We start from the raw sequence: 115,692 nt of genomic DNA, 5'->3' as shown, positions 1-115,692 counted from the left end.
ACATTGTTTGATTTTGCATCTTTTGTTGTGCGGTGTTCGTTTGCTTCGTATTGAAAGATCGGCTTCAATCAATCACAAATTCAATCAATGATTTGGGCGTCAACGTTGCGGATCCGAAGCATGGGTATTCTGGTGATTTAGGGTGTGTTTGGGAAGAGGGTTTAGGAGGGGAAGGGAGGGAGGGCTTACATTCCTTTTTTAATTTAAAGACATTATAAGATGATTTTTAAACAATTGAATTAACAACATGATAAATAATCATATAATACTTCAAAAACATTTAATTTATCTTAAAAAGACATTTTACATTGTTCTTAATTTAAAAAATAAAAATGAGCCCTCCCCTCCCTTCCCCTCCTAAACCCTCTTCCCAAACACACCCTTAGATTTTATCATATTATTTGTAGGCATTTTGCCGTTGAATGCTATTAACTTGGGTGTTGTGAGTTTGTTCGCAGATTCACCCTTTACGTTTTTAGCGATATTGATCATGTTATTGACTCGATGTATTCTATCAATATGAATGAATGAATATCTTTTGTTTTTATCAAAAAAAAAAAAAACTAAAAAATCATATATAGAATTGAGTTTGATTAAATGATGTAAACAATCCCTAACAACTTACCCCAATCATACTTCAGATTACAATAAAGATTGTTCACACAGAAGAAAACAAAAATATACAAAATTGCAAGATTCTAACAAATTAATTAAATTGAAAATGTTTGTTCATAATCATGATATAACTGAAAAGAGAAAATGGTGTAGCGTGTGCGTGGAAATTGGAATGATTGAAAGAGTAAAACGAGTAATGTAAGCATGTGATTGTGATTGAGAAGCTAGTAAATCTAAATCCAAAGCATAGCGTTGATTTTCATTCATTCATTTATTATCAATTAATCAATCAATATCAATAGTATAATAATTATAATTCTCTACCTTCACTCCACTCTCAAACTTCAAAGACAACATAACATAGTCAACAGGTTTGGTTCCTTATTATCATCAAATCAAAACAATATCATGGGACAAATCTTCGATAAATTACAAGGTTATTTTCTTTCTTTCCTGTTTTGGAATTACCTTTTTTGCTGATTTTTCTTTATCTTTTATTTTTTGGTTCCCACCTACAAATGATGTACATGGATGCAAATTTATTGAATCTTGAGATTTTCACAATTTCATAATTTGTTATACACTCTGTGTCTGTGTGTGTGTGTGTTTGTTTTACAACAGCTTGATTTTAGAGGAGTTTAATTTAATCCTTGATTGTGTAAGTAACACAATTTATCATGGAATTAAGGAAATTTAATTGGAGTCTTATATTGATTGAATCTGAATGGGTTTTTTTTTATTGATATATAACTCGTCCTATGATGACTGATCAACTCAAGTATGATTTCTGCCGGAAATTAAACTTGTAGTTTGCTTTTGTCAGATATGGCTCAGTTTTCTGAATAGCAGGCCAGGTGGCACGAGCGCGGAGAGTATTTAAACATAAGTTGTACTTTGTAAACCTTAAGCTTGATTAATAGAAAGATCTATAGCACCGACACTTCGATCGAAGGTGTGTCCGGTGTGCCACACGTACAAACCACTTGCACATGTGGTTACATTTAATTCTCATTTTCTAAAATTACTATCACGGTCATTGTCAGTGCTTCATAGATATAAAAGGTACTGCAGCCTCTATATCGGAGACGTAGGCACAATTGGACGATCTTTGTGATCAAATATCGTGCGTCTTCTATTTGTGTTTTTCATATCTTTTTACTTTTGAACCAAGTTGCTGTTCTAACAACTTTTAAACTGGAAAGTTGCATAAATCCATTGGCAGGGTTGATTGATTTATTTAATATATTCTGGATTTTTCGCTTATTGGGCTTTAGAAATCTAAAATTGTGTCATTTCTGAGATAAATAATGATATGTATTTGTTGATCTATACAACAAAAGTCTTGTGATATGCAGAACCTGTAAATCTTATTTTCATACTAAATAGCTTTTATATACAAAATGGGAGGACAAGAGAACTGGTAGAAGGAAAACCGACCAAAGAGAGAATAAGGATAAAGAATGACACAAGTCACATAAAGAGAATCATGGAAAATTATAGGAAAGTGAATGTATTTGTGCAAAATCAGTTGCAATAATTTTGGTATTTACCAGCGAAGATTTGAAAAAGATTGACAGAGAAAACCAAAGATAGTTCAAGTTCCAATTGAGTTTTAAATGCTAACTTATTGATCATGCCTTAATTCAGATAGGAGAAATTAATTTAAAATACTTATAAAATCTGTCAAAAACCATTCAAACTTACCCCTAATTTATTAAAGAACCTGTTCAGCATAACTGGCAACTCACTTCATTGACGGCTAAAATAATTCTTATATCATTCTACATGAACTCGAGGAATCTGGATTGAATGATAATGCAGTTTTTATGCTATGACATATAATGCAGGTGAGGATTGGAGAAAAAGCAAATTAGGAAGATAACAGATCGAGTTTTTCAGAATGTAAGGAATCAAGTCCAAACCGAGTACTTGAGTTTCGAAGATTTGTATATTGCTGTTTTACTTGTCTACAAGTAAGAAGTCTGCTTCGTAGCTGTATTCAACATTCTATCTTAGTCGATAAGATTTTCTTTTGAATAATGAATGAATTTGAATGGATCTTATAACTGTAACCTGTTTCTATGTCATAGTGATATCAACAAGATTATCCCTGGTCCTCATTTCGATCCTCCGTCAAAAGAAACTGTCAGACAAATCATGCAGGTACTTCATTTTGTCATACCAAGACCAAACTGTAAACTTGTTTATTTATGAATCTGATTTTTTCATGCCGTGAAAATGATTATATGCCGGGTTGCTTTGTAGCATAATATCATAACCATATTATGCACTACATGCATTTCTCCATCTTTTCAATGATAGGCCACTTGTTCATTAATTCCATTATTATCACAATGAAGAGTTTCTCTCTGAGAAGAAGCAACTATGCATTATCTGTTTAATTGTTTATACAAGAGTTTTGGTTCATTGGAGCGATGGCTGCGTCAAGATGTATGTATTTAAGATTAAGTGTATACTCAGTAATAGTGACAATGGGAGAAGTTCAAAATGAGGAATGAAAATTGTGAGAAGGACTTTAACTTTTTGGTTTTCATGGCTGTTACAGTTTTATAATTCTTTACTAGGGGTGGGAATAGGATGAGCCGAACGGCATTCTGCTTAAGTAGGGTTTTTAAGTCAATGATGGTATAGCATAGAGTGATTCAACGCTGTTATCGGATAATTTCAATAACATAAATGGTTGGAATAAAAAATTTACTTTTACAAATTTGGATGCTAAAAATTCTGTTATTTTGAAAAAATTGCATAGTAAATGCTGGCTTGGGACCATGCCCCGGTACAAATAACCAGAGGTTGTTTTCACACTTCATCACACTTTCAATATATTTTCAAGAAGCTAATTTTGTGATATGTGTAAAAAGTCGTATTCTGATTTTCAATCAGAATAAATGCAATGTTGTCAAATAACAGGTATAGTGGCGCTATAACATAGAAAAGTTTGAACAAATTGCTATTGTTCCATGATATTCTATTTAGTACAAAGTGCTGTCAAATAGAGACTATAACGGTGCTATAGCATTGTCGCATAGCGGAATTTAAATAAATTGCTATTTTTATGTGATCCAAAGAAGTTTTGTCAAATAGCAGCTATAACAACACTATGGCACTGTCGCATAGCGGAATTTGAACAAATTGCTATTTTTTCGTGATCCAAAAATGATAACACGGAATCCACATGTAAAACTTTTATCATAGACCATGAGTTGTTAGGCACATTTTGCTCAGAATCATCTTTCTCTCCATGTTTGACTATGTTAAAACATCAACACTTCTAGAGAAATTTAAATATATAATATAGGTTTGTTCAGATTAACAATTTCTCCAACTGCTATGAACAAATTTTCATGCATGTTATAGTTCTTGGTATCTTTGAATTTAGTATGCCTCGTTTAACAATGCGCAGGAATGTGATATGAACTTGGATGGGGCAATTGATCATGACGAATTTTGCGATTTCATCCAGAAAATGACAGCTGATACATTCACAGTTGTTAGTCAGAAACTTATCATCACTTTGGTTGTAGCACCAAGTGTTGCAATGGCAACAAAAAGAGCCACCGAAGGTGTCCCTGGCATTGGAAAAGTGGTGCAGAAGTTACCCAATGCAATTTATGCACCCCTTGTTACCCTTGCAGTTGTGTGGTTCCAAAAGATGGGAGACCAGTCTGGAATCTGAGTAGTACTATCATTGTTCACCATTTCTTATAAAACAGAATGATAGGATTATCCTGATTGTACATAGTATTGCCACTGTTTTCATGTCAGTTATAAAATTGATGTCCTAAATAAGAATGGCTGTGTTTAGCCTTTTGAACAAAAAATATACTCTTGACCTTTTTTCTGATAAATAAAAATTTAGGCGAGTTGAGTTCTGGGGACTCACCAGAGCCAATGAAAGAATCGAGGCGCAGAAAGTGCTGACAGAGTTACTCTTGACTTTACTGTCAAAGGCTATGCTATGCATGCGATAGTAATAGTTACATAATGACATGCGATGAGCCGATGACTCATTGCACTAAGTTTGTGCTATTGAAATTTAGAATTCAGCAGAGTAAATCATGAAGTTTGTGACAGAAAGTGTCAAGACACAAGGACTCGAAACTGTTGCTTAGTAAAAAGTTCCTCGATTAGACATGCTTTGTTCTCGCCTCTCTTCCAATTTCATTCCTTTCATCCATCACAATTTTCACAGCTTTGTATACATTCTCTTTGTGAACAAGCCATATTCTTCTTCACCTTTCTCTACTTTTCCACATTAACCTTCAATTTTGTATTCATGAAACCTTTGAATCTAGTTGCATTGAAACCTTTTCCACATTTTAGTACTCAAATCCAGTACTAAAATGATGAACTCTTTGTCTTGGCCCTTTCCAGAAGTAGGCTACAGAAAAAGGACTAATTATTTAGTTGTTTAAGCAGTTACTTGATGCCAAGTCTATGAGTCAAGTTTGGCAGTCAATGTTGGAAATCAAAGGAAAAAAATTTGTGATTCCTAAGGAAAAGTTCTATGTTGTTCTCGCATTGAAAAGATACTTAGTAAAACTCAAAGTCATCCAAATGAAACCATCACGACTCTCTCACAAAGGTGGTTATATAAAAGTGTTACGTAACACAGGAACACTAATATACTCTCTCCGTTAAAATTCAATTCATGTACCGTTTAAGAGAGAGATAAAGACAAAATCATCAAATTTAAAGTCGTCCAAGTATTTTCTGAACATCTAAAAATGTCTAAATCAATGTGACACATTTAAATCAATTTTATCTCCTCCAAACACAATTGAAAACAGCTGAAATTTTTTTATTTTTTATTTTTTTGTTAAAAGGATAGTTTTTCTCTTGAATAATCTGTAACAAACTAATTGTTTGTTAATCTCAGATATATCTAATAATATTGGTGTAACTCATCTAATTTTTTATTTTGTTTTATAACTCATCTAAATTTTACACACAAAAACGAGTGTTTATTTGGTAGTATTTCTTTCTTTTTATATATTTTTATAAATTTTTTGAAGGAATAATATTTTTATGAATATTTGTTGGGTCCAATTTTATGAATTTTCTTTTACATATATATATATATATATATCGGACAGGGAAAGCAGACAAGAAAAGAAAAGAACAGAACAGAACACAATGATGATAGTTACAACAGTTTCACCTCGAAACCCAAATTCATTGTTCATATCTCTTCTCCTAATTTCCTTTTTCTGTTTCACACCACTCCTTGCTAAATCTCCTCATCCAATCTCTGTCTGTTTAGTTTCCCTCACAACAATTTCATTTTTTGATTTCACTTTCTTTTACCCTTTTGGATTTTCATTTCTGGGTTTTTCATTTTTTATGCAGGATGTTCAAGTTAGAAACAACAAGATTCAATGTTATGCTGATATTGACAGGTTTTCTTCATTCTCCACTCTTTCCTCTTATTATAAGTTTTTGTGTTATTTTTCACAAAAATAAGTAGTTTATTTTGTATATGAAGATTTGATGAGTGATATTTGAAAGAATGTGACAATTTTTTGTGACAAACATAAAATGTTAGTTAGAGAAAAAATTATTATTAAATTAACAACCATTTAAAAATACCATGTTAGACAACTTTTTGGTTGTCAAAATAACTTTTCTGAAGTATTTAGTTCATATTCGCCCAGCGAAAAGTGTGATTCAAACATAATCGTTAGATCATTAAAAATATTTGACTTTTATACATACTACTTTTAAAGTCACACATATTGATGCTTGTGACGTGTTAGAATACCCTTTTGTGTACGGATGCGTTAAACTTTGACTTTTTATATCATAACATAAATTAGTAGTATTAATGAGAGGTATATTTGGAAAATTAAATAATTGTATTTGGTGATTCGAAATGATGGTTATATTTGGAGACAAATTTTTATTTTCCTTGTACTTAGAGAAAGAGTAGTATGTTACTGTCTGAGTTTCCACCAAACGCATAGAGTATTATATGTCTTTCCTTCAAAGTTAAGCATAGACAAAATTCACTAATGTACTCAAAATCTATGATGGCACATTACATTACATTACACTCTTCCTCAGAAGACATCATTACAAAACACAAATCGTTTACATAAAGATAAAGCTTTACAAACCAAATAAACCATCCACTAGTGCAATTCTCCATCTACCACAGCATCGTCATGTTTCTTGTTTATGTCTTTCTTCTCCAACTGTGCTTCCTTCCTCACATTGGTTTTTCATCTCACTGCACCACAGAAACCTCTACTAAAACCTTCCAAAAATGTATGAGCCTTCCCACCAGCGGCGAAGCTCGAAGAAAATTTATGCAGGGGCCAATTATAAAGAAGATTTTTTTAAACAAATATATTAAATTTAAGGATGAAATATACTTTTAGTTCCATAAATTATAATTTTTTTGGTTTATTCTTTAAAAAAATTATTCAATTTTTGTCTCAATTTTTTTAAAATTTTACAAAAAAAAAAAAAGTGTTTTTAGTCTTGAATTTAATCTCTAACAAAAAATTAAGGACGAAAATTAATAAATCTTAGGAACTTAACATAAAATTGCTAGAAACGTTGGATAAAATGCGTTTCAAGAACTCAATTTCATCAATAAATGCCTCGTTTAATATTAGATTAATAATGTCTTTTCAAATTTAAATAAATACTCCCTCCGTTCATATTTATAAGCAAAACACTATTTTTTAAGTTCATTGAATAACTAATGTATTTGATCTATATTATATACCAAATACATAGAGTATTCAATGAAACTAAAAAGTAGTTTTTTACTTATAAATGTGACCAGAGGAAGTAAGTTATTTGCAAGAAACTAATTGTCCATTTAATTTGTCTATGACTATTGTCTTGATAATTTTTATTGTTGAAAAAATATTTCTCTATTGTTGTTATTGAAACCGGAAGTATCAAACCAATACAAATAAATCTATCAATCTTGTAGTAATATTTTTACTTTATTATTTATGCTAATTTTTGCAGCTAAACTTGTTTGGGGTAGCTCAATGTTTATAATTTGGGGTAGCCGAATATAAATACATACCGACCAATTAAAGAATAATATTTTTTTTGGGGTAGCGAAGGCTACCCCTCCCATATGAAGGGCTACGCCCCTGCTTCCCACCCAACAAGCCTCTATAGCATGGACTTTCCACCCTCATAACTCCACCTTAGAGCTAGTTTTCTTTGGTACCTTCATTTCACCTTCTGGATGGGTTGGATGGGGAATCAACCCAACTTCATCAGAGATGACAGGAACTCGTGCTTTAATAGCCTTTTCTGATCCAACCTCAGGCCAAATAGTCCTACTTCCTTACATCCTAGACCCGAATGTAAAGCTCCAAAAATCTCCACTACTCTCTCGACCACTTGACATTCACCTTATCTCTTCCACGGCAGCCATATATGGTGGCAAAAGGGCCACCATACACAATGGTGCCCCCATCCAAATCTATGCCAAATTCAAACTAGAATCAAACAAAACCAAAATCCACCTTGTTTGGAATCGAGGACTTTATGTTCAAGGCTACTCGCCTACTATTCATCCAACCACCTCCACTGATCTCTCTTCCATTGCCACCTTGGACGTGTTGTCAGGTTCATCCGCTCGTCAACACACAGACCTTACAATGCTGAGAGTGATTCATGGTACCTTGAATGCCATCTCATGGGGCATTCTCTTACCAATGGGAGCGATAACTGCACGTTACTTTAGGCATATTCAATCACTAGGTCCTGTGTGGTTCTATGCTCATGCAGGAATACAATTGTTTGCTTTCATTCTTGGAACTGTGGGGTTCGCCATTGGCATTCGCCTTGGGCAATTGTCTCCGGGAGTGGAGTATAGCCTCCACAGGAAGCTTGGAATCGCCGTGTTTTGCCTTGGAGCCTTGCAGACTTTAGCATTGTTGTTTAGGCCAAACGCTAGAAATAAGTTCAGGAAGTATTGAAATCCTACCACCACGTTGTTGGGTACTCTTGTGTGGTGCTCGGGTTTGTGAATGTGTTTCAAGGGTTTGAAGTGATGGGGGCCAGCAGATCCTATGCCAAGTTGAGTTACTGTTTGGGACTTTCTACTCTGATTGGTGTTTCCATAGCTTTGGAGGTGATCTCTTGGGTGATTTTCTGTAGGAAATCTAAGGAAGAGAAAATGAAGAGAGAAGGGCTTGTCGGAACTTCTGACAAAGGGAGTAGTGGCATCCACACTTGAAAGAGAATACATACATCCATACTTTATAGCTGAAAAATTGTGGAAAAGAATATATAGTTTTGCTACACTTTTTGTTAAGAGTAAATAATTTAATTTGGTGCTGAAAAATGTTGCTTATGTTATTTTAATCCCCAAATTTTCTTTATAATGTGAATTTGTTAGTAATTGAGAGTTTTGGAAACAAAGTTATATTTATGTCTTTGGAGACCAAAGCAAGTAATATCCGAGGGGCCAGCTTGTATATTTACTCCATTTACTTTTATAGATATATGATGTTTTACTCATATTTCTGAGTCTTTTTTCTCCTCTTGAAAATTTGATTGGGTTGTGCATTATTTGGAAACTTTAGATGCACGTTTGTAATCTTCTTTTCTTTTTTGTGTGTGGATAGTGAATTGTGGGGTTGGCAATGCAAATCATCAATGATAGCAAGGGAGAATTGTGCTTTACGATGCCTTTCTCCATCTTGTTACGAGCTCATCTACGAGAGTGACCCGGTTAGACAAACTTTGCATGTCATATCCTTTTTTATGGGATTGAAATTAATAGTATTATTTCCATAGTCCTTACATTTTTGGAGATACTCAACCAGATTGCATTTTTTTCCTTGTAGCTTGAAGAGGGAGAAAAAGACATGATTCGGAGCCAAGAGTACAAATACTGTATGCATAAGTATGTTGCTGAAACTTGATGCTCAGAATTTTCATTGAAGTTTTAGTGCATTTGTTCATTACATAGCTATGAGTGGCTTCCCAAGCAACTGAGCCACCAATATCAATTCTTTACTCCACTCGATTGTAACTCGACACCTACCTAGTGGTTAGGTTGTTCCAAGTTACTACAGATTTATGATTGCTGTCTTTTGTTAAAAATTAGAACAGTGACTTGAGTCCTCAATTTCTGCATAACCACAGCAAAACTTCCATAATGTTTTTTCTTTAGAACACATGTCTATTGCAATGAGTTGGATTGACATGGCTAGATTTGTATAAGTCATTCTTTTTCGCGGTTGAATTAGATTTATAAATGAGAAAGCAACATGGCATGACTAGATGAGCTTTTATTTCAAGCATATTTGTGTTTAACTTGCAGGTTGTCCTTGGGAGAGGGCCTTAAGGGTGTTAAGGGTGCCTTTGACCGCTAATCAATGCAAAACTTCTGAATCGAAGACGAGGTTCTGGCGAATATATATGCCCTTACCAATTTTATTTAAGATTAAACTAAAAATATATTCAAATGTGTTCTTGGAAATCCAGTATAAGCTAGAAGAGTGCCTTAGTTTTGTACCTTAAGACTGATATGGTAGTAAACAAATCAATTTGTACCTTGTACATTTTTTGCTTTAAATTAGTTTAATGCACCAAGAACATATACCTTGGTCTCTTAGAGATGAGACTTACTTTTTGATCTGAATTGGATATCTCTCAAACTCAACTGTGGAGACTAATTTATCGAAAGACCGCAAACATGAGGGGCAAAACTAAACTCTCTCTCAAGAGGAATATTTTCCAAGCTTATAAGTTCTCTATGTGTTGTTTTGGTTGCCCAATGTTTTTGTCTATAGAAATTGTTTTGGCGGAGAATAAACTTTGTTACAGACATTTTTGTTTGGAAGATGCAAGTTTTTTGCAAATTGATTACTTTGGGATCAGTTTATATAAGTAGAAACTTTAGACCATTAACAACAAAAAGTGTATGATAAATAATACATCATACTAAAAAAAATGAAACGCTATGTGAAATGAAATTAAGGGACGACGAGAGTTATTTTGTCTAACCTATATTAAAAGCATAATTAAAAATAAATATTTTACTAAGGTCAAATATCCTAAGCAAGAGCTTTGTCATCCATTGCACTTCTATTTAGCTCGAGAGATCAAGTTTTATTGTTACACAAGGGATACCTATTTTTAAAAAGGTTTGTCTAACATGTGCAATATTGCACGTGTTAAGGTAATTAAAAGTAGTAACTTTTCATTGAAAACCCATAATTATTGATTAAAAGATACATATTTGATATAAAAAACACAAGTTCCAAGTCAAAATTACTACTTTGATAGAAAAACCCTTTTAAAAATAGGGAAATGTTTAACTAGTGCCCAAGACCTTGGTTAAGGAATCAAATGTAGGAAGTCTTGCATTGAAACTTGTGTTGTCAACTCATCAAAAGCTTAATAAGTGTTATTTTTACTTTGAAATTTTCTTTTAATTTTCTTAACTAGTGCTCTGCAAGACCGATTAACATGATCCTTAAAAATATAATAACAGTATATATTTTCAATTTTTATTTTTTTCATAAATGAAATTTATACTGACATATTCCATATCATTTATTTCTTTTTATGTGAAATTTCATATCATCATCAATTCTTTGATTATTTCATTATTTTACCCATCAATTTTAACCTAGTGTAAAGAAAAAACGCATAAGACAAAATCAATTATCTCTTCTTCTTCTTCTTCTTCTTCTCTGTTCCTAAGCGAAATGATGATGGCTGCGTTGAGTAACGGAAGTCCATGGATAAAGCTTGCTCCTCCATCTCTTCCATTTCCATTTCTTCATCAATCTTACTCTTCTTACACTTCTCGAATCTTCTCCTTTCGACGCAAATTCTCTGTCAATGCTCTTTCACAACAACAATCTCTTCCCGTTCGTGTTCGTTTCGCTCCTTCTCCTACTGGTAACCTTCATGTTGGTGGTGCTAGAACTGCCCTCTAAAAATGTTTCTGCTGCAGCCAAGAAAAGTGTCCAAATTCTTAGCAAACTTTGGGGGGATGTGGTGGACTCTGACCACACAACAGATGGCACTATGGACCTTGACACAGACACTGAAATAGTACCAAAGTTCAGCAGAAAGTTAGGAAAGAGTAGCAGCTCTATAAGAGGCAAAGGCTTGGATGGCATCACAAGTAGTGAGCACATCCAAACTCGTTCCAAAAAGGGTGTTATAAAACACAATCCCAAATATGCTTCTTAATATGTGTTAGTAGCTAGTTGTTTGCTTCTTTACATATATGTTGTTTTAGTTGAGATTTGTTTTAGCTGAGTTTGGTCATAGTTGGCCAGTTTTTGTTGTAAAAAGGTTCAGGCATCTCCTGGTTTGCAATTTAATTTTCCTAGCTTTGATCAAAAAAAAAAAAATGTGATATATTATTTTAAAAGATTTTGGTCGTGATATATACATTTTATTTAAGTTCTCAATGAATGTGGAGAATTTGTTGTCATTCCAATCATGAACGAAAATGGTTTAGTTAGTAGCAGGGCCGTTGCGGTGAAACTTGAGGCCCGACTCTCTTAGTAAAATTAGGCTCCTCAAAAAATACAATTTTTTAAGGAAAAAAACTATAATGCTTTTTTATTTTATTTTTTTAGAGAATAATTATAATATTTGTTGTTAGAACTTTGCGATTTTATACGACAAATATATGCTAAAAATTACGAGTGCTCTAAAAGATAAAGAAAAAAATTAAGCCTAAAGGAGATCCTATCATGCTAAAAAAAAACATTAAAAAAAATTTGAATAACTGCCACTCCTGGGAATCCACTCCCGGCCACTCCTGGGAATTTCGGAATTGAAAAAAATTTGAATAACTGCCACTCCTCGGAATTGAGGAATTTTTGAATAACTGCCACTCCTCGGAATTGAGGAATTGAACTGGAAACACTATGCATATAACACTACAAATTTGCCACTGGGGCACGCTTTTGGAATTGCTATTATTACAATGCTATTGATATATATTATATTTTCAAGGCACTATATATATATATATATATATATATATATATATATATATATATATATATATATATATATATTTTGGGCCCCGAAATTGGGGAGGCCCAACTCTATAGAGCCGTTTGCACCTCCTCGGGGACGGTCCTAACTTAGTACTAGTAGTAGTATGTGTGGATTATCATGACTAATTGTGTTGCGTTATTAGTTTTCTTTTCATTTGCATGTGTATGGATAATCAAGAATAATTGCGTTGTTTGGGGTTGTGTAACTAGGTTGGGATTCTCAGCATTTGGGATGTTAGGTGGAGGAGAGTCATATTCGCTTATGAGTAGGATCAACTTGTGGGGCTTCTAACGTTATGAATGCCATAATTTTAGATTTGGGATGTTAGGTGGAGGAGAGTCATATTCACTTATGAGTAGGATCAACTTGTGGGGCTTCTAACGTCATGAATGCCATAATTTTGATTGTTACAAGGATTTTTGGACCTCTAAGCACGACTTTTTCGAGAGCTATATAGTTAGGTCGGCTTATCCGGTCCTCTTCAACGGGGCTTTGGTTGAAGGAGAGATCGGAGATGGAGATCAACATCTTGGCTCGGGTGTGAATATTGTGGGGCTCTTCTAAGGTTATCGTCTTCCCCGACAACTCCTCCAGATAAGGTCTAAATGAATCAAAACCTCTTCAAGTGTGGGTTGATTACGGACTCTAATGGTGCCACTTGTGTGTTTTGTGGTGCTACATTGGAGTCGTCTACTCAATTGTTCGTTACCTAAGGCTTAGCTCTCCACGTGTTGTATAATATAGTCAAGTGGTTGGGATGGGAGTTAGTGTTAGCTCCTAATATTTTTAGGGTCTTTTTAATCCTTTTCATGTGTTTGGGGTTAGTCAGAAAGTAAGGTTGTGTTTGGCTTTAATTTGAAATGTTGTTGTGTGGGCCATATAAATAATTTTTCCACTCATAAAAAAAAGAAAAAAGAAAAGGTAATTTTAATTTCCCACTCATCTTTCCTTCCCCATCAACATTATTGTGCACCTCTTTCAATTTCGTGTGTATCCTCCCCATTTCCATTCACATTCTTTATACTGTACTTCCTCCACAATTATCCTTAATTAACATTGTAAATACCTTCTTTAATCCATATGACAATTTGCCAAGTGATAAAGGAAAAATCCAAAAGAGGAATCTATATGACATATATGTTCCACCCAACCAACACATCATAAAATAATCATTACATGTTGAGCTCACCAAATCTTATCACACATTAATCACACCAAATCTCACCTTCATCTGCCTCTTTTTTGTTTTTAAGTTTAATAGAACTCTCCCTTTCATTGCAAACAAACAAATACCCATATCATACATAGCTTTATACATTGAATTATTGAAAGAAACCAAACAAAATTTCTACAAACTTCAAAACCGACATAAACAAGAATTGGAGATTTATTTGGCCCTCTAAGAAATATTATCATTATTGTCACGTGATTCCATGAGATTTTGCCGCAGGCTATTAACTAGATCATTGACGCTCATGCAGCATTCATCATCCATCTGCATGATAGAGTTAAAGCATATTTAGAATTTCAAATTACTATACACTTATTTTTGGTACAAACTATCGTATACTTATTTCTAGGTGAGTTTTCGGTGAATCATATCTTTATATAAGTGGTCAACCATATTGATTAATAGTTAAAATCATAAGATATTTCAACGACAGTCGACACTATTATTTAGAAATAAAAGATTTACGATCCTTATCATATTTATGACTAAGATGATGACTCAATTAACGTTGGTTCAATATAAACTACACATTTATTTTTTGCTTCTTTTAACAAACCGATATTTTAAAATTATTATTTCAAGGAAAATGCTTAATAGTACGGAACCATTTAAACGAAAAACAACGAATGCACTTGTTGTTGATTTGTTATTACAGTTGTATCCTCAATCAATTTCTATATGACTACTATACCCTTGATTGGTTAGTGTTTTTCCTTTTCGTCAAATCCCGTGAATAAATTATCCCGTACTCAGTAGCATTGCCCTTATTTCAATTGTCAAAAGAAGAATGATCATGAACATCTACTATAAACGTGGTCCATTCCTTGAAAAAAAAAATGAACGTGGTCCATATTAAATTTCTCTTAATTCTATACTATATGTGTGTGTATGTACGAGTTTCATAAAAAAAGAACAATTGTCACGTGAACACGGTACTTGCAATAAAAAATTTAAAGACCATTATGAGGAAAGGAAGAGAAAAAGAAAAAAAGGAAATGTCATTTTTTAACAGAAAAGTTATTTTTTTACAATTTAAAAGTTGTCTGAAACCATATTTGTATACTGTTGCCAATTTAACAAAATATTTTTTTTGTTTTTTACTAAAAAAAACAATAACTTTTTTTCTTCCTCTCATAGTCAAACTAAAATTTACTCTATATGTATCTTCATTCGAATGTCCTAAAGGTTGTTATATTTTGATTATTCAAATACCACTCTTTTATTTCTAAGAGAAATTATATGGACCTATTATTCGTTCAATAATCCTATCATTCATAAAAATAAAAAAAAAGAATCCTTAAAAAAAAATCATCAAAAAAGAAGAAAGGACGATTCAAATTATTTCAAGATGACCATGTAAGCTCTCTTATTCTAATAACTTTCTTTCACTTTTCCCCTTTTCAGCTTTTCTCCTATCTTGTTTTCCCTCTCTCTTGTCACACTCATTCGCATTATTTGTCATTTTTGTCTTGCATAATACAACATTTCTCTTAAAGATATGTTTAAAAAACATGTAAACTTGTATTAAAATAATTTGAATACTAGAACCAAAAAATTATTTTAATATTACTTCAAATTTTAGTTAAAAAGTGTTAATACAATGCAAGAAATTGTTTCAATAAAATGTGGACCTCCAATTATTTTGGAAAATAAAATGTTTATATATTGTTTAATTATTACCTGAGCAATGATTGTAACTTTTAGAGTGGATGTTCCAAAAGGCAAGACACTGCTACTAGCAAGAGATAGATGAAGATTTTGAAGCAAAGCCATTAATCTGACCACAATATCCTTTTGTTTCTCACAATGGATTCCAATGAGAATTTCCTTGTCTATGACTCTTGCTTCAACCCTAGGTAGTTCCTTCTTGGAATAATATCTATGGTCATCACTATCAGAGTTCTCTTCACATGAAGTACTTTTTTCCTCTAGTGTGCAAGCTTGGGATTTCTTGATGAATATTACTGAATCTCTTTTCCTTTTGTTATGGTTCTCTAGCTCATTTATCCTTTCTTGAAGTTGTTTCACATAATTGATAGCTTCTTGAAGTATGTAGGCCTTATCAGTCTATACGTAAATGAGAAAATATATACTTGAATTATATATACTTGAATTTCAAAGTTATTATAAAGTTATATAAAGAAACAAGGAAAAGGCATACTATGATTAATAGAAAAGAAAAGCAAAAAGAGATAAAAGTTACGTAAATATATTCAACTGTACACAATATTTATCTTTTATTAAAGTTGGTATTATAATTATTATTATACATAATTTTTTTTTATATAAATGTGTCAATTTTTTTATTTTTCTTTTATCTTTAAAAACAAGTAAGTAATATAGTTTATAAAAAAATAATAAAATTGGCTAGTAATATTGAGGGATGGACCATGTCTAACTAAGATATAGGTTATGCGAATTTTGTTCAAGTTGTTGGATTAAGTATATGCATGCATATAAGCAAAATGATATGATTTTGTGAAACTTTAAAATGTAGTTTTTGTCAAAATTATGACGGTTTACCCCGATTCGACAATGATATGATAAAAAACAAAGAAAGAATAATTGATGTCATGGTAGTATGTGGAAGGTTTTACATGTTTGATAAAGTGCTGAAATGAAAAGGAGAGGTGAAGAGGGAAGAAAGTACATTCTTCAACCTTTTCAGAATATGTGTTTTTTGGTAACCTTTCAGAAACATGTGATGTGGTGGATGTGTATATGTAGGGGTGTTCAAAATATTCGCTTAATCGAACCAAACTACTAACCGAACCGTATTGAACCATATTTTAACCGAACCACTTAATAAAGTTTTGAACTGAACCATTTTTTAAATACCAATTTAAGTTCGCTTAAAACCGCTTCGAACCGGTTTAAGTTTATGAACCGTTTTTTCTAAATATCACAAAAACAACCTCTCAAGCCCAAATTCACAAAATGCCAAAATGGAACCCATGGCAAAAGCGATTACAAAATCGATGATGAAGATCGAACCCTAGCCCCAAATCGATCCCAAATCACAAATTCACAAAATCAATTCACTTATTTCACATTTTGGCATTTTGATGAGATTCGAATTTGGAAGCGAGGTCTCTGTAAACATGTTCTATGTATTTTGATATTGCTCTTTTGCTTGAACCGTCTTTCTCCTTCAATGCTTCAATTGCCGTGTATATCATCCGCAACAAACAAAACAAAGATAGTGAATCTTGTTAGTTAGTTCATAATTATAATTATTTATCAAGATTTAAGAGAGAGAAACGAGAGGGTTTAAAGAGAGAGAAGATTACCTCAAAGCATAAGGTGGGTGGTTGAAAGAAGAAGGAGGAGGAAGTTGTTGTGGTGGTGGAAGAGGGTGGTTGTTGGGTTCGACGGCGAAGGGGACGGTGTTGGGAGGCGGAGCTGGTGAAGAGATCGAAGATGGGTCCATGAGGAGAGAGAGAAAGATATTCGAAAAATGGGAAATGAAATGAATAATTGTGAATAAAGATGATATTAGGCTATTTAGAGAGAGAGAGTGTGAAAATGTTTTTTTTTTTTTTATTATATGAAGGAAGAAGAGATAGATGATAGAAGGGTTAGGTGGAAATGTGAAATAAGTGTGAGGTGAAAACCGGTTCAAGAATAATCTGGTTCAAAAACTGGTTAAAAATGAGCAAACCGGTTTAAAATTGTAAACCGGTTCGAAACCGGTTTGAAATAAATAAACCGGTTCAAAACCGTAAACCGGTTCTCGAACCGGTTCTAAACCGAACCGGAACCGGTTTGAAAAATTAACCAGCTTTTTTTAAAGTGGTTTTAAAAACTGAATTGTATCCATTAATGTGGTTCGGTTCCAATGCGGTTTAGAGCCATGAACACCCCTATGTGTATGTTCATGAAAGTGACGCTTTGTTAAAATTGAGGTTCTTTTGTATAACATTTTTCTAACACCGGACCTCGGTTCCCTTGTAATGGGATAGGTTTTGTGCTTTCTTTTTGAAAGAAAAAAAAAGTGGTTCTTAACACATTATGTGTGCATCAATGACATTGTGAATGATTGATTGGTTTCACTTTCGAAATAAGTAAGATTTAAATGTATGAAATTGATTTTGACATATTCAACTATTTTTAAATAACTTGATTTTGCTTTTAAAAGGTATGTTTGGAAACTTTTGTTTAAGTAAAAAGTTATCGAAACTTAAAAGTTACTTGACATAACTTCAACTAAAAATGCATCGTGGTTTCAAATACAAGTATAATTGATTCTAGGGTTAAATATGTTTTTGGTCCCTACATTTTGCCTCGTTTTAATTAATAGTCCTTACATTTCAATAAATGTTTTTAAAATCCCTACATTTTTCATCCGTTAGCACAAATAGTCCCCGCCGTCAAATTATGCCCAATCACCAAACGGAATGCTTACGTGGCAATTTTTTTTTTGTTGATATGGGTTTTTAATGGATTGGGCCGAATTGAATGGTTAATTTGACCCGACCCATGGATATAACCCATTTCACCGTTCAAATCCCTAAATTCCCAAAAATTCTCTTCTTCCTCCTTGCGCAGATCTATCACCTCTCCCTCATCTTCCCCAAATTTTTTGTGGTTCATCTTTTTCGATTTCTCCCTTCATTTGTGGCTTTAACTTTGAAAATTTCTCTTCATCCTCGATCTGTCACTAAATGGTCCGTAGCTTACTAAGAAATAGTGGTACAAGTGGTTCTAGTTCTTCTCTCGCAACCAAGAACCAGAGGTTGAAATTGTAATTGTGGTGTTCCAAACATTTTGTATCGTTCTAATAAGCTTCCTAATGTAGGGAGGCCTTTACGGAGATGTAGATATTGGATGGTATGTGAAATGTGTTTTGGTTTGAATGTTCTTTTGTGTTTTATTGTGTTATTGGATGGTATATGAAACACGTATTTGTGTTGTTTTTCAGATGAAGAATGAAACTTGCAATATGTTCAAATGGGTTGATGATGAAATAGAGGAAATTGATGAAGTTGCATCAAATGAAGCAGTTCAAAATGATTCAAACATTGCTGCATTTGTTGTAGAGTTAATGGAAGAAACGAAAAAAAATGTCAAGCTTTCCAAGAAGTTAAGTGTTGAGAAGATGAAAGGGAAATTTGTGACTTCTATGCTTGTTGTATTAGTGTTTTTGAACCTCTCGTATTGTTGCCAATTTATTTTTTTAGGTTCAAGAAAATGACATTAGATGGCACTAGCAAATGTGTGTATTGGTCCATGTAGTTGGTTTGTGTCCTGTTAGTTAGTGAATGTAATGCAATTTTATGAATTTTAAAGAAGGAATTATGTACGTTTGGTTTGCCATATCATTAAAAAATGGGGTCCACAAACCGCCACGTCGGCTTCTCGTTAATTATTTGACGGCAGGGACTATTTGTGCTAACGGATGAAAAATATAGGGATTTTAAAAACATTTATTGAAATGTAAGGACTATTAATTAAAACTAGGCAAAATGTAGGGACCAAAAACATATTTAACCCTTGATTCTAAAGTGAATGTAAAATTTTCTCAAAAAAAAAAAATGAATGTAGAATTTAGAGCCCTTTTGCATCTATAAAGTCTAAAATGTTTTTGCTTAACTCACTTTCATATGAATATAGTCTAATATAAATCACTTAACAATTTGAATAAAAGAATAAAATAAATCACATTACTCTAACTCACCTTTGTTTACACCTATTCTTTCACATGATACGATTTCTTTATCGGTTGTTAATACTCCATCCATTCCTTTTCTTTTGATGTTTTAGAGTTTCAATTATATTCCAAAACTTTTGATGTTTTACTGAATTTATTATTGTTTTCTCAAGTTTACCTTTGTTGGAAAACACCATAAACTATTAAAGTAGTTGTGACCTTTGGTTTATCACATGTGAATTTAATGATAAATAAGGACATTTTAGTCAAAAACACATAAATATTTATATACTTTAATTACTCTTTAAAACTTGTGTCAAGAGCTAAAACATCAAAAGAAAAGGAATGGAGGGAGTAGTATATTATTACATTTGAACTTGTTTAAAAAAAAACTACTTTATCAATTTACATGATCAATTAATTTTTATCACCACATTCCTTGATCAAGGTTTCAATGATATGATTCGGTTAAACGTCTCTGTCGTGAGTCATGACTAGCTTGCTGCATTGAATGCTATAACATTCAACTTTAAATCATAGAATTAATAATCTCGTAAATTTAATCATACTTATTTCTAATATGAATAACATTGCTAACAATTTGTGCCAACCCTAATCTTGATGGTTTTGGCTCCAAATTGTTCTAGCCATTAGATGCATCTATGCTAATCTCCACACAAGCATTAAATGTGTTTGTATTCCCCACAAGGTGTGGCTGTATGTCTTACGCCGGGCTCTAGAAAATCAAAATCATTCCAAAGCAAAATCGCATCTCCCTATGTCTCGCTTATTCTTTATCTTTCCCCAATTTATTTCCTTATGCACATAGAAAAATCATGTTCAAGCTAACAACCCAAACAATTATCAATTTCTTCTCCCATTGGTATAGCCATGTTACTCTGGATCTCTTCGTTTACATTCATTCCCTCGGTGTCGACCAAATTCTCCATGAAATAAGTTACCCACACTCCCTCTATTTATTATTCTACGCTAACGTCCCCTATAGTTAAACACCGTTAACGCAGAACACACACGTTGCTTGTGCCGAGTTTGAACCTTTTCCTTTATTCGAGCAACTAGCACTCCGGCCGGCCAAAAAGACCTGAAATACAAGCATCTCCTTCAGAATAGGGAGTGTGAGTGATGTTGGTGGTTGTAATTAAACGTTTTCGCACTTCCCGCGGTATGTATCAATCAAGCACTATCCTTTTCTCATTGAAGCTTCTTTATACGCTTCTCTCTCTCTCTCTCTCTCTCTCTCTCTCTCTCTCTCGACATAATTTATTTCCATTCATTCTAATTCCAATCATGTTTATTTGTTTTCTTATCGCGTATGTAAGGTGTTTGATTCAAAGCCAAATAGCAAGTAATAATTTTCTCGTACATGGTGCAAGTGAAGGTTTATTGATATTCGGCGAGGGTGGCGGATACGAGTCCGTTAAGCAAAATGTTTCCGACGACGGCGAGTTTTCCGAACTCTACCTCTTCCATGCGGACATTGAGGTTGCGCTTCACAATTCTCTATTTTATTTCTCATTTATTAGGGGATTCTCTTTTACAAGGGCAGCAAAGAAAATGTATTTTGCTTTCAATTATTATTATTCGAAGTTAAACAAAACAAAATCAAGCCTTAATTTTATATGGACATAAAATTGAATGTGGTGTTGATTAATGAATGACATGTGCATTTACAACCGAGACAGATGCGGAAACAGGGGGAAGCTTGATTTGTCATGGAGTGATAAGCATATTCACTCTTCATATCTACAGAGTAAGGTGTTGTGGTAGTTGTTGTTGTCATGGTTGTGTTTTAGTATGATTTTTCTCTTTGAAAGCCTAGGAGATAACCATCACATGTTTAATATTGTTCAGATTTATGGACCAACCTTTTGGTGTGGAAATCATCATGCAACTCCAAATTTTGGTGTTGAGTTGATCGCTCCATCAAACAACACGGTTTTATTTTTCTTTTTGTATATCTAAGATCAAAAGCATGATGTCTTCATATCATTTAGTTCATTTGATTTTTGTTTTATTTGTGTTTGGTCTCCTTTTATACGTGGTTGTGTATGTAGATTAACATAAATAATTTTGTTTAACCTTCACTCCTCTTCCAATGCTCTCACACAATCCATCCATGACGGGCATGTTCCTTTCAATAACCCTTAATTTGTCTCTGTTTTCCCTTTGGTTCAGTATAAAACCTTATTCCCGATTTAGTTTACTCAAATGATTCTTAGTCACCACTATGAAACTTCATGTAGGTGTTCCTTTTATTTCTTTGGTCCGTCAATTACCATTGGTTCTTTTTGTTTGGTTGATTTAATTCATTGAATTATGCGGCACAAATTATACTATAAAAGCATGTGAACGTTGTGGAAATTGCAGCCATAAAAAAAATCACTTGAATGTGCTTTGAAACTCTTAAGACATATTTAATATGATTTGCATTTATACACACTGGACTATATTATTATTGGGACTTCGTTGAACCGAAACACAATACCGTACGCAAATATACTAAATTATGATGCTTTTATCAATTGTTATGAGATGCCGCAACTAATTTGCTTAACTTAAAGGGTTTTTCTCTTTTGTTGAATAGCATTGTGTCTTAGTCCATGCATTAGATTATATCTCTTATCTTTAAATCTGATATTTTCAACAAAGTTCCCACATTTTAATTAAAAGTTTACACAATCACAAATTTTTGTTTGAACTGCGATTTTGAGATTTGTGTTAAATTTGAATGTACAGAGATTGAATATTTGACATTGCAATACTAGGAAAGATTTGCTTGAGTCTTCACTGTGCTTTTCTTCCTTGCTTTGACTATAAGGCGTTTCTCACCGGGGTGTTAGTTTAAGCTTGAAAACTCGTTTTTCAATTGGTACCTCTTAGCTTTTCCCTAGGAAGAGATCCACATAAATGTTCGTGTTCTCAATCTCATAAGATGTTATTTTTGTCAATCGGAAAAGCATGTTTGTTTGTTGCTCTGATTGGTTTGTATACTTACTATTCCCTTACAACTTCTCAAAATGTTAATTTTGTAGCTACTACCGAGTTTTATTAAATTGTGGTCGTAGTTAGTTTGACATTTTCTCGAAATTGGTTTGTCAAAGGATGTTTCTATTGTAAGAAATAGGATAGTGCAATTATATCATCAAGGGCTGGTTTGATCATACTAAATTATGAGGGGGGATGCACCGAGATTATGGACATATATAAGGAGTTTACTTTAAATTTTATTTTCTTCTCTCTTTACGCCAAATAAAGGGATGAATTTTCTCTATACTTTTTTTTTAAATGCATACATTATAGATTTCCTTTGGTTTAAGTTATATGACATTTGAAGGTTGAATGATTGATATGTTGAAAATATGGCTTTGGTTCTCTGTAACTCCGTAATTTAAATGGATTTTATGGAGCATAAATAAGGGAAATCGCCTATATAAGGTAAAATTTGCAGTTATTATTCAATTAATTGTGTAATTGTTATACTCAATAGTAAGTCCATACAAGGTAAAACTAAAATGGATTGATTTACTTTCATTCTTTGTTTTGGTTTGCGAAGATAAACGGTCAAATGACCGAAGTTGCGGTAATATACACTGCTTGTTATGAGCATTAATTCATCGCGTCTCCGGCGTCATTGTGAGGTATTAACTCTAACTACCAACATGAGACTTTTACATGGTTGTTCAAGTAAATGATGTCGATGAATTTAGAAAATTTGGCGAATGGGTTTTGGGTATTGGTGATGGTGTTGTCGGGGATATATGTGATGATGGAATTAATGTATGTGTTCCCAAAGACTTGCTTATTCGTAGTTCGGGTGATCATGTTGAATCAATTGTAGAGTGAATTTACCCTTCTATTTTGCATAATATGAATGATCCGAGTTTTTTAGAGATAGAGCAATTTTGACGCCTAAGAATGTGATTGTGGATGAAATTAAACAACTATGTTATGTCTTTGATACCTGGTGAAGAAAGGATATATTTGAGTTGTGATTCACCTTGCCCCGTAGTACCGTTGCTAATATGCCCGATGATGTTCACACACCAGAATTCTTGAACACGATTAGTGCATATGGTCTTCCAAACCACAAGATCACATTGAAGGTAGGAGTTCCCGTTATGTTACCGAAGAACTTGGACATAACTGCTAACTTATACAACGGAACACGCTTAATAATAACAAGAATGTGGAGATATGTTTTAGAAGGAAGAGTGGCCTCGGGAAGCAACATTGGGGACAAGGTGTATGTGCCTAGATTATCATTGCAACCTTCGGACACCGTAATTCCCTTCAAGTTCCAACGTAGGCGGTTTCCTATTACCGTTTGTTTTGCAATGACCATTAACAAAAGGCAAGGGCAATCATTAAAACAAGTTGGCATCTACCTACCACAATCTGTATTCTCTCACGGCCAATTATATGTCGCAGTTTCCGGTGGTAACATCAAGGAAATGTTTGAAAATACTCATAACCGATGAAAATGGTGATTGCATTGATAACACAACCAATGTCATATACAAGGAAGTATTTTAGAATGTATGAACTTCTACATACAATATAAGAATCATTGAGCTTATTTTGTAATTGACTTTATCTAACATTTTGATTTATTGTATTTTCATATTATGCTTAATTTTATTTGTTACTATATAAGACCGGCTTGGAACTATTTACCAACATGTACACATTTTATGTGTTATATTCTACTATATTTTAATCCACACTATAAATGCCCGTGCGTCGGCACGGGGAGGGGATCTAGTGTTTATGAGAACCATTTTATGTTGTAAATTACTACGTAATTTCATATAATTAAGCACAAATTTATTTCTTATATAATTTCCCAAGCTCTTTCCAATATCTATTATACTCCCTCCGTCCCTTAATGTAACCCCCTTTGCTTTTTTCACATTTCTTAAGAAAAGTTGTCGGTGTAATTAATGTGTCTGTTTTGTGTATTAATATTACCAAATTGTCCTTTGTTTGTATGTGTAATAAATTTGACTATTCATATTTCAAGACAAATTAGTTGTATTAATTAGGGGTATGTTTAGGAAAAAAGTAATAAATGCATCTAGTAATTTGAAAAGGGGGTTACATTTAGAGACAAAAATAAAATCAAATGGGTGGTTACATTAAGGGACACAGGGAGTAGTATTTTCTTCTTAATTAGTTTTTTATTTTTTTTACAGCATAATGGGTAGTAAGCAAGACTTCATACAAACCATTCGATCATAAAGTCATAGTTGGCACCTCCTTGCTACGTACCATTGTACACAAAAAAAAAAAAAAAGGTTCATCAAACTAATTGAAAGGGAGAATAGATATTGAAATAACTTTTTTGAAGAAAGATATTGAAATAACTTAAAAAGTTATATAAGAAATAAATTATTGAACACATGTGGCTTGATTATGATGAATCTACGATTTCTCTTAAAAAAAATGATGAATCTATGATTTATATATCAATGATATTGAGGGTTTAACATAAGAAATTAACTAACCTTCTTCAATCCGGGTATGGTGGCAGACAATGCTATGAACCTCTCACTAAGAACTTGTCTCCTTTTTCTCTCAGCCATAATGTGATCTTGTATCTCTGAAGAGTTTCTTCTTAGATTCTTGGTTCTTTTCTTAATTGTCTTTGGTAATTCACTCACAATATTGTTGTTCAAGGTTGTTTTTTGGACCATAATAGAAGAACATATGACACACTATTAGGGGAAGGTTTCACACTTGAGTTTTCAAAAGACAAAATGTATTGAGAAGGTGCTAATTTTTGTGAATTTGTAGGATAGTTATATTCTTGAGAGATGAGAGAGTTGGAACTATTGCTATTCTTGAGAATGTTCTCTTGAATTGTAGGGGTGACACAAACATTATCTAAAATATTGTTAAAATATTGTATGGTTGAAGATTGAGAATTATCACCCTCAAAAGAGAAACATGAATGTTGCATATTCTCTTGTTGAAACTTGTCTTCATCCAAAGAGGGAGATTTGTCACCAACCATTTCCTATAACATGGAAAAGTAAGCATATTATATGTACAAATTAATCATTATATCATATCATATTAATCATACAATAAAATAAGATTGTACAAAATAATCAAACTAATGTGTGTCTCATTACCAAAGAAGAAATCCAATTTTCCCACAAATTTTCCATCCAAAGAATTATTGAGAGAACTCTAGCTAGGTGGTTATGTATGTGTTTGGCATCGCGTTTTTTGCTGCCAAACCTGAGTTTACTTTTTCAAACGTGGTTTTCCAGATTTTTTTCTTGTTTGGGTGAATGAAAATGGCTTCCAACAAACTCGGTTTTGAGGCCAAAACGCCGGTACGGCTAAAGCCGGGATTCCTAGCTTATGCTTGTGTGAAACTCAGTTTTGATTAGAATGAAATGTGTAGTTACCAATATACCCATGTTTTCTTCCCCAATATCTTATGAATAACATTTTTCTTCTTCTTCTTCTTCCTCAAAAAGAACATCTTTCTTCTTTATTTTTGCAGATTTATCCTAATTTTGTTGGATTTGCGGATGAAACAGATGGAAAAGGAAAATAGTGATGAGTGCGGGAGAGATCTGTTCTTAATTGGTGAGTTGAGTAATGGACAAATGGTATGAGAGAAAAATGGTGAAATTGGGAAGAAGAAAGGTTAGAAGAAGATGGAAATGGAAAAAGAAAATGTAGAGTATTGAGAGGTGGAGAAAAAGATAGAAATGGGTAGTGGGTAGAAATGGAAGCTTCTGGAGAAATGAAGAAGGGGAGTGGGAGACGTGAGGGAGTTATTAAAAATAACTCAATGATCAAATTTTTTTTTTATGAAAAAACTCATAATTTTTTTAAAAAAAAACTCTTATAATATGAAATTATTTTTAAATAAATTTGTGAACCAATCAAAATCCGTTTATGATTTTAGATAATTTTAAATAATTATTTTAAGTAAGAATGAGATATTTAGTTTTAATTAAAAGGATGATTTAGTCATTAGACATTCAAAATTAATTTTGATTCAAACTATCCAAACAACTTCAACTCATAAAAATCACTTCTAGTAAAGTGTATCCAAACATAATCAATTCACATCCAACTCACTTTTAACCAAAATCAATTCACTCAAACTCAATTCTATCAAAATCAATTTCGGCCACCGCTATACCAAACACACACTCGTGTCCGCCCAATTCAAAGATGGCTTCTAGCTTTAACCAGACCAATCATCTAAGAATTCCGAACTAGACCAATCATCTAAGAATTCCGGACAAGAAACATACACTCAAATGTGGAACTTTTAATTTCTACCGTTAGATGGATAATATTCCAAACATGTACATTGGGATTCAAACCCAAACAAATCAATAATTTTAATATATGGGGCTCACTTGAGTATGCTGTAAGCATAGGTGGGTGACCATGACTTTGAGGAAATAAATTATGTGCAATTGTGTATTTATATTGGTGTTGATATGAACCATTCAATTTTAATATGATATGATATGATTGTCTATATTTTGACTTGTATGTTTAGATTTATGATATGTGAACTCATAATATGAATTGTATGATTAAGATCGGACAATTGAAATTGTGTGAGTACAACGTCATAATATTATTATTATTATTATTATTATTATTATTATTATTATTATTATAGACCTGAAACTTCAGCATGTTAATCGAAGTAATACTTCCAAGAACAATTTTGCAAAATAGAAACTTTCACAGACTATATGGACAACGCTCTATTTCTCTCCTCACACAACAATGATTTTTTTGATTGTTTGAGATAGTTTTTTAAAATATATAAATAAAAGAGTGATGATAGTTTTTTGAATAAAGAGATGATTATATTTTTATTAAATTATCTTTATCGAGTATTGATGTATTTAAGGGGCGGAGCCACCTCTTAGTGAGGGGGTGCACCCGCATACCCCGGAGTTTTAAATTTTCAGCCAATAATCTTATTTTTTTTTGTATTTGCACACCCTCAAATATTTATTTTGCACCTCTACACACCGTTTCACCAACATTCCGCACTAGCCCAAGTCCAATAGTTTTTCTCTCACCTTCCGACGCGTAAGAGATGGCACCGCCGCACACCAACATACAACTTTTACTTTCTTAGTAGTGTTTTTTAATTACTTCTCTCCATTTTATTTTATTATATTATAACTTAAAATAAAATTTCTCTTCAACGTTAAAATAAAATAATGTGAATCATGTGTACCGCAAGTCTGTTATAAGAAGTTTACCACTAATTAAGGTATACGGCTTAATCTAACTTCCGCAAATGACATAGTATATTTTTTTAAGGGATACAAATGACATAGTATATATATATTTTCGACGAAATGACATAATATATAATACTCAATAAATAAATTAATATTATTTTTACTAACAATGCATAATATATGTAATATTCGGGGTTCAAACACCGAATACCACGAAAAAAAGATAGACGAAAAAACAAAGTCATTATAAACTTTCATATAAATTGAGGTGTTGAAGTTTAAGTCCGCATCCGAAAAATTATTGAATTTATGTTTAACTTTTTTAAATTTGTGTCGAAAAACCTAGATCGACATTGTATCTAAGAATGGATGAAGTATTTTCTTGTATTCATATTTATTTTTCTTCTAATTCTAGAGACTATCACTACAAGAAAACAACGTTTAAGAGTCGGCTAAAAACCCACTCTAACGGGACAAAAACCGACGCTAACACCGATTTAGCGTTGGATTTGCGTCGGAGTCGGGGCGAGGCTAAAAAACTCAAAGCTACCGGGTAGAATCGGACTTCGCACTCCGAGGCTAAGATAGCGTCGGTTATGCCGACTTTAAACGGACTCTACAATGAGCCGAGGCTATTAATTCCAACATCCGAAAAGTCAACCAAATCATGTAGAGTTAGCTAAACCGACGCTAAATAAATCACTTAGAGTCGGACCGGCAAACTCTAAAGTCAACATTAAAGTAGTCAACATAATTTTATAGAGTCGGCCACCCAATGCTAAAGTCAATATTCAAAAGTTAACTATAACTCATAGAGTCGACGGCCGACGCTAAACGAATTTTTTTTTTTTTTAAAAAATCCTTTACTATATACCCTATTTTCAGCCATTGTGCTAATAAACCAAGCAAACACATCGAATCGGTAAAGAAAAGAGACAACTTATATGATTGATTCTATTAAATTTCTACAATGACAACTAGTAATTAAATTTGATACTAGCACAATCAAACAATTGATGAAAAAAAAAGCTGGGAGCTCTTGTTAGATCAATCATGAAGGAATCATTTCGTAAAAAAGTATGGAATCATGTTAGATAACAAGATTGCAGCAGTAATATCAAAGCATTAATAGATGAAGTATGTAGACTAAAACATATATTTTATGATGAAACTTGGATTGAGTCTTTATCTAGTTCAACAGCACTTTGAGGAATTGATAAATTTTAGGCCATAGAAGCTATCGGAGCTACCACCAAATGTATAATCATTAAATCAAATGTCTACCGGAGCACTCGGGAAGAGAATTTTTAACACAAAAATAACACAATCCATTTATGTCTTCGATTTGCATTTCGGTGGAAACTCTATATTCATGTTTTTCTCGTTTGTGGGTAAAAGGTGTAGTCCTAGGGGTTTGAACAAATGTTTACCGCATACACAATCATAATCCTAAATCAAAAATATCACGTGATGCTTTGAGCAGATGTAATTTCAAGCAACACTAAGATTTAGACATACCCACACGCGGAATGCGAATCACCGGCCAAAATTCGATTGAAAGGTAGCAGACAGCCATAGAAAGTTGCTTTGCCAACAAGAAATAGAGAAAGAATAGATAAAGAAAAGAATGAATTTGAAAAAGGTCATACCGAATGGCTGCACCAGTTATAGATAAAGAAAAATGAATTTCAAATACCTTTTATTATAGAAATTCCACAAAACTAAAAACATTGGCAATGTTTGCAACTTCAAATGCTTCAATTATATGAAAAATCAAACACAAAAATCCATAAAATTATAAGGACAAAGGATCAAAGTGGACAAAATCTAAAACCCCAACAAACTTGAACCTTACAAAAAAACTTGAAAAACAAAACAACAACATTCAAAACAAATCCAAATACCCTATTTGAGTCAAACCCATAAACGGACATGTTAGCAAAATGATATAGATAAATGAATCATTAACATCAAAGCATCATAGTCACATGATGCATTCATATTCATATCGTGATGAACAATTGCAATAGGCATTTAGAAATTAGATCCCAAAGTGTAAATATAAGTTTCATAAGTTTAATTTAAAGAGATCGGTATCGGTAATAGCATAATAACTATAATTAAATGCCCACTAACCGGATCAGCAACCGTACAAACAGGCCCTACAATATCATTGTGCACGATGGATATTGTCGCTAGAATCAACGACTTTATTTGCGTCATTCCCAGAGCTAATAAGCTCTGCTCCAAATCCCGCATCTTCTACCGATTCAATTATCTTCTCGGGATCGGCAAGGCTAGGATCATAATGAACTTTAGCCTCCTTTAAAGCTAAACCAACTATTGCCCTTTTCACTCCATCAATCATTTGAAGTGATTTCTCAACGTACTCGGAGCAACTTGTGCATGCCATTCCTTTAATCCTAGCTCGGCACACCGATATATCTTGGTCATGATCATGAACCTCATTAACCCTAAACTCACTCTCTTCTATACTTTCTTTTATTCTTTTCACCTACATTAAAAAATAACCCATAATTAATCAAAAACACAATTCGAACCTAATAGTTACAACTTTTTGCTTGAAAAAAAAAATCATTTTTAAACAATAAAATAATCGCTTTTACAAGTTTTCATTCATTTGTTATAGATTTTCAAAAAATGACCGAGGAAAAAAAAATCCTCCAAATGAGAAGTTGTTATCAGCAGTTTATTTTTAATTTTTTTTTTTTTAAAAAGGAGATTTTCAATTTGGTAAACAAACTCAAAACAACGATTAAACCACCAAATTCGTCCCGAATTTATAGAGCGCTCTCAAATAGGTCCCCGAGCTTATAAATATGTCAAAAACACCTTTGACACTATTAAACTGTCAAGTTGGTCCCAATATTTAACCACTTACTATATCAATTAGTCCCTAACATACTCTTTGAAGAACTGATATGAGTGAAATTTGGCAGTAGTAATGAACTTTTCTTAAATATTCATAATCACCTATTTGAGAGCGCTCTACAAAGTTAGGACAAATTTGACCACTCTCAAATAACCTAGGTATTAATCCATATCAGAAGTGAATAATTGAGTATAAAGGTAAAACTTACTCTGGGAACTTTTCTTCAACTATTGAAGAGTGGAGATCCCTAATAACCTGCAAATTTTGAAAGGGCAGTAATTTCAATCATAAACATTAACATGATAACCATATACTTAAAATAATAAATAATTTTATCACATCATATTATTTGTAGAAAGCTGCATACAAACCTTCAAAAAAACAAAAAATAGATGGTTATTGGCTAGTTGAGAAGCAAGAAAATAGTTGAAAGGATAAGTATTAATCCATATCAGAAGTGAGATAAAAATGCAGAAGATAATAATTGATTATAAAGGTAAAACTTACGATGGGAAACTATTGAATTGTGGAGATCCCTAAGTTTTAAATGCAGAGTAATTTCAATCATAAACATTAACATGATAACGGGAGCTACCAATTAAAAAAATGCTGCTTCTTACTAGTGAGTTATTTGGATTTTCATAATACCATCCATTTATAAATCCTGCAAAAATTCCCTCAGAGGCCATCACAAACACTAACATAGAATTCATTCCTATCCTTTCCAAGAACAAGAATGGAGTACGAAGCCCCCAAACATCAATATGTGTTATTATCAAGAGTATTTATTAAAGAACCACAAAGTGAAAAAAAAAATAAAGGAAAAAAAGGAACAATTGAATGAAGTTTTATACTTGAATATATATGGTGCTTTAATTACCAATATGTAGAGGGCAGAGAAGACAATTCCAACTGTGAAATGAAACAAACATAGCTGATACTATAGAGCTGATTATTAATTAGGACAGCTGCAATATTCCATAAGTATTTTTGTTAAGATTTATCTTGAACTCAAATTTTATCTTTTTTAGATGGTTTTGAGTAGAGGTTGTCACACCAGCTTACCGTGGGTAAAATGAAGGATAATGGCTATTGTGAGTAACACAAATCCCATTGAGACCCATTGTTCGAGCCTATCCCAATGACCCTGCCAAAAATTTCTTCTGTTTTAGGCCATATTCACTAATAAAATTCAATTTATAGAATAAATGTTTGTTGTGTGTATGTGTATAATAAACATAAGGTAAGATTTTGTAACATTGAAATGAATCAAGACAAGCCAATAATGGATGCCGATGGTGCCCAAGAGGATTGTTGATATGGAACTAGTTAAAAAAGAGTTATGTTGTGTAGATACACAAAAATCATCAGTATATATTAGATTGGAGCTTAGCTTATTTGTTCATGTTATAAACACATAATTCCCTAATCCATTAAACTTTTACTGAACCATTCATGATCTATGTTATAAACACAGAATTCCCTAATCCATTAAAATCCACTTTTGATTGTCGAGACACAAACTGAGTAAGATGATATTTTTAAATAACACAATAGTTAAACCCCTCACAAAAGATTCAAATTTGGATTTGATAATGAGAAAAAAATTGGGGTTTCAATTAAAATTTGGGGTTTATGATTTCTCACTCAAAATCAAGACAAGGGTCAAATTAAATAGTCTCACTAACAAAAATAAATAACATAAAAATGGCTAAAATTAGATTTGAAAGAAAGAAACAATCAGGGGTGTAGCTTGCTAAAACACTCCCACATAAAAACTAGTGGGAGTGTTCTAGCAAATCCCATATATATATATATATATATATATATATATATATATATATATATATATATATATATATATATATATATATATATATATATGGGTTATGATAGAAAACACCTTTTATGAAGGTGTCTTTTATCAAAGTTATAACTAAAAAGTGAAAATCACACCTTGAGGTGTGACTTGATAAAAGACACCACCAAAGGGTGGCTTGTAACATAACCCTATATATATATATATATATATATATATATATATATATATATATATATATATATATATATATATATATATATATATATATATATATATATATATAGGCCATATCAAGTGAGAGAAGTAATTATAATGAGAGGATGAGAGGAATTAATTTGGACCATTAGATCAAAATCAACGCTTCAAATTTAATTGCTCTTTAAAAAGGGTCATGCACTACAACATCCACCTTTCATCTTCTCCACTCTTTCGTTCTCTTTCTCTCGCAAGTAATTTCTACACTTTCTTTGTTTCTTCTTCTTCTTCTTCTCATGGATTTAATTTCACCAGTTGGTCAAAGCTTCACTATCACCATCATTGTAATCAAAAGACCCTTTTTCTGGTTTTTTAAGTCAAAGGAAAATTAAAACTTGCATTCACGGAATTTATAAAATTCAATTAAACAAACATGCAATCGATAGAAAATAAAGAGAATCAAAGTTGTGTTATTTGATTTCAATTTAAGAAATTACATGTGATGAATCTCTTGCATCTTGAAATAAACACACAAACCTCTCTACAGTCCAACAATGGCGGAGATTTTTTATTTATTCTTACCAACATAAAATTGAACTAAGTTTTGAGATAAATTTCAAACAAATTAACAAACTTTGAGAAATTGAATAAACGATGGGTGTCTCTGCCAAATTGGATGCCTCTATGGGTGTCTCAATCTATTGTGTTTTTATTCCATGCGGTGCTTGATTTTAAAGAACTTTTTTTTATGAATCAACATGTGGTTCTTCAAATTAAAGGAAGATCTTTGTAAAAAAATCCACAAAGCTTATCAATATCATGAACCAGAACAGGATAAAATGAATTGAAGATCTCAGCCTCAACAAGAAAAATGTCACATGGAAGAAGAAAGGTTTCAACGAGAGAGAGAGAGAGGGAGAGAGAGAGAGAGAAAGGCGCTAGTGCCAAGGAAGGGAAAAGAAAGAGAACAAATGTGACCCACTAAAAGGAAATTTAATCTCAGCCATTTAATTTAATCCAAAGGCCATTATTTCATCCTCTCATTATAAATAGTGCTCTTATTTGATACTCCCTCCGTCCCGAATAACCGACCCATTTTCTAAAAAAAGTGTCACAAAATAACCGACTCATTTCAATTTTCAATACAACTTTCATCATTTCCAATACAATATAACACTAAATAATACTACTTTTATCATTCCCAATACAATATATTTCACTTTCCCTTTATTTATACATTTTTCTTAATATGTGTGAAAAACAAAATTGGGTCAATTAAATTGGGACGGAGGTAGGACACCCATATATATATATATATATATATATATATATATATATATATATATATATATATATATATATATATATATATATATGTGAAGCTAAAAAGTACGCACCCCCGATCTAGGGTCTTGGATACGCCACCGTATTTAACACTACTATAAATACAGAATAAAATATGTTGAATTGAGAGCAATATATAGTATTAATTAGGTGATACAATTAAAAAAATGTAATTAATATTACCTTAAATATTGAAAGTATAATTTTCTTTACAAATAGATCAAATTATCTTGAGACGGATAAAACATTTTTTTTTACACCTACACCCTCCGGTCATTAATATAAGCAAAAGTTTGATTTTTAGATTCATTCATTAAATGACGTATGTAGTCTTTATTATAGGCTACATACGTCATTTAATGAATGAATCATGATTCTTTTATAAGCATCAAAGTTTTCAATGTTTTTGCGACTGTAGTTAAGGCTGTGCATGATTCTTTTATAAGCAAAAGATGACGGTGTAAAACTTTTTTTTTTTAGGGAATGCCAGTGTAAAACTTGTTTACATAGTTCATGTATAGTTATTATTCTGTCTATAAAATAGGACATATAGAGGAAGAGTGTGATTTTGAAGTCAGTTCACACATGCAGTTATTTGGACTCAAATGTGACATGTAAACTAAAATGGTATTGAAAAGAGAAACAGGAAATTAGCCATACTTAGAAAACAATTTTGATAATTGTCAAAGACAATTTTCTCTTATGTCAAAGTTCAATCTGAAACAGAACATAAATTTTGCATTGATTCTTAGAACATAAAATTTGACATTTGTATTTTGTCTATTAACTAATTAACAATTTTCATTGAAACAGCTTATTACAAATGACAAATTCAAGAGTGTTGAGCACAGAGTGGTGGCAAACCATGTCGGTCCAAGAGTATCGGTTGCAAGCTTTTATAGCACAAGTTTTCAGCCATCAACAAAGCTTTATGGTCCTATAAAGGAATTAGTATCAGAAGATAATCCTCCAAAGTATAAGGAAACAACAGTGCATGATTATGTTTCTTTCTCCATGGCAAGAGGCCTTGATGGAACTTCTCCTTTGCCATATTTCAAGATTGGAAATTTCTGATACACACAATAAATTAGGTGGTTTAACATGTATACAATACAATTAAAATAACTTTGTAGTATTTACTTTGCTACCTACATTTGTAAGTCAATATGATTGCAAAAATATTTAGTATTATGAGAAAATTATATTTAAAATAGAGTATTAGACTTTTCCTTTTTGAAATGGTTACATTCCTATACAAAATGTGGGACAAATAAAATAAAAGTGAAAATATGGTTACATTGTTTAGTTAACAAAAAATGTGTAAACATATTCCATCAAGTCAGAGGACAGCAGCAATTAAGATTATAGGGATACAAACCTATTTTCTTGAGGACTACAAGAACCTTGTGAACAACATGTTTTACCCGATTATAGGGCAGGCCGATTCTCAATTTGACCGATCTAATATAGTTTTGACTACTTGTTTACATAGGACACTTTATTCTTCCCTTCAAAGTCAAAATGGTAGATCATTTCTATGTCAAAAATCAAAATCTGAAGGATAGCAATAGAGATGATGAACCGTAAAGAAGATGAAGTGATGGTTATACCTAGAGATAGAGAAAACGTCAACCAAAGTTAGCTTTGAAGAAACTATATACACTTTGAGAGTCCATTGTAAACACTTTTTTATCGAAAGCCATTTGTAAATGCATATAATTTCTTCGCAGCTAGCTTTGACTAGCGTTTACTCTCTCTAGATATCACCATCACTTTCTTTTCTTAACATTTCCTCATCACTCTCACTAACCCTGAGGTATAGAGTTTGATTTCAAACGCAGAAATGTTCAACCATTTTCATGGCACAAGAAATCGACAAAGATAGCGAATGACATTAATCCATTAAGAAAGAAAGAAAAAAATGGAAGTGGGCGTGTGAAGGAAGCACAAACTATGACAAAATAAATAAACAAAAAGAAAATATGAGAAATAAATATGTGTGTGTGTGAGAGAGTATTAATGTGAAAATGAATTTAAAAATATGACTACTCATATTTATTATACGAGTATTAATTTATGGTTATGTCACTTTCTATTGCCTTTTATTTGGACACATTATCTTTCTGCTATTGTTGATAGCTATTTCTTGTTGCAGCTTTTTTACATTTAAGGTATACTTAGGGAAGGGTTATAAGTTTATAATCAGACTCTGTTTTTTCATTCTTTTGTGTTAACTTTCCTTGGCAAGCAAAATATGTAGTGTAGACTCAGGCTCAAAAATAGAAAACAAGTCAAAGCACTAAGCTGTCCTTGTCCTTTTTCGTATTATTTTTATCATTATTATGAATGTAGATAGAAATAATAATATTATTAATAATATTAATGGGTCAAATTGATCAATTGGATCAAAGCTACTAATTCAACATGGATTGCACTTCTATGATATGATGTCATATGATATTCATCAATTCAAATGTGACACGTGATAATATATTTATTTTTTGATTGATAGACGAAATAACAAAGCAATCATAAACTCACACACACACAAAGTGAAGGTGTCGGGGTTTGAACTTCCGATCATGATGTCCAGCCTAACAACTTCAGTATTTTTGTTAGTTGAGCACTTAAGCTAGGACTTATGTGACATAAAAATATGTGAAAAAAGAGATAAAATAGTTGTATTGGTTTGTGTCATAATTGGATTGATCAATGTCGGTAACATTGACCAATCCAATTTTAACACATAAACCAATGTTGAAAGAATCATTCAACTATTCAAATGCTTTGTGACAGGTTTGAGATGTTTCTTTCACTAGGAATAGAACGGCTCGTATAGAATTTAAGTACTCCCTCCGTCCTACAATAGATGATCTATTTGAAAATGTATGTTATTGACCTAACATACTTTTACTATATTTTTCTACTAATATATAAAGATAAATAATATCATATAAGATGTAGTTGGATTCGTCTCGATGAATATTTTCAAAATATCAAATTTTTATAATTTTTTCTAATACTCCCTCCGTTTCAAAATGAGTGTCGCTTTAGGCAATTACACACATATTAAGGAATGGAATAAAGTAGTCAAATGTCATAGCAATTTTACCAAATTATCCTAATCAACTATTGGTTTGCTTTTCATTAAAGAAAAAAATAATACTTTGGAAGTAGCGTAACATAATATTAATTGAAGGGTATAATTGAAAAGAAAAAGTTCTTATTGCATTGGAAACCGAAAGTGACATTAAACAATTTTTTTGGCTAAAACGACACTCATTTTAAAACGGAGGGAGTAGATCAAAATATGTGACAAAATTAACTACGTCGGGAGTGGAGTATTACAAAACATTATGTTCGTGATCCGTGCATAAGATTAGCTCGTTTGGTAACACTTTAGCTCTGTTTGGTACAACGAGCTTATAGCTTATTTCAGAGCTTATAAGCTATTTTTCGAAGCTACTTCAAGTAGCTTTTGAGCTTATAGCTTTTAGCTTCTCATTTTTTCTTCCATATTTACCCTTATTATTCAAAGCAAAAGCTATCGGCTAATTTTACCAAACACTTCAACTGTCTCCGGCGATATATAACACCACTCTTATTTTAGTGGCATTTATTTTCAAAAATTTTGTAAATTTTTATGGGCTATTATTACCTTATCTTTTCCCTATCAATGAAAGCCTCAATTAATTTTTTTCGAGGTAGGATATATAATCCTCAATTATTTCCATAAAAAAAGGCGGTTTATTTTCATTTTCGCGCACAAAGGGCTTAACCCGGCCCCACGTAACGTAGTGCTTTTCTCTAGGGGTGTTCAAAACCGAACCAACCCAATAGAAAAACCGCAAACCAAACCAATCCAAACCGAAACCGCAAAAAACCGCACTTGGTTCGGATGAATTCGGATGACTTTTGCACCGAACCGCATGGTTCGGTTTGGTTTGCGGTTTGCATCTCAAAGAACCGAACCAAACCAAACCAAACCGCAAGAATAATGAATATTACATAAATATGTACTAGCCCAAATACATAGGTCAAGAATAATCTCTTTTGATTCGATTTTTCCATTGTTGCACCACATGTTCGATTCTAATTCCTTTCCATCTCTTTCAATTCATTTCCGGTGATGAATTTGTTTCCTTTACTTCCCAATAATTTGTTTCATGCTTATGTTTCTTCTTAATTGTACCTATTTTGATATAAGTTTTACCTAATATTTTATCATATAAACATCAAAATAAAATGTCCTATGTTTATTTTGTAACAAATTAGCAATATTAGAGTTAATTTAATATTTTTTTATCTCGCGATAAACCGCACAAACCGAATCAATCCAAACCGCATTGGTTTGGTTTGGTTTGGATGACTTTTTAAAAATCAACCGAACCAAACCAAACCGCATGGTTTTTTATCTCGCGGTTTGGATGACTTTTTTGCTCAAAACCGAACCAAACCGCACCGCGAACACCCCTACTTTTCTCCATCTTCTTCTCCTTGATCAACCTCTCAATCGCGTCTTCTGTTTCAACGTACTGTTCACTCGCTTTGATTTTTAGTTTTGTTTTGTGTTGAGATGTATAAGGATTTTGTTCACTGGTTGAAGCTTTGAACTGAATTATGACCTAAAGATTTGATTTTTTGAGTGAAATACAAACATGGGTCAAAATGTTTTTTTTTTTTTTGAAATGAAGCTTGTTTTGTGATGGGTTTTGGAAGTTTACAAAAGGGGCTATTTTATAGTAGTGAAAGTTCTACAAACAGTGACATCAAAGATTGACTATGGAGACGACTGTTATTTGATCTTAGATTTTTCTCTTTCCATGGAATTATTATTAGTCCCAATTTTTTTTAGTGGATGAACCGTTCCAATCCATAAAATATCACTTTCACTAATCAACTTTACTTTTTAGCAAAATTTCTACATTCAACTTTTTATCTAATGCCCGGGGCATTAGTTAGCATTTCCCATGCTTAAAATTAGTGTATGCTATGTGTCAATGTCCAACCCCGACACATTTACATTTAAATATTTTGCCTTTTCAAATTAGTTGTGGTGTCAACATAAAGATTGTATCAAGGATCCGTGCTTCATAGCTCTTCATCAATTTGATGTAAAGTGTAGTTCAATAGTCATTTGAATCCAATTACTTATTCTAGTGTCACATAGAATATAAATTCAAGCTGCTTCTGCTCACTTTTCTAGTTACAATATCTAGCTTCAGAACCACTACAAACAAAAGTGAAATGGGAACCACTAATACAACCAAGCCTAACCTTGATTCCACATTCAATGAACGCAAAGCATTTGATGAAACAAAAGCTGGTGTAAAAGGACTTGTTGATGCAGGAATTGAGAAGATACCAAGCATATTCCATCATCAACCAGACAAATATGAGATAGCCAACAACACAAGCCATGTTATTCCTGTCATAGACCTCGCATATATTAATGATAAAGATCCAAGTATTCATCAAGGGATTGTTAGCAAAATCAAGGAAGCATGTGAAACTTGGGGTTTTTTCCAGGTTGTTAATCATGGAATCCCTTTAAGTGTTCTTGAGGAGATGAAGGATGGTGTGAAGAGGTTTCATGAGATGGAGACAGATGCTAAAAAGGAGTTTTATACAAGAGATATGCATGGATCATTTATTTATAAAAGTAATTTTGATTTGTATAGCTCACCAGCACTCAATTGGAGGGATACTTGTACTTGTTCCTTGGCTCCCGACACTCCCAAACCAGAAGATTTTCCTGTTGTATGCAGGTATGTTTGTATGCATATGTATACAATTTATGTGCTCAGTGCTCCTTGAACTTTAGTTATTTTCATTGGTACAACCGACACTTTAGATAAAGATGTGTTCAATATTTTTTATACTACTTTTTTAAATTATTGCTTGTGTCGACGTGTTAGTAGTGCCTCTGATATCCGTATATATAAACCAACTTATACAAAATATATAGGCTGTGTTTGGTGTGCAAGATAATTAAGAGATAAGATAGGATAATCGTATCATATCGCATCTCAATTTAGTGTTTGATGAGAGGATATGGTATAAGTTAATTTTCAAACTTTTTTTCTCCCATCTCTGTAGTTAAAACTTAAAAACCACTATGCCTCAAGAATCATTGTTAAACTTGTAAAAAATATAGCATGGTCACAAAGTTGTCTGGTTTGGGTGGATTTCCATCGTTTCGAGCATAATTTCCCCTTTTTGTCGTTCAATGACTTTTTATCGAATCCTTAACAAAACTAAACTAAAATACATTCAAACTAGATATTTTAACTCTAAAATGACTCAAAATAATCTAATCATATATAATTTCTTGTCATCCATAAAATAATGTATCATATTTGTTATCTTGTCCGCATCAAATATACCGTATGATAACTACTTATGTCTGTATCATATTATTAGTCATAAATAAAATAAAATCATATCATATCCTAATGGTGCTTTATATTATATAATTTCTCTGTCATATCATATCATGTGTAGCAAATGGGTCCAAATGTCTGAAATTGAATTTAACTCTCATTTACTAATTCTTGCAGAGATATACTACTAGAATATGGGAAACAGGTGATGAATCTAGGGACTATGTTGTTTGAATTTTTGTCAGAAGCATTAGGTTTGAATCCAAACCATCTAAAAGATATGGGTTGTGCTGAAGGGCTAATTGCTCTTTGCCATTATTATCCTCCTTGTCCTGAACCAGAATTGACTTTGGGAACAACCAAGCACTGTGACAATGATTTCCTCACGGTGCTTCTACAAGACCATATTGGTGGTCTCCAAGTTCTTTATGAAGATAAATGGATTGATATAACACCTGTACCTGGAGCTCTCATAGTTAATGTTGGTGATCTTTTGCAGGCAAGTTTTATGTATTCTTATGTTTATATTGATAGAAGATGTAAGCACATAACTAATTATTTGTTTGTTTACCTTGTAGCTTATAACAAATGATAGATTCAAGAGTGTTGAACATAGAGTAGTTGCAAATCAAGTTGGTCCAAGAATATCCGTTGCATGCTTTTTCTCCACAGGTCTTAGGCCATCGTCAAAACTCTATGGACCTATAAAGGAACTATTTTCAGAAAACAATCCTCCCAAATACAGAGAAACCACAGTTGCTGATTTTGCAGCCTACTTTAATGCAAAAGGACTAGATGGTACTTCTGCTCTTACACATTACAAGATTTGAACTAGACATTGTGGAAGAACAAAATAGTAAATCATTTTCCTAATACAAATAATTGAATAAACTTGGTGAGTTGATGGTGATGTAGTTATTCAACAACTCCACATGATGATGATGATATAAACTTGAAATATGGTGTGCACATATTTTCTTCAATTCCACATGATTAAAAATGTATTTTGGTTTTTTTTTTTTGTCTCTCTCTCTCTCTCTCTCTCTCTCTCTCTCTCTCTCTCTCTCTCTCTCTCTCTCTCTCTCTCTCTCTCTCTCTCTCTCTCTCTCTCTCTCTCTCTCTCTCTCTCTCTCTCTCTCTCTCTCTCTCTTTCTCTTTCTAATATTGAACTATTGTTGATGTCACATTTATACCTTAATCACAAACACTTGGGGCATGCTTGATTCTGAAGCCACGAGAGTTCATTTTGAATGAATAGATTTTGTAAAATTAATTTTACTTAAAAGTGAGTTGAACGTAAAGTTTTTATTTTTTAAGTGAAGTTGAATGTAAAGTTGTTTATCCTTAAATATATTTACATAAACTTGAGTGAAGCAAAATCTACAAACCTAGATTCAAGTTAATTAGAATCAATTTTAAAGGCTAATTTAATTTTATTCGAGAGGAATCAAACATGTCTAAATTAATTTTACATCTCTAAAATCAATTATGTATACTCCAAACATGGAACCAAAGATAGGCTTAACCATGTTACCATTCAAAAAAACCTTAACCATGTACTAGTAAAATGTTATATTGGTTTTACAAGTCAGACTAAGGCATCATAAGATTCATACTATAGTCTATATCTAGAATATGAGAAAAGAAAATACTACTATTATAGTAACCTTTTGAGCCATTTTAGAAAATAGAAATGAAAAAAAAAACATGAAAAATTGATGGAATTAATTAGAGTGATTATTTTTTGAACCAATAACACTAAATAAAAGACAGACACGATATTACCTTCTTAGTCACTTTTTTTAATCATATTGTGTCACATAAGTGACATTTTAACAAAAAATGTATGACAAGTATTATAATTCTTTCTCTCAAAAAAAAAAAGTATTATAATTCTTTGTTTGACTTAACACTCTTGGTTGTCAAAGGAAAGGAAAAAATGGTTGTAATAATTTAGAGTTCAACACGAATCTGCTACGGATTTTTTCACATTTAGATTCTTCCGAACATTTCGATATTAATTAGAGTTCATTAATCTCAACCGTCGATCCTCTATTTATAAGATTATGCTGAAGAAAATGCTTGGATGGGGGATGAGAATGTTATGATATATAAATTTGCCCCCTTTTGTTCAAATTTAGGATTTAGTTGGAACAAATATTTTCATTAGTATGTAAAATATATATTATATTTTATTAAGTGTGGGAGAAATATATAATATTTATAAGTGTGGAAATTTTTCTTCGTCTTATTCGAATTTGATTGACATTTAATTTTTGTGCGTCATATTCTAATTTGAATGACAAATGTTGCTATGCTTGTTTTGTCTCCTAGCTAGAATTTGAACCTTAAGCCTCTAACTCTTTAACCATTAACTATAACTAGTTGAGCTATCTAACCCCTTACTTGTATATGGATACATAAATTTTACAATTTATGCACCCTAAATGTTATTATTATATAACAGTGATGAAGTTTGGTTGGATTCAAGACGTAGTTGGTCCGCGACAAGTACGTGTCTCACTTATATTGGCGAACATTTTCCTAAATTTTTGGGAAAGTTGGTCCGCAACGCGGGTTCATGACTCGCGATGCAAGTTGAGACGAGAGTGACGCGAAGCTTGTAGTCTGCGATGTGATTCAATGCAAGACCGAATTTGATAATTTCTCTTTGAACTCGCGACACATAGCTCATAGCACGTGTCACAAGTGAGGCCTAGGCTGAACTCGCTTTTCTTTATGGCTAATGTTAACATGTGCCCTTGGGGCACATGTTAAGGAATTTAAATAGAAATAATGATCTTAAAAGTTGTGCATTCAACCTTATTCAATTTTTTAAAGTCAAAATTTTGATCTTTTCAATAAAAAACTTCTAATTTTGGATTCCTTAACTTGTGCCCTAAGGGCACGATATAACAAGACACTTTCTTTATTTCTTGCTCCATTTCATCGCACCTGTACTCTGTTGAACACAGAGTAGTTGCAAATCAAATTGGTCTAAGAATATCCATTGCTTTTCTCCCCAGGTCTTAGGTCATCGTCATGATGATGATATAAACTTGAAATATTGTGTGCAAATATTTAATTCTTCAATTCCTCATGATTAGTTATCCATAAATTCCACGTGGTTTCTACATGGAATTGGTCTTCGTCAATTCCACGTGGTTACTATGTCATACAATGGATTATAAGTGTACTTTGGTGCTTCGTTTTTTTCCCTAATATAGAACTATTCCTCCCAAAAAATATATTGTGAATATCACATTTATACCTTAACCCAAACAATAAGGGCATGTTTGGTTTTATGGTGAGAAAAATTGACGTTGAAGAATTGATTTTGTAAAATTAATTTTACTTAAAAGAAAATTAAATGCAAAGTTGTTTATGTCTGGATATATTTATGTAAAATTGAGTTGAACAAAAGCTAATAATCAATTCTACTTTAGAGGAACAAAACAAGTCTATAGATTAATTTTACATCTCTAAAATCAAATCATCTATACTCTAAACGTAGAACTAAACATAGGCTTAACCACGTTGACAGTAAAATGTATATATACAATAGTAAAAAATGGCTTAACCATGTTACCATTATTCTTCAATGTCTAACGGGTGTGGTTAACTAATCAATTTTCTATACAAAAATTGTCAAGTTTTTATTTTTACATATTTTTTCTTAACCATTTTATTCTCAAAATTTAGAAAGAAATTATTTTATTAAATAATCATATTTAGGTACTCTGTAGCTAAATATAACATTGACACATTGTCAAGTTTTTATTTTTACATATTTTTTCTTAACCATTTTATTCTCAAAATTTAGAAAGAAATTATTTTATTAAATAATCATATTTAGGTACTCTGTAGCTAAATATAACATTGACACATCAAACTAATGTGCCACATGTGTTGATGGTGTCTTATATCAACACATGTACATTCAAACAATGCACTTTTTTCAAATTATCATTATTGCAATATTCGTGTTTGTGTTGTTGTTTCATACTCCCTCCGTTTCAAAATGAGTGTCGCTTTAGCCAAAAAAATTTGTTTCAAAATGAGTGTCGCTTTCGGTTTCCAATGCAATAATAACTTTTTCTTTTCAATTGTACCCTACAATTAATACTCGCACACTACTTCCAAAGTATTACTTTTAAAATTAACCAATAGTTAATAAGGATAATTTGGTAAAATAACCATTCTCTTTCTTTTAATCATTGCATTTTTTAATATGTGTGTAAACACCTAAAACGACACTCATTTTGAAACGGAATGAGTAGCTAACAATTCAATGTTAAGGGTAAATTATTTCACTTTGAATACCTAACTCTTAGGGTCCGTTTGGTTCGAGAGTTTTGGAGGGGAGGGGAGGGGAGCAAATCTCTTTAAAATTTTTAGAAGGGGAGGGGAGGGGAGCAAATCTCTTTAAAATTTTATTGCATTGCCATAATTATCCTTAAATTAATTTCAAATCTCAATATTAACCTTGAAACAGCTTTTATTATTATTAGATTAGATTATATTATTTTTGTAACAATCTTATTGTTATTAGGTTATCTTATTTTTGTAACAATTTTGATTATTTTGTTATATTTTCCTTGTAACAACTTTTATTATTATATTATCTATCACTCTTATTTGTTACATGTACAAACCACTCTTACTACTACTTTGTTGTTGTCAACGGCCTTATTATTATTATTATTATTATTTTTTTTTTTTTTTGGTACAATTATTATTATTATTATTATTATTATTATTATTATTATTATTATTATTATTATCGTATTTTAATTTACCTTATTATTACTTGTTGTTCCTTTTTTTTTCACTTTTAACTCACCTATTCATGTCTTGTTGTGCAAAATATATGAGTCAATTTGAGATAAAATAAGCGGCTTAGATGTGTGTCTGTCTTTCGTCGATCTTCGAAATCGTAAAAACAAGTAGTTTCTTTTATTTAATTAAGTTTAAGGATAAAACAGTAAAGTAATTTTAAAATCCCTCTCCCTCCCATCCCCTCCCCTTGCGAACCAAACACGTTTTTAATTAAAATATCTCCCTCCCCTCCCCTTCGTTAAAATCCCTCCCCTCCCCTCCCCTCCCCTCCCCTCCTAATTCTCGAACCAAACTGAACCTTAGGTGTTACAAAGAATATAAATTCTAGCTTTTTCTACTCACTCTTCTAGTCACCATATCTAGAAACATAAAGAAAAATGGGAACCGCGGGTACAACCAAGCCTAACCTTGATTCTATATTGAAAGAACGCAAAGAATTTGATGAAACAAAAGCTGGTGTAAAAGGACTTGTTGATGGAGGACTTAAGAAAATACCAAGTTTATTCCATCATCAACCTGACAAACATGAGAAAGCCAACAACACAAGCCATGTTATTCCTGTCATAGACCTTGATAAGATTGACAATAAAGATCCAAGTATTCATCAAGGGATTGTTAGCAAAATCAAGGAAGCATGTGAAACTTGAGGTTTTTTTCAGGTTGTTAATCATGGAATCCCTTTGAGTGTTCTTGAGGAGATGAAGGATGGTGTGAAGAGGTTTCATGAGATGGATACAGATGCTAAAAAAGAATTGTATACTAGAGATAGCAAGAGATCCTTTGTTTATAATAGTAATTTTGATCTTTATAGCTCACCAGCACTCAATTGGAGGGATAGTTTTATGTGTTACTTGACTCCACCTGATACTCTCAAACCAGAAGAGTTTCCTGTGCTGTGCAGGTATGTATATGTTTATGTGTAAAATTTATTTGCTCCTTGAAATTTGGTTATGATCATTTGTAGCACTAAAATTTCAGATTGGATGCGTGTCGAGTGTCTGTTAAATAATATGTAATGGATCTTTTCTTATAATTGGGCTAGGTTTTTACCGTAATATTTATATTCTCAAGATTTTGTTCTCTATATTAGTTCTCTATATTGTTAACAGTGTTGTCGGACTCGACACAACACCGATACACGTGGTTACATTCTTTTATACAATATTTTCAAATTTTAGCATTAATTTGTCGAAATCGTCTCCAATGTTAGTGATTCATAGGACTTAAGTTAAGGTACTCAAACTTAGCCACTTTTTTGGACTAGTCGAAGTAACAAGGACTAAATTTCAGTGAGTTGTGGCAGCAAGGTCATTCTACAACTTACGATACTCCTCTGCGTATTTAAGTCGTACACGTAAAGCTTAGCCTTTTTTCTAACATCTCTAATATTGTCTTATATGCAAGAAAGTGTGTTTTCATTGATGAAATTGCTTTGATATCCTTATTTTAAAATGTATTAATCAATGAAATAGTTTTTATATATCCTTTTCTTCTTTGCTAGAAATGCATCTTTTTTCACAGGAAAGGTCTATTTATAAGAAACAAATCACATATAGTAGTATAAGAAGCAACTGATACAAATTATGAAAAGTATGAATTTAATCTACAATATTTTTTTCTCTCTGATGGACTACTTATTCTTGCAGAGATATACTGCTACAATATGGGAAATACATGATGAATCTTGGGACTTTATTATTTGAATTGTTGTCAGAAGCTTTAGGTTTGCTCTTTGTCATTACTATCCTCCTTGTCCTGAACCAGAATTGAGTGTGGGAACAACAAAGCATTCTGACAATGATTTCCTCACAGTGCTTCAACAAGAAATAATTGAATGATCTTGGTGAATGATTACAGTGCTTCAAAGTATAAATAATTGAATGATCTTGGTGAATGAACTAGAAATATGATGTGGTTTCTATTTCATGCTATGGATGAATTACAAAGTATAAATATTCACTTGATGGAAACAAATGTCATTTTTTCTGTCATAGCCCTCCAGTTTTGAGGGAAAGAATTTGCTGATAATTCAGAGTTCAGTTCGAAGCTAAGTAAAGTGTGGAAAAAGATTGTTCGAGCTAGAACTTGAGCAAGAATTCTACCAAACGATTCGTCTTTAACTGAAAGAAAAATTTCGTTTGCTTATGTTTGATCATTGTTTTCCTAGTTAGACTTGATTTAACTCAATTTCTGTCGGGAACTTACATCATTGGCCTGTATTCTACAATCTTTCGAATATCGAGCAGAAAGAAAAAAGCAGACTGCGTTGAAACTGAAACGAGCTCCGTCATTAATCAGTATGATCCAAAATGTATAAAACTTTAGTGAAAACTGTTATTGCTATTATTAATTGAAAAGGTCATTCACATATAAATATGTAATTATTGGATTTGAATCCTATTATTATGATTGCAGCTAATGAAAACACTAACATAACTCTATTTAAAAAAGTTAAATAAGTTTGATTCATGAAATTAGAATTGCAGAATCTGTCTATACAAAAGAGTTGCAGTCTGTGATGTAACTTTCCTAGCACTCGGGAAAATTGTTCTTTCTTCACATGTTAGTAATAAAGCAACCTATGAAGCACCGACACAAACACGTACACCGACACCGATAATAATTTAAGAAAATAACATTATTCAGCGTAACTATAGGTGTTGTATCGTGTCGGTGTCAAATCGATGCGTGTGCGACACCGGGAGACACCTAATCCGAGGAGTGTTCGTGCTTCATAAGCAACGGATAAATAAGCGTCAGCCACTCACTATTAATGAGTTTTTTGTCCCACATATATTCATATTTAGGCTAAAATATTTCAAAGGACCTATGCCTCGTTTGGCTTTTGGTCCTTGTAAAAAAAAATGTCGTTTTTCGTCCTCACAAATTTTTGTTTTTTTAAAAAGACCCTGGGCCCATTGCATTGTTTTTAAATTGTTTTTACATTTTTAAATTAATTGAAATGTCACATCATATGCCACGTGGCCACTTATGCACAGTGAATATGCGTCACATCAGCATCGAGTGCCACCTAGCCTCTACAATGGGCCTAGGGGCAATTTTAAAAAACAAAAAATTTTGCGAGGACGAAAAACGGCATTTTGTTTACACGGACCAAACGCCAAACGAAGCCTATTTGCAGAGACCTTTGGAATATTTTAGCCTATATTTACTATGCTTTGTATTCATAAAGAGATTTTAAGTCAAAAATCTACGGCAACAATATTGAAGATAAGGAAAATGTGAAGTTCTATGAAATCTTTTGGAGGCGGCTGTTGATCTTATCTTCTTCCCTATCATGGAAGTCTCAATCATAAAATAAATCTTTTGACTAAACAATTTATTTTCCATATTTTATAGAGTATGGAAATTAATTTTCATTGTTTACATACGTAACTCTTTGTATTTGGTATGATATATACAATATAACTGTTGCTACTTCTACTCCCTCCAGAACCACTACATACAAGCATAAGAAAAATGGGAACCACTGATACAACCATGCCTAACGTTGATTCTATAATGAATGAACGCAAAGCATTTGATGAAACAAAATCTGGTGTGAAAGGACTTGTTGATGGAGGACTTAAGAGGATACCTGAGATATTCCATTGTCAACCTGACAAATATGAGAAAGCCAACAACACTAGCCATGTTATTCCTGTCATAGATCTTGCAGATATTGATGATAAAGATTCAAGTATTCACCAAGGTATAGTTGAGAAAGTCAAGGAAGCATGTGAAACATTAGGTTTTTTTCAGGTTGTTAATCATGGAATCCCTTTGAGTGTTCTTGAGGAGTTGAAAGATGGGGTAAAGAGGTTTTATGAACAAGACACAGAAATCAAAAAAGATTTTTATACAAGAGATATGCAGAGATCCTTTATTTACAATAGCAATTATGATATTTATAGCCCACCGGCACTCAATTGGAGGGATACTTTTGCGTGTTACTTGGCTCCACCTGATACTCTCAATCCAGAAGAGATTCCTGTGGTATGCAGGTACTAGTACATTTGTATGCATATGTATAAAATTTATGTGCTCCTTGAACCTTGGTTATTCTGTAATCTGTTTGTAGCACCGACACATTTCAGATTAAATGTGTCAATATCAGTGTCGTGTCCGTGTATGTTTAAGTGCTGCATAAGTTAACTCAAACTTATCCTTCTGCATATTACATTCTCTATCTGATCTTGTCTTACTTAAGATTTATTGTCTCAATTATAACAAGAAAAAAACACAAATTTTAAGCAGCATTGATTAATTGGTGAAACTGCTTTGGTACCGTTATTTTGATGTTTACTAGAAATGCATATTTTCGTGGAGAGGTCTAGTTATAAGAATATTAATATATAAATCAATTTAATCAAAGTTTGAATCTTGGCTTAAACAATCTTTAGTCGGAATTTACTTATCTCTTGGACAGACTCAGGATAACCACTATCATTTTCGCTAAAAATCGGAGGTCAAAGACCAAAACAATTATAAAAGACCAACTGATAGAAATTATTGAAGGTCTGAAATTGAATTTAATCCTCAAGTTTTTTTTCCTTCTAATTGGCTATTTTTTTGTTGCAGAGATATACTGCTAGAATATGGAAAACACATGATGAATCTAGGGACTTTACTGTTTGAATTGTTATCAGAAGCTTTAGGTCTGAGTCCAAATCATCTAAAAGATATGGATTGTGCTCAAGGGCTATTTGCTCTTTGCCATTATTATCCTTCTTGTCCTGAACCAGATTTGACTGTGGGAACAGCCAAGCATTCAGACCATAGTTTTATCACAGTGCTTCTACAAGACCATATTGGTGGCCTCCAAGTTCTTTATAAAGATAAATGGATTGACATAACTCCTGTATCTGGAGCTCTCATAGTTAATATTGGTGATCTTCTGCAGGCAAGTTTTCTGTGTCTGTCTGTGTATAGTTTCCATTATGAAAGAAAAAAAATTAAAATGCCACATATTGAGGAATCAGAATGTGTCCTATACTAACTAATCTATAAAACAGACACCAAAGCTACTTAGGACAATCCATGCAAACTAAAATGGATAATCTAATTTATGATGGTTCTGTTTTGGCTTTTGTAATTAATCGAATCTCTTGCATTTTCAAATTGGTTTCAATGTACTATTTTGTTAACAGTCCTATATTGGATAAAATATGATATGAAAATTTGTTTATAAGTAGAAGGCATGTTTCACCATGCAAGCAGGTTTTATTAGGATTGAATTAGGTCAATCCAAATTCCTAGATGGTATCAAAGTCTATCCGAGATCCATTGGGATACACGCTCTCCGGTTAGTCTCTAGATGTTTAGTCATGGGCGTAGGAAGCGTGTTTTAAGAGTCCAACATACAATAGATGTAGCCATACTTTTATTTTTTTGCAGCATAGCTAATTATTTGTTTTTTACCTTGTTTGTAGCTTATAACAAATGACAGATTCAAGAGTGTTGAACACAGAGTACTTGCGAATAAAATTGGTCCGCGAATATCTGTAGCATGCTTTTTCTCCACAGGTCATTGGTCATCCTCAAAGCTCTATGGACCAATGAAGGAACTATTATCAGAAGACAATCCTCCTAAATACAGAGAAACCACAGTTGCTGACTATCTAGCCTACTTTGCAGAAAAAGGACTAGATGGTACTTCTGCTCTTACACATTACAAGATTTGACACCTAGGCTATGTGGCAGAAAAAGTATTAGTTAATATAAATAATTGAACGACCTTGATGACTTGATGGTTGTGTAGTTGCGAATTATAAATAATTGAATGATCTTGGTGAACGAACTAGAAATATGATGTGGTTTCTATTTCATGCTATGGATGAATTACAAAGTATAAACATTCACTTATTGAAAACAAATGTCATTTTTTCTGTCATAGCCCTCCGGTTTTGAGGGAAAGAATTTGCTGATAACTCAAGAGGTCAATTCGATCCTAAGTAAAGTGTGGAAAAAGATTGTTCGAGCTAGAACTTGAGCTTGAATTCTATCAAACGATTCGTCTTTAACTGAAAGAAAAATGTCGTTTGCTTATGTTTGATCGTTGTTTTCCTAGTTAGACTTGATTCAACTCGATTGCTCTCGGCAACTTATCATCATTGGCCTGTATTCTACAATCTTTCGAATGTCAAGCCAGAAAGAAAAAAGCAGACTATGTTGAAACTGAATTGAGCTCCGTCATTAATTAATCAGTATGATCCAAAATGTATAAAAGTTTAACGAAAACTGTTACTGCGTCTGCTATTATTAATTGTAAAGGTCGTTGATCATATTGATACAAAGTACTCCATTCACATATAAATGTATAATTATTGGATTTGAATCCTATTATTATGATTGCAGCTAATTGAAAACACTAACATAACTCTATTTCTAAAAGTTAAATAAGCTTCATTCATTAAATTAAAATTGCAGAATGTACTGTCTATACAAAAGAGTTGTATTATGTGATGTAACTTTCCTAGCACTCTTGAAAATTGTTCTTTCTTCACATGCTAGTAATAAAGATGTGAACCACTCACTATTAAATATTTATTATGCTTTGTATTCATAAAGAGATTTTAACTCAAAAATCTACAGCCACAATGAAATTTGCAGATTGATGCATAAAAAACTTATTGTGTGCTGCTTGACTGTAATGCACTGCTTGACTGTAAATGCAAAGGACATTATTAACCGTGCTGATACAGATTCATATCATAACAGTATGTTATCATGAATGCCAGCATACACACACACACACACACACACACACACACACACACACACACACACACACACACACACACACACACACACATATATATATATATATATATATATATATATATATATATATATAATTTAAAGGCCGGACACACTAAACTTAAAGCAGTTTCATGATTTTATCAATCTGGTCCTTAGAGAAATTAACATAACGTACAATGATCGGAAACAACGTGCTCATATATTTATACAGTAACACAATTATTCACAATTCTACACAGAAACTAAAATTAAAAGTATTCACATTTCTGCATAATAGTAAGCTACACAGAAACTAAAATTAAAAGTATTCACATTTCTGCATAATAGTAAGATTTGAATATGCCAATTAAAAAGTCAATAAGTATATTTCCATGTGATTTAAACCTGATTGACCTATTCACTGATTTTCAAAGTGAATGACATATGTTGGGTATCACAACATGCCATAAGAAATTCAACCATTAAGATATCTGTAAGCAACGAAACTTGTCCATTCAGTGCTTTTTGCGAAATCAATGCCAACCTAAAGTTCTTGAGTGATTACTAATTATGAATTTTCAAATAACATTCGAGCTGTTTATTGTTCTTGCTGATTTGTGGATTACTTTGGGAATATGATACAGGATTCATTGAAACAATAATAACGAGACAGAGTTTCAATAGAATACACTTATCAAAGTAAGAGTTACAATGAAACCATAGCATTGTTATCTAAACGCAAATAATGATACATAGCATTGTTATCTAAATGCAAATAATGATACATAGCATTGTTATCTTCATTGCCCGACCCTAAAATTTCCTTCTTAAAAAGTTAGATATTTGGAAGTTGAACCAATTCCTCTCCTTTTCATTGCTGTGATATTTTTGACCTCAAAACTATTAAGAAAATCCTTCTTTGACTTCTTCATTATGTTGCTGCTCTTCACATTAGACAAGCTGTATCCAGGTCCATTATCTCCACAAAATCTTCTTTTACTCGGTGGAAGTTTGGTGCATGTTTTAATTTTCTTGCTTTGTTTTCTTGCCTCTTCTTCCTTGTAGCGTTGCGCGAGTCGATCAACTGCTTCATTCTCAGCCTGAGCCACTTTTTTGACCTTAGCCTCATACAGCTGCAACCAAGTGAATGAAACTCTCTTTTCTTTCATCTTCTTAACTACTTCATTAGTGCAGTTTATACCAAACTGCTTTTCAAAAACTTTTTCCACAATTTATCTGTTAAAGGACTCAAATCCATCCCTTGAATGGACTTCTCAATATGCATCAACTGGTCAAGAGTGCAATGAGGCAAGATTCTCTCAAGCATATGATGATCAGCATGACTAACATCTCCAAGGTATTTTACATTATCAATAGCTTTCTCGACACAAAGATCAACCAAAGGTGTTTGATCCTTTCTCTTCATCATAACAGGATTCCCTTGAAACAAAAGCAGTGATGATGATGGCTTCTTTCTCGCAGATACTTCATCCCTTCTCATCATAATAGCAAGATTCCTTCGAAACAAAAGCAGTGGATCGAAAACAAAGGAACAAAAACTCAATGAATGAAAGTATTAGATATGTTTTTCACTGCAAACCCTAATTGCTTTTAACCTATATATAGTATAAAATACCCTATTTTTAAGGAAATAAGATTCGATATATTTTTAAAACAAATCTTTCTATTATCCAAAAAAATCTTCTAGGTGTAACAAAAAAAATCAAGATTTTATTTTATTTTTTAAAACCTGTCTTTCTAAAAGTCACCAACATTATTACTAATTAGCCCTTCAAAAAACATTATTAAATTAGGGTAATTATATAAAATAGATTTAATTTTTGTTCTAAAACTTGACTAAAATCTCTTCTTATATTTAAAAAATCTGTTATATTTATTCTCATGAAAGGAGGTTCAACTTGTTATTATCCTCAAAGCATATATAGAAATAGTCAAAGATAAAGATTAGACTATAGTATTAATTAAGGAAAAATAGTTATATTGTTTTGTTCACACCAAAAATAAGGAAAAATAATTATATTGTTTTGTTCACACTAAAAATAAGGAAAAATAATTATATTGTTTTTTTCACACCAAAATAAGGAAAAATAATTATATTGTTTTTTAAACAGTAATTATATTGTTTTGTTCACACCAAAAATAAGGAAAAATAATTATATTGTTTTTTTCACACCAAAAAAAGGAAAGTTAATTATACGCGTTATTAAATTGTTACCTTGAAAGAAAATGAGTTTGTTGACTAGGATGGGAAATGAATGAAAACCTAAATGAAACCATGACCTAATAAATGCACGGACAAGCCATTAACATGATCCTACATCTATATATTCAAAGCAATACTCTTCGGTGCAATCACACCTAACACTAAATGTTCCTCCCTTCTCCATCACAACAATTGTTCTTTGAATTTGCATATAAAAAATTACATATCTATATGTTCTTCTAGTATGTTTTCCATAACTCGATCATAAGGTTATATTTTTCTTTTCACTATAATATATATAGGTTATCATAACATAACATAATTATTTCACATCTAGGCTCAAAATGAACCAGAAGGGAATGAATTTTTTAGGGTTGAGATTGAAAATTTTCATGGTGACGTGAATAGGGACAAGAATGCCATAAGCACTTCATGCAACATTTGTGGAAGCCATTTCATGAAGTCTTTGTTCTTCTTATACCTATTAACGTCACCACGAAGCTTTTCAAATTCAGCCCTCAAATTCATTGTTCATCTTGTTCATGTTGAGCCTACATGAAATTAAATGATTATATTATATTATAATCACCTATAATTATGCTATCATATCATGTTATCACACCTTAAATTCACTTGTTTCAATCGTATACTTAATTCCTAAATTCGATCATGATATAATATCCTATTTTCCTTCAAAATTGCCACAAACAACCATGATGCTCTAAATTGGAATGTATGTTATCCATGAATGTGGGACAAGCGGTGGATGCCACTGTGGCTGCTGCTCTTTAGAAAGGAGGAGAAATGTTGCTTTGTGCATCACCAAGAAATAATTATGTTAGTAGATGTGAAATAATTATGATAGTAGTCACCACCAAGAAAAAAACTCATAAAAGATCTAATAGTGCTGTATTCTTGAAGCTTAGTCGCTCAATTCCTGAAGATGTCAGATGATGATTTTGTGTTTTTCTAGGATCTTTATCTAGGTTTTTCCCAGGTTTGTTTGAGTTTTAATAACTGTATGAAGATGATGAATAAGAAGAGAAAACAAGATTAAGAAAGGTAAAAAAAGGTAGGTGACGATGATGCACTATTACATCTAGTAGACATGCATGATCTAAAAGTTTTATTTTTGAAGAAAAAATATCAAACGATTAAAATTAAAGAATTTAATGAGGTCTTTGGTGAACCAACATTATAGATGGTCCACCTTAGACATTGGAGTTAAAAGTTAACGGGAATGGACCAATTGAACTACTAATGCGCAGTCAAGGGACCTAAACGTAACAATTAATTATGAAATGCAAATCATATAATAGTTAAGGACCAAATATCTATCTTAGCCTTACTCTAATTTAGTCTTACTCACATTATCGAGTTAATAGCATAAAATGACGAAGTACATAAGTTTGCAAATACGACTATATTCAAATGTTCATCTTGATAAATTGAATATGCTATTTATCTTTTTTAATGATTAAGATTTTTAATAACATAGATGAGAAATGAAGTTAGACAAATATTTTTGATATTTTTGAACATAAAGTACCAACTTGATAGAAACAAAATTAACAACATTGACTACTTTAATTTGAAAGTATTGTGAAGCATGATTCCTACCTCTTGGATCAACATCTTCGTTTATAGGAGGAGTTATATTGCTAACACTACAAAGTTACAAGTACTAACTAGTACCAGAGATATTATTGGAATCAAACGAGATCTAATTCAATCATTTAGAATATATAAATTATAGTACACTATTATATATGGTAATTAAAATGTAACTTCACCTGAATTTTTCCACTTGAGCACTAACTGAGTGCCATTGCACCTATTTTAATCTCTTCCAATCTTCTCCTTATTTCTTTACCTCTTTTGTCTTGAACTAGTGTATTTACCCGGCGTTGCCCGGGTTACACATATTCAAGAAGAGAAAAAAATTCTATGTATGATATCCGCAAATAAAATTTATCACAGATTGGTATAAGATGAATATCTTAATAAATACACACAAATATAATAAAATATACCATATTATAAATACTCGTAAATTTATAGATGCACATACGGATAAAATTAATTTGATTTAGTAAAAATATTAACACATATAGAATAAGATTAACTTTTTAAGTTTTCGGACTCGCATAAATCCATATTCGTTATTAAATTAATAAAATTATACAATTGTTGTGTTACATGAAATAATATATAACTGGATCTCCTAATTAATGATTTTTGTTTGATTAGTAATTTGTGAATACCTGATTTGGTGTATAGATGAAGGGTATGTAATTTGTTGAGATAGTTCCGTTATATAAAATATTAGGAATTCAATAAAAAAGTTAAGTAAATATATATATATATATATATATATATATATATAGACACACACTATCGATTGATTATTACACTCCTGAATTATTTACACTCCTCACAACTTGAGCAATTTCTTCCCTTTTAACTATCCCTTTATTTCCTTCAACAACTTTAGGCCTTAATGCCACCTTTAAACCCTCACATAACATCAAAGCATTAATCCTTTGTTCAGCAGATAGTGGCCAAACAATAAGTGGCACACCATTAACAATACTCTTAAAAGTTGAATTCCAACCACAATGTGTTAAAATATTAGTAGATACTAGATACTGACTTTGCAAATATTCTTCTCTTTTTTTGATGCAACCCTAATGGGGCTTTCATTCTACTATTAGATTTGAATCCTATTATTATGATTTCAGCTAATTGAAAACACTAACATAACTCTATTTATAAAAGTTAAATAAGCTTGATTCATGAAATTAAAATTGCAGAATGTACTGTCTATACAAAAGAGTTGTATTATGTGATGTAACTTTCCTAGCACTCTTGAAAATTGTTCTTTCTTCACATGCTAGTAATAAAGAGGTGAACCAGGTGTGAACTACTCACTATTAATGAGTTTTTTGTCCCACATATATATTCATATTTATTATGCTTTGTATTCATAAAGAGATTTTAACTCAAAAATCTACAGCCACAATGAAATTTGCAGATTGATGCATAAAAAACTTACTGTGTGCTGCTTGGCTGTAAATGCAAAGGACATTATTAACCGTGCTGATACAGATTCAATTCATAACAGTATGTTATCAAGAATGCCAGCATATATAAAATTTAAAGGCCGGACACACTAAACTTAAAGCAGTTTCATGATTTTATCAATCTGGTCCTTAGAGAAATTAACATAACGTACAATGATCAAAAACAAAGTGCTCATATATTTATACAGTAACACAATTATTCACAATTCTACACAGAAACTAAAAGAAAAAGTATTCACATTTCTGCATAATAGTAAGATTTGAATATGCCAATTAAAAAGTCAAAAGTATATTTCCATGTGATTTAAACCTGATTGACCTATTCATTGATTTTCAAAGTGAATGACATATGTTGTGTATCACAACATGCCATAAGAAATTTAACCATGAAGATATCTGTAAGTGATGAAACTTGTCCATTCAGTGCTTTTTGTGAAATCAATGCCAACCAAAAGTTCTTGAGTGATTACTAATTATGAATTTTCAAATAACATTCGAGCTGTTTATTGTTCTTGCTGATTTGTGGATTACTTTGGGAATATGATACAGGATTCATTGAAACAATAATAAGGAGACAAAGAGTTTCAATAGAATACACTTGTCAAAGTAAGAGTTACAATGAAACTATAGCATTGTTATCTAAACGCAAATAATGATACATAGCATTGCTATCTAAACGCAAATAATGATACATAGCATAGTTATCTAAATGCAAATAATGATACATAGCATTGTTATCTTCATTGCCCGACCCTAAAATTTCCTTCTTAAAAAGTTAGATATTTGGAAGTTGAACCAATTCCTCTCCTTTTCATTGCTGTGATATTTTTGACCTCAAAACTATTAAGAAAATCCTTCTTTGACTTCTTCATTATGTTGCTGCTCTTCACTGACAATTTGTATCCGGATCCATTATCTCCACAGAATCCTCTTTTACTGGGTGGAAGTTTGGTGCATGTTTTGATTTTCCTGCTTTGTTTTCTTGCATCTTCTTCCTTGTAGCGTTGCGCGAGTCGATCAACTGCTTCATTCTCAGCCTGAGCCACTTTTTTGACCTTAGCCTCATACAGCTGCAACCAAGTGAATGAAACTCTTTTTTCTTTCATCTTCTTAACAACTTCATTAGTGCAGTTTATACCAAACTGCTTATCAAAAAACTTTTTCCATAATTTATCTGTTATAGGGCTCAGATCCATCCCTTGAGTGGACTTCTCAATATGCATCAACTGGTCAAGTGTGCTGTGAGGCAAGATTCTCTCAAGAATATGATGATCAACATGACTAACATCTCCAAGGTATTTTACATTATCAATAGCTTTCTCAACACAAAGATCAACCAAAGGTGTTTGATCCTTTCTCTTCATCATAACAGGATTCCTTTGAAACAAAAGCAGTGATGATGATGGCTTCTTTCTCGCAGATACTTCATCCCTTCTCATCATAATGGCAAGATTCCTTCGAAACAAAAGTAGTGGATCTAAAACAAAGGAACAAAAACTCAATGAATGAAAGTATTAGATATGTTTTTCACTGCAAACCCTAATGGCTTTTAACCTATATATAGTATGAAATACCCTATTTTTAAGGAAATAAGATTCGACTTCTAGGTGTAACAAAAAAGATCAAGATTTTATTTTATTTTTTAAAACCTGCCTTTCTAAAAGTCACCAACATTATTACTAATTAGCCCTTCAAAAAACATTATTAAATTAGGGTAATTATATAAAATAGATTTAATCTTTTTTTCTCTAAAACTTGACTAAAATCTCTTTTCTTATATTTAAAAAAATCTGTTATATTTATTCTCATGAAAGGAGGTTCAACTTGTTATTATCCTCAAAGCATATATAGAAATAGTCAAAGATAAAGATTAGACTATAGTATTAATTAAGGAAAAATAGTTATATTGTTTTGTTCACACCAAAAATAAGAAAAAATAATTATATTGTTTTGTTCACACCAAAAATAAGGAAAAATAATTATATTGTTTTTTTCACACCAAAATAAGGAAAAATGGTTATATTGTTTTTTTTAAACAGTAATTATATAGTTTTGTTCACACCAAAAATAAGGAAAAATAATTATATTGTTTTTTTCACACCAAAAAAAGGAAAATTAATTATATGCGTTATTAATTTGTTACCTTGAAAGAAAATGAGTTTGTTGACTAGGGTTGGGAAATGAATGAAAACCTAAATGAAACCATGACCTAATAAATGCACGGACAAGCCATTAACATGAGCCTACATCTATATTCAAAGCAATACTCTTCGGTGCAATCACACCTAACACTATATGTCCCTCCCTTCTCCATCACAACAATTGCACTTTGAATTAGTATATAAAAAATTGCATATCTATCTGGTTCTTCTAGTATGTTTTTCATAATTCGATCATAAGGTTATATTTTTCTTTTCATTATTATAGGTGATCATAACATAACATAATTATTTCACATCTAGGCTCAAAATGAACAAGAAGGGAATGAATTTTTTAGGGTTGAGATTGAAAATTTTCATGGTGACGTGAATAGGGACAAGAATGCCATAAGCACTTCATGCAACATTTGTGGAAGCCATTTCATGAAGTCTTTGTTCTTCTTATACCTATTAACGTCACCACGAAGCTTTTCAAATTCAGCCCTCAAAATTCATAGATCATCTTGTTCATGTTGAGCCTACATGAAATGATTATATTATATTATAACTAGACCATCGACCCGTGCTAACGCACGGGTCATACAAAAGAACAAATATAACGCAAATATGAAAGTAAATACTTACCTTGAATCGAAAAAATAGTATAATTCAACTCATAAAATAAATTGCCACAAACGTTTTTAATGTACCATATTAAACAATTTCCATGACATCGACCCTGTTACGAAAGGAAAAACACCGAATCCTAAATGTCCGATTCATGGAGATTGAAGAAATTCGATAACAAAGCGAGATAGTTCCGGCATTTGAGCAAGTTAAACGGCTTTAGTGTCGGTAGGCTCAATCTTGACACGAACAACCCCGTTAGGTTTTGTAACCGATGCCCGACCAGCTTCACCATGTTCAACGGCCACATAGTTAATGCTATCGAGAGGACCTCTTAAGACTTGTCTTCAGGTTGGTGTGTCAATCACAAAGGTATTGTTGCATGAGTCTTCAACCTCCCGTACATCCCGCATACATTTGCGTAAAAAAATTTGTTTAAAACATAACTTGAATAGATATAAAATACCCACAAATTCTTTTACAAAACAATACAATTGAGTTAATGTGAGTTTGAAAAATTACGTTGACTCCGCCGTAGGATTGGATACACGGTTTTTAATAGGGTACCTTAGAAATACATTATCTCAATAAGGCACTTAGTAATACTAAATGTATGCCTTTCACACCGAAGAATATAACATAATGCATTTACAATGTCATTAGATTGACTTCCAATACATATATTGACCGAAGGGTCTTGAAACAATAATGGCATCAAAATCTGCTCACCTAGCTCCAAATTCACCTGCCAACATTCAAAAAAAATACAATTTGAGAAGCATGAGTGTTTATATTAACATATATTGTCAATTGCTTCAAAAAATAGTTTGTATTATTATTTATTTAAAATTTTAGTTCCACATGTACCTAAAGTCCGGATCCGTCCCCTGCACCACACTTGTCCAAACTTAGAACCATTAGAATGTTTTAAAACATAGAACCAATTTTGTTGAACTTTAGAACATGATCACATGATATCATATTTTATGGAAACAATTGACACACTATTTGATTTATTACTAAAAGTAATTGTGGATGATGAAACTTCTCATAATATTTGAATGGTTAGTCATATTCTTGTAGTGGTTTAATGGTTCAAAACAACTTCGGAGTGTTGATTTAACTTAATGAAAAATGGTTTTAGGACATTTCAATTACTACAATCAAACATATACAGCTGAAATTGTCATATCAAGTCCCTTATTTACAAGATCAAATGCACCTTAAATAGTAGATAAATGGAAGAAACTCAAACTCATAAATTACATGCAATTAAGAGTCATATTTTGTCCCTTACATACTAAGAAGAGTTTAAGAAATTAGTTTAGTCATTTTCTATTTAATGATCTCCTGAGAGGGAGTAGGAGATATCTTCATACATTAATTCAATTTTAATTACATATCATACCGTACAATGTAATAAGCTATATAAATGATTCTTGGTATGAGGTGGAGAACAGAACCGACTAGATCAAATTTTAAAAAGTCAAACAAACCAAGAAAAAACTCATAAAAGATCTAATAGTGCTTGATTCTTGAAGCTTAGTCGCTCAATTCCTGAAGATGTCAGATGATGATTTTGTGTTTTTCTAGGATCTTTTTATAGGTTTTCCCAGGTTAGTTTGAGTTTTAATAAATGTATGAAGATGATGAATAAGAAGAGAAAACAAGATTAAGAAAGGCGATGATGCACTATTAGATCTAGTAGACATGCATGATCTAAAAGTTTTATTTTTGAAGAAAAAATATCAAACGATTAAAATTAAAGAACTTAATGAGGTCTTTGGTGAACCAACATTTTAGATGGTCCACCTTAGACATTGGAGTTAAAAGTTAACGAGAATGGACCAATTGAACTACCTAATGCGCAGTCAAGGGACCTACACGTAACAATTAATTATGAAATGAAAATCATATAATAGTTAAAGGACCAAATATCTATCTTAGCCTTACTCTAGCCTTACTCACATTATCCGTGTTAATAACATAAAATGACGAAGTACATAAGTTTGCAAATACGACCATATTCAAGTGTTCGAAATATTCATACTTCCAAATCTGTAACATTGATTACGTCGAAGTTATTAATTGGATCTACATTAGATCAAAGCTAATATTTCAACTTGGATCAAATAAACACCGCGTTAAGATGAAAAATAAAATAAAACATGGCACAAATTGCGGGAAATCAAAACAAACAACATCGTGATAATTATGATGAAGATGGCAAACATCTATTTTTTAAATGTAGCAAGAGTGTCGATTGCTGGTAACGGCTGGGTATTTGGTTTTCAATTCAAAAAATCTGGTCCACTGATGTTTCATGTGCCGACATGATTTTCCAGTTACTTTAACAACTAGATATTTCTTAAACTCAAATTTTTGCAATCACCTTATGGAGTATATGGAAGCGGAGAAACAACAAAGTGTGGAATAATGTTGTGGAAACTACTCAACAGAATTTGCTGATAATTCAGAGTTCAGTTCAAAGGTAAGTAAATTGTGCCAAAAGATTGTTTGAGCTAGAATTTTCGCTCAAATTCTATCAATCGATTCGTCTTTAACTGAAAGAAAAATGTCGTTTGCTTATGTTTGACCGTTGTTTTCCTAGTTAGACTTGATTCAACTCGATTGCTCTCGGCAACTTATCATCATTGGCCAGTATTCTACAATCTTTCAAATGTCGAGTCAGAAAGAAAAAAGCAGACTATGTTGAAACTGAATCGAGCTCCGTCATTAATCAGTATGATCCAAAATGTATAAAACTTTAGCAAAAACTGTTATTGATATTATTAATTAAAAGGTCATTGATCATATTGATACAAAGTACTCCATTCACATATAAATATGTAATTACTGGATTTGAATCCTATTATTATGATTGCAGCTAATTGAAAACACTAACATGACTCTATTTATAAAAGAATTGCCTAATGTGCTGTCTATACAAAAGAATTGCATTATGTGATGTGACTTTCCTAGCACTCTTGAAAATTGTTCTTTCTTCACATGCTAGTAATAAAGAGGTGAGCCACTCACTATTAATGAGTTTTTTGTCCCACGTATATATTGATATTTATTATGCTTTGTATTCATAGAGATTTTAACTCAAAAATCTATAGCCACAATGCAATTTGCAGATTGATGCATAAAAAACTCATGTGCTGCTTGACTGTAAATGCAAAGGACATTATTAACCGTGCTGATACAGATTCAATTTATAACCGTATGTTATTGTCAATGCCAGCATTTATAAAATTTAAAGGCCGGACACTAAATTTAAAGCAGTTTCATGATTTTATCAGTCTGGTCCTTAGAGAAACTAACATAATGATGACAGTCCGTCATATCACATTTTTAGAGTCTTTTTAATTAAGTTTTAGTCTACTTTTATTAGTTTAGCATTTAATTTAGAGTCATTTTAAATTAATTATTGTTTGTTATTTATTAAGTCAAGTAGTGTACTAGTGCCTATTATTACTATGACTAATGGCTAGATTAGATAACAAAGGTGTGAGGCATACTTGACAACATAATGTCTTAGTTATTACTATATGAACCACACGTGCAGCAGGCTTGGCAATGAGAAGAAAAACAAGAAAAGAAAATGATGCCACAATGTGCTAGAATTTATAAATTGGGCTTTTGACCCAAGTGGATTTAGGTTGACCCGAAAGAAACAAAGAAAAGAGCCGCACACACCAAAGGAAAATTGAATTGGTTGGCACTGTACATACAGAAAGGGAAATCACGTTTTAGAGAGAGCCACACCAGAGGATTCACGTTTTATCACAATAAGGAGCTGCGCACAAGAGAAGGCAGCACCATTTTTTGGGTATTTTTTGGGTTCTTAGAGATGCAATTTCAAGAGAGAAACACAAAGCAAGTGGTTTTGAAGTAGATTCAACTCAAGATCGCTTTGGACACGAAGGATCTTGACATTGAATCTTCATCTTTCCTTCATCTCTTGCATAGTTTACATGTTTATGTGTAGCTATCATCTACTCTTGTAGTATTGAGGTAACCAAACAAGCTATTATGTAATCTTTTGATCTTTTAATGTATAAAGTTCTAGCTTAATGATTCAATATTGTTGTTATTCTTGCTTTTAATGCTTTCAAAGAGATTCAAGATGATTTGGACACGAACTCTTGAATCTAGAACTAGAATAACAATCTATCTCAAGTTATATCAATCTTGACAAGTTTGTAAATCTTTGATAATCACTTTTAGATCAAGAACTTAATGCTTTCGGACATTTAGTCGTTTGGACACGGTCGATTAAGTTATCCGATCGACTTTGTTATCTTTTAAGGTATTTGGACACGAATGTTTAAACGATAACTTAGAAATAACGATATCGCTTTGGACACGAAGGATATTGTAGAAATGATTGTGATAATATTGGTTATAAAGCTAGAGTCTCGTTAATTGATCGAGAGATTACGGTTGTTAGGCATGGTTGAGTGTCTCGACCCCAAGCGAAATAGTCATATCTCTTCTCTATTTATTTTATGTCAAATAGTTTATATAGTTTTACACAAACACACATTTTAAATTCATACACTTAGAACAATATTGATTGTTGAATGTCTAGAATATCGCGCTAGTCCCTGTGGAGACGATACACACAAGAATACTTACTTTTGATTGTTGTAAAAATACTACATCAAAATGGCGCCGTTGCCGGGGACTCGGCGTTTAGATATTTTAATCATCACGACAATTTGTATTGTTTTGAGCATTTGTATATAATTTGTAAATATTTTTCGTTATTGTATAGTTGTTTGCACTAACTCCTCTTTGGAATTCAAAGAAAAATTTCTTGTTAGTTATATCCGTTTCGGATTGAAGAAGTGATGATGGTTGCATAGAAAAATGAATGGTTACTTAGCAAGGAAGAATTATGCGAAGAAAAGGGAAAGAAGGTATTTCTATTCGAAAAAAAGTGTGTGAAAAGATGGACGAAAAAAAAAATCAAAGTCCACATCAGTTTTTTTCAATAACTCGTATTTTTCGGTTGTGTCAGTTGAACTTTTAAGTGTTGTGTTATTTATTTGGATAACTCGGTGTACCCCCTGTTATGTAATTGAATCTAAACTTGTTTATTATTGATGAATTTGCTTGTTTATTGACTTTTTTCGGTTTAGTAACAATTGTGTAATCAAGCGGTATTTCAAAAGTTCATAAGGAGGTAGTGACTTGAAATTCAAAGGCGAAGTGTACGGCATTTGTGATAGGTAATCACAACTCCCGTAAATCTAACATTGTAAGGTTCATAGCCAAATTTTATTTTTCAATTTACTTATATAGAGTGTTCCGTGCAACTACGTTTCTAGAACTTGCATTGTTTCTTTATTGTTGATTGGTCTTTGTCATTTACACACCGAGGCGAAAGTGCTTGGTCATGTGAGCCTTTGAAGTCTACCCTTATTTAATTTGAAATTATCCTTTTTGAATGCCAAATTGAGCCGGTAGGTTTAGATCTTTTTATTCGGTGACAAACTACATATTTAGAATAGAGACTTTTAGGATTTAACCCAAAATGTTATATTTGAGTTAGGCTAAGTAGGGTGTTGCTAAACAATAAGTTTGGGGTTGCTTTTGGAATTTGCAACCAAGTAAGTTTGGGGTGGGGTACTAGAGAACAAAGAACAAAGCATGAAAAATATACACAAAAATGGAAGAAAAAAAAATAGCAAAATAGAATGAAAAGAAGAAGGGGACAAACAATGAAAAATTTGAGTAATTTCAAACTTGATTGTCCCGATAGTTACAAATAATCTCTAGTACCTTTACAATTGTTGTTTCAAAGGGTGAATGAGGGATTGAATCTTTGCTTTAATTTTCGTAGGAGTCCCTAACTCAAATTTTGTGTAGCCTACTTATCCAAATATTATCCCACCTTTACCTAAGCCCCATTTTAACCCTTAAAGACCTCAAAGTGTGTAATGACATTGATTTTGATTGACATTTAGAAACTTTTCAAGCGTATGACAATATGTAGACCTGCACGTCGACCGTGTGAACCCTTATCAAATTGTTGTGAGGAGTTATGAATGGTGGATGCAAGCAAGTCAAACTGGCTCATCATATGGCTAGTCGGAGATGAACTTTTGGTTACTACCGCTTGATTAGGTAATTGTTATTTTACTGTCAATTGTCAATGTTACAAGTAAATTCCTTGAGGACAAGGAATGATTCAAGTTTGGGGTTGTGATGACAGTCCGTCATATCACATTTTTAGAGTCTTTTTAATTAAGTTTTAGTCTACTTTTATTAGTTTAGCATTTAATTTAGAGTCATTTTAAATTAATTATTGTTTGTTATTTATTAAGTCAAGTAGTGTACTAGTGCCTATTATTACTATGACTAATGGCTAGATTAGATAACAAAGGTGTGAGGCATACTTGACAACATAATGTCTTAGTTATTACTATATGAACCACACGTGCAGCAGGCTTGGCAATTAGAAGAAAAACAAGAAAAGAAAATGATGCCACAATGTGCTAGAATTTATAAATTGGGCTTTTGACCCAAGTGGATTTAGGTTGACCCGAAAGAAACAAAGAAAAGAGCCGCACACACCAAAGGAAAATTGAATTGGTTGGCACTGTACATACAGAAAGGGAAATCACGTTTTAGAGAGAGCCACACCAGAGGATTCACGTTTTATCACAATAAGGAGCTGCGCACAAGAGAAGGCAGCAGGGGCGGATGCATTTGAGAGCAATGTGGAGCTAAAGCTCCACATGAAATTTTCATTTTCTTTTAATAAATAATACACATGTTAAAAATATGATCTTTTGAATGTTTTGTCACTTGTTAATGATATCAAAAAATAATTATAAGAAATGAGGAATGAGGAATGAGAAGAACTTATATCTAAAGTTATTAAAATTTGCAATAAGCATGATATTTATGTGCACGATATGGATGCACCGTATGCGCAAAGGAAGTAACTTTTCATTGAAAAACACCAATTGTTTATTAAAAAGTTATATATTTAATATAAAATACACAAGTTACAAGACAAACCTACCATTTTAAATTTTTTAACATGTGCAAATTAGAAAAAAAAACTCTTCTTATTTTTAATATAATTTGCATTATTGTTTCTTCAAAATTTTAGCCCCACGTATAGTAAATGTCCGGATCCGCCCCTGGAAGGCAGCACCATTTTTTGGGTATTTTTGGGTTCTTAGAGATGCAATTTCAAGAGAGAAACACAAAGCAAGTGGTTTTGGAGTAGATTCAACTCAAGATCGCTTTGGACACGAAAGATCTTGACATGGAATCTTCATCTTTCCTTCATCTCTTGCATAGTTTACATGTCTATGTGTAACTATCATATACTCTTGTAGTATTGAGGTAACCAAACAAGCTATTATGTAATCTTTTGATCTTTTAATGTATAAGGTTCTAGCTTAATGATTCAATATTGTTGTTATTCTTGCTTTTAATGCTTTCAAAGAGATTCAAGATGATTTGGACACGAACTCTTGAATCTAGAACTAGAATAACAATCTATCTCAAGTTATATCACTCTTGACAGGTTTGTAAATCTTTGATAATCACTTTTAGATCAAGAACTTAATGCTTTCGGACATTTAGTCGAGCTGGACACGGTCGATTAAGTTATCCGATCGACTTTGTTATCTTTTAAGGGATTTGGACACGAATGTTTAAACGATAACTTAGAAATAACGATATCGCTTTGGACACGAAGGATATTGTAGAAATGATTGTGATAATATTGGTTATAAAGCTAGAGTCCGTTAATTGATCGAGAGATTACGGTTGTTAGGCATGGTTGAGTGTCTCGACCCCAAGCGAAATAGTCATATCTCTTCTCTATTTATTTTATGTCAAATAGTTTATATAGTTTTACACAAACACACATTTTAAATTCATACACTTAGAACAATATTGATTGTTGAATGTCTAGAATATCGCGCTAGTCCCCTGTGGAGACGATACACACAAGAATACTTACTTTTGATTGTTGTAAAAATACTACATCACATAACAATGATCAGAAACAAAGTGCTCATATATTTATACAGTAACACAATTATTCACAATTCTACACAGAAACTAAAAGTAAAAGTATTCACATTTCTGCATAATAGTAAGATTTGAATATGCCAATTAAAAAGTCAATAAGTATAGTATATTTCCATGTGATTTAAACCTGGTTGACCTATTCATTGATTTTCAAAGTGAATGACATATGTTGTGTATCACAACATGCCATAAGAAATTCAACCATGAAGATAAAGTGACGAAACTTGTCCATTCAGTGCTTTTTGTGAAATCAATGCCAACCTAAAGTTCTTGAATAATTATTAATTATGAATTTTCAAATAACATTCGAGCTGTTTATTGTTCTTGCTGATTTGTGGGTTACTTTGGGAATATGATACAGGATTCATTGAAACAATAATAACGAGACAAAGAGTTTCAATAGAATACACTTATCAAAGTAAGAGTTACAATGAAACTATGGCATTGTTATCTAAACGCAAATAATGATACATAGCATTGTTATCTTCATTGCTCGACCCTAAAATTTCCTTCTTAAAAAGTGAGATATATGGAAGTTGAACCAATTCCTCTCCTTTTCATTGCTGTGATATTTTTGACCTCAAAACTATTAAGAAAATCCTTCTTTGACTTCTTCATTATGTTGCTGCTCTTCACTGACAATTTTTATCCGGATCCATTATCTCCACAAAATCTTCTTTTACTGGGTGGAAGTTTGGTGCATGTTTTGATTTTCCTGCTTTGTTTTCTTGCATCTTCTTCCTTGTAGCGTTGCGCGAGTCGATCAACTGCTTCATTCTCAGCCTGAGCCACTTTTTGACCTTAGCCTCATACAGCTGCAACCAAGTGAATGAAACTCTCTTTTCTTTCATCTTCTTAACTACTTCATTAGTGCAATTTATACCAAACTGCTTTTCAAAGAACTTTTTCCACAATTTATCTGTTAAAGGGCTCACATCCATCCCTTGAGTGGACTTCTCAATATGCATCAACTGGTCAAGTGTGCAGTGAGGCAAGATTCTCTCAAGCATACGATGATCAACATGACTAACATCTCCAAGGTATTTTACATTATCAATAGCTTTCTCGACACAAAGATCAACCAAAGGTGTTTGATCCTTTCTCTTCATCTTAACAGGATTCCCTTGAAACAAAAGCAGTGATGATGATGGCTTCTTTCTCGCAGATACTTCATCCCTTCTCATCATAATAGCAAGACTCCTTCGAAACAAAAGCAGTGGATCGAAAACAAAGGAACAAAAACTCAATGAGTAAAAGTATTAGATATGTTTTTCACTGCAACCCTAATGGCTTTTAACCTATATATAGTATAAAATACCCTATTTTTAAGGAAATAAGATTCGATATATTTTTAAAACAAATCTTTCTTCGTTATATTTTTAACACAAATCTTTCTTCTATATATTTTTAAAACAAATCTTTCTATTATCCAAAAAAAAAAACTTCTAGGTGTAACAAAAAAGATCAAGATTTTTATTTTTTAAAACCTGCCTTTCTAAAAGTCGCCAACATTATTACTAATTAGCCCTTCAAAAAACATTATTAAATTAGGGTAATTATATAAAATAGATTTAATTTTTGTTCTAAAACTTGACTAAAATCTCTTCTTATATTTAAAAAATCTGTTATATTTATTCTCATGAAAGGAGGTTCAACTTGTTATTATCCTCAAAGCATATATAGAAATGGCAAAAGTTATGGTGCATAAGCCATAACTTATGCACCATGCATAGGTTAATCACAACCATCAAATTTGATAACACATCTCTTTCTCTTTCCCCTTCACGAATGCGCGCATCACCGTCACTACTGAACCTCTACCACACTTCCCTCGGCTTTACTCGTCAACACTTCTTCAACCCTCTTGCTCAACTCGGCTCTTGAATTCTTCTCTTCCTTCACCTCGGACACAATACCCGATTCCACTTCTCGACTAATTACACAACCCATTTCACCTCAAATCCAAACTTCATTTCCTCGCAGGGGCGGATTTAGCGCCCGGCGACCCCGGCGCGGTCGCCCGGGCTCGATCCGTAGTTTCCTCACATTAGGCCCAACCTATAGGCCCATTTACACACTTAAAAAAAAAAAATTGGGCAAATTGGGCAAACACACACCACGCGTGACAAAGCTTCTTGCTTTGTTCAAATTGGGCAAATCGGGGCTTGTTCTATGAATCAACAAAGCTTCTTGCTTTGTTCTTCACTTCTTCTCATCATGGTTGTTTCTGTTTCATCTTTTCATCCAATTTTTTTCCTAGTAACTCTCTTTTCCTTCTTCACTTCACAACTTTTTTATATTCAATTTTCTTGAATTTGTAACTAATATTGAAAAAGTTCAAATTTTTATATATCTGGGTTTTGTTTTTTGTTATTGCGGATGCTATTTTTGATGCCGAGACACTTACCGGTCGCCATCTTCTTCAAGCTAAAAAAGGTTCTTCATTTTCTCTCTCTTTTTTCTTCTATGCTTTTGGATCTACCTACTTATTTGTTTTTTTCTCAAATATATAATATTAAGTTCTGTTTCTTTTTTTTTTTTTTGGTTTATTTTGCATTTAGTTGTTGTTGTTATTAGTATTATTGCTAATTTTTTTGAAACATTATTATTGCTATTTATTATTATTATTGTTTGTAGTTGTGGATTTTCTCGTTTATATAGTTTATTATGCCGTGATTGCCGAAAATAAAGATTATTAGCATTAATTTGTTGTCTAAAGATTCATGAAGATTATTAGTTTTTCCAATATTTGAAGTGGGACTAAAATGGTTCTTCCATTAAGCTTTCTTTGAGATCAACTTTGACCATTTTTTATGTGACTTCAAATCTTTGAATTTGGAAGACTAATTTGATGTTATAAAATTTTGAAGCACCAAATTTGGATAGCTTATGAAAACAAGTTCTAGTTTATATGAAAATAGTTTGACTTTATTTTATCTTTTGTTATTGAATTAGCTTATACATAAGCACTTATAGGAGAAGCTCTTAGTTAAGTTGTTTATCGAAACACGGCTAGGTTACACACATACATTAGTATTGAGGATGGACAAATAGAGAAGTATGGCTCCAAATTCTGGAAAAATTGTTGATGAATTATACGGCCTTTGGTAGATAGAACAAGGATTGAGAATTGGTGATAAACAATTCTCTGTGCTTATTGATGAGTCACGTGATATATCCGTCAAAGAGCGGTGATGTTGAGGTCGGTAGTTGTATTTTCCAATTTCTACATTGTTTGGTTTCTTCGAAAGCTACCGTTAGACTTTTTAAATCCATATCCATAATGATAAAAAAGCTATTGTTCTAGACTTTTTGAAACTTGAAAGCTACTGTTCTACACGTGTTTTTATTCTTTGAAAGCTACTTGTTACACTTTTTAAATCCATATTTATATCCATCAAATATTTTCTAGGTTCTTGAACGACAAAGGGGAAGTTGTGGAACGATTTCTTGCATTATATCATGTCAAAGATACTACTTCCGAGGCACTAAAGAATGCTGTTTATGATATTCTTGATCGTTACACGAACCTCTTTTTTAAAATTTTTTGCATATATTTTTCGCCCAGGCTCTATGAAATTCCTGGCTCCGCCATCGTTTCCTCGACATCATTTGCTTATGTAAAGGTTCCCTTTTTAATCACCAAACGATCAATCACCTCATCAATCCAATCTAAAAAAAACAAAATCACCACCATGATTACAAAATTCACTACAAATGAATAACACCCTTTATAATTTCCCACCCCTAATTTGCTAAACCTACTACAATTGATGACATCATGTGATGAGAATCATGTGATGAGAATAACTTGGACTAGTTCATACTGGCCCACAAAGATGCACGAGCATTAACAAACCTAAAAACCAAATTGGAATTGAGTTGAGATCAAAAGTAGCAAGATTCAGTGATCTATCAACAAGGAAAGTTAAAGATTCAAATTTTAATATTTTTTTTGCACGTGATGGGTTTAAAAAACAAAAGGGGCAAAAACAAAAATGGAAAAAAAGAAAAAAAGAGATGAGGGTATCTTACAAGTAAATAATTGAAACATGAATTTTAACGAAGAAGAGGTTGTTGTTGTTGTCTTGTCTGATGATGATGTTACTTGTTTAGAGTTGAGCCGTCTTTTAAGAGACAAAGAGAAGGATGAGAAAGAAAATTCAAAACCATTAACTACATCTAATGGTTTTGGAGTACAACTCACGAAACTATACCCATAGCAAAACCATTAGATAATTATTTTGGTTTCGCATAGAAGACTATCAAAACCATTAAATCATAATTATGGTTTCGGTAATAATTTCGGTGTATAACATCTTAATCATTATTCAAAACCTTCTAACAATAATAATTTCATTAAAAACCATTACACAATTATCTTGGTTTCACATACATGACTATCAAAATCATTAAACCATATTTATGGTTTCGGTAATAATTTCAATGTATAACATCTTAATCATTATTCAAAAAACTTTACCGTAATTATCTAAAACCACAATATGGAAGCATTCCATAACTATACAACACCATAAACGATTATTTAAGAAAGCAAATCATCCAAACTTGAGATAATTGGCTTTATGATATGTCGCTAATGGGAAAAATAACTTTACTTCCAGTGAAGCCTTCCTTGTCCGCCATCTCACAGAATTTCTCTATATTTGAGGTCAATGTTGCTTTGGGTACGGCACCAATAACCGTATCTTTCTTTTCTCCGTTCTTGAAGAAAATGACAGTTGGAATACTTCGAATCCCATACCGAGTAGCAACCTGAAGGACTTTCATCGGTATTGAGTTTGTAACACTTGAGTTTGCAACATATATTGTACCACAACAACACCAACCGAGTCAACTCGGCGGCAGGTGACCGAGTCAACTCGGAAAAAGAAAATGATGGGTAAAGAAGAATGCGGACGAGTATGATAGAGGAATTTCGCCGTACAATGTTGTTTCATGTGATAGGTAGTAGAATGTGAAGGTACACGGGAGCTTATGACATCTTAAAATTACAAAGTGCTATTTTTCTTTTGGCTTAATTGCAATTTTGGCCCTCTATCTTTTTAAAAGTTGCGGTTACGGCCCTAACTAATTTAAATACAAAACAGCCTTCTATGTTTTGATTCTTTGGTAGTTTTGGTCCCCTGGACCATTTTTGGCTTAGTCGTTGATGACGTGGCACCCAAACCCCTTATGTTTGGTGCCACATGGATATTTATTTATTTATTTATTTATTTTTAAATCGTAATCACAATCCGGTGATTTATTTAACTTGAACGGACCTTTTTGCCCTTATTAGAACGAGAGACATACGAAATTACTATTATACCCCTTTCGTCCTCCTCCTCTATTTTTTCCGGCAAAAAATTAGGGATCATCTTCATGAACACACAAAAAAAAAAAACCTCAATATGCATCCATTTCCCTCACTTCATTCAGCCTCTCATTCAATTCAACAATGAAAATAAACAAAATTTGGATTCAAGAGTACAAGACTACGGTCTCACCATCACCAACACCTCTTCTCAAAACCCAAAATTGCTAGATCCAAATTCTTCCAAACTCAATCAGCCCAAGCTTGTAACCATCAAATCCACTTCTCTCATCGGACCATTCACGCTTCCCCTTGTTCTTCTTCCTTTTTCTTCTCTCCATCGGCGCGCGTCGGCGTAAAGATGAAGGTTGTTCTTTGCCTATTTGCTTGTTGTTCTTGGTGGCGACAACACTCCCTCCAACAAAACCATCAAGGACATCCTCGGATCCGAGTGGCGGTGCTGCTCCCGCAGGCCGAGGCAAAAAAGAGGAGAAAGTGGAGGAGAAAGAAGAATCCGATGATTAAAAAATAAGTTGGATGGAGTCGAGTTTGGTATTTTAGTTTCTTAATGTTGGAGTTATATTTTGGTTAGAAGAGAGTAGTTTATTTCTTGTCTTACTTTTTCACCAGACATTTAGAGCCATCTAATTAAAAAAAAAAAACAAAGGTCACCATTAATGAAGAAGCTCTTAAGCAACGGTGAAGGGAAAATCTACCTTTAATCATTATCTTGTTTTTGTGTTAATTGAAAAAGTAAATTTACCATGGTGGTGTATAATAAATTTAAGATTATAAAAGATTATGATTCAATTCCTCAACAAAAAATTTCATGGAAGTTCCTTTCATCTCTATTGGTACATTGAAATTGAAACAAAATGCAAGAAGCCCGACAAAAGGGAATCGCGGGAGAGAGAGTGAAAGAGAGAGAAGAAGGAAACAAAATTGGAAATAAAAAAGCCAAAAAAGCCTGCAAGATTTAAAAAATAAATAAATAAATAAATATATATGTGGCACCAAACATAAGGGGTTTGGCGCCACGTCATCAACGACTAAGTCAAAAATGGTCCAGGGGGCCAAAACTACAAAAGAATCAAAACATAGGGGGCTGTTTTGTATTTAAATTAGTTAGGGGGCATAATCGCAACTTTTGGAAAGATAGGGGCTAAATGTGCAATTAAGCCTTTTCTTTTCATCATTGCTCTGATAGGAAGGTATATTAGGTGAATAGTGTTTAGTGTAGTGAAAGAGAAAACGTGCGTGAAGCTCTGTTTTGGTTTGTTTGCTTTCTTCACTGTCTTTCTTTGAGGTGTAGGAAGTAATTCGTTGGGCTAGGTGAATAATGGGCTGGACTAATGCATGCTTATGCATGATAACCACACCCTATAGAAATAGTCAAAGATAAAGATTAGACTATAGTATTAATTAAGGAAAAATAGTTATATTGTTTTGTTCACACCAAAAATAAGAAAAAATAATTATATTGTTTTGTTCACACCAAAAATAAGGAAAAATAATTATATTGTTTTGTTCACACCAAAAATAAGGAAAAATAATTATGTTGTTTTTTTCACAACAAAAAAAGGAAAATTAACTATACGCGTTATTAAATTGTTACCTTGAACCAACACATGTTGGCTCGGTTGGTAAGGAACGGGTCACTTCCTTGCGGATGGTTGTGTGTTCGATTCCCTCTGTCGATGTGAGGGCGAGTGTTGGTGTTTGATCTGTAAGTACCTCTATAAGTGCCCTTTGTGCCGGAGGCGTGCCCCGACCCCGGTGGTGACCGGAGCCGAACCCACCTAAACTTTCTGTAACCAAAAAAAAAATTTGTTACCTTGAAAGAAAATGAGTTTGTTGACTAGGGTTGGGAAATGAATGAAAACCTAAATGAAACCATGACCTAATAAATGCATAGACAAGCCATTAGCATGAGCCTACATCTATATATTCAAAGCAATACTATTCGGTGCAATAACACCTAACACTAAATGTTCCTCCCTTCTCCATCACAACAATTGTTCTTTGAATTTGCATATAAAAAATTACATATCTATATGTTCTTCTAGTATGTTTTTCATAATTCGATCATAAGGTTATATTTTTTTCACTATTATAGGTGATCATAACATAACATAATTATTTCACATCTAGGCTCAAAATGAACAAGAAGGGAATGAATTTTTTAGGGTTGAGATTGACAATTTTCATGGTGACGTGACTAGGGACAAGAATGCCATAAGCACTTCATGCAACATTTGTGGAAGCCATTTCATGAAGTCTTTGTTCTTCTTATACCTATTAACTATACCAAGAAGCTTTTCAAATTCAGCCCTCAAAATTCATTGTTCATCTTGTTCATGTTGAGCCTACATGAAATGATTATATTATATTATAATCACCTATAATTATGCTATCATATCATGTTATCACACCTTAAATTCACTTGTTTCAATCGTATACTTTATTCCTAAATTCGATCATGTTATAATATCCTATTTTCCTTCAAAATTGCCACAAACGACCATGATGCTCTAAATTGGAATGTATGTTATCCATGAATGTGGGACAAGCTGTGGATGCCGCTGTGGCTGCTGCTCTTTAGAAAGGATGAGAAATGTTTCTTTGTGCATCAACAATCACTGTATGTATTGATCATTTCCTACAGGCTTAATCATTATTCTTACTTACCAAAAAAAAAATTATCATCATTTTTTCCGTATAATCATGATAATGATTGTAGTCACCCCCACACTTGTCCAAACTTAGAACCATTAAAATGTTTTTGTTCTAATAGTGCTTGATTCTTGAAGCTTAGTCGCTCAATTCCTGAAGATGTCAGATGATGATTTTGTGTTTTTCTAGGATCTTTTTCTAGGTTTTCCCAGGTTTGTTTGAGTTTTAATAAATACTAGATTGACGACCCGTGCGCCGCACGGGTCCTACCGATTAAAATAGTTACCAATGAGTTATATTGTAATAAAAAATTGTAGTGGAATTTATCAAATGATAAAAATTTATTAGATTAGTGATATCATGACGACATTTATATAGTTCGAAAATCGTACTTTTTACAAATTCGTTTTTTTTCCTAGTTTTTTTGTGGATTATGAATAGTATCTGTCAAAAACGGTTGATTCAACTTCTATTATTGTTAACATACCAATTTTGTCTAAACTTTTATTTACGATCACACGCAACAATTGATTCATTCATTATGTAATACTAATCATAGGTTAGTATTACATAATATTCAACACGCCACAATTGATAATGCAAGAAAAATTACTCTTTTGCAACAATTTTTTTTTAAATATAGAACATTTTTTTAAAGCAAAAAATATAGAACATATCAATGAAATTTTTTAAAACAACTTTTATGGAAAAATCTCGTCTAAAAATTGATTTTTATTTAAATATTATTTCTTCTATAAGCTTTACAAAAAAAAAAAAAATTCAATTGTTATTGTCATGCAATATATTCCTCTATTGTTATTAACTTAACCAAAGATGATTCGGTACAACATAGAACATAGCGCATAAAAGCTCAAACTCCGACTCTTATATAGTTTTGTCGCGTCATTTTTCGGAGATCAAGGCTATTTGATTAGCTTTTGACTCACTTTTTATTTCACGACTTTGAAAAATTTTATTTAAATTGGGGGGCCCGGGGGTTGGTTATATTTAGGGAAGATATTAGCACCCTAAATATTCGTAGTACTACGAGTACCTCTTGATTTTATTTAACTTTTTGTGCTATAAACTTGCTTGCTTTTTTAAAAATGAAACTTTGAAATGATTAAAAAAAAAAGAAGACCTAATTATCTACATTTTATTGATTTGGAAGGACAAGTGTCCTCTGCCTACGTACCCGTGAGGGATCAAAACCTCGTAGTTCGGGGTAGAAATTGTTTTTTTGTTTGTTTTGTGTTTTTTATTAGTTTTTGAAAATATTTTAAAAGGAAAAGCCGAATGGCAAATAAGCCGGTTTGTGTTTTTTATTTAAAAGAAAATAGACTTGAAATATGATTAAATTGATTTAGAATTTGATTAAGAAAATAAAAAAGAAAAAGATCACTTGGTTTTGGAACCAAGGTTTATTATGAAAAAGTTTTGATGTTTGATCGATTAATTAAAGCATGAAAAATAAACTAACGGAGCATGAGAGAATAAATGCGCATGGACTCTTGTGGTGTCATTGGACCGCCACAAAATCCCTAATAATAATAAAGCAATAAAAAAAACACACACACACACACACACACACTATTTTTTATTATTTATGCATTACATTTGACCTAATTACATGCTAGTCTTGCAATAAAAGTAAATAACGGAAAATAAATATGAAATGCAAAATAAATAATAATATACCTAGTCTAAATGAAATGCATGAGGAAAGAAAAAATACAATAAATAAAAGACATTAAAGGAAATAAAAAAAATGCATGAATTGAAATAATAACGCAATGCAGAGGATAACAAAAAAAGGGGTGCGGTAATTAAAAAACAGTTGATGGGCTCAAACGGGTGCCAGGGGCGTGGGCCTCAGAGATCAGATCACAGCCATCTGATTAAGATCATATGGCCTAGATCTGATCATTAGATGAAGCAAAAGAGGCCATTAGATCAAAGATCAAGGGCATAGGGGAACGTGGGTGTATGATAGTACGTGGATGAGCGCGCATTGGATGAAAGGGATATAAAAACCCTTCCTTCATCCGATTCCTTCATTTCTTTCTTTCCTCTTCTCTCTCCTCACTTCTCCTTCTCTCTCTCGTTCGTTCTTCATCTTTCCTATTCCTTCTTTTCTTTTTCTCTCTTTTTTTTTCAAACAAAAAAAACAATTAATATTCCCCTTCTTCTATCTCATTTCCGTTAATTCTTCTTCTCCATTTCCTGTTTCTTTTTATATCCAAACAAAACAAACAACAAAAAACTATTTAGCCCTAAATCTAATGAAAAAAAAAACTACCTTTTGAGTGATTAAATCCAATCTGGATTTGTTTCTTGCGGTTCCTGGTTCGTGTTGAGGTGTGACTGCGATTGATGTGCAACGGCTATTTGGTTTATGGCTGTATCGGTTCTGGATCGGTGATGATTGTTGAAGCAGTTTGTGATGTGGGATATGTTTGGTTCGATGAGGATATGTTTGTTGCGGTTTGTTTTGACGTGATATTGGATGCGTGGGTTTGTTGATCTAAATGGGTTTGGCGATGGGTTTGTGGAATCGGTTGTGATGTTTGGTTCGAAGTTGTGCAGGTAGCTGTGCGATTGTTGATGTTTTGGGAAAGGTTTATGCGTGATGTTTTTTGCAGGTTTAGGGTGAACTTTCTGGTGAATTTTCTGTGTGTTCTCTTCTGTCCCTTTCAATTCCTTTTAAGGCCAGAACAAAATTTCCAAAAAGGAAAAAATGTTCAATGAAAATAAAGAGTACTTGAATGGTGATTATGACCGAAACGCGTTTCTGTGCTGAGTTTGGAAAGAAACATCTGACTTTGTATGATTTGCCTGTGATGGAGGCGTGTGCTTGAGAAGAAATTTTTTGGACACGGGACGTGTGATTTTGGACTCATTGAACACTCTCTAATGATAAAAATAAAATGATAACTAACCAAAAAAAAAAATATAAGATAATAGGAAAACTAAAATGGAAACAAAATAGAGATAGAAATTAAAAACAAAAAAGAAGATGGAAATTAATAAACTAAAAAAACTATAGATAAAATAAAAAGGACTAAAAATAAAAATAAAGTGATAAGAGGGCCTGAATTGGAACCAAAAAAATGAGGTATTTTAAAATACCTCTCTGCCGAATTTTTCCTTAAAAAGTCAAAGACTATCCAGGTCAAACGGCGTATGAATGTGGGACGCTTTGGTCAAAAATTGGGGTATGACAAGTTTCATTACAATCAACAAAATAAAATGGCACCATTAGACACCCTATTATAGTAATACATGGCCCAAGAGCAACTTATATTACACATTAATTTATCAAAAGTGCTTCAAAAGTAACATTATACCAAATTAACATCATATTTATTTTATAATTGGACAAATTTATAATAGTAATCAATTCAGATTTCCATTCCGGTAAGTACATGCTTATATCAATTCTATAAATTAAAACTGATCGGTGACGGACAAAATTTAAACTTTGGCAGGTTCATGCTTTTGTTAATAGTTTGGTTGAGCAATCAAAACCAATTGCTTGCAAGTAAGTTTGGAAAGTTAAATCAAACAGTATTACTTGATATCTTGAAAGCTTATTTAGTTTGGTATAGTGTAACATTTGTTAATACCTTTAGACATAAATATTCAAATCAAACCAAATGAGATAGTAATAAAAGATATCTTGGAAAATTAAGACAAATGATATAAATTGTTTGGTACTAAAATAGAGTTCCAAGAACATAGACAGAACAAAACTTAAATCTAAAGCTTAAACTTAGGGGAAATGAACATAGATAGAACAAAGTAAAATAACATCTCAAACTACAATCTGAACTGGTTTGATTTGAATAGGCCCAGTTGCACCAGTACTGGTTGGTGAACACAGTTTTGTACGGAGGACCAACATTAGAGGAGCCATAGGATATATGATCTTATTGTTACCAGCATCTGTCACACCAAGTCTAATTGTTGCATCTTCAACGAACCTACATGAATTGCAAAGTTGTAGCCACTGACCAAAAAGAGTGCACGGCATATCCTTTTCACGGATGAATTTGAAATCACATTTTCAACTACAACCCAAGTAATCCACGACAGTTAATTCTGTTTCGTCAGCAGGCACTGCAGTCTGACAAAAGACCAAACCAAGACAGCTTCTGCAAGACATCTTCCACAAAACCAATTAAATATATATCTTACCAAATTGCCAAAAACATCAGAGGTTGTCAAATCCTTAAACACTTGTTTGGTAAAACTTTGTGGGAAGAAAGAGTGTAGAAGCACCATTTGGAATGCTGGAACAGTCAGAAGAACTTGCATACTCGTGCTGCAAAAGCCATAAAAACGGAATAGACACATATTATAAACTTATAAAATGTTAACTTACAATAGCAATGTCAAATTTCATGTGAAAAGTTCTCAATTTCATCAAGTCATTAGGAACAACCTTGCTTACAACCCCACCAACATTATTGTAACACATTAAAGATTAAGAATTCTATATAAATATTATCAATACACTACAAACAGAGAAGAAGAAAAAAAATCAGCGTAAATTTCAAACTTATCGGTGCATCAATAGTTTCTTGATCCTCAGCGTAAAAAATCATTCTTATGGACCTTTTACCATCAGAACCAAAACATATTAATTAGCATTGTAAAATCAACAGAGCAGCCATGGCAGCCAATGCAGGGAATATGCAACAACACATACAAATGGTAGATTAAAACAAATAGATATGGCAGCCATGTCCGATATTTGTTTATGCTATTTTTACATACCAAATTAGTTACTAATCAAATTGGGTAAAAAAGAGAAAGGAGAATCTACCTTACGTGTTCAAAATCTGATCCTGAGCTGCATCCAATGAAATAAAAGAATATTCATTTTGTTTTTGATCAACTTAACTTTCTCAGAGAAGAATACCATTTGTTAGGTACCTAATGGAAACGAACTGAATCAAATCAATGAACAATGATAACAACACAATTGAGAATTAGAGAATGATAATATTAGGATAAAAATACTACACCTCATATGCTTTTCTTTACTGCATTTAGTAAGCATCAACGGAAAACAAAAATTCAAGAATGTATACCATTCGTGAGTTATATTGTCACCGTGAGCCACTGCAAACATAATAGAAAAAAAATTATGAACAACTAATTGACCATCTCAATTTGCATGGGTCTACTAAAAAACTCACCAATGAATTCAAGTTATACAGTAATAGTTTCTCAACCAAATATTCTTTCCATTTCAAACTTAATTTTTTTTTAAGAGACAAACTTCAAATTTAAAATGATCTCTTGAGATAGAAAGATACATGCAAGCATAAGACACTAATTGATAACCGAATGAAAGCATTGTTGAGAGCACATAACTAATCTAATATAGGTTCTAAAAGTGGCTTAAAAAAATCATACAAAAGGATAGTTCCAAATCATTGTTGGATACTAATTTTCGTTCAAACCACTATTGGTTGGCAATATGGCTACAAAAGCAAAGTAGCACCAAGCACCCCCATTCTCAAAATAATCACACTCATTCTCAAGCACCAAGTCAATTTCAAAATCATCACACTCATGCTTAAACACCAAGTTAATTCTATCTAGTTGTTATTACCACTGTTGAAAACAATAACAATAAAAATTTAAAACATAAAAAATGGGGCGCAAATCACAAGGCACAATATAAGTAAGGACTCACCTTAAATCTATATAAAATCAAAGTTATAGGATATGAATAGATAAAAATACACACCTATTATAGAATCTCTTATGTAAGTCACCAAATTATCAAAATTAAAGAAAGAGATAAGAATAGACACGTATGACAGAAACTCTAAAATGTATAGCTTCAAATTTAAAATCCCATTTTACTGATGTTTTACTGAATTCGCCTTTATGATCGATAGGTTCTCCAATAACATTCATGATACGTCCAAGGGTAAGCCCTGCCAACGGGAACCTAAATGCAATACACAACTATGTTAAAAGGTAGTGAAAGACACAGTAATCAAAAGTAAACACCAATGGGGGACAATTCCGTGCTTGCAAAATTCAAGTCCAGATGAAAGTCAAGTTGGAGCAAATCGATCACATCACATTCATAAGAGCAATATACCTATGTAGCATGTGGTTTCATTTCCTGTGTCTACTTTTAATTTCAAAAAGATCCCATTTCACATATGGACAGAGGACAACTTTGCAATTAAAAGTGATTACAGTAAATTAAACAGATAAATTGCCCAAACCGTACATACCCTAATCATAATTTAAATGAATACACAACAATATGACGTTAAAAATTGGTTACAAAGACCCCATTTTTCGAGGATTGACATCATTATTCATCCAATTTGATAGCAGGATGCAGACAACCAATAATTCATAACAGTAAATCCATTTCTTCCAACAATCATAACCCATCAAACTCACCATCCACAATCAAAAACAAAATCAAATTTTCTTCTCAAAAGCCAAAACTTAATCAATTATGTAATTACATAATGAGAAAAACCACATCCAGATCCATGAAACGCAACTTAAAATGCAAACCGAAATAAGATTTGTATGAAAACGAATTAACTCAAAAACATCAGAGACTAAAATGCGAAAAAGAAAGAAGGAAATTTCGGATTGGAGAGAAACCTGGGTTACTGTTTTGAAATTTATATTTTACCTTGCTTATTCTTCTTCCTCACTTTCATCTTCTCTTACACGATAGAGATTTGCGTTTTGAATGACTTTGTTAGCACATGAAGAACAAAAACTGTGAATTTCAGAGAGAGAGAGAGAGAGGGAGGGAGAGAGAGAGAGAGAGTAAACGATGTGGAGATTTTGAGAGAGAGAGAGAGAGAGAGAGAGAGAGAGAGAGAGAGAGAGAGAGAGAAACCGAAAATGGGGAATGAGATTGAGTTTGAAGAGAGAGAATAGAGAGAAATATGGATCAGATTGGGATGTGAGAGTATTTGCCTTGGTAAACCGCATAAGGAGAATATTTGGGCGGGATACACCAAAGGTCAATTTGAAATTCAAATTGAACTTGCATAGGAGGGAAATATTTTAAGGTTGTACTGCATTAGCATTTAATGACGAGAAAATTAGAGGGAAAAATTAGGGTTAATGGTTGCATGACCTAATAAGCTTTTAGAGTAAGGGATATGAAGATGATGAATAAGAAGAGAAAACAAGATTAAGAAAGGTAAAAAAAAGGTAGGGGACGATGATGCACTATTACATCTAGAAGACATGCATGATCTAAAAGTTTTATTTTTGAAGAAAAAATATCAAACGATTAAAATTAAAGAACTTAAAGAGGTCTTTGGTGAACCAACACCGTAGATGGTCCACCTTAGACATTGGAGTTAAAAGTTAACGGGAATGGACCAATTGAACTACTAATGCGCGAACAAGGGACCTAAACGTGACAATTAATTATGAAATGAAAATCATATAATAGTTAAAGGACTAGATATCTATCTTAGCCTTACTCTAATGTAGTCTTACTCACATTATCCGTGTTAATAGCATAAAATAACGAAGTACATAAGTTTGCGAATATGACTATATTCAAGTGTCCGAAATATTCATACTTCCGGATACGTAACGGTGAGTCAAAGTTATTAATTGGATCTACATTAGATCAAAGCTAATATTTCAATTTGGATCAAATAAACACCGCATTAAGATGAAAAATAAAATAAAACATGGCACAAATTGCGGGAAATCAAAACAAACAACATCGTGATAATTATGATGAAGATGTCAAACATCCATTTTTTAAATGTAGCAAGAGTGTCGATTGCTGGTAACGGTAGAGTATTTGGTTTTCAATTCAACAAATCTGGTCCACCGATGTTTCATGTGCCGGCATAATTTTCCGTTACTTCAACAACTAGATATTGCTCAAAATTAAATTTTTGCAGCTATGAAGTATATGGAAGCGAGAGAAACAACAAAGTGTGGAATAATGTTATGGAAACTACTCAACGGATTGGAGCACGTGCGAAGGCTTTTCTAAGTAGCCGAAGGAATGCACAAGAAACCGGGACTCACACTACTCCTCATTCCACACATACCGATATACTCCCTCCGTCCCGTTTTAAATGACCTAATTTTAAAAAGTGTACTATTCATATAACATGCTTTGACCTCATTTTTCTATTAATACATAAATACAAAATATAGCATATAAGATCTTGTTGGATTCGTCACGATGAATATTTTCAAAATATCAAATTTTCATAATTTTTCCTAATAAATTATTAAAGATATTTAAGTTAAAAATTGTGCATTGGCATACGTGACATGGTCAACTAGGTCACTTAATATGGGACGGAGGGAGTATATAAGTGGACTAAGCCAAGTGTCGGAAGATTAAAATGCAACGTTGATGCATCCTTCTCCACTTCCCTCAACAAGTTGGTTTCGGAGCTTGCATTCGAGATGCGGATGAAAACTTTGTAATAGCTCGGACTACTTACTTCACCCCTTTACTCGATGTTGAGATGGGGAAGCCTATAGGTTCGCTACATGCTATGCGATGGGGGAAGCCGGGGGTATTTTCGTCATTTCCCATGCCATTTTGGTAATTTGCTGACGTGGCGGTGATTAAAAGGGGCGAGGGACGAAATTTCAAGTGATTAACTTTTACGGGGACGAAATGGGAGGATTTGTAAGCTCGGGGACGAAAATTCAAATGGCCTATAATTACGGGGACGAAAAGCATATTTTACCCTTTTATTAACCATTCATTCTCAATAAAAATGCTATGAAAATATGAAGTTCGGTCGAAAGACAAGTAAAGTTTGATTAAAAACTATTTATTGAATTCGAGAAAATCTCAATATATATATATATATATATATATATATATAACATCCATATTTAAGATCAATATCTTACACATGTCTTTGTCCTATACCGACACAAGAGATTGCATTCAAAGTTTTCACCTTCACAAATTAATAATGGTAGCGATGTTTCAATGTTAAAACCGTTGTCCGTTTCTATGTCAATGCTTCGTAGCTCTCCAAGATTTCTACCATAATTGTAACTCATTAACGATTTGAGTCCACATACTTGTTTATATACGTAACTCTTTGTCGTTGGTGTGCCATATATAATATAATTCTTGCTACTTCTACTCACTCCAGAACCACTAGAAGCATAAGAAAAATGGGAACCACCGATACAACCAAGCCTAACCTTGATTCTATAATGAATGAACGCAAAGCATTTGATGAAACAAAAGGCTGGTGTGAAAGGACTTGTTGATAGAAGACTTAAGAGGATACCCGAGATATTCCACTGTCAACCGTACAAATATGAGAAAGCCAACAACACAAGCCATGTTATTTCGTCATAGACCTTGTAGATGTTGATAATATAGATCCAAGTATTCACCAAGGGATTGTCGAGAAAGTCAAGGAAGCATGTGAAACTTGGGGATTTTTCAGAGTTGTTAACCATGGAATCCCTTTGAGTGTTCTTGAGGAGTTGAAAGATGGGGTGAAAAGGTTTTATGAACAAGACACGAAGTCAAAAAAGATTTTTATACAAGAGATATGAATAGATCCTTTATTTACAATAGCAATTATGATATTTATAGCCCACCGGCACTCAATTGGAGGGATACTTTTGCTTGTTACTTGGCTCCACTCGACACTCTCAAACCGAAGAGATTCTGTGGTATGCGAGGTACTAGTACATTTCTATACATGTATATAAAATTTATGCGCTCCTTGAACTTTGGTTATTCTGTAATCTGTTTGTAGCACCGATACACATCGGATTAAAGGTGTCTTCGGTGTGTGATTTAATTGCATTCAATTGTACAATCTTTAGTTGGATTTTACTTATCTCTTGGACGGACTTAGGATAACCACGACCATTTTTGCTAAAAACCGGAGGGCAAAGACCAAAACAACCATAAAAAACCAACTCGATAGAAATTATTTATGGTACTGAAATTGAATTTAATCCTCAATTTTTTTCTCTTCTAATTGCCTATTTTTTGTTGCGAGATATACCGCTAGAATATGGAAAAGACATGATGAATCTTGGAACTTTACTGTTTGAATTGTTATCAAAAGCTTTAGGTACTGAGTCCAAATCATCTAAAAGATATGGATTGTACTCAAGGGCTATTTGCTCTTTGCCATTATTATCCTTCTTGTCCCGAACCGAGAATTGACTTTGGGAACAACCAAGCATTCGACGGTGGTTTTCTAACGGATTGCTTCTCCAAGACCATATTGGTGGTCTCCAAGTTCTTTATGAAGATAAATGGATTGATATAACTCCCGTATCCGGAGCTCTCATAGTTAATGTTGGTGATCTTCTCAGGCAAGTTTTGTGTGTATATTTTCGTAAATTGTTAGTTATTATGTACCATACCGAAAAGAAAAGAAAAAAAAATCAATATGGCACTTATTGAGAAATCGAATGTGTCATGCACTAAGCAAAGCAGACACGAAAGCTACTAAAATTGGACAAACCATGCAAACTAAAATGGATAATTGATCAAACCTCCTGCATTTTCAAATTGGTTTCAAGCATATTATATGTATTATCTTAAGAGTCTTACATTGGAGAAAATATGATATTCTTTTAAAACTTGGTATCCGGTCTATGTACCGTCTAGATAAAATATGATATGAAAATGTATTTGTAAGCGAGAAGACATTTTTCACCATGCTAGCATGTTTTTTTAGAGTTGAGTTAGCACAATCAAAATTCCTAGATAGCATCGAGTCTATCCAAGATCCATCGGGATACATGCTATCCGGTTACGCTCTAGATGTTTATTCAATGAATTATCGTTTGAAAAAGTGTTTATAAGTAGAAGGTATCCCTCACCTTACAAGCTGAATAATGCTTTGATGGTTGAGTTTGAACCAACCAAAACCGTAATACCTTATTTCCTTCTAATTTGAGGTGTCATCTTGTGGCTTTTGTGCCTTGTTGTTGCTTACTTTACTAGTAATTTGACTAGTTCAGCATAATCTAAACCCCTCGTACCGATGCTAAACGATGTTTTTAACTTTTCCTTATTTACATCATTTGATATTTTTACCTTTTAAGCATTATTTTCATCTGATTCAACCATGACCTAGAGGTCTCATCGGTTCAATGTCCGATTTGGTTTTGAAGATATTAATCGGAAGGATAAAAAATAGATGTAAACATATAGTTATATTTTTATTTTTTTGCAGCATAGCTAATCATTTTCTTGTTTATCTTGTAGCTTATAACAAATGACAGATTCAAGAGTGTTGAACACAAAGTACTTGCAAATAAAATTGGTCCAAGAATATCTGTAGCAAGCTTTTTCTCTACAGTACTAGGTCATCCTCAAAGACCTATGGACCTATGAAAGAACTATTATCGAGAAGACAATCCTCCTAAATACGTAGAAACCACGGTTGTCGACTATGAAGCCTACTTTGTAAAAAAAGGATTAGATGGTACTTCGCTCTTGCACATTACAGAGTTGAACTAGACAATGTGGATGAAAAAATATATTTGAATGAACTTGGTTAGTTGGTTGTGGTATGGTTATTCATCAATTTCACAAGATTATGACATGAACTAGAAATATGATGTGGTTTCTATTTCATGCTATGGAAATAAAGGGTGGATGAAAAAAAAATTTGAATGAACTTGGTTAGTTGGTTGTGGTATGGTTATTCATCAATTTCACAAGATTATGACATGAACTAGAAATATGATGTGGTTTCTATTTCATGCTATGGAAATAAAGGTTGCTTATGTTAGATCTGCAAAGAGATAAAACTTAACTTCCATAAATGAAAGAATAGCGAGAGAAATCTTTTATGAACTAGATACCGAATATAGAGAAAATTGGTATTCACAAATATGGATTGTACCGTGTGATCTTACACTTATACTATGCATAGCCCTATACAAATCCAACTATAGTTGGTTAACCATCTACAACTAACTATCATAACCATCTTAACTTTCAAAAACAGTTAGTTAGTTACCTAACCGGTCAATTACTTGTGAAGCAAGTAATTGCCTAATCTATCATATTTTCACACTTTAACAAGATCGTTCTTTTCCTAGTAAAACTTTCTTTAACTCAATTGGTTCGGGAACTTATTATCATTGGTCGGTATTCTACAATCTTTCGAACATCGAGCCTAAAAGGCAAAAGCAATCTATATTGAAGTTAAATTGAACTCGTTAATCGGCATGGTCCAAAAAATGTATAAAAATATACGCGAAAAATAATTATATATTGTTATTCTTAAATGAAAAGATCATTGATCGTATTGATACAAAGTAATATACTTTACATGTTTAAGAATTGGATTTGCACTAAATGGAAACCATTAACATAACTCTGTTTATAAAAATTAAATAAGCTTGATTCGTTTATTAATGAGTTTTTTCTCCCACACGAGATATTCATATTTATTATGCTTTTATATTCATAAGGAGATTTTAACTCAAAAATCTACAGCCACAATAATGAAGATAAGAAAAATGTGAAGTTCTATATATAGTGATATTTATTTCTCTTACATCAAAGCTCGACCAAGGGGCGGCTATTGGCACGATGATCTTATCCTTTTCCCTATCCATGAAAGTCCCAATCATAAAATAAATCTTTTGACTAAACAATTTAATTTTGTCATTTAGAATAAGTGTTCAACCCGTAACTTAAATTGAGACTGATGCATCCATTTAAAGGGTCTAAGTTTATTCCAATGTCTAATAGGGTTGGTTAACTAATCAAGATTCTATAAAACGGTACCGAAGTTTTAAATTTTACTTATTTACTTAAACCTTTCATTCTCAATAAAAATGATATGCTAATATGAACTTCCAAAAAAAGTAAAGTTTGGTAATAAATTATGTACCGAATCCGGATTCTCTCGGTCTATATAACATTGACATTTAAGATCGGTGTGCAATATATGTCATTGTCCCCTACTAACTCTAACAAATGTCATGTGATAACATTCAAATTTTTCGCTCATACAAAAAAATCAAAATTTTCACCTTCTCAAATTAATAATGGCATTGATGTTTCATTGTTATAACCGCCACTACTACAAAATATATATTTTACATCATAGGGGTTTTAGTTTTCACATCGGTGGCAAAATAACCGAAGGAAAATATACACATTGTGAGTTTTTACATCAGTTGAAATATGCACATGAGGGGAATTCTTAATAGCATGGACCATTTACATCGGTGGATTATTGGAATGAAGGGAAAAAAGCGCGGTGGCATTTTCGCAATATGAGTAAAAACTTTGTCTATTTTTTTTCACATCATTGGGTGAGAAGTGCACGATGTAAAACCAAACTTTTACTTTAACCTTATCCTTTCATGTATCATAATCCACTTTCCCTTCACTCATTCAATCACCGTTCCATTCACTTTCCCTTTCACTACACAATCCACCACCGTCCTCTTCTTCTTGTTCTTGTTCGATTTTCTCGCTCAATCAATCGCGGCGCAGCCTTGGTCGATTCACCACCGTCCTCTTCTTGTTCGATTTTGTTAGGGTTTCAAAGAACAACAACACACCAAAACACTCGCGACTTTCTCGCGATTTCGCTCTCAACTTTCTCTCTCGCGGCGTTCCTCTTCCTTCTCACCTTCTCGATTTCGTTTCTTCCATTCGCGATCCGTCCTTCAATTTGTTTCGGGTTTTCTCAAGGTGAGTTTCTAGGTCGATTCCGTACTTCCATTTCGTTTCAAGTTCTGATTTTGAGAGGTTTGCTTTGAGGTTTTAGTGGGTTCGATTGGATTTGGATTTTCTCTCGATTTAGATTTCGACTAGCTTCTTCACTATCAAACAATTCTCGTTTATTTTTGTTGTTGGTTGTTGTTGTTGTTTGGCTGATTGTGATTGTTGCTATATGCTTCTTTGCTTTACTCTCTTAACAATTGCGAATTTGTTTGTGTTTGAGCGGGATGGAATCACGGATTAAGCACGCTCAAGTTGAGAAAGTTATGGGTCGTACCGGATCCGGAGGACAGTCACTCGGGTTAGAGTCAAGATTCTCGCATGAGAATCGCTACATCATGAGGAATGTGAAGGGCCCCATTAGAGAAGGAGATGACATTGCCCTACTTGAGTCCGAGAGAGAAGCAAGAAGACTCCGATAGAAGAGTAGCTTTTCTCAATGGTTTGGTGCAAGATATAATAAAGCAATGATTGTAAAATAGCCATAACTTATTTATGTTATTTTGCTTGTCTTCCACACTATATTGTTTTAAGCTGTTGAATGATATGGTTAGTTGAATTGTACCGGTGATTGTAGGGATTCGAAGGCAATTAAGTGAAGATTATGTTGGGTCAAACAAGGTATGCTATGATGTGTTGTCGTTATATTTGTATAACTTCACAACAATGCTTTTTTTTGTGTGTGTGAAGGCGTTTTAAATTGAAGTCACAATATCATAATTTAAATTAGTGACTAAAATTAATTTTGTCGAGAATTCTCTTTGCTCACTATTGCAACTTATTCTTCAACCCCGATCAAACTCAAATCGTGTGATGCTCATCAAAGCATTGATGGCTTCTCATGATATCCCGCTTGAAGATCCGAGAAGAATAAGCACGAGGCATTGACCAAGCTATTGATTTGACTGAAATCGCGTTTGAATCGAGATGATACAAAATGGTTTGATTCAACTCCACCGGCACGTGTCCAAAGTATTGATGGTGAACAATCACCTCGACTGATAGGGAAGAAGTCGGTGTCGTGCTCCTATTCTTTCAATGTCAAGGTTGTCATTATTTGTTTCTTCTTTGTGTTTTATGCTATTTGCTAATTTAATACTTAAATCTTTTCTTAAACGGGATGCTACTCATAATATCAATTATCTAACCGAGAAATCGGTTCAACCTTTTTCTTGGGATGATCATCTGTTAAACTCTTTTCGCCTCTAGCGAATCGGCTCTTATATCTCTGGAATGTATTTACGAAATTCCACAGGTTTGTTCACCTATGTCTAAATAATTATTTAAGTTTGACATTTAAATCCTTGTAGCACTTTTTTCCATAAATCATTGTTTCTTCTTCAGTTTTACATTTCATTCGATCATAATAACATACCGAAAACTATATTGATAATTTTTTCTTGGTTTGAGATTTATATACGGCATATTATAATTTTTAATGCAAGGTTTCTATTAGCAACATGAAGGCATAGCAAGAATGTTATCTTGTGAGAAAAGGTGCAAACTTTGAGCTTAACATCTCTTTTCAATCATATTCCTTTACTCGGGGAAAACAAAACAAAAATACTTGAATTTGCGCAAATCCCGGGCGGTTGATCGGGAACCGAATGGTCAATATGGATGGTGTAGTCAAAGGTTGCGATGCCGCATCAATATATGCACAACAAAGTTGAGGGGACATCATTGCACCATAGCTTACACGAAGTTCATTAAATACAAGGAGGTTGATCGATGATGTAATTATCTATTATATGTTGTTTGTACAAGATTCAAAAAATTTATTATTGTCTGCTTTCTGTTTGAAATTAACTATAATATTCTTCAAATATGTTATTTCTTTTTTCTTCCGTTCGGCCTATTCAAACCGCAATAATGCGTGCGAACTTCATAGGCGAGGTATATCACAAATGAGGGTAAGTGATTGTGTTTGTCTAGAATGATTTATGATCCGCCCGTTTTGGCCGACCGGAATTTATGACATATGATTTCGATGCGGATCAACAATCGGGCGCTTCAAGACATGTATATATTTGGAGATCCTTTGCTTGTTCCTATTATTATTGTAGAACGCATGACAAACGTGTACCGTTACGCCAGTTTGAATTCAAACTTCATTTACGTGGAGAATGATGCAAGGCATGTCCTAACCAATGGTTCCAGGTCCACAAACAAGTTTAGTGGGAGTAGCCATCAAAATGGGCATGTTTTGAGAGTAGTTGTTTTTGTTCATGGGTTTTCGAGCATGTTTCGCACACTGCGGTCTCTTATATCTTCTTGATCTGTCTTTTGTTTTCTTTCCTTATCTTGTTACTTCGTCACCTTCAATTTGTAGGATTTGCAAACTAATATCTTGGGCCCCTTGTTTATATTTTTTTGTGATGTTAAATTTTGATCCTAATATTACTTTTAGCACTAACCACCAAAGGCTTATACCACCAAGGCTTAGGGGACAATTTCATTGAGTTCATGAGTATTTAATTTCACAAAGCGAACAAGTGTTGTACATTGTAATCTTGTTTTAGAGCACTTATTGTTAGGTATGTTGAAGTGCCTAAATGAATACCGACCATCTTGTGAATCCAAAAAATATAAATATCACCCTTTTTAATGGACATTCAAGTTATACGGCTACGAAATGTGATCCTAGGTGTGGATGTATAAATGTTCCCTTCAATAAACTTTCGCTAAATCATTAGTGACCTATAAGTGACATGGCTTTTTTATGTTTTAATCTTGATCATTTATGATAAGATCCAATGGTCAAGATTAACTCTTCTCACTTTCGTATAAAGATATCTATCTCACTTGATATATCTCTCTTACACACACGTACACACACACCTTGTTAGCTATATATTTATGCAACTTTGCCTTTAAACTTGATCGGTTTTCAAGAAGACCTAGACTCGGCACAGAAATAGAGACGAGAGCACATGCAAAAAATCTTCTTGCTTGTATTTGTGATGGGACTGCAATTCTCATTCTATACGGTCTTCCAAGGTAATAATTCGATGTTTTTGTTACTTTTACAACTTGTATAACAAGCACAAACAATTCCTCCTAGTTGCGGCTGTTAGACCCGGATAATATTTTACGTTTGTCGAAGCACCGTGTTTTACATGGTACACAATTTATATCTCGCTTATTAATGCGAAAGTTACATGGCCGAATAAAAAAATAGGTGCTAAAATTGCTTCCCCCTTGATATCCATGGGGTTTAGCTTTTGTGAATGAGTCCATGAAAGAACCTTTGCGTTCTTTTGCGGTTAGGAAAGGAAGTTGAACAAAAAATAAAAAAGGAATACTACGCAAGCATGTGTTGCGGTTTTGACATTAAATTGTATAAGAATATAATAATGCTTCATTGTCACATAAGATTCTCATCTGAATATTTTAAAAGTTTTTTTACTTCCGTTGTAGATATTTTGTGAGGTTTTTTTTTCTTCTCTCTTATTGCATCGGCATCTTTGTTTCGTCCATCCCTTGAATGAATCAATTTATGCATGAATTGTTTTTTTCACAGATTACTTACCGAGTCGATTCTAGCTCATGAGATGATGCATGCATGGCTGCGGGCCGACAGGTCTATTTCTTTCTCGATTTCTTTTTATTGGTATTCATCTAGAAAGTCGTTGCGGTTCCGGGCGTACATTTTACGTGTAACATCAATCCCATTTTAAACTATCACACAAATCATCAATCACCCTCTAGAACTTTTCTGTTTTGTGGTGTAGCGTGACGGTTCTTCATTCATTATCAAATTGTTTCATTAACATCACCGACATATCGAATTTTGTTAATTTATTATCAATCACCCTTCGTTTTAGTGTTTTAATTTTTTGGGTTGTGATTCGGGTTGTGTATTAGTTGATCAAAGCAATGACTTTCAAAGAAATTCTGGTGTATGGATGTTTTATTTTATCTGATATGGACCCCTGCTTCAACGAAACCTCATTAAGGTTTACTCTCCTAGATCATACTATTAAGTTTACTTTAAATGAAACTTATTTTAGTTGATCGAGTTGTATAATTTTGATCCATAATAGCTAGAACTAGATATTTTGTTCCCTTGTTGTTGATTTTATATGAATTTGGGAATAAAAATGTTTGGTTAGGTTGTAATTATGTAATTATGTTGTGGCTATGCTTGATTGGGGTATATATATAATTTGATAAATATATATTATGCCCAAAGATGTTATAGATTTACGTTGATATTACTATAATATAACTTCTTTGATTGTATTTATATATGCATGTACTTTTTTATATAATAAATATTGATGTAGCATAAAAATATCCATATTTTTTTCTTCTTATTTTTAATATAAAAGCATTTTTTTAAAACTTTTTGGATTTCACATCAGTGGGTAAAAGGACTGATGTGAAGTATACATGTTTAACTTCGGTGTCTACCATAAAACCGATGTGAAAACCGTAGGGTTAAATTTCAAAGTGCGTCTATTACATCGGTGCAAGTGGACCTGATGTAGAAATTCAAGATTTCACATCGGTCGCAACCGATGTGAAAGGATGTGGACTTACCACATCATATCGGTTTACATCGGTTACAAACCGATGTAAAAAGTCGTTTCCAACCGATGTAAAAAATAATTTACGTAGTAGTGTCCGTGTCTATGTCAATGCTTTGTAGCTCTTCATAATTTTTACCTTAATTGTAACTCGGTAAATATTTGTACCTGTCCACATATTTGTTTATATACCTAACTCTTTGTCTTTGGTGTGACATATATAATATATAATTCTTGCTTCTTCTACTCACTCCGGAACCACTAGAAACATAAGTAGCATGGGAACCATTGATACAACCAAACCTAACCTTGATTCCACATTCAATGAATGCAAAGCATTTGATGAAACAAAAGCCGGTGTAAAAGGACTTGTTGATGGAGGACTTGAGAAGATACCAAGCTTATTCCATCATCAACCAGACAAATATGAGGAAGCCAACAACACAAGCCATGTTATTCCCGTCATAGACCTTAAAGATATTGATAACAAAGATCCAAGTATTCATCAAGGAATTGTTGACAAAATCAAGGAAGCATGTGAAATTTGGGGATTTTTTCGGGTTGTTAACCATGGAATCCCTTTGAGTGTTCTTGAGGAGTTGAAAGATTGTGTTAAGAGGTTTTATGAACAAGATACGAAGTAAAAAAAAAATTGTATACACGAGATTATCGAGATCCTTTATTTACAATAGCAATTTTGATATTTATAGCTAGCACTCAATTGGAGGGATAGTTTTAGTTGTTACTTGGCTCCTGATCCTCCCAAACCCGAAGATTTTCCCGCGGTATGCGGGTATGTTTGTATGCATGTGTGTAAAATTTATGCGGTCGGTTGGTATGGGTATTGCAACATGTAGGGTTGGGGTTCAAATCTGGATTCTCCACTTATTCACTTTAAGATGTGAAATTATGGCTACTAGGCTACTTGACTAAGAAGAAGAAAAAAAATTATATGCATATTTTCTTCGAAAGATCTATTTAGGATAGAAATCACAAAATAAATAAATATTAGGATAAAAATTAAAAACCAACTCGATACAAAATATAAAACGTACGAAATTGAATTTAATCCTCGCGTTTTTTTTTCTTTCTAATTAGCTACTTATTCTTGCGGAGATGTTATATTAGAATATGGTAAACGAGGTGATGAATCTAGGAACTTTCTTGTTTGAATTGATGTCGAAGCTTTAGGACCTGAATCCAAACCATCTTAAAGATATGGATTGTGCTAAAGGACTGTTTGCTCTTTGCCATTACTAACCTCCTTGTCCTGAACCGAGAATTAACGAGTGGGAACAACAAAGCATTCGATAATGATTTTCTCACGGTGCTTCTACAAGATCATATCGGTGGTCTCCAAGTTCTTTATGAAGAGAAATGGATTGATATTGCGCACATGCTGGAGCTCTCATAGTTAATGTCGGAGATCTTTTGCTGGCAAGTTTTATGTACTCTTATGTGTATATTTCCTTAAACTATTAGTAATGTACTCGGTTAATCTAAGATAATGATAAGAAAAACTCAATATGCCACTTATTGAGCAATCAGAATATGTCTTGCACTAAGCAAAGAAGACACCAAAGCTACAAAAATAGGACACGCCATGCAATCTAATTTGGCTAATCTAATTTATCATGGTGTTGTTTTTGTATTTGCAATTAATCAAGTTTCTTGCATTTTTAACTTGGCTTCAAGCATATAGCATATGCCTTATCTTCCATCTTGTTGGAGGTGTTATGTTAAAAAAATTGTGCCTCCTAATATTGCTTACTTTACTTGTAATATGAAGAGTTCATCGTAAACTTGATCTCTCGGAGATAGAATAGTGCCTAATTTGGAGAATTTGCACCTCCCTATGCCAAAAGGACCCAACTCTTTTACAAATGACTACCTAGTTTTCCCTCTCTAGCCCTCATTTTTATTTATAGGCAAAATGCATTATTTCTCTTAATAGAATGATAGAGTTCTCCTAATGAAGTAGTACCTTGTTTGATTTTGTATGTTGTACTTCAAAGCAACATCTTAAAAATTAGATTGAATCGATTTTTTCAACCAATTGAATTAGTTTACCGATTTGGTTTGATCTCGATTACATTGAGTCGATTTTGTCGAATTGTACTAGGATTGAACCACTTCAACCGTAGTCGGTTCAACTGTTTTTTCTTTTTTACGTTGTTTATTCAGTTGATATTTTTACTTTTTTGTTATCTATATGTCATCGAGTTCAATCATGATTGAACCAATATTAAACCATTACCTAAAGGTCTCATTGATTCGATTTTTGGTTAGGTTTTTAAGATATTAATTTGAATGATCGATAATAGATGTAAACATATAGCTAATTATTTGTTTGTTTGAATTGTAGCTCATAACAAATGACAAATTCAAGAGTGTTGTACATAGAGTACTTGCAAATCAAGTTGGTCCAAGAATATCTGTTGCATGCTTTTTCTCCACGGGACTTAAAGCATCCTCAAAACTCTATGGACCAATGAAGGAACAATTATCGAAGACAATCCTCCCAAGTATAGAGAAGCTAGTGTTGCTGATTATGTAGCCTATTTTCGAGCAAAAGGACTAGATGGTACTTCTGCACTTGAACATTACAAAATTTGAACTAAGCAAATGTGGCGAGATAAAATATTAGCTCATATAAATATTTGACAAATCTTTGTGAGTTGGTTTCATCAATTCCACTTGATTGTGATATGAAATCAAACATGATGTGGTTTTTATTTCATGCAATGGATGAATTACAATGTATAAACATTCACTTATTGAACACATATGTTTTATTTATATATCATAACCCTCCGGTTCGAGAAAAAGGTTCCATAACAATTCAAGAGTTCGGTTGGGAGGTAAGTAAAGTATAACCAAGAATTGTCCCGGCCATGATTTGAGCTGGAGATCTCCCAAACTATTCGTCTTTAACCTAGACAAATGTTGATTGCTTATTTTTCAATTACTTTTTACATAAGAAATGGCAATGGGAAATTGATCCTCAATGATATTCTCAAAACCTGACGACTGTATTTCCATTTGAAAAGAGCTTCAACATAGATATATATTTACCAAAACATATGATTAAGGAAGCGATAGACTTTGCTCAAATATATAACAATAGATCATAAAAAAAAACTAAAAATAGAAGAATTTTTTTTTTGGTTACTAAAAATAGAGGGATTTAGAAATGAATAGAAAAGAAGTATCTCCAAAATGTTTCAATCTATCAAAAATAGGATTTCACATCCAACCGGTTCATCATTGGAGGAAGAAGAACCTCCGACACACTCCCATAAACAATTAAAAGAAGAACACTACCATTTCTTACAATTTTTTTCTTCTTTGTTCTCATGAAATTAAATGCAAATTATATTCAATTTTCTCTCTCTTCCATTTTCTCCCTAACCAATAGTCAATGAAAATTGTTTTTACATCTTCTCATAAAACGTATTCCAAAGAAAACACAAAAAACTATATTTCAAATTCTTATATTTTAGTTTTCCTAATAAGTGTGATTTGAATTTTTTTACTTACAATTTGGGACTGAGGCGGTACATGTTTAAGAATTGGAATTGAATCCTATTATTATGATTGCACTAAATGGTAACCATTAACTTAACTATAAAAATTAAATAAGCTTAATTACGTTTATGAAATAATTTTTTCTCCCACATAATTATTCATATTTATTATGCTTTATATTCATAAGGAGATTTTAATTCTAAAATCTACAGCCACAATAATGAATGAAGATAAGGAAAATATGAAGTTCTATAAATAGAGATATTTATTTCTCTTACATCAAAGCTTGACCAAAGGGAACGGTACTGTCTAAGTCGTTGACTCGGTGTTTTGTATCTCATTAAATATTTGAGTCCACATATTTGTTTATATAGGTAACTCTTTGTCTTTGGTGTGACATATATAATATAATTCTTGCTTCTTCTACTCTCCCCAGAACCACTAGAAACATAAATAGAATGGGAACCATTGATACTACCAAACCTAACCTTGATTCTATAATGAATGAACGCAAAGCATTTGATGAAACAAAAGCCGGTGTAAAAGGACTTGTTGATGGAGGACTTAAGAAGATACCTGAATTATTCCATCATCAACCGGACAAATATGAGAAAGCCAACAACATGAGCAATGTTATTCCGTCATAGACCTTGCGGATAGTGATGATAAAGATTCAAGTATTCACCAAGGGATAGTTAAGAAAGTCAAGAAAGCATGTGAAACATTAGGCTTTTTTCAGGTTGTTAATCATGGAATCTCTTTGAGGGTTCTTGATGAGATGAAGGATGGTGTGAAGAGGTTTTATGAACGGGACACGAAGTCAAAAAAGATTTTTATACAAGAGATATCGGTAGATCGATATCGGTAGATCGTTTATTTACAATAGCAATGTTGATATTTATAGCTCTCCGGCACTCAATTGGAAGGATAGTTTTGGTTGTAACTTGGCTCCACCTGATACTCTCAAACCGGAAGAGTTTCTGTGGTATGCACGTATGTTTATTTGCTCCTTGAAATTTGGTTATTATCATTTGTAGCACCGAAATTTCAGATTGGATGCGCGTTGAGTGTATTATACATGTTTGTGTCTGTTAAATAATATGTAGTGGGCCTTTTGTTATAATTCGGCTAAGGGTAGTTTAGTTTATTTATAATTCGACTTAGAGTAATATTTGCATTATGAACTTTTTGCTCATTCTAATAAAACTCTAGTCGCCTTTGTTCTTTTGTTCTCTTCTCCGGTACTCTATCTTGTAAAGTGTCGTCGGACTCGACACAACAACGATCTACGTTGCTACATTCATTTATACAATTTTTTCAAACTTTTACTAGCGTTGACATGTTAGTATCAAAATCGTCTCCAACGTTAGTGTTTCATAGGACTTAAGTTAAGGTACTCAAATTTAGCCACTTTTTTGGTCTAATCGAAGTAACAAGGACCGAAATTCGCGGCAAGGTCATTCTAACTCTTACAATACTCCGCTGCCTATTTAAGTCATACTCAAGCTTAGCCTTTTTCTAATATCTCTAATCTTGTCATATATACTATGTATGAAATGTGTTTTCATTGGTGAAATTGCTTTGATATCCTTATGTTAAAATATATTAATCGATGAAATAGCTTTTATATATATCCTTTTCTTATTTGCTAGAGATGCATCTCTTTTACGGGAAAGGTCCGTTTATAAGATGCAAATCACATATAATAGTATAAAATGGAATTTAATCTTCAATTTTTCTCTCTAATTGGCTAATTATATTTGCGAGAGATATCTTGCTACAATATGGAAACCACATGATGAATCTAGGGACTTTATTATTTGAATTGTTGTCGAAGCTTTAGGTTTGAAACCAAACCATTTGAAAGATATGGATTGTGCTCAAGGGCTAATTGCTCTTTGCCATTATTATCCTCCTTGTCCTGAACCGAATTGACGAGTGGGAATAACAAAGCATTCGATAATGATTTCCTCACGGTGCTTCTACAAGACCATATTGGTGGTCTCCAAGTTCTATATGAAGATAAATGGATTGATATAACACACAGTACCTGGAGCTCTCATAGTTAATGTTGGAGATCTTTTGCGAGCAAGTTTTTTGCATACTTATGTGTATATTTCCATAAACTATTATTAGTAATGTACTTCCAATATTCGATTAAATACTTAATACAAAATTATATTATATTTACATACAAATAGATAGACCGAGAGATCATGAATTGTGTACACGAGTTTTAGAAGTAGAGTATATTTCTTTGCCGTCTAGGTTTTGAACCTTGGCTTACCATCTAATGAGTAACCATTAAATAATCAAACTGCCCGAGCAGAGACTTCTCATTGGACATATTAGATTGACCAAATCCATCACGGTCTATTCAAAATAAAGCTCGGTACATATTCTTGGTTAATGATCATAATTGATAATAGTAATTTTTTTAAAAATATCAAATTTTATTCACGTCGAGAGTGTACAAGATGCACAACAAACTCGCGGGAAGAAAAACACCTTACAAGGGTCACCGAGCATATCGGCAAACCGAAAAGACAAGACCCTAAAAGCCCAAAAACCGGACACTGTCGAAACAAATGACAAGAACAAACCAAGCCGCAACCACCAAAACCGATGTTGTTATATGCATTGCGACGACAACAAAACCGCAGCACCACATACCACCGCCTTAGCCTCGAAATCACAGCGGAACACCGCGCCTCTACCGCAACGGACAATCTTTTGGATTCCGGTGCCACTCATAGAACGTACATGCCGGCCTTGGCAACCGACACAAACATCATCTCCACGACATAGCCTTTATGCCTTCCACTACCTCCTCCATATCGCCGGTCGAGTTATTGAAACTTGTCATTTCAAGCCTTCCAAATACTCCACACCACCGCATGCCAAATCATCCTCAAGCCTTTACGGATCTTTTTATTGCTCGAAACTCCATCCCAACAATCCCAAAGAAAGAATAAATTAGGCGGAGTGACAAAATGAAATCCCGGTCATCTCATAACTTCATCTCACACCTTCATACCAAAAGAACAATGGAGGAACAAATGGTTGGCCGACTCTAGCAACCCTTCACACATCACACATTGTAAGGAACTCTCCGGTGGTAACACTTGCCTATGCGCAAGGTTTGCCTTTGTTGGGATCCTATTATGAAGGAGTTTCCAAGAGAACGCCACAACTTTGGACGGAGCCGCACTCCTCCAAATCCGAGAAAACACCTGCACTTGCTCCAAAGACATATGAAATTCTAGCGCACTTGTTTTAATATGTTACGTCGGATGTTTTAACGTTTGCGATGTTCCGATTAATGTTCCAACATCATGCGATAAACAGAAATAAAACAAGAAAAATAAAGTGCGAAAAGATAAGAACACGGGAAGTTTGTTGACCCGATTCGGCACAACACGCTTACATCCGGGGGCTACCAAGCCGGGAAGGAAATCCACTAGTGTAGTCCTTATTCAATAGCTCTCGGCAAACTCCTCGTTTACACTATATGACCTAGGACCTACCCGTATAGACTTCAACCTAGGAACTCCTAGATCCGAGATCCCATCTCATTATCCTAATGGTCGATCAACGCCCAGTGACCTATCGGACCTCAAACATAACAAAATAGAAGTTACCTTCCAACACAAACAACCAAACCTTGTTTCACAACTTCGGTTTGATGCACAAGAGTATCAATACTCACAAAACCAGATCCTAAACAAGTATCACGGACGACACAAGATAGGTACACGGTAAAGATTCTAGACTTGCATCACAAACGACAAAAGAATAGAATACTTGAAGACTCAAACCCTAAAGATCTAAACTTTTTAGTATGACGGCTTGAATGATCAATTAGGTCTTGAAGTCTTCCTTTTATACCGAAGCGGCTTGGGCTAAATAATTCATTGGGCTTCGGTAAACTTGCGGATCGGTTTAGCAAACTGCAAAACGAGAATCGAGACAATTGGAAAGTCCTAATATGTCGGAACCTATTTAGAAACATTCCAAATCGTAACAAATATTTCCTAAAATAAAATATCTATTTTAGTAATATTCCACAAAGTGATTCTTATAAGATATGCGCGTTACTTGGTTAGTAAGTAAAGGAAATATGGTTTCCTTAAACAATAAACTACGCGCGTACAGAGAAGGCGAAACCCGAGCACCGAACCGTGCCGGGATGTTGGAACATTGTATCCAACATCTTACGAGTTGCCTAACCAAATGCTTTGAAACATTGGTTCCAACTTACGAGCAAGGATATTTGTTTTAGCAACAATGCGAGTTTGTCGCGTCATTTTTCGGAGATCAAGGCTATTTGATTAGCTTATTGACTCACTTTTATTTCACGACTTTGAAAAAATTTATTTAAATTGGGGGTCCGGGGGTTGGTTACATAAAGGGAAGGTGTTAGCACCCTTTATGTACGTAGTACTCTACGGGAACCTTTTAGTTTTATTTAAATAATGTGCTATAACTTGCTTATTTTTTTGAAGAAAAAGAATTTGAAATGATTAATAAAGGAGGACCTAATTATCTACATTTTATTGATTTGGAAGGACAAAGTCCTCTGCCTACGTACCGTGAGGGATCAAAACCTCGTAGTTCGGGGTTAGAAAAAGCTGACGTTTGATTGGTTGTGTGTTTTTTATTAGTTTGAAAATGGTTTTAAAATGGAAAAGCCAAATGGCAAAATGAATTTGTTTGTATTTTTTATATTAAAGAAAAATGACTTGAAATATGATTAATTTGATTGAAGAAACCGACGGCCTTCATCTTCTCCGACGGAGGTAGGTCGGGTTCGACGGCGGTTGGCCGGCCGGTGCGGCGGCGCCTCCGTGTCGGAACCCTAAACTTTTTTTTAATTTTTTTTTGAAATCTAATCTACCCTATTCTTTCTTCTTATCCTATTTCTACTATCAAAAGTCTCAAAATCCGAATCAACGGTCCTAAATCGCATTTCAAGTAATAAAAGAAACTACCTATTGAGATCGATTGATTCGGATTTGGATGAGTCTGTGTTGTTTGATGTTGTGCGACGGATCGAACTTTTCTTGCGTGCTCTTTGTCTAGTGCGCGACTCGGATTCGCCTTTGAATTCGTGATCCGATTCGCCCGTGTCCTTTGGTTTGAGGGATGAACTTCGCTCACCTGCGTCTGCTTGGTTCTTGCGTGACCGCCGACTTGTGCGTCTCTATTTGGTTTGTGCGTGTCCTCTGGAATTCTTCTCCGTTCAGCTGCAATTTTTTTCCGTCCTTTTTCTTTGTGTGTGCGGGTGTATTTATAGTGCGGGATTCGGAATTAGGGTTTGTTTAAAACCTGCGGATGTCTTGTGACTTGGGGAGGAGAAAACGAGAATACTTGTTCTTTGGGTTGATGAGGATGAAAAACATGTGAATGAACTTGGTCTTGGATCGAGGAAATATTACTGGACTGAATTTGGATCATATGTTGAACGCGCACTTGACCGAGTTGCGAGTGACAGATTTTTTTTTTTGGATTGAGACCATTTTGGATTTACCACTTAATAAATAAATAAAAAAAGAAAGGGATAAATATATACATAATTTTGGATTTTATCATTTAATTAAAGAGTAAATAAATAAATTAAAGAAAATAAAAGAATTAAAAGAAGTAATAACTAAATTAAAAAAGTTAAAATTAATTAATTAACAATAAAACAAAATTTAAAAAGATGGAAATAAAGATAAAATTAAATAGTAAAAGGATAAAGAGAAAAGGGGCCCGACTTGGAACCTAAACATGAGGTATTTTAAAATACCTCTCTGCCGAAATTCCACCGAAAATCGAGAGATCAATCGGGGTCATGCGACATATGAATGTAGGGTCTATCGACACGTGTCGGTGGTATCTTAGGTCAAAAAAATGGGGTATGACGGATGCCCCTATTTAAGTTTCTTCGTACGGAGATTTGAAGATGGAATCTTCGAGTTTACGGGCCGAAGAGACTTAAATACAAAGTGCACCATTTTTTGACCTAAGATGCTTATGGAATGCTCATGAAACTCATGTATGAATGCGGGACGACAAAGTGGACTTGACCGAGACGAGAAGCAACAACGGGATACCCAAATTTGTTGAAGAATGGGATCCGACTCCGCTAGGGGAATTGTAGTTTCACTTTGGGGAAGATTGTCTACTACCGTATTGGTTTGGGACGATAGCTTAATGAAGACAAAACTTTTTAACGACATCTCTTGAACGGCTACGCCGGGGATGGCACTTTTGAAATTGAAATTGATATTGAAATTGATTAGTGACATCACCGGAACAGCTCACGCCGGGGATGACACCATTGAAATTGAAATTGAAATTGATTGAAATTGAAATTGAAATGGAAATTGATTAGTGACATCACTAGAACGGCTAACGCCGGGGATGACACCATTGAAATTGAAATTGAAATTGAAATTGATTGAAATTGAAATTGAAATGGAAATTGATTAGTGACATCACTAGAACGACTAACGCTGGGGATGACACCATTGAAATTGAAATTGAAATTGAAATTGATTGAAAATGAAATTGAAATGGAAATTGATTAGTGACATGACTAGAACGACCAACGGCGGGGATGACACTATTGAAATTTGAAATTTGAAATTGAAATTGATTGAAATTGAAATTGAAATTGATTAGCGACATCACTAGAACGTACTAACGCCGGGGATGACACTTTTGAACTTGAAATTGAAATTTGAAATTGATTAGTGACGTCGTGATAAATACGACCATGTATGAATGATGTTGTGTATGATGTGTATGAATGAAAGTAATAATGCGTGAATGTGTGAATGGATGAATGAATATAATGAGTGTATAGGCTGGATTTTGCTAGATGAATTTGATGAAACGAGACAAGGCGAGGTAAGATGGGAAGCGGATTGACATCACGGTACATACACTCGGCAAACTTCATTGGAGATGATATTATTGCGAACAAAATCGAGTCGTTGACGGGGTGGAGTACGGCACAAGGTAGCAATTGATGCCCACAGGGATAAAGCTCATTGTTGACCAAAAATGCGGGAGAAGTCGCCATTTGTAAACCAACACAGAATGCTCTTCCAATGACCCACCTTAGTCGTCGTGCCCTTTCTTGATTTGTTCGTTTCTTTTATTTTTATTTTTTTGAATCCCTAACTTTTGCACGGATCGCCCTTTCGGGTTTTCAATCCACCGGGAATATATTCCTTTTTTGTGCCCCTAATTTTTGCCTGGACCGCCCTTTCGGGTTTTCGGTCCACCGGGACGCTCTCTATTGCCCAAGTCGCCTTTTCGGGTTTTCGACTTAGCGAGCTCGATTTTTTTTTTTTTTTGAAGGCTTCCCACGGTGTCTAGCCATATGCCCGTTTTAGTAGGATTTAACCACCCTTGAGGGGAGTGTCGATGCACACTTCTTTTACTCTCGAGCTTTATAATGCACTTATTCGTTTATGCCTTTTAGAGATGTGAAAAAGTTTTAAGAATTTTGCTTCAAAATATTATCATCAAAGAAATAGAAGAAATTTTGGAAAAATGAAATAAATGAGAATTCCAAGTAAAGGGCAAAGGCTCAAATTTTATTGATTGAATGGTGGTCCGCTAAAGGCGCGACTCCATAGATATTTACAAAATTTGGAAAAATGGTAATTTAAAATGGAGAGGTACTTTGAACTTCATAACCCTAAATTTCTAACAACTTTGAATTCCACTTGCTTTTGATGCTTCGGATTGGAGATTCTTTGATAGCAGGTATGTCCCAAGTGGATTGTGCCGAATTTGGATGCGGTTACTTTGTCTTTTCTTTTTATCCTTAATTTTTGCATAGACCGCCCTTTCGGGTTTTCGGCCTATCGGGATGATTTTACGTTTAATGTCTCTAACTTTTGCACTGGACCGCCCTTTCGGGTTTTCGGTCCACCGAGACGCTCATTCTTGCCTAAGCCGCCCTTTCGGGTTTTCGACTTACCGAGCTGTTCTTATAATTTTTAGACAAAGTATTTCTTGGCATCCGCGTTTACGGTACGTGGAAGTTCTTCACCATCCATGGTTTGAAGAGTCATGGCACCACCGGAGAAGGCTCTTTTGACAACATATGGACCTTCATAGTTAGGCGCCCACTTGCCCCCGGAGTACGGTTGGAAAGTAAAAATCTTTGAGCACAAGATCACCTTCTTTGAATTCACGGGGACGAACCTTCTTGTCAAAAGCCTGCTTCATCCTCTTTTGATATAGCTGACCATGACATAGGGCGGTCATGCGCTTTTCCTCGATCGAGATTCAATTGATCATACCTACTTTGGATCCACTCGGCCTACGATAACCCAACTTCCATTAGAACTCTCATTGAAGGAATCTCAACTTCTACGGGGAGTACGGCCTCCATACCATATACCAAAGAGAAGGGAGTTGCCCCTGTTGATGTGCGTACGGAAGTACGATATCCGTGTAATGCAAAGGGAAGCATCTCATGCCAATCTTTATAAGTCACCACCATCTTGGACGATCTTCTTTATGTTCTTATTTGCGGCTTCGACGGCACCATTCATTTGAGGCCTATAAGGCGAGGAATTATGATGCTCGATCTTGAAATCATCACACAACTCTTTCATCATCTTGTTGTTCAGATTCGTCCCATTGTACGTAATGATCCGGTTAGGGACACCGTAGCGGCAGATAATATGATTCTTGATAAACTTGACCACCACTTGCTTGGTTACATTAGCATATGATGCCTTGCTTCGACCCACTTGGTGAAATAGTCAATAGCCACTAGAATGAAGCGGTGCCCGTTTGAAGCTTTTGGTTCAATCCTTCCAATCATGTCAATGCCCCACATAGAGAAAGGCCGGGGAGACGAAAGAACATTGAGTGCGGTCGGCGGCACATGAATCTTATCGGCATAGATCCGACACTTATGACATTTTACGGCGTGTTTGTAACAATCGGCTTCCATCGTCATCCAATAATAACCCGCTCTCAATAGCTTCTTAGTCATTGCATGCCCGCTTGAATGAGTTACGAAGGAGCCTTCATGTATTTCATGCATCAATAAATCAGCCTCGTGCTTGTCCACACATCTAAGCAATACCATGTCAAAGTTTCTTTTATACAAAACGTCCCCGTTCGGGAAGAAATTGCCGGAGACGGTCTTCTTAGAGTCTTCTTGTCTTTATTGGATGCCCCGAGTGGATACTCTTGACTCCGAAGGAAACACTTGATATCATGGAACCATGGCTTGTCATCAACAACTTCTTCGGCGGCGAATACATGAGCGGGTCTTTCAAGACGTCCGATACGGATCAAAGGCACTTCATTCCAACGATTTACTTGGTACATCGAAGACGGGGTAGCGAGAGCATCTGCCATCTGGTTCTCATCACGAGGGATGTGGTGTAGCTCGACTTTGTTGAAGAAGGTCGGTAATCGTCTTGCATAATCTTTGTAGGGGACCAAGCCGGGGTGACGAGTCTCCCATTCTCCTGTGATCCGATTGATTACGAGGGCCGAGTCACCATAAATGTCGAGGATCTTGATTCTCAAATCAATAGCTTCTTCGAGACCCATAATACATGCTTCGTATTCTCGTCATGTTGTTTGTACGGTCAAATGTCGGTCTGGCGATTGAAGGGGATATGTGCACCCTCGGGAGTAATAATGATTGCCCCTATTCCGCTTCCATAAACATTAACGGCTCCGTCGAAGATTAGACCCCATCTTGATTCGGGATCTGGACCTTCTCCGAATAATGGCTCGTCACAATCTTTCGTCTTCGGATACATAATTTCTTCATCGGGAAAGTCGAACTTGATAGGTGATAATCCTCAATCGGTTGGTGAGCTAAATGATACTGCAATGATACTCCCTTTGATTGCTTTACGGGTACGGTACTCGATGTCATATTCGGATAACAACATACGCCACCGGCGATTCTTCTATTCTTGCGGCTTTCTCGAAGACGTACTTGATCGGATCCATTTTAGAAATCAACCAAGTAGTATGATTAATCATATAGTGACGAAGGCGTTTGGCAGCCCAAGCTAGAGCACAACATGTCTTTTCGAGCATGGAATATCGAGACTCACAATCGGTAAACTTCTTGCTTAAGTAATAAATAGCGTGCTCCTTTCTTCCGGTTTCATCTTGTTGCCCGAGTACACAACCCATGGAATCTTCTAACACGGTCGGGTACATGATCGAGAGGTCTTCCTTCAACCGGAGGGATAAGGATTGGCGGTTCTAGCAAATACTCTTTGATGCCGTCAAAGGCTTTTACGGCACTCTTCTCGTCCACACAATACCTTGCTCTTTGCGGAGTAGCTTGAATATCGGCCCACATGTTGCGGTCATATGAGAAATAAAACGGGAGATGTAGTTCGGTCGTCCGAGAAACCCTCTTACTTGTTTTTCTTGTTTGTGGAGCGGGCATCTCTCGATAGCTCGACCTTGTCGGGATCTACTTCAATACCTTTACGGTCGACAATGAAGCCTAAAAGTTTTCCGGATACGACGCCAAAGGTGCACTTGTTAGGATTCAAACGAAGTTGATACTTTCTCGGTCGTTGGAACATCTTCGGCAAATACTTGACATGCTCATCTTCGGTACGACTTGACAATCATATCATCTACATAAACCTCAATCTCTTTGTGCATCATGTCGTGGAAAAGAGTAGTCATACCTCTCGATAAGTAGCACCTGCATTTATTAACCCAAACGGCATTACTCTGTAACGAGAAAGTGCCCCAAGGTGTAATGAAAGATGTCTTCTCTCTATCTTCGGGTGCCATCTTGATCGATTGTAACCGGAGAAACCATCCATGAAGGAGAAAACTTTGGATTTTGCGGTATTGTCAACCGGTACATCAATGTGAGGCGGTGGAAAATCATCTTTGGGACCGGCTTTGTTCGGATCACGGTAATCAACACACATTCGACTTTACCATCTTTCTTCGGAACGGGCACAATGTTGGCAAGCCAGCGAGGGTATTCGATGTGACAAGGAAACTGCGTCAATGCGTTTCGTACTTCTTCTTTAATCTTGAGGGCCAAATCGGGACGGGCTCTTCTCAACTTCGCTTGACCGGTGGACATTCGGGCTTCAACGGCAAACGGTGCACCACAATATCGGTATCTAGGCACGGCATATCTCTGTACGACCAAGCAAATATATCAACATATTCTCCGAGAAGTTCTATTACTCGCTTCTTGACACTTGCTTCAAGTGATGCCCCAATCTTGACCTCCTTCTTGTCTTCTTTAGTACCCAAGTTGATCACCTCTATTACTTCCCCATAAGGTGAATGGCATTTCTTTCTCGTTCAAGTAACCGAGAGATTTCATCGGGAATCTCTTCATTCTCTTCCTCTTCCGCCTCAAACACGGGGGATTCAAAGTTGGGAGAGATCATAGGGCTATGTCGTTCAAAGGGTTCTTTGATGTTTAATCTGCACATATGATTGATGATTTTAGAAAATAAGTAAAATGCAGATTTTCGAAGGTGAATTATATTTTTTTGGTTTTCTGTTTTACCATTTTTCGAAAAAGCACAAAAGAAAAAATAAAACAAAAGTCGGGAACAAAACGACATTGTTATTTAATTGATGATAATTTCTTGAAGTAAAGGGCCCTAGATAGATTCACTTTCGCTTGGGGCGGGGCGAAAGGATTTTTTTGAAAAAGCATAAAAAACAAATGCATTACTTGGACAAGTGAGCGACAAAAGGAACATCTACGGCGACCCGATTGCGGCTAGACCCTCCATGAGTCACGAAGCTTCGTGGTATCCCCTCGGGATTGTCTTCAATGATATCATTGGCTTACGACGGGGCATTAATAAAGCCCGCCTTGTGGAAAGTATCTCTTGCCGGCACGACGATATTCCAAGGCAAATCGGTTGACGGAGAGAAACCCGGACCTTCTCGACGCTTGTTTTACGGCAATTCTATCAACTTCCCCCAACTTGCGGATCCTCCGGCTTGTACTATGCTCCGAGCATCTTTTAGAGAGGAAATAGATGCTTCACTCTTCTTGGTATTCTCTTTTTCCACGGCAAGTCCCCGGAATGACGTCCCCTCAACACTATCGGCCTTGATAAAAGAGAAAGACGACAAATGGCTTACTAACATGGCTTCCTCCCCATTCACGGTTATCGGCTTCCCATTATGCACAAACTTCGGCTTCGGTGCAATGTAGAGGTTACCTGCCCCGGCTTTATGAATCCAAGGGCGACCTAGCAAGCAAGCGTATGATGCCGGATGTCTATCACTTGAAATGTAATCTGGAAGATGCGGCCCAAGCGTAATAGGCGGATCCACCTCCCCATGGACATCCTTCCTCGAACCATCAAAAGCTTTTACCATTACCTCACTTCGTCTTAAAGGTGTACCCTTGTAAGAGAGCTGGTCATAAGTTGTTTTGGCCATCACATTTAGAGACGAACCGGTGTCTATCGGCACATTTGACAAAGTGTCGGTCTTACAATTCACGGATATGTGCAAAGCCGGATTATGGTTCCTTCCTTCTTTCGGAAGCTCTTCATCACCGAAACTCGGGTTGTTGCATGCGGTGATGTTCCCCACTATTCCTTCGAATTGACCAACGGTCACATCGTAGTCCACAAAAGCTTGTTCCGGGACCTTCATTAAAGCCTCCTTGTGAGCATCGAATTCAGCGGTAAGCGACATTATGGATATCTTTGATGGAGTCTGCATCGGTTGATCAACCACCTTGTACTCACTCTTCTTGATTAGCTTGAGAACCTCATCAATCTCGTAATTTGCATTGGTCCCACTAGACCGACCGATATCTTTGGCACTTTGGGATCTTTAGCTTGGGTCTCCTCGATTACGGAGCACTAGCTTTCTTTGGGAGCACCACGGGAACAATACGCCCATTTCTTAGCACTCTACCGACTTCACCGACATTCCCTACGGACGGCAAAGGTGGTATTGGAACTTCACGACCGTCCTCTATCATAGTGGCATTTTACTTATAAGGAATGGCTTTCTCGAAGCATAAGGCATCGGACCGAGCAAACGAGATCACTAGAGGAGCAAGAATCGACTTTCGGCTTGTCGTAGAATATCTCCAAAGGCTCCTACTGAAGTTATAACACATACATCATCACACTTTCTTTCAACAACAAGTTCTCCTTGGTCTAAAAGTCCTTGAATATCATCTTTTACTTTCGACAACCTTGAGGATCTAGAAGACACACTTCACGGGCGGCATGATCATGTTCAAAGAGAGACGTTTGACACATCTTGGTATGTATAGGGACCAAAGGTGTCCGGATGTGTTGGACGTTCGGGATGAGATGAGTCTTCCGGCAATCTTCGATCATGTTGACGAGTTGAGGTACCATGGTTTGGCAACGGATTGGTTTGAACATTCGGTGCGAGTACGTGAAGGTTATCTTCTTGTCATTGATTAGCTTCGAACTGCATACTTAAAGCTATAGCAATTTTCGATGTTATGACCTCGGCCTCCCCGATGAAAATCACAAGTACGGTCAAGTCTATACCATGCCGGCAATTTTTCCGGCCTTTGGAGAAGGTGCTGCGGTCCGGACCAAATTCTTTTTGAGTAACCACAGGAGTAATTCTGCATAGGTGACGGGGATCGGGTCAATTTGCATTTTTCATGGTTGAGAATGTTGTGGTTGATAGGGTTGTTGTTGATATGGACGTTGTTGGGGATATTGTTGAGGGTATTGTTGTGGAGGATATTGTTGTGGATGATGATATTGTTGTGGAGGATATTGTTGAGGGTATTGTGATTGTTGTGGATATTGTGGGAATTGAGGTTGTTGTGGATATAGTGGGAATTGAGGTTGGCCATTTGGTGGTTGGATGGTATTGGCGGCGGGTGTGATGGCGGCAACGTGTTGATAGGTGAGTAATTTTGTTGAGGTCTCCCATGGGTCACCATACCGACCTCTTGTTCTTTCTTTTCGGGAGGTGATTCCCGGACATCTTGGTTCCACTTGCAGATGTCCCTTCTTTTACTAAACGTCCTTCTCGGACTCCTTCTTCCAGCCGTACACCCGTAGCAACCATCTCAAAGCAAAGTCCTTGGGAGTACCTCCGACCATATTCACATAATAAAACCGATTGAGAGTTTTTAAGAAGAGCTTGGTCATCTCCTTCTCTTCTATGCGCGGGCCGACTTGGGCGGCGGCATCCCTCCACCGCCGGGCATACTCTTTGAATGTTTCTTTGTCTCCCCGAGTCATAGCTTGTAGGTCACTTCGATCCGGGGCCATATCCACATTGTAACCGTATTGCTCCACAAAAGCATCACACGGATCTTGGAAAGTTTGGATATTTGTTTTATCTAGATTCATGTACCATTTTGAGGCAGACTAGCCAAACTTTCACGGAAGAAATAGATAAGGACCGAATCATCCTTGGAATAGGCGGACATTCTTCTCACATACATTGTTAGATGTTCCTCGGGACGGGATTTTCCCTTATACTTCTCGAAGTCCGGTACCTTGAACTTGTGGGGTATTTGAACATTTGGCACCAAACGGAGATCATAAGCGGTCTTCCCAAATACTTTCTTCTTGTGGAGGGCTTTCACATCTCGCCGAATTTCATCATATTTTCTTTGCAAGTCATTCATTCTATCATAGGCTTCCATATCCCCTAAATGGTAGATGGGCTCTTCTTCTTGTGGAATGGTATGCATCACGGAGCCGAATAGGTCATAGAGGCTGGAGGAGCTCCTACCGAGAGGTGGAGGAACATGAGTTGCATTTTGACGAGTAGGCATCGGAACTTCGGTCATGATAGGGCGGAATACTTCACCGAGGCAAGCTGGCACACCCCAAGAACGGCCTTCGGCATAGAACTTGAAGCTTCACACACAATGGGGCGGAGTATTTCACCGGCGGTAAAGGGCGAGAACCGAGGTGCAAAGCGCCGCGGAGCGAGAGGGTGTTGGAGTATTGGCACATATTGTCCATTCGGGAGCGGCGAAGCGGCGGCAGAGGCGGATGTTTCGGCTGAGTTACGCCGGGAGGAGGAGGCGGTGGTGCTTGTGCTTGAGATTGTGCTTGAGCTTGTGCTTGAGCCTGAGCCGGTGCTTGAGCTTGAGCTTGTGCTTGAGCTTGCGCTTGAACGAGTGCTTGAGCTTGTGCTTCGGCTTGTGCTTGAGCTCGAACTGTGCTTTTGCCATTGTCTTCATCACTTCAGCCATCTCGTCCATCTTAGTACGCATGGTTGACATCTCTTCGCGGAGCACTCGATTTTCTTGTTCGAGATAATCCATCTTCTTCTTAACGTTTGCCCGAGTGTAGATAGTGCGGGTGGGCTTGTAGATGATACGTGTGGCCACCTTCGAAACGGGTGACTTTACGGAAAGGAAAACTTGTGTGAGACTCTGGATTTGAAACTATGGAATGCAAAATGATGCATGATGTTATGCAAAAATAGACATATTTTAATTTATCGAAGGACTTATAAAAGCAAATTTGTAAACATCATAATTGAAAATTTATTGAATAATTAAAGTACTACAAAATAATTCCCTTTCAACAAAAACGAGCCAAGAGATAGACTCCAAAGTACATCACAAAAAAACTAGGAAATGACATAAAGTAGTGAAACAACTAAGATACTCATGAACTCCTATAGTAGACTACTCTTCGAAATACGGATGGGCGCCGGCGAACATATCCATGTACTCCTTCTTCCTTTTAGAATCCCGCCCGAGTATATCATCCTTCTGTGGAGGAGATCATTACGCTTAACAATTAGTTGGCCTAGCTTGAGAATTTCACGATCCTTTTGCTCTATCAGTCCATCCTTTGTCTCCATCGAGCCATAACCATCTCATACTTCCTCTTCCAATTGTTCCTTTCACGTGTCATCTCGGCCAACCGGTACCGGAATTCTTCCACATTTTCGGGAGCATGGGCGGTGGGGGAGCCGGAGTAGTTGAAGATGGGACTGCTGGATAAAGTGTAAGGCATCTTATACGTTGTAGCTCTATCAATGACCCATTCCGTGTAAGAGCTATGGACGAAACTTGATCTCTTTCCCATCTTGCTCCTCTCTTTTCTATGGATGGCATGCCGAGCTTGTATGAATTTTTCCCTCTCATTTGTGCAATCATCATGGTTATGGTAGAATACGGCCTGGACAAGTCGAGGTATAAAGGTTTGGCTTTGACCGGGTATCCGAGCCGTTGTTGGGCAAGGATAGGGTTGTAGCTAATTCCTCCCCATATTCCGATAAGAGGTACATTAGGGAAGTCACCACGGTGGATAATGACGGTCTTGGTATCCTTGGCCGGGTTGTACCAAACTATGTCCGCGGGGGTAAGGGACATGATTCTTTGGGACCACGAGAGCTTTTCGGGGTTTTTGATGAAGGGCTGAGTTCGAGGTAGATGGGAGGTAAACCATTTGTAAAGTAAGGGTGCACGGCAAAGGATAACCCCACGACCGGCTAGATTACGATCATGAATGGAATGGTAAGTGTACGCAAGTAATGTAGGGACGGGGTTTTTGGTGAGGAAGATTTTGATGGCGTTGATATCAACAAAGTTGTCAATATTTGGGAAAAGTAGGAGCCGTATATGAGTAAGGCTAAGATGGAGTGAAAGGCTTTATTGTTGGGTAGTCCGGCGAAGAGGGAGGCTTTTTGGAAAAGGTAATGTGTAGGCAAGCATTGGAGTTAGGGTTTCCCTTTGATGGTAAGTTGAGCCTTCAATTCGTAGGCATCAAGGTGAAGAGCTTTAGCAATGGTTGAGGCTTCGGGATTGGGTTCAAGGCCATGGAAGGGTACTTCATTGGACACGGGTAAGCCAACCAAGTCGAATATTCTTCAAGAGTGGGAACCAATATGAAGTCGGGGAATAGGAAGCAATGATAGAGTGGGTCATAGAATTGGACCAACGTATTGAGGACCCCTTCTTCAACTTTTGTTTGGAGGATGCTAAGTAGTCTTCCATGATGAGCTTGAAAGTCCTCCGGACCGGTTACTCTCGATCCTAGCTCCCTTAGCTTCAATAAATCGGGTTTCTTGAAAGTGTACTTCCTAGTGCTCCTTATTATAGGATTCATATCTACAACATTTACAAAAAGCTTGTTTTAAGTCCTTCGATGTTTAATGAGAAAAAATCGATGAATGAATGCATGCATGCATGATTATGCTACACAAACGGTGAAAACATGGTGAGGTTTAAGGTCCATGATGATGGAGTCAAGGGTAACAACGCCATTTGGTAAGGACTATGGTCTTATTTTCACTTGTAACAAGGGTTCTACCAAGTTCCCGAGTTGTCAACCACTTCCGAACATTATCGGGTTGCGGAACTACTTCCGGTCCAACAACGTTCGTAAGAAAGTCTCGTGCGAGTGTAGTATCGCGTATCAACCAACTCAAGACTACTCTTGATTAGCCACCGCACTACGTCCTAAAAGGCCAAGATGGGTTAAAGGTAACTAAAGGTCCTCAACATTAACGGTCACTTGAAAATAGCAATGCCAATCATGACTACTCATGTCGACATAAATTACTTCCAAGAGACCTCCGTTGAGTGGGGTTATCACATGTGCCATATCCCGAAACTTACTCTCGGTATGGGACTTTGATAATACCACCATCCTATCTTATGTTTCGCTCAAGTCCGGGTGTAGGACTTATCTCACCACTCACGTTTAAGAAAGGAGAAAGAAGAAGGAAGAACAAATATATACACGAATTTCCATCTTTTATTTTTGGATTTTTTAAGCAA

At 34.1% G+C, this 115,692-nt stretch overlaps 5 protein-coding genes, 4 long non-coding RNA genes and 10 pseudogenes across 15 annotated transcripts; 12 read left to right on the top strand and 7 right to left on the bottom strand.

Annotated features, from left to right (window-relative positions):
• Positions 1-889: 889 nt before the first annotated feature.
• On the top strand, positions 890-4,428 carry LOC146896723 (uncharacterized; annotated as a pseudogene). Its single transcript, XR_015021445.1, has 4 exons — positions 890-1,051; positions 2,463-2,588; positions 2,706-2,778; positions 4,040-4,428. The product of XR_015021445.1 is annotated as an uncharacterized LOC146896723 (transcript).
• Positions 4,429-5,731: 1,303 nt separating this feature from the next.
• LOC146896721 (uncharacterized) lies at positions 5,732-10,261 on the top strand. Its single transcript, XM_085732525.1, has 5 exons — positions 5,732-5,889; positions 5,986-6,035; positions 9,240-9,345; positions 9,462-9,520; positions 9,941-10,261. The coding sequence occupies exons 1-5, from the start codon at positions 5,773-5,775 to the stop codon at positions 9,990-9,992; spliced, it is 384 nt and encodes a 127-aa protein (XP_085588651.1). The 5' UTR covers positions 5,732-5,772; the 3' UTR covers positions 9,993-10,261.
• Positions 6,667-8,976, top strand: LOC146896722 (cytochrome b561 and DOMON domain-containing protein At2g04850-like; annotated as a pseudogene).
• Positions 10,262-13,809: 3,548 nt separating the features above from the next.
• Positions 13,810-26,307, bottom strand: LOC146896719 (transcription factor bHLH18-like; annotated as a pseudogene). The gene is made up of 4 exons (XR_015022207.1): positions 25,688-26,307; positions 25,058-25,569; positions 15,563-15,949; positions 13,810-14,146 (listed from the first exon to the last, which is right to left on the bottom strand). The product of XR_015022207.1 is annotated as a transcription factor bHLH18-like (transcript).
• Positions 17,195-19,177, top strand: LOC146896720 (uncharacterized). The gene is made up of 2 exons (XR_015022208.1): positions 17,195-18,712; positions 18,804-19,177. It is a non-coding gene; the product is annotated as an uncharacterized LOC146896720 (long non-coding RNA).
• Positions 26,308-29,740: 3,433 nt separating the features above from the next.
• Positions 29,741-31,862, bottom strand: LOC146896718 (uncharacterized). The gene is made up of 3 exons (XR_015023950.1): positions 31,752-31,862; positions 30,895-30,941; positions 29,741-30,308 (listed from the first exon to the last, which is right to left on the bottom strand). It is a non-coding gene; the product is annotated as an uncharacterized LOC146896718 (long non-coding RNA).
• Positions 31,863-39,050: 7,188 nt separating this feature from the next.
• On the top strand, positions 39,051-41,413 carry LOC146896717 (1-aminocyclopropane-1-carboxylate oxidase homolog 3-like). The gene is made up of 3 exons (XM_085738698.1): positions 39,051-39,815; positions 40,608-40,929; positions 41,009-41,413. The coding sequence occupies exons 1-3, from the start codon at positions 39,295-39,297 to the stop codon at positions 41,258-41,260; spliced, it is 1,095 nt and encodes a 364-aa protein (XP_085594824.1). The 5' UTR covers positions 39,051-39,294; the 3' UTR covers positions 41,261-41,413.
• Positions 41,414-45,563: 4,150 nt separating this feature from the next.
• Positions 45,564-47,222, top strand: LOC146896716 (1-aminocyclopropane-1-carboxylate oxidase homolog 12-like; annotated as a pseudogene). The gene is made up of 2 exons (XR_015023949.1): positions 45,564-46,170; positions 46,916-47,222. The product of XR_015023949.1 is annotated as a 1-aminocyclopropane-1-carboxylate oxidase homolog 12-like (transcript).
• A 1,490-nt stretch (positions 47,223-48,712) lies between these two features.
• Positions 48,713-51,145, top strand: LOC146896715 (1-aminocyclopropane-1-carboxylate oxidase homolog 12-like). The gene is made up of 3 exons (XM_085738697.1): positions 48,713-49,273; positions 49,851-50,172; positions 50,702-51,145. The coding sequence occupies exons 1-3, from the start codon at positions 48,750-48,752 to the stop codon at positions 50,951-50,953; spliced, it is 1,098 nt and encodes a 365-aa protein (XP_085594823.1). The 5' UTR covers positions 48,713-48,749; the 3' UTR covers positions 50,954-51,145.
• A 1,542-nt stretch (positions 51,146-52,687) lies between these two features.
• On the bottom strand, positions 52,688-53,597 carry LOC146896714 (uncharacterized). Its single transcript, XM_085735653.1, has one exon. It carries the CDS (start codon positions 53,177-53,179, stop codon positions 52,838-52,840), a length of 342 nt encoding a protein of 113 aa, XP_085591779.1. The 5' UTR covers positions 53,180-53,597; the 3' UTR covers positions 52,688-52,837.
• Positions 53,598-58,023: 4,426 nt separating this feature from the next.
• LOC146896713 (uncharacterized) lies at positions 58,024-58,827 on the bottom strand. The gene has a single exon (XM_085735835.1). It carries the CDS (start codon positions 58,757-58,759, stop codon positions 58,085-58,087), a length of 675 nt encoding a protein of 224 aa, XP_085591961.1. The 5' UTR covers positions 58,760-58,827; the 3' UTR covers positions 58,024-58,084.
• A 4,969-nt stretch (positions 58,828-63,796) lies between these two features.
• On the top strand, positions 63,797-66,937 carry LOC146896712 (uncharacterized). Its single transcript, XR_015022377.1, has 2 exons — positions 63,797-65,010; positions 66,540-66,937. It is a non-coding gene; the product is annotated as an uncharacterized LOC146896712 (long non-coding RNA).
• Positions 66,938-68,507: 1,570 nt separating this feature from the next.
• Positions 68,508-69,544, bottom strand: LOC146896711 (uncharacterized; annotated as a pseudogene).
• A 10,257-nt stretch (positions 69,545-79,801) lies between these two features.
• LOC146896710 (uncharacterized) lies at positions 79,802-83,138 on the bottom strand. Of its 4 annotated transcripts, XR_015022548.1 has the most exons (6): positions 82,822-83,138; positions 81,847-82,107; positions 81,170-81,266; positions 80,973-81,077; positions 80,421-80,463; positions 79,802-80,293 (listed from the first exon to the last, which is right to left on the bottom strand). It is a non-coding gene; the product is annotated as an uncharacterized LOC146896710 (long non-coding RNA). The 4 variants fall into 4 exon arrangements; XR_015022550.1 differs by lacking the exons at positions 79,802-80,293; positions 81,847-82,107 and having other exon boundaries at positions 80,326-80,463; positions 80,968-81,077; positions 82,822-82,961; XR_015022551.1 differs by lacking the exons at positions 79,802-80,293; positions 82,822-83,138 and having other exon boundaries at positions 80,326-80,463; positions 80,968-81,077; positions 81,901-82,039.
• A 2,115-nt stretch (positions 83,139-85,253) lies between these two features.
• Positions 85,254-86,337, top strand: LOC146896709 (1-aminocyclopropane-1-carboxylate oxidase homolog 12 pseudogene; annotated as a pseudogene).
• A 3,764-nt stretch (positions 86,338-90,101) lies between these two features.
• On the top strand, positions 90,102-90,334 carry LOC146896708 (small ribosomal subunit protein eS28z/eS28y pseudogene; annotated as a pseudogene).
• Positions 90,335-94,471: 4,137 nt separating this feature from the next.
• LOC146896707 (1-aminocyclopropane-1-carboxylate oxidase homolog 1-like) lies at positions 94,472-97,097 on the top strand (annotated as a pseudogene).
• Positions 97,098-98,282: 1,185 nt separating this feature from the next.
• Positions 98,283-99,057, top strand: LOC146896706 (1-aminocyclopropane-1-carboxylate oxidase homolog 12 pseudogene; annotated as a pseudogene).
• Positions 99,058-106,149: 7,092 nt separating this feature from the next.
• LOC146896705 (uncharacterized) lies at positions 106,150-108,285 on the bottom strand (annotated as a pseudogene).
• Positions 108,286-115,692: the final 7,407 nt, after the last annotated feature.

The sequence above is a fragment of the Medicago sativa genome, chromosome 8 (assembly GCF_051527215.1).
Source record: "Medicago sativa cultivar Bolivia chromosome 8, Bolivia_mono, whole genome shotgun sequence".
NCBI lineage: Eukaryota > Viridiplantae > Streptophyta > Magnoliopsida > Fabales > Fabaceae > Medicago > Medicago sativa.
The sequence above is the reverse complement of the archived record's forward strand: the minus strand, read 5'-3'. Positions and strand labels throughout refer to the sequence as shown.

Coding starts and splice junctions, on each gene's coding strand:
- LOC146896721 (XM_085732525.1), top strand. CDS start 5,773: ATGATGATAGTTACAACAGTTTCACCTCGAAACCCAAATTCATTGTTC. Junction 5,890..5,985: donor AATCTCCTCATCCAATCTCT/GTCTGTTTAGTT, acceptor TTTTTTATGCAG/GATGTTCAAGTTAGAAACAA. Junction 6,036..9,239: donor TGTTATGCTGATATTGACAG/GTTTTCTTCATT, acceptor GTGTGTGGATAG/TGAATTGTGGGGTTGGCAAT.
- LOC146896717 (XM_085738698.1), top strand. CDS start 39,295: ATGGGAACCACTAATACAACCAAGCCTAACCTTGATTCCACATTCAAT. Junction 39,816..40,607: donor GATTTTCCTGTTGTATGCAG/GTATGTTTGTAT, acceptor TAATTCTTGCAG/AGATATACTACTAGAATATG. Junction 40,930..41,008: donor ATGTTGGTGATCTTTTGCAG/GCAAGTTTTATG, acceptor TTTACCTTGTAG/CTTATAACAAATGATAGATT.
- LOC146896715 (XM_085738697.1), top strand. CDS start 48,750: ATGGGAACCACTGATACAACCATGCCTAACGTTGATTCTATAATGAAT. Junction 49,274..49,850: donor GAGATTCCTGTGGTATGCAG/GTACTAGTACAT, acceptor TTTTTGTTGCAG/AGATATACTGCTAGAATATG. Junction 50,173..50,701: donor ATATTGGTGATCTTCTGCAG/GCAAGTTTTCTG, acceptor CCTTGTTTGTAG/CTTATAACAAATGACAGATT.
- LOC146896714 (XM_085735653.1), bottom strand. CDS start 53,179: ATGAAAGAAAAGAGAGTTTCATTCACTTGGTTGCAGCTGTATGAGGCT.
- LOC146896713 (XM_085735835.1), bottom strand. CDS start 58,759: ATGATGAGAAGGGATGAAGTATCTGCGAGAAAGAAGCCATCATCATCA.